This window comes from Camellia sinensis, chromosome 14 (genome assembly GCF_055761805.1).
Source record: "Camellia sinensis isolate YWXY chromosome 14, ASM5576180v1, whole genome shotgun sequence".
Classification (NCBI taxonomy): domain Eukaryota; kingdom Viridiplantae; phylum Streptophyta; class Magnoliopsida; order Ericales; family Theaceae; genus Camellia; species Camellia sinensis.
This window is the reverse complement of record NC_138974.1, coordinates 66,858,051-67,002,229: the sequence shown is the minus strand read 5'-3', so window position 1 is coordinate 67,002,229 and position 144,179 is coordinate 66,858,051. Positions and strand designations below refer to the sequence as shown.

The 144,179-nt window shown below is 34.7% G+C and overlaps 7 protein-coding genes across 9 annotated transcripts; 3 read left to right on the top strand and 4 right to left on the bottom strand.

Moving 5' to 3' along the window:
* Window positions 1–10,135: 10,135 nt before the first annotated feature.
* LOC114292335 (scarecrow-like protein 33) lies at window positions 10,136–12,832 on the top strand. The gene has a single exon (XM_028236277.2). It carries the CDS (start codon window positions 10,537–10,539, stop codon window positions 12,631–12,633), a length of 2,097 nt encoding a protein of 698 aa, XP_028092078.2. The 5' UTR covers window positions 10,136–10,536; the 3' UTR covers window positions 12,634–12,832.
* An 18,875-nt stretch (window positions 12,833–31,707) lies between these two features.
* Window positions 31,708–34,795, top strand: LOC114292348 (scarecrow-like protein 14). Its single transcript, XM_028236290.2, has one exon. It carries the CDS (start codon window positions 32,290–32,292, stop codon window positions 34,396–34,398), a length of 2,109 nt encoding a protein of 702 aa, XP_028092091.2. The 5' UTR covers window positions 31,708–32,289; the 3' UTR covers window positions 34,399–34,795.
* Window positions 34,796–56,236: 21,441 nt separating this feature from the next.
* LOC114292341 (uncharacterized) lies at window positions 56,237–62,127 on the bottom strand. Its single transcript, XM_028236284.2, has 5 exons — window positions 61,835–62,127; window positions 61,515–61,612; window positions 57,552–57,633; window positions 57,379–57,464; window positions 56,237–56,809 (listed from the first exon to the last, which is right to left on the bottom strand). The coding sequence occupies exons 1-5, from the start codon at window positions 61,874–61,876 to the stop codon at window positions 56,554–56,556; spliced, it is 564 nt and encodes a 187-aa protein (XP_028092085.2). The 5' UTR covers window positions 61,877–62,127; the 3' UTR covers window positions 56,237–56,553.
* Window positions 62,128–82,152: 20,025 nt separating this feature from the next.
* LOC114292336 (ubiquitin fusion degradation protein 1 C) lies at window positions 82,153–85,577 on the top strand. 2 transcript variants are annotated; one of them, XM_028236278.2, is made up of 10 exons: window positions 82,153–82,481; window positions 82,771–82,823; window positions 83,329–83,406; window positions 83,666–83,690; window positions 83,811–83,843; window positions 83,978–84,099; window positions 84,214–84,344; window positions 84,421–84,644; window positions 84,747–84,991; window positions 85,134–85,577. In XM_028236278.2, the coding sequence occupies exons 2-10, from the start codon at window positions 82,821–82,823 to the stop codon at window positions 85,227–85,229; spliced, it is 957 nt and encodes a 318-aa protein (XP_028092079.2). In that variant the 5' UTR covers window positions 82,153–82,481; window positions 82,771–82,820; the 3' UTR covers window positions 85,230–85,577. The 2 variants fall into 2 exon arrangements, with proteins under 2 accessions (XP_028092079.2, XP_082763149.1); XM_082907023.1 differs by having other exon boundaries at window positions 82,278–82,481; window positions 83,978–84,344.
* A 1,610-nt stretch (window positions 85,578–87,187) lies between these two features.
* Window positions 87,188–93,715, bottom strand: LOC114292355 (ATP-dependent zinc metalloprotease FTSH 10, mitochondrial). The gene is made up of 8 exons (XM_028236297.2): window positions 93,292–93,715; window positions 92,978–93,221; window positions 92,813–92,884; window positions 90,558–90,691; window positions 89,849–90,328; window positions 88,934–89,701; window positions 88,167–88,394; window positions 87,188–87,990 (listed from the first exon to the last, which is right to left on the bottom strand). Exons 1-8 carry the CDS (start codon window positions 93,340–93,342, stop codon window positions 87,511–87,513), a joined length of 2,457 nt encoding a protein of 818 aa, XP_028092098.2. The 5' UTR covers window positions 93,343–93,715; the 3' UTR covers window positions 87,188–87,510.
* Window positions 93,716–109,267: 15,552 nt separating this feature from the next.
* On the bottom strand, window positions 109,268–119,032 carry CYP707A2 (cytochrome P450, family 707, subfamily A, polypeptide 2). The gene is made up of 8 exons (XM_028236279.2): window positions 118,732–119,032; window positions 118,318–118,639; window positions 118,063–118,212; window positions 117,062–117,316; window positions 115,461–115,550; window positions 114,423–114,608; window positions 113,207–113,325; window positions 109,268–109,659 (listed from the first exon to the last, which is right to left on the bottom strand). The coding sequence occupies exons 1-8, from the start codon at window positions 118,944–118,946 to the stop codon at window positions 109,560–109,562; spliced, it is 1,437 nt and encodes a 478-aa protein (XP_028092080.2). The 5' UTR covers window positions 118,947–119,032; the 3' UTR covers window positions 109,268–109,559.
* A 3,332-nt stretch (window positions 119,033–122,364) lies between these two features.
* On the bottom strand, window positions 122,365–127,594 carry LOC114263756 (protein TOPLESS-RELATED PROTEIN 2). 2 transcript variants are annotated; one of them, XM_082907021.1, is made up of 8 exons: window positions 126,161–127,574; window positions 125,979–126,060; window positions 125,046–125,332; window positions 124,232–124,359; window positions 123,915–124,149; window positions 123,620–123,770; window positions 122,778–123,041; window positions 122,365–122,578 (listed from the first exon to the last, which is right to left on the bottom strand). In XM_082907021.1, the coding sequence occupies exons 3-6, from the start codon at window positions 125,085–125,087 to the stop codon at window positions 123,756–123,758; spliced, it is 420 nt and encodes a 139-aa protein (XP_082763147.1). In that variant the 5' UTR covers window positions 125,088–125,332; window positions 125,979–126,060; window positions 126,161–127,574; the 3' UTR covers window positions 122,365–122,578; window positions 122,778–123,041; window positions 123,620–123,755. The 2 variants fall into 2 exon arrangements, with proteins under 2 accessions (XP_082763147.1, XP_082763148.1); XM_082907022.1 differs by having other exon boundaries at window positions 122,371–122,578; window positions 123,620–123,795; window positions 126,161–127,594.
* Between the last annotated feature and the right edge of the window lie 16,585 nt (window positions 127,595–144,179).

The following is a 144,179-nucleotide window of genomic DNA, read 5'->3' as shown; positions in this document are numbered from 1 at the left end:
ATGATCAAATTCAAATGTAATAATTATGAAATGGGAGTTGGATAGAATATAAACAAAAATGTACAAATAAAAACCAATCTCAATGAAAAAGCAGGAGTTTGTGGTGCTTCAGAATCACATCTCTTTATTTATTTTTTTAATTAAGCATATTTAAGAAATCAAATTAATGTTGGAATTGCTTGTTTTTTATTTTTCAAAAATACTTTTCAGAAAATTTTATTTTCCTATTTTTTGTGCTTTTTTTGTTTTTACTGAATTTTTAAATATTTTAAGCAATTTTTTTTTAATTTTTAGACACACCTAACATAAATACACATAAAATTATAATTTTTGTAAAAAAAATATTTAAAAAATTCACTAAATACAAAAAAATACGAGAATTTAGTATATTTTTCTTGTTTTTATGTATTTATTAATTTTTTAAAATATTTTTTCATAATTTTTTTATTTTTTAGATACATCTAAGTAAGGTACATCTAAAAAAATATTTAAAAAATTCTTAAAATTTTAAAAATATTCACTAAAAATTAATAAAAAAATAAAAAACTCAATTTTCAAAAAACTTAATTTAAAAAACTCAAATCAAACACACATATTGATTTAATCAATTCAAGTCAATGCTATAAAAGGGTATTTATGCTTCAACAAAGAATAATACAATGTAGCTATAAAGTTCAATTCTATTTTTGCCCATATACTTGCTTTCTAATGGGAAATATGTTCAATATAAGTAAATATTATTTTTTAAGAGCATTTCTAACACTTGTTCAAAAAATTTATCAAATTTAAGTAAAAAATCAATAAAAAACTTGATCTGATATAATGCACTCCAATGGTGAGCGAACTTTTCATCAAATCCGGCCAGTCATCCGGCCTAGAGTAAAACTTCGATTGACGAGCAGGTTGCTAGGCCAAAATCTGATCGTCCACCAACAGTCACTTGCGAAATTTACTGAAAGGATAAAAGTTTCATTGATTTAATGAAAAATATACCCCTACATTCATTTGATATGAGTTTGATAGAACAATTGGAATGGAAAAAGTTGACGTTTTTCATCAAATTTAAATTTGATGTAACATCTAAGTAAGCGTTGGAGATAGTCTACGTTAACTGGCATTTGGTAAGCTCCTCAATTCGTATAAGATAACAAGGTCTTAGGTAGCCCATTTGAGAATAAGTTATTTTAGTTGATTTTTTGACTTTTTAGCTATTTTAACGTGATTAAAAAGTTGTGTTTGAGATAATAGTTGAGTTTTTTTTGGTAGTTGATTTGATAGTTGTGACAAAAAAAGTAAAATTGTTATGATTTAGATATGACATTTTGTTTTATTCGTTAGTTTAGCATATTTTGTTTTTATTGACTATTTTAGTCTAAACCCAACTTCCCAAATTGAGCGGAAAAAATTTAAAAATAAGATTAACTTAAATTTGAGTCACCTTAACGGTAGGGATGTAAATCTGACCCAGCCTGGTCCACTTGGGCTCGGACTCCCGCCAAAATTCGAGCCGGCCCACAGACCAAAAAATTAGGCCTAGTCCCAAGGGTATTTTAGCCAGTGGGCCAGACCTCGAGCTTGGCCGGTGGGCCTGGGCTTGGCATCTGGCTTGGGCGAGCATGACTATTTTTTTTTATTTCTTTTTTATTTTTTTATCAAAATTTTATTATTTTTCACTAAAAAAGACACTAGGCCTTGGGCAGGCAAAGCCATGGGTCGGGCCTTGGTGGGCCTTTAAGCGGGCCGATGGGCTAGGCTACAGGCCAGGTCGGGCTTCAAAAATGATGGCCCGGGCTTGGGCCTAGGGACTTGAGCTGGGCTCGGGCCTGGATCCAAATGGACCTAAACAAGCCAGGCCTACCACGGGCCGTGGGTCATTTTTACACTCCTACTTAACAGGCCACTGGAAGTTTGTCTCATCATTAATTTCAAGATCACATGATTAGTTGAGGTATATACAAACTGATTCGAACACTAAAAATAAATAAATAAATAAACACCTAATTTACTTTCCCTTGAGGAGGCAGGGGAGGATGGACTAATAGATTAATCTTCAACTACTATGTTTAAATAATTTTAAATAGCAGTCCATTTTAGAACCAAAAAAAAAATTTATTTTATTTTTAAATTCTCATATCACTTTCAAGAATTGTATATTGTGTCCCCAATAGCAAGAATTAACCTTCACATTTTGAAAATAATTTTAAAAAAGAGTAAGAATCATCATAGTCATGCACTTGCTCTCTTTGAAAAGCAAAATCATGAATAAACAACAATATAAATTGCACTCTTCATAAGATTAGGATGTATTAAGGATAAAGTATTCACTGATCTCTTAGATACACTGAACTTTGAATACATCATTGGGCCGAAGAACATTTGATATCTACCCTGTTGATGGATAAGTTTAACATTACGAATAAATTTTATATATGTTTAATTCAAATTAATTTTTACATGTAATCAATTACAAATTAACAATAATGACAGAGACTTCTTTTTTTTTGGATACTCCCACAACTTCCTAAAATGATTCATACTACTTATGATGTGGTTTCTACACATACATGAGTGGTCCTCACACATACATGAGTGGTGTGGATCACTTTGAAAGTTATGGGGTCCCCAAAAAAGGGGTCTCACTCATTTTCCATAAATTAAACATAAAAGTTAATTATCTATTAGTACATCCCATCTATATCTATCTATACTATATATTAAGCAAAATGGAGTTTTTAACCCCAAGCCTTGTAGGAGCTCCAATCTTCCAATCTAAATTTCTTAATTTTTTGATTTAAAAAAAAAAAAACTTAGCATTTATTAACTTCTCACAACCCTCAAGTCTTACCCTCATAATAATATTTTAATGCATTAAGAACAAGGTTAAAAAAAAAAATTAAAATCTAACACATATGAATTCTTTAAAAAGTCTCAACACATATGATTATTATCCCTCATAATAACACTTTAATGCATTAAGAACAAGCATAAAAAAAATTCTTGAAAAGTCCAGCACATATGATTATTATCAAAATATTAAACTTTAATATAATATAATAAAAAAAAGACATTTAATTCTTTGAAAAGTCTAACACATATGATTATTATCAAAATATTAAACTTTAATATAATATAAAAAAGGCAAAAAAGAAGGCATTTAAAAAAAAATTTAAAAATTAAAATTCACATATATAGATAATTGTAAATACAATCCGTGCATAGCACGGATGATATGCTAGTAAAAATTAAACATAAAACCTGTTAAAATTACAATATGGAACTTTCAAATTCTATCCATTGAACTTATCACTGCCATCGTTTGGAAAATTTGAAATTTAGTTGACTTTTTAATTATTTGACTATTTTAACTTGACTAAAAAAATTATATTTAAGAAGTTGACTAACTTTTTTTTTTATATAATTAATTTGATAGTTGTAAGAGAAAAAAATAAAATAATTATATCTTGAATGTGACATTTTATTTTATTTATAGCATATTTTGTCTTTATTAATTATTTTAACCCAAATAGTCCCTCTCAAACCAGGCCAATGATTACACAATCACTAATACTATAATAATTAAATTTTATTGCACTTAAAAAATTAATATTACATGACCTCGTTTGGGAACATATTATTTTAGTAATTTTTTGACTTTTTACGAAAAAATATGCATAAAAGTAGAGAGAGTGATGTATCAATTTATAGTGACTTTTTGACTAAAATATATAGTTGACAAATGTGACCTAAATATATATTTTTTCAACTTTTATATAATTTAGTTTACTATGGGGTATTTGGAACGAAAATTAGGTTAAAATAACTCATTAAAAGACAAAATAAATAAAATAACTAATAAAATAAAATGTCATATCCGACTCATAATCATTTTTTTTTTTCCTCTCACAACTATCAAATCAGTTTTAAAAAAATGCCAACAAACTTCCCAAACAAGACCATATTGATTTAATAAATTTCATCATTAATATAATGATACAATTAGAATGATAAATTATAAATAAATAAAAAATTATTATATAAATTAATTAAAATCTTACAAACTTTTCTTGTTATTTTAGTGTCGTGTAATAAAGAAATTCTAAAATCTAAAACAAGGGAGATATTACAATGTGCATTTTAAAAAGATGAATGATAGGCACATCATAACTTTTTCATAAAATTATACAAATTTTTTCAACATAAATTATAAAATATCAGAACAAAAATTATAAAATGTTATAATTATATCATTAGTAACTTTATAGTGCATATCATAAATTTATTATTTATAATTTTACCATAAAATATCATATGTGGATTCCCTCTGGGAGCATTTCTATGGTGGGGCATTACGGGTTTCTTTTTGATATTTTGAATCGTTAATTTTGTCGAGCATTTTGCATATATAATTCACAAAAAAAATTAAATCACTTCGATAATTGTTATTTACCACATTTGTCCAAAAAAAATGAATAATTTATTTTTTAAAACAAAATTATCATCTATTTTTAAAATAAAACCACTCTAATAGTATATTAAAAAAAAAGGGAGAAATAGTAAATCAGTGACAATTATAAAAATAAATATCAAATTAATGAAAAAATTTATGAGTTTGACTTTTAATGTAATAAAGTTTTCATTAATTTGTATATATTTATCTTAAATTTTATTAAAATGATATTTTCCTTAATAATAATAATAATAATAATCATATACCATTATTATATTTTGAAAAATAAATTAAAAATTAATTTTTTATTTTTTATAACTTTGTTAAAAAATATATATAAAAAAATAAAGAAATAATATAATTAAAAACTAAAAAATAACTTTTTAGTCAAATTGCCAACATCTATAAGACCAATCAAGAGAAGCATAAAATTCCAAGCTAGAAAAAAAGTGAAAAGCATAAAGTCGGCCCCACGGATAGGCCGGTCAAGCAGATAAGGTTTTTATTTATTTTTTATTTTTAACTTGGGCGTTACGCTTAGTTTAATGTAGTATTTAATTTATATATTGGACAGAAATTTTTAAAAAATAATAATTATGAATTATAATCCTGGCTTATTTTAGTAATATGTTTAAAAGTCAATTTTTTGATTTTTTTAAATTATATTATCTCTTTATTTTTTTTTATTTTTTTTAAAAAAATAAAAAAAATTAATTTTTAACTTATTTTTCAAAATAAGCCTATATTTAATTCAAATTTTACTTATATTTAATCTTGTTATAAAAAAAATTTGCTCATATTTTTTTTCTTTTTAAATTACTACTCAGATTCATAAACTAAGCCGGCCTTATTTAGGAATAGACTATTTTAGTATTTCTTAACTTTTTATGAAAAAATATACAAAGAAAATAGAATGAATGATTTGATAACTTATAATGACTTTTTGACTAAAATATTTAGAAAATATTTGAACTGATCTAAATAAATATATTTTTTTAGTTTTTATAAAAAGATATAAAAAAATAAAAAATAATATAACTTAAATAAATACATTTATATAAATTATGTCAAACACTCCCATAATCCCCATACAAGGCTTAAGTTTGTTTTGAAGGATTAGGGGGTGGGATTGGACTATTAATCCCACCGGATGAATAGTCCATTGTTTGTTTCATTTTTTTTGCTCCGGACTAATAGTCCCCCCGGATTATTAGTCCCACAAACATGGGACTATCCTATCCCATGGGGGAGGGTGGGATAGAAACCATAGGATTGGTATCCCATGGGATTATTTTGTGAAATGTCTATTTTACCCTCCATGTTATTACTTAGCAAACAATTAGAAAAGGATAAACTATTCTTTTGAACATTTATAAATTATTTTTTTAGTGTTGTTAATTTAAAACTATATATTAAATAAAAAATTTTAATTATAAATTATAAATTATAAATTTCATTTAATTAAAAATAATAAATTATAAATTATGGCCTTATAAATTAAATTTTTTTTAGTGTTGTTAAAAAATTAAATTTACATATTAAATTAAATTATTTTTTTAGTGTTGTTAATTTAAAATTATATATTAAATAAAAAATATAAATTATAAATTAAATTTATTTAAAAATAATAAATTATAAATAATGGCCTTATAAATTAAACTTTTTTAGTGTTGTTGAAAATTTAATTTATATATTAAATAAAATTATTTTTTATTGTCGTTAATTTAAAATTATATATTAAATAAAAAATATAAATTATAAATTATAAATTTAATTTAATTGAAAATAATAAATTAAAATATTAAAATATTGTGCAAAAAATAAAATAAAACAAATTTTTATTTAATTTAGTTAAAAATAATTAAAATATTAAAGCTATGTTTAATATTGTTATTACTTAGTACATAATTGAAAAGGATAAAATAGTCATTTGAGCATTTATCCTACTCCATAATATCTCAAACAAACATTGGATAACTAAAAATAGTCCAATCTAGACATCTAATCCCATGACTAAACAAACATAGGATACAAATTTAATCCAACCCAATAGTTCCGGGACAATGTATTTCAGGACTAATAGTCCGATGGATTACAATCCCCCCTTATCCAGTTCGTCTAAACAAACGCACCCTTAAGAGATTTCGGTAGTGATACATACATCAATTAATGTATATATTAGTGTATTAATTAGTATTATAATATTATTATTGACCATATTTATTTTACAAATTACAAATATTTAAAATTATACAAATAATACATCATCAATTAATATATTAATATGTATATTAATTAATACATATAACATCATTCAAGAGATTTTTGTGTTTCAACTCGACCGGCGGCTTCCGGTTAAACCGCCCCCACAGTCAAACACAGAACCCCACCCACGGCATCACACACGAGTGGTCTACGTCCGTTGCGGACATCATCGTTTTCTCGTGAGTCGGTCAGACTGTCTGTTTAATGCCACGTACAGCTACAATTGACGACTCACACAACCTTGACCCACGTGCTCCGTTATGTTCACAAGGAAGATTATTCGGCGTTTCAAAATAACAATCAAAATGTTGTTTCCTGTTTTTTGATTAGAAAATTTCTTGTTTTTTGTATTTTTATTAATTTTTTTAATATTTTAAGTTATTTTTTAATTTTTAAATACACCTAATATAAATATACTTAAAAAATATAATTTTTTGTAAATAAAATCTTTAAAAATTTCATTAAATATCAAAAATATAATATATATATATATATGAAAATTTGGTATATTTTTCATATTTTTATGTATTTATTAATTTTTTAAAATATTTTTTCACAAATATTTTATATTTTGGATACATTAATGTGCATTTAAAAAAATAAAAAAAAATATTTAAAATTTTAAAAATATTCATTAAAAATTAAAAAAATATATGAAAATAAAAAACTTAAATTTTAAAAAATTAAATTCAAAAAGTTGAAACTAAAATTTTGTTTTTATTTATTGATTTGACATTTTAGAGAGCAATAGTGGCCCATGGATGGCGAAGAAGCCAATCGTCTCTTGTGTCACCAAAAGTTTTTCAAACGATTTGAATAAAAAAAAACCTAGTCCAACTAAGTGCATTCACAACAAATTCTTCAAATTTTTAGTTAAATTAAAATTATTTTATCATTTTATTTCGTCACTTTTTAACACCTATTGCATCAAACTCTTTATTTATTCTTATTAAATATTATTTTCTTATTGTATTTATTAGTTTTTCTTTTTTTATTAAAATGATAAGTTACCAGTTAAACAATTTTTAACAAAAAATAAAAATAAAAAAATTGCCGTTGACCGGTTGATCGGTCGGATGTCCGGCCGAATTTTTGGATGGACATTCGGTAACACACAAGTAGCGATGAACAGTGTATCGCTTGTTGTAACGAGTTATTGTAGCCATCGTAAATTTTGACGAGCTGCAAGAGAGTTTGATGGAGTTGATTTTTTGAAATTTTTAGCTAAAAAATAATTTTGAAGAGCTTGATGAGAATGCCCTAAAAGTTTACAGATTCATACCAAAATATCTAATTTTAAATTTTATTTTATTTTTTATTAATAAGTCCAAAAATAAAATTTTAAAAGTTATTTGAAATAATTTAACTAAATATATTTCTTAACTTTTTATAAAAAAAAAATATACAGAAAATTAAACAAGTGATGTCACCTAAAAGATAAAAACATAAATAAGTACACTTTTTTAATACATCCCAAACAACCTCTTAATCCAACGAATTTAAGTTTACAATCCAAACTAAAGTTTCTTACAAATTATATGTAATCTTTAATTTTATACTTTAAAATGTCATAAAGGTAATATCTATTTTGTCTGATGTTTTTTTTTTTTAATGAGTGATTTTTTTTATTATTGTAAATTGAATTTTATTAAATTATAAAAACAACATGACTATATTTTTATCTTTTCGAAGTAATAATTTTTGTTCATGTCTTAATTTGTATAAATAAAATTTATTAATTATATATACAAACATACTTTGTGCAGGCATTAGTAAGAAAACTTACATAAGTAAACACATTTTTTATTTTTATTTTTGTATACAATAATATTACATACAAAAAAAAATTTACTTAAAAATATCATATCAACTTTGAACTATTTTATGCAACTTCTTTTCAAAATAATTTTTTTTTGCATAGATATGTTTTTATTTTATTTTATTTTATATATTCATACTATTATATAAAGTAAAAACTTGAATATTTTATATATTCAAGTTTTTTTTTTTTTTTCCATGTCAAGAATACCCTTTATTATTTTTTAAAAAAATTTCGCCCCATAACGATTTATAAATAATTCATAAAATAATAAAATTTTATTTTATTATGAAAATAAAATTCTATTTTGTTCGTTTATATAACCCATGCAAATTTGGAATTGAGTGGCTGCTGTGCGGGGTGCACAGTAGTCAGTGCTGTGCAGCCAATTGAGCCCTTTTCAGGGTCTATTTTGATAATCCAAACCGTTCATATTTTAGAATACATCAAGTAGAACGTACTTGTAAAAAATCAAGTTAATCGGATAGCGTTTACCCATTCATCCACTCACATTTGTATTCAGTTTAATACTTTAAATTACAATTGTTATTTATTTTTGTAGATACAAATGTGTGTGGATGAATGGGTAAACGATATCCGATTAAATTAATTTTTTACATGTATGTTCTACTTGATGTATTCTAAAATGTGTACGGTTTGGATTATCAAAATAGATCCCGAAAAGGGCCCAATTAGCTGCACAGCAGTGGCTGCTGTGTGGAGCAGCCACCCCAAAAATTTACCCACCCATTTGCCTTGATAGAAAACTCTAATGTACTATAGAGTATCCTACTTCAAAGATTTGTTAACAAATCTTGGAGAATTCAAAACCAGCCCTGACATTTTATATGTTATTTCTTAAAATTTTGATACAAAAATGATGTGTTTTATAATTTTAATCAATAATTATTAATTTAGAATAACATTCAGATTTGTTATAAGAATCTTGAATAAAACGAGTATGTGCACACTTAATTGCCGAGAAATTATTTAGAGTATTTTCAACACTTACACTAATTTTTCATAAAATTTGAATAAAATTTTGATAAAAAACGTCATCTGATATCATGTGTTTCAACGCAAACTTTTTAAGTTTCATTAAACAACCAGTTGATCGGGAGAATAACCGGCAATGGACAACTTTACAAGCAACAATGAACAACTTTGAAAGTAATTGCGGACAACTGACCGATCATTCAGTGTACGTAAAGCTTCAACTGTTATCTGCAAAAATTTGATAAACACTGAAACCTCTTTCAATTTGGCAAAAGTTTTGAGAACCTCAATTGATATGGGTTTGATGTCAAATTTAAAACAGAAAAAGTAAACATTTTTTTATTAAATTTAAATTCAATAAACAATCTGAGCAAAGATTAGAGACGCTCTTAATAGTTTATAAGTAATACTCCACATCATTTATCACTCGGCCAATCATCTCTAAAAAAAAAACTAACAAAAAATATTATATCTCAATTTTGACAAATAAATGTCAAATTAGCCCAACGCCACACATGGCTGAAACTGACCGGTCACGGCCGTAGCCGGTGAACTCCAACAACGAAAATGATAAACAATTCCTCTCAATGTGGTAGCTTCCAGGAAGGACTCCCATACCTCATTAATAGAAAATAAATGTAAAAATAAAAAAGTCCTGTTCACAACTTATAAAACGAAGACTTGGTCACTGCTCTGCTCTGTCCATTCTCAGTCAGACCTACTCTTCACTCTCTCTTTTTCTTCTTATTCTCATTCTTTAATTTCATTGCTACCCAGTTCGTTTAAATCTTGCATCTGTTAATTTTCACTTCCTATTAAGCTTATTCTTCATATTTCACTAGTACCCAGTTTGTATAAATTCTGTATCCTCTCTCAATTTTCAGTTCTAATCATTTCATTTGTTCATATGTAAGTAAATGGTTTCTTGGATTTGAAACTTATGTTGTTTATTCATTAAATTCTCAAACCTTGTTGTTTTCTTGGAAGAAATTCATTAATTGTAGAGTTTATGGAAACCTTAATCCGAGGATACAAACATTCAGGTTCAATGAACGGTTTCAAATTCAACCACAATACAATCTCATCATTTTCACAAAGAAATTTTGTGAATCATGAGTTTGGTATCATTCCAAATGTTCCAAATCCTAGCAATATAGCTCAATCCTCCGATCCGGATTCTCCGGAAGATGAAAATACAATTCTCAAGTACATAAGCCAGATGCTTATGGAAGAGGAGGATTTGGAGCACAAGCCTTGCATGTTTCAAGACTGTATGGCTCTCCAAGCTGCTGAGAAATCTTTCTATGATGTTCTCGGAGAGAAATACCCTCCTTCTTCGATCGAAAATCAACACCCTTTGTCTCTCCTTAATCAAAATCCAGATAGCCCAATTGATAATTTCACTGGAAATTGCAGTAGTCAGAGCTGTAACAGCTCTGTTACTGTTGACAACTTCATCGAGTCTGCCTGGTTTCGCGATCGCGACAAATTTGAACGCTCTTTTACGCAGTCTTCTCATGGTGATTACAACTTTGATTCAGTTTTGCAGTCATTTGACTCATCAAACAGCTTCTTTAACCAGTTTTTCCAATACAAAGATCATGGAAACAACGATGAAAGTTCAAGGGTAGTGGTGGATACTGAGAAGAATGGAAGAGGCAATTCGCCGAATGGGTCGAGGGGAAAGAAAAATCACGATAGAGAGGAGAGTGATTGTGTGGAAAGTGGGCGGAGTAACAAGCAGTTGGCTGCAAGTTCTATGGATGAGTCTGATGAGGAACCGGAGATGTACGATAAGGTGTTGCTTTGTCCAGGTTTGAATCCTCATTTGCACGAGGACTCCGCGTCGTGTGTTGATGATAATTATGTTGATCATAATGTTGTTGCCAGAGGGAAGCTACCTAGAGGATCAAATGGAGGAGGAAGGCCGCGTGGTAAGAAACAAGGCGGTAACAAGAAAGAAGTTGTGGATTTGATGAGTCTGTTAACTCAATGCGCGCAAGCTATCGCGAGCAGCGACAGCAGAACCGCAAATGAACTTCTGAATCGGATTAGGCAGTATGCTTCTGCTTACGGTGATGGTACTGAGAGGTTGGCTTATTACTTTGCTAAAGCGCTGGAGGCGCGCTTGGCTGGTGCTGGAACAATGTTGTACACAGCTTTTGTTTCAACCGGGATATCAGCTGCCGATATCTTGAAAGGTTACCAAGTTTATATCAAAGCATGCCCTTTCAAGAAATTGTCCAACTTCTATGCAAACCGATCAATTATGAAACTATCAAAGAAAGCAACGAGGCTTCACATAATCGATTTTGGTATTTTGTATGGGTTCCAATGGCCCAGCCTGATCCAACGCCTCTCCATGAGGGAAGGTGGGCCTCCTAAACTTCACATCACAGGAATCGAGCTTCCCCAACCTGGTTTCCGGCCAGCAGAAAGGGTTGAGGAGACGGGGCGTCGGCTAGCAAAGGATTGCAAGCGATTTAATGTCCCGTTTGAGTTCAATGCCATAGCAAAGAAATGGGATACCATTCAACTTGAGGATATCAAGATTGAAGCGGATGAGGTACTTGTTGTGAATTGCTTGTACCGGCTAAAAAACGTTCCTGATGACACGGTAGCAGTGAGTAGTCCACGAGACATGGTTCTAAACTTAATCAAGAGGATTAATCCAGATTTGTTTGTCCATGGAGTTCTCAACGGGATGTTTAACGCGCCCTTTTTTGCCACTCGGTTCAGGGAAGCGCTCTTCCACTTCTCGGCGCTGTTTGATATGTATGACGCTAATGTACCGCGTGAAGATCATTATAGGATGTTGTTTGAGAAAGAGACCTATGGAAGGGATGTAATGAATGTGATAGCGTGTGAGGGTACTGAAAGAGTTGAGAGACCAGAAACATACAAGCAATGGCAAGTTAGGAATATGAGGGCTGGGTTCAGGCAGCTACCGCTTGACAAGGAGATCGTGGGGGAGGTGAGGAGGAAGGTGAGGCAGGGTTACAACAAGGATTTCGTGGTGGACGAGGACAGTAACTGGATGCTGCAGGGTTGGAAGGGGCGAATCATCTACGCCATCTCGTGTTGGAAGCCTGTGAAAGAGTACTAAAAATTGATTTTGTTGATGAATGGAGGCAATATGTATGTACCTTCCAAGGTGTTTTTGGTTGATTTTCAATGTAGCAGTTTTACTTTTGATGACAGGAAGGTTTCTTTTGCAACCACTTCATGTGGTTTTGATGTACTGTTGTAAAATTCTTTAGTTCATTTTGAGTTTTTTAATATGAATAATTCAGTGGTTTACAATCTTTGATATTCATTGGAAAGATGTTTGCATAAACTTCTGGAAAGAGTAAGATAACTCAACCTTATATAACCTATTAAATAATCAAATAAAAATGTAGATAGATCCTCTAAAAATGATAACTCAACCTTATAGAACCAAGGTGCTTTATGAAAGTTAAAAAATTTATAAAAAAAACAAAAAAACACTTCCCATGTTGTCTTAGATTTCCTGCTAACATGCTTTTTTGGTTTATTTTTTTATTTTTTAAAATTTGGATGGAGGGAGGGTTATTTTTATCGGTGCTGCTTGAGGGCCCGTAATTTCGGGGCTCGAATGCCCCGAAATTCCATTTTAGATAAAAAAAAAAGGAAAAAAGAAAGAAAAAAAGAAAACAGTTTCCAAAATTGGAAATTAGGGATATTAGGGACAACTTTTTTAGGGCCACCAATCATTTTCCTATTTTTATTTTTGCATTTTGAACCAACATTTCTAAACCAAGCATAGATTTTATTAATTTAGAGAAAAAAAAACATAAGATATAACGAAGTTAAAAAAAACTCATAACTAAAACAAAGAATGCTCTTAAAGGAGACATGTTCTAAAGATAAGTTGACTAATTTACATCAAAATAAAACTCTCACAACCCATGAGACTACAGAAACTAAACCATCCTCTTACCCCAAGAGGCTAAGAAAAAACAAGTATAACAAATGAAATACAATAATATTGAGGAGCAAATATATTAGGTTCCCTCACTACCCGAGCGAATAGGTGCATCCATCTTTCACATAGGCATTGGACGGTACCGTTCTTATTTGTGGATAGAAATTTTAAAAGCATTTGCTTGAAAGTGCTAGAAGAACCCATCTTTACACTCAAATCCTTCATTTGTTGCTGACTTTTCTTTTAAGCCTTTTCCTATTTTCCTCCATTGAAGAACTCGAAGTGTGAGGAGAGTACTCCTTGGTTGACCTCTGTTTGATCCTTCACTTCTTCCTCTCTTCCTCCTCACTTGTCCCACATCAATTATAAATTTCAAAATTAGTTTTTCCTTTGGCTTTGTCTTTCCTTTTCCAAACATGATCGATTGGGGAGCACAACTGAAATATTTTTGCATTTGTTGCAAAATGGGGGCTTCCATGAAGCACCACTTTGATTTCATGTATGATATCGTCCCTATGTTAATCTTATAAAAGAGACTTGTGCTGGGTAAGTCATTGGTTGTCTCAATCTCAATACACACCCCTGAACAATTAAAAAATCTTTTCCTAATTGAAGTGGAATTATCAAAGGGTAGCTGTGCCCAATATACTTCCCAAGTGCCTTAGCCCATTATCATGCCATACTTGCATGGAAAATTGAAGTATTCACACAAAATTGGCACCTCTAGTCAATTCAATTTTGGTGTGCCCTCTTCAATGAGGAATTTTTCAATATTCTCATATTATCAATCTTATACATGAATGTAATATTGGGATGAGTATAATCGACCTTACTCACTTTGATCAATTGAGTAAGAGACAAGGCCAGTCTCGTCTATCTTTTTTTGTTCGGCTAGATTATTCAAGTGTACTATGTATACTACAGTAATATTTCGAGAGTATTGAATAATTTTTTCTCATGATTAATAAGGGTATCATAGTTATAATATTCACTTAAATGTTCATATATATATATATATAGGAAATATAATGCAGATTAATTACTTGCATGAAGTTGTGCAATATATGTCTCTTCTGCTTTTGCTTAGTGGACAAGTTGTTACTAAAGGGGATGTCTTAAAAAGTGATTTGTTTGTGCAGTGCTGTCTTCTTTTCTATTGACCCACTGTCTGAAAATGAGATGAAATGTTCATTACCAATTCCAAATGGGTGATGAGGGTCCCTTCCCATTTATTGAAATTCCAGGAAGTCTCTAGAAATTAGTTGGATTCATGGAGTATTTGAATATAAATAAATAAATAAGGATTTTTTAATGGGTAAAGATATACATACTTAATGTCCCAAGAAACATGCCCAAGTCCTAGTCGCCCGCTAAATCTTAAAACCAAACTAATTTTGGAGCAATTTTATGATAATGAAACCAACTAGCAAAATGCATAATGACCAATGCACAAATTGCAATACAATAGTTGAAATTCACAACTTATTCCAAATGCTTGCCAAATATACATAATTTCATGCTTATATGCATGAATAAAGTCATATAATTACAATTATCATAATAATCGTATTTTTTAATAAAAGACTTATAAATTAAACAAATCAAATTATCAAATTAAAACCCTTAATTAGTCCATGGACTTGAATTGCAACTGCATGCATCCATCCATCTAAATCGAAGTTCACTTCTATATAAATCACTCCACTTATTATATATATATATATATATACACACATATATATGAGCAAATTATATTAATTTCTTTCAAACTATCGACTATTTATATAATCCTATTTGCTCAAATTCAAATTTGCTCATAAATAAATTACCCTATCTTATCTTTTATAAAAATTTAATATAATTATCATGTGTACAGTACTTGTTAATTTTTCATTCAAATGTCTAATAGATAACTAACAGAAGAACTTAATGTTTAGATTCATATAATTTAAAAAAATAATTATTGAATTTAAAATATTATAAAAATAAAATATAAATAATCAATAATTTAAAGAGGTTTAATATAATTTATCCCTTATTTATTTATTTGTGGACATCACGCCACTTATAAGTGGGGGGAAAGTGGAGTGCAGGGAAATCATTTTTTTGTTTTTGTTTTTGTTTTGGTTTGGTTTTTGTTTGGGTGGAGCCAGTGATAGCCTCTAGTAGAAAGTAGAAATATAGAGAGAGGGGTCTCGATCGATGTTTTAAGGGGGAGGAACCTGGTCCATATGACTTCGGATAATTTGTCCGAACCTTTTTGGCCGAGGGCTATATTGCGAATACCCATCTTAGGTTGAGCAGGATCCCCTCCTTGTATTATTTCTTATTTGCAAGGTTATTAGGTTTACTTTTAGATCTAATTTTGATAATCCGAACCGTTCATGTTTTAAGATTTGTTCAGTATATTAAACCTGTAAAAAATCAAGTTGATCGGATATCAGAAAGCATGTGTTCAGAAAAATTGAGCTAAAATTATTTTTTTTTAAAATTTAATAAACAGTTTTCCGAACACATGCTTTCTGATATCCGATCAACTTGATTTTTTACAGGTATGATATACTGAACAAATCTTAAAATATAAACGGTTCGAATTATCAAAATTAGATCTAAAAATAGACCCAATAACTTTACAAATAGAAAATACAAAAAAGAAGTGTAAGGAGGGAATCTTAACTCTCTTAGGTCGGCGTCAACCACATAATTATTGCTAACTTTTTCCTTTTTCACTTCATAATAACTGTACTCTTATGCTATGCTACAATAATACAAAAACAAGTGGTATATGCTATTGAATATTTTTAGCTTTATGATTGATTCGATGTTTCCAAAACAAAATTATATATAAAAAAACAAAACTCATATCCTATTATTTATGTAATTAAATAAATTGTAATGAATTCAGTAATACATATTGCAATTAACAAAAAATTATACAATAATTTCAAAATATTACATAGTCATATTTTTTTACTGATCATCATTTATTATATCTTTTATGTTCTTCAATCACTCAACACAAATAAATAATACTTTATTTTTTTATTAATCATACCATCATAAAATACTACATGACTGTACTGTTAAAGTATAAAATAATCACCCGCAATTTATATAACGACAATGCTAGGTAACTCAAATTTTTGTGGCTCAAATGGCTCAAATTTGTCAAAATGACGTCGTTTTGACATATTTTAAGTGTAAAACGACGTCGTTTTAACAGATTTGAGCCATTTGAGCCACAAAAATTTGAGGTACCAAACATTTTCCTTTATATAATTGCTCCAATTGGGCCCAAGACATTAGTGCTTGGGGTTTACTATCATTCATCATTAAGACTATATTGGGATCTTATATTTCAGAAGATATTTGTGAAGAGAAAGAAAAGAAGATAATTTAAACCTCTTTTATTCTTCTTTGCAAATCCTTGGCAAATTTAAAATTCAAATCCAAACATAACCAAAAGATATTGATGACTTGAGTCTTTTTTCTTTTCTTTTTTTTCCAAAGCCAACTCAAAACTGAATGTTTGATTATGGTCAAACATATTTCTCCGTAAGTTGTAAATTATCACATTTTTATACTACATTATATATGATATTACGTTAATAGACTTAAGTTGTGAAACCAATACACCAATGCTTTATTAACAAATGAAATGATTGGCAGAACACGGTAAGTCTAACACTATTATTAAATTAATGATAATACTTAGAACTAACAAAATTATCTTTGAGTTTATTCGAAGAACTTGAGACATTTTTTTAATAATAAAACAAATTCCATAACTCGTAATTAAGGTATTCTGGTCAGAGATCAATTTTTAAAAATTTTGAACTAATAGGTCAAGCTCTATTCTTTTGGTGTCAAAAATACATTTATAATTTAAAAGACCATTTTACTTCTACTTACTTGTCTATATATTTAGGAGTTGTTTGGGGTGTCATAAATAAGTGCATTTTTTTATTTTTTTAGATTAAAAAGTAAAATACGGATGTTTGAATTAACTTTTTTACTTTTTATGAAAAAATATTTATTAAAAAATTGTATAAATAAATGTGTAGGAGAAGTTAGTGAAGTAGCTGTACAGGTTGGGCAATGCAGTCGGCTGGTTAGGAGATGGAAAAAGATTGCCTCCTTTTCGAGTTTTAATTGGACGGTATTGTTCAGCCCGTAGGGGTCCACCATGGGTCCTTTTTTTCTAATCAGAACCGTACAATGTGTAGAACTCATCAAGTATTATATGCTTGTAAAAAATCACGTTGATTGGGTATCGATAGCTATCTGATCGTGTTTTTTTTTTTTTTGTCAACTATTAACTATAACACCATCTATTTTTTTATACAAAACTGATTTAATCATGTAGTTAGTGATATTCGATAGAAGTGATTTTTTACAGGCATATAGTAGGAGACGAGTTCTACATATACATGTAAATTTTTTTTTCCTTTCACTGCCTTTGTTTTCATGTCAGTACCTAGGGTGGCATGAAATTGATTTGTATTTTAATATTATGTATATTAATTTTTTTATATTTTTTTTTTTTGATAAATAGTGATAACTTTTTAACTTTTTTAGTAATTTTTTGACTTTTTAAATATTTTTAAAGTTCCCAAACCAGGCCTTGCTATCTACCTATCTCTAGACGTTATATATTTGGCCACTTGTCATCTATTTATTCACATGTTATCCCACTATTTATCTACGTGCCACATATTTATCTATTTTGTTGGTGAAAATACTAGAAAAATTATATTTTTATTAATAAATAATGCAAAGAAAATAAGATATAACTAGATTAGGCTGAGGCATGGATATTTTGTTTTCTTTAAGGAGATCAAGCCTACTGCGGTAGGAAAAACTCAAATACCAATGCAACAGTCACAAAATGATGGCTTGTCCTCTCTAGAATACAACATCCCGACCACTTGTCGTACAGTTCTGGCCAACTCTGCACAAAATAATGAATCCAAAGCTCCACCAAGAAAAAAACACTCTTCTTTAACTAGTAATTTCTCAAGTATAAAAATAGTTGTAGAAAAGAGTAGATAAGACGAACAATTTACAGGCCACTAAGACCTTACAATTTGCACCAAAAAATAATAATGACCATTAAACTAGAGAAAATGGAGAGTCTCCAACTATTAACTCACTACCAAGTCCATGAACTTCCAATTATCTCTATTCATGAACAAGACAAAAGGTCACCAAAAAACAATGAATCTTCATTCACCAAACAAAATGAGATTCATGAACAAGACAAAATAAGATTCATAAATAAGACCAAACAAGTCACAAAAAATAAATAAATAAAAGATATTAAAATTGTCCAACAATCCCCTACTCATTTTAATATCAACAAGGAATTAGAGATTACCAACCAAAGATAGACAGTATACATCATGAAGGTATGTTCTGCATTGAACCTTCATTAGTGAAACAACAACCTCTACTCCAGAGTCAATAGTGGTCTCAGACTTGAACTATGACTACTTAGGGGAAATAAAGTATTACTATTCACACATAATAATGCAGATGTTGACATGAGTTTTTAATAGCCAGTACATTACGGCCTTGTGTCTATCCCAGTTTTCATGAACATATTTAAAAATAAGCCTTATTCTCATAGAAAGCAGCCCCACTTTCATGCTCACATAGGTGAAATCTGTCAAGTATGTTCCTGTAATTTACACACCCCACTCAACAAGAGCTACAAAATTTCATGAAGAGTATAAAAACTCAACCCTTCAACATTACAGGACAAATGCACTTACATCATAGGGATGAATAACAAAATATTAAGGAGTGCATTTTTTTACAACCACCATATGATTCCTTCTCCCCACTGAACCTAGTTACAGGATCTCTGGCCTCCAAGTTGGGTATCCTCATACATGGTTTATGATTTTATAGGCTTCAAACTCATCCCCCTCGAGGTATTACAGACCCTATCTCTCGCCAATGCCTTGGTTAACGGATCCGCAAGATTATCACAAGATTTTACATAATTCACAATTATGATGCCATTACTCAAATAGGATATCACATTATTGTGTTTCCTTCAAATAGGTCTGGATTTACCATTATAAAAATAGTTGTTCACTCTACCAATAGCAGCAATGCTATCATAATGAATTAACACATAAGGAATTGATTTTTTCTAAAAAGGGATTTCATGTAACAAATCTCTCAACTAATTCGCTTTCTCACATGCTGAAGCTAACGCTATAAGCTCAACTTCCATTGTAGAATTAACAATTATAGTTTGTTTTTTAGACTTCCAACATATAGCACCACCACCCAACGTAAAAATAAAACCCGATGTAAGGAGAGAATCACCTGACAAAGTGTTCTAATCGGCATCACTATATCCCTCAAGTACCACAGGATATTTGTTATAAAACAAACTATAATTTTTGGTACCAGATAAATATCTCATAATTCTTCTCATGGCTAGCCAATGATCTCGACTTGGCATGCTAGTAAACCTGCTAAGTACTCTAACAGCATATGCAATGTGAAGTCTAGTACAGTCAGTAACATATCTTAAGCTACCAATCATGCTAGCATATTCTTTTTAATTAATCACTTTTTTTTTTTTCATTTGTTAAAACAAATAAATGTATGCTTGCATCAAAAGAAGTAACAACATGTTTACAGTCTAGAAAGTTATATTTCTTTAAAATTTTCTCAAGATAATGCTACTGATCAAGAAAAATGTCATACTTAGTCTTGGTAATTTCAATTCTCAAAATAAAATTAGCTTCACCAAGATCTTTCATATTCAAGTGGCTATTAAGCATATTTTTAGTCTCATTTATAATATGCAAATTAGAGCCAAAGATAAGTAGATCATCCACATATAGGCTAATAATCACATATGCATTCTCACAAATTTTATAATTTGTACACTTATCACATTCATTAGTCTTATAGCCATTCTCAAGCATGTAGGAATCAGATTTCTCATGCCACTGTTTAGGAGCTTGTTTTAAACCATAAAGGGATTTAGCTAGCTTACACACTTTGCTTTCTTGCCCAGGCTCCACAAAGCCCTCAATTTGGTCCATATAAATCTCTTCATCTAGATTTTCATTTAAAAATGTTGTTTTTACATCCATTTGATGGATTTTTAAATCATGAATTGCAGTCCCTGCTATCAACAGACTAATCGATGTAACTCTAGTAACTAGAAAAAAAGTATCAAAGAAATCAAGATCAACATATTGCTTAAAACTTTTAGCGAGAAGTCTCGCTTTATATTTATCTATAGTTCCATCCGGTTTAAGTTTTTTTACGAATGACCCATTTACACCCAATAGTTTAACAACTTGGAGGTAAATCCATTAGCTTCCATATTTTATTTGAAAGTAGTGAATCCATCACATCATTTATAGCCTCTCTCTAGAAAATAACATTAGGTGATAATAAAGCCTCTTGCACCGTAAGAGGATTTCTTCCACATTGTAAAGATAATAGTCAAGGCCAAAATCTTTTTCAGCTCTAGCTCGTTTACTCCTTCTTGGTTGGATTTGAGAATTTTCTTGTTCTTGAAAAACTTGAGATGGAGTAGAAGAGCTAGGCACGGATAAAATATTTTTAGAAATTATTTAACCCCTAATATTTCTAGATTTGAAAGGAAATTTATTTTCATGAAAAACAGCATCACCTGATTCAAAAATAATATTATTTTTCATATCAAAAAATCTATAAGCTGTACTATGCAACGCATACCCAAGAAAAGCATAAGTGGTAGCTTGTTCACCCAATTTAGGTCGTTTAGGATCTACAAGCCTCACAAAAGCTAAACAACCCCAAACCCTTAAATAACCTAGATTTGGTTTATGCTCCCGCCACAACTCGTAAGGTGTAATTTTAGTCTTTTTGTATGGAACTCTATTTATCACATGGCAAGATGTCAAAATAGTCTCGTCCCAAAGATTTGAGGGAGCACCTGAATCAATAAGTATAGCATTCGTCAAGTCAATTAATGTTCTATGTTTTTTTTTCAGCTACACCATTAGATAAAGGTGAATATTATGGAGTAGTCTTATGAATAATTCCCAAAGACTGAACAAAATAATTGAATCTAAGAGATTCATACTCCTAGCCTCTATCACTTCTAATTCTCTGAATCTTTTTACCGAAATGATTTTCCACTTCAAGAAGAAATTCTTTAAATTTTTCAAAAGTATCACTTTTATTTTTTAATAAATATACATTTGTGTATTTTGAAAAATCATTAATAAAAGTGATAAAATATCAGATACCATCTCGAGTTAAAATTCTTTCGAACTTACACAAATCAGTATGAAAGAATTCTAACAATTCGGTATTTTTCTCAACACTTTTATGAGGTCTCTTGGTAATTTTTGCTTTACTGCAAACTTCACATTTATCAATTTTTTTTGTCATTTTAGGAATTAATCCTAAACTACTCATTATTCCCACATATTTACTGTTAATATGACACAAGCGAGCATGCCAAAAATTAATAGAAGATAAAATGTAAATGATGTCATAGTAATCATAAAATTAATCAGCAAGGCAGTTTAAGAGATAAAAAATGACATTTATACTCATCTGTATTGTATGAAGCCACTTTTGCTTCATGTGCCTTGTAGTCTTCATCATTCATCTCCTCGATTGGGATTTTGTTTGGGTTCTTCTCAGTAAGAACATACGTAACTTTCAAAAGGCTGAGGTAAAAAATAAATTTTCCTTTCCACCTCTTAAAATGAACGCCCTTAAACTTGAAAGGCTTGTTGAGATCTCTAATTCCATCATTGATTTTTTCTAGTACTTGTTCCATGGTTGATCTCCTTAAAATTGTTGGTGAAAATACTAGAAAAATTATATTTTATTGATAACTAATACAAAGAAAATGAGATACAACTAGATCAGGCTGAGACATGGATATCTCGTTTTCTTTAAGGAGATTAAGCCCACTGCGGTAGAAAGAACCCAAATACCGATGCAGCAGTCACAAAACTATGACTCGTCTCCTCCAAGATACAACAGTCTGACCACTTGTCGTATAGTTCAGGCCAACTCTGCACAAGATGGTGAACCCAAAGCTCCACCATGAAAAAACACCCTTCTTTGGCTAGTAATCTCTCAAGTATAAAAAATAGTTTGTGTAGAAAAGAGTAGATAAGAGGAACAATTTATAGGCCACTAAGGCCTTACAATTTACACCAAAAAATAATAATGACCATTAAACTAGAGAAAAAGGAAGAGTCTCTAAATATTAACCTACCACCAAGTCCATAAACTTCCAATTAATCTCCATTCATGAACAAGATAAAAGGTCACCAAAAAACAATGAATCTCTATTCACCAAATAAAATGAGATTCAAGAACAAGACAAAATAAGATTCATGAACAAGACCAAAAAAGTCTCAAAAAATAAATAAATAAATAAATAAAAGATATTAAAACGGTCCAATACATTTAATCACTATCACCACTATTGTTGCTAGCAAATTTTCTTGTAAACTTTCTAGTGTCGATGACTTTTTTTTATAATGGTCCGATAGTGGAGGTACAATTGGAAAAAATAAATAAATAAAATAATAATAATTTAAACTTATCACCAAACAATTTCATTAAACATGTCATTATTACTATAAAAAAAATACCAAAATTTTGACCAAAAAACATATGGCCCTATGAATGTGGACTATTTTGTTGCAATCACCGAAGCGCATAGCTATCTTCAGGAAAATCTTTGCATCACTGGGAATGGTGTGGATGCAATCTGAAGACCAATGGGTACAACTCAGAGTTGGTGTTCGCCAAGGAATCGGTGTCAATTTCGATGGTGGTCTGGGTTCATGGAAGGATGGTGGTGGACTTGGTGTGGTAATTCGCAACGAATTAGGCAAATTTGTAGCAGCATGGACGCTTCATGTCTGAGATGGAGGTTTACGTCGAGTAAATGGGCCGATCTAGTTTGGGCTTAGGCCATGTCATCGGGTTGTAGGATCGAGCTAGCATAACTGATAGCGGTTTGGACAGAGGTTTTAGATCACGCAGTTAAGCTAGTTCGAGATCCGGAAGTTAGACCGGGCTAGTTGTTAGGCTTGGTCATGAGCCAAGCTAGGCAAAGTGACGATGCTTTTGATTGGGCTAGATGCATCTGTTGTGCACCGAGGTCAGGCAAACTTTACCTTGACGAAGGGATAGAACTCAACAGAGCGAGTGTGGCGTGCCGAGTTGGTTAAGCATTTCGGACATAGACCGGCAAAAGTTAGCTCGGCCCTAAGGGTTAGGGCTGGAGAGCTAAGTAAGACCGGGCTGTATATAACTCGGCAGGAATAACCACATGGCCCAATCGAAATGTAATGAGAGGAATCCACTAAAGGTGCGCATCAATACCATTTGGCGGTTTGGCCAATATTGTTTGGCGATATTGAGACGTACACGTGTAAAGAACAGAGAGGGCAGTACAGTTGCTCGTCCAGAAGAGGACGACAGAAGTAGTGTGCGCACAACCTTGGGAGGCAGGGCAGCAGCCTAGATAAAGCACACGACCTTACACTCAGAAAGGCTAAGCGAATTCAATCAACTCTCTCTCTCTCTATATTTCTTTTCTCTCTAAAGTGTGCTCACTTGATCGTCGGAGAGGTTTTCCGGCTGCACACCCGCTAGGTAGCTCACCGTCGTTTTGTTCTCAGGTTGAACAACTCTATTCGGAGCTATATAGAGCTTGGATCTAAAGAGTACGAAAAGCAATGAATATTTCCTCCCCGTACAATTTGCGTCGTCTGTGGGAATCCGACAGACAAAACCTTATCCTCCAATCTTTTCTGTTCAACTTTAATGGTGAACAACGACGAGACCTTGCTGTCCGCCGTTAACGGCATCACTCCAAAGTCTGTTCGGCAGCGAGACGACCTACCCGCCGTTCCAACTATGATTGGCTTGGAGACCTCCCTTCGAGGACCCTCTAGAGACGCACGAGACAAACACGCAAGGAGTTCTAAGCGCTCTCTGAGCCCAGAAGGATGCTGCTAACAATGAGGGTCGCACACTCAGCACTTGGAGAGCAAGTTGAGAAACCAAGACGCCATGATCAGGAGAATGACGATAGAGATGGAGGCTATGAGGCGCCAGCTGAAAGGAAATGGTGTTGCTAGAGTGGAGAACCATAGTGAGCACACCTAGTCCTACCATTCAAGCAGTCGTAGCAGGTGGCTGACTCTTTCGCTTTCCATCACCAGAAGTTTCAGATCCAATGACTCTGTCGCATTGGCGGAGGTGTTTTGCACCCCAGATGGTAGCTACAAACCCTCGCGTTCGTCGGGGCCGTTGAAGTACTCTTACTCTAATCAATCGGGAGATTTGAAGGACATACTAGAGGAACGAGTGCACCTGCAGGAAGCGAGCGCGTTGGCAGAAAGCGCAGAGGGTGCCAGCGCTGCAACGATTGGCCCCTAAGGAGCGTATTAGTGAAGAGGTTGTAATGTCTCCATCACTAGATAGGGAATTGGCAAGGCCGTACCCCACCTTTTTTCCATAAAGATTGAGAACACACCGTTCCCCACCAATTTCCATCAGCCAAAGTTCACACTCTATGAAGGAAAAACTTATTCGTATATACACGTGAGCCATTTCCGACAAGTTATGACAGGGCTTCGGCGCAACGATGCATTGATATGCCTTATTTTCCCATTAAGTTTAGGTGAATTAGGCTTGAAATGGTTTGAGAGGCTGGCAAAGGAAAGTATCGAGAGGTTACAGCAGCTGGCGGAGACGTTTGTGACCCAATTCAAAACTAACACCAAAACCCCCAAGGAAGTCAATCACGTTCTGGAAATCAAGATGGAACTAAACGACTCACTGAAGGCGTACAATGCCAAGTATTAGGAGACATTCAATGAGATTCTTGATTGCCTGACGAACCTAGCAATCACCCAGTATTAACGCGGTCTCCCAGTCGGACATAGACTGAAAGACTCGTTTCGCTCACAATGAATCAACCATTGGCCATAGAACTACTCATGCAACACATTAATGATCACATTCGAGTCAAAGATGATGCATTCGCAGCTACCGTGAAGGCAAGTCCGGTAGTAGAGGACAAGAGAGCAACGGGAAAGATTCAAGCAGTCGGACAAGAGGATGGTCTTACAAATAACCATGGAAGAGATCTGGGGAGTTCAATTTTAGAAGACGTCGGTAAGAAGGCCGAGCAAAATGGGCATAAAACTCGCAAAATATAAATGGTCAATCTATTTCTAGAACGTCGAACTCTGCCAAACTAAAGTTTTGTTCTTAGTTCTATTCTTGCAACCCTTTTTGCTATTGATATAATGAAACAAGTAGACTATTTTCTTGAAAATTATTGTATTTTTGCCTCACCAAGCAGATTTAGCGCGTTTCAAGGGGCAACTAACAATCATTTTGACGGAAAGATCAGAATTCTTTGCCGGGTTGATTTTGCTCGACAAGATGAAAGTTGGTGTTTTGTTCAACTTTGGAACTCTTTGCCGAGCGAATTTTACTCGGTAAGAAGTTTGTTGATGGTTTTGATCAACTTTAGAATTCCTTGGCGAGCTAATTTTGCTTGCCAAGAAGTCTTGCCGAGTTGATTTTGCTCGCCAAAATGTAAATTGCCGAGTTGATTTTGCTCGCCAACTTTGACATTCCTTGCATGGTGGATTTTGCTCGACAAGAGATTTGTTAATGATTTTGATCAACTTTAGAATTCCTTACCAAGCTAATTTTGCTTGCCAAGAAGTCTTGCCAAGCTGATTTTGCTCGCCAACTTTGACATTCCTTGCCGGGCGGATTTTGCTCAGCAAGAGATTGTTGATGGTTTTGATCAACTTTAGAATTCCTTATCGAGCTGATTTTGCTCGCCAATAAGCAAGTTGTTGAGCTAATTTTGCTCGCCAACTTTGAAGTTCCTTGTTGAACTGATTTTGCTCGCCAAGAAGCAAGTTGCCTAGCTAACCTTGCTTGCCAACTTTAGAGTTCCTTGCCGAGCTGATTTTGCTCGCCAAGAAGCAAGTTGCCGAGTTAACTTTGCTGGCCAACTTTGAAATTCCTTGCCGAGCTGATTTTGCTTGCTAAGAAGCTAGTTACCGAGCTGACCTTGCTTGCTAACTTTGGAGTTCCTTGTTGAGCTAATTTTGCTCGCCAAGAAGTAAGTTGCCAAGCTGACTTTGCTCGCCAACATTGAAATTCCTTGCCGAGCTGACTTTACTTGCCAACTTTGGAGTTCCTTGTCGAGCTGATTTTGCTCACCAAGAAACAAGTTACCGAGCTGACCTTGCTCGCTAACTTTAGAGTTCCTTGCCAAGCTAATTTTACTCACCAAGAAGCAAGTTGTCGAGCTGACTTTGCTCGCCAATGTTGAAATTCATTACCGAGCTGATTTTGCTCGCCAAAAAGCAAGTTGTCGAGCTGACCTTGCTTGCTAACTTTGGAGTTCCTTGCAGAGCTGAGTTTGCTCGCCAAGAAGCAAGTTATCGAGCTGACGTTGCTTGCTAACTTTGGAGTTCTTTGCAGAGATGAGTTTGCTCGCCAAAAAGCAAGTTATCGAGCTGACGTTGCTTGCTAACTTTAGAGTTCTTTGCAGAGCTGAGTTTGCTCGCCAAGAAGTAAGTTACTGAGCTGACTTTGCTTGCCAACGTTAAAATTCCTTGACGAGCTGATTTTGCTCGCTAAGAAGCAAGTTGCCGAGCTGACATTGCTTGCCAACTTTGGAGTTTCTTACCGAGCTGAGTTTGCTCGCCAAGAAGCAAGTTGCCAAGTTGACCTTGCTGAAATTCCTTGCCGAGCTGATTTTGCTTGCGAAGATGTAAGTTGTCGAGCTAACTTTGCTCACCAACTTTGAAATCCCTTGCCAAGCTGATTTTGTTCATTAAGAAGCAAGTTGTCGAACTGAATTTGTTTGCCAACTTTGAAATTCCTTACCGAGCTGATTCTGCTCGCGAAGATGTCTTGCCTAGATGATTTTGCTCGCCGAGATGTAAGTTGCCGAGCTAACTTTGCTCGTCAAGAAGTTTTGCCGAGCTGAATTTGCTCGTCAAAAAACAAGTTGTCGAGCTGAATTTGCTCGCCAAGAAACAAGTTACCGAGTTGACTTTGCTCACCAATGTTGAAATTCCATGCCGAGCTAAGCTGATTTTGCTTGTCAAGAAGTTGCCAAGTCAATTTTGCTCGCCAACTTTTGGCGGAAAACTGATGATTTGTTCAGTCGAAGAGAATTCTAACCGAGTAATAGACATGGTCTAGGGGCAATCCATTTAGTCTGGGTCACTACTTTGCCTTTGTAAGTTTAAGGCAGGAGCCCAAACTAGAGAGGAAGTTGCAAGGTCGATCTCAATAACTTGATATTCCTCGCCAAAAAGGGTTTTGCTTGGCAAAAGGGTAGTTGATGGATTTTATCAACTTTGAAATTCTTGTCGAAGCGGATTTTGCTCGCCATAGAAGGGTGCCTTGCCGAGCAGATTTAGCTCGCCTAAAAGAAAGACTTCTTGTCGAGCGAATTTAGCTCGCCAAAGGAGGATGCCCTATCTAGCGGATTTAGCTCTCTAAGAAGAAAGGCACCTTATCGAGCAGATTTAGCTAGCCAAAAAGTAATGAATTAGTGAAAACTTGTTTTTACTAACGAAAAAGTAGCAACTGTTGCGTTCACAAAATTTGAATTTTTGGAGAGAGAAAGTGCAAAAACAACTACTCCAAACTCTAGCCCAAGGGGGCCACATGTTTGTTTGGTAGAAAATAGCACATGAAGAAGCTAGAACTGAGCTACTACACTGTGACAGACCGAGCTGTAATAGACTGATCAAAGAACCATGAAGGCAGTGTAAAAGAAGTTGATTGGCCGAACAAGGGTCTTGGTTGGGCCCTACCAAACAAGATGATCTTCGAGTACTAATGCGTCTTAAGTTTGATTCACCGACATACCGAGATTGGTTAAAAGAATGGAGGGCCAAGTTATATCGTATGTGAGTGCACTGCTCTGAAGACATGAAACGGCTAGGGATTTAGCTCAGTAAGATAATGCAATCCCAGTCACGCTGAAGCGAATGGGATTAAGGGGCAATTAAGAGGGAGGTTTACGTCGAGTAAATGGGCCGATCTAGTTTGGGCTTGGATCGTGTCATCAGGTTGCACGACCGAGTTGGCATAACTTAGGGCAGTTTGGACTGAGGTTTTGGATCACGCAGTTAAGCTAGTCCGAGATCTGGAAGTTAGACCGGGAAAGTTGTTAGGCTTGGATCATGAGCCAATCTAGGCGAAGTGACGATGCTTTCAACTGGGCTAGATGCACCTGTTGTGCACCGGGGTCAAGCAAAATTTGCCTTGACGAAGGAATAGAACTCAACAGAGCGAGTGTAGCGTACCGAGTTGGTTGAGCGTTACGGACATAGACCAACAAAAGTTAGCTCGGCCCTGAGAGTTAAAACTGGAGAGCTAAGTAAGACCGGACTGTATATAACTCGGCAAGAATAACCACGTGACCCAATCGGAATGTGATTAGAGGAATCCACTAAGGATGCGCATTAATACCGTTTGGCGGTTTGGCCAATGTTGTATAGCGGTATTAACGCATACACGTGTAAGGAATAAAGAGGGCAATACAACCGCTCATCTCGAAGAGGACGACAGAAGTAGTGTGCGCACAACCTTGGAAGGCAGGGCAGCAGCCTAGATAAGGCACACGACCTTACACTCAGAAAGGCTAAACGAATTCTATCAACTCTCTCTCTCTCTTTCTCTTTACATTCATTTTCTCTCTTAAGTGTGCTAACTTGATCGTCGAAGGAATTTTCTGGCCACGCACCAGCCAAGTAGCTCATCGTCGTTTTGTTCTTAGGTTGAACGACTCTGTTCGGAGCTATATAGAGCTTGGATCCAAGGAGTATGGAGAGCGACGAATATTTCCTCCCCATTCAATGTCCATGCTTCTTTTAACCCACTACTAATGGAAGCATATGCAGCTCAAGCGAGGCTTCTGTTTCCCGCAGAGTTGGGTCTACGTGAGGTGGTACTAGAAAGGAATGCACAACAATTGGTTCAACAGCTTTTGGAGCATGGCACACCGATTGAGTAGATCAGTAGCATTGTTTCTGACATTCTGTTCGTTCAAAATAATTTTAGTCAGTGTGTTTTCAGTTTTGTTCAGCATGGTGCGAATAGAGTGTGGCACATTGTCTTGATCGTCAAGCAGTGAGTGTCGAGGGCAACTCAACGTGAGAGTTTTATCTCCCCTTTTGGCTATCTTTTTCTTTGCAGTTTGATGTGAGTTTGTGTTGATTCTTACATCTACTGTTTGGTTTATCAATAAAATATTTCTACCATTTGAAGAAAAACAAAATGTGAACTATTCACTAATTATCCCTTAAATTAAGGCTGATAAATCCATCCAATACAAGGAGGAGAAATAAAAGCTGAAGTAAGCCCTAAAATAAAGAATCACCTTAACAACTAAGTAACACCTAAAAATAATAAATTACCTTTGAAAAAGGAAACAATTTCTCTTTGGTCTATAAGCAAACTAGACGGTATTGTTGGGTTACAGTGAACCCAATTCTAAATCCATCTTAATGATTCAAATTGTTTAACTATATATAATTCATTAAGTACATCATTCCTGTAAAAAAATTATGTGATCAGCATCGATAGTCACTTGATCAGATTGCATTTGTATCAACGATTTATTTTTAAAATCATAATTTTTGAAACAAATATAATTTAATCAAATGACTATCGATATTCAATTAACATAATTTTTTTTTATAAAAATAATATATTTAATAAGTTTTACCCATTAAACAATTAGAATAATCGAGATAAGCCAAAGTTCAGCCCACCATAATCCCGCAACAGCATCTAATCTAATTTTAAATTGGGGAGTAGCTGTTTCCTACTAGGGTTGACAATTTTTTGTACAAAATTTAATTAGCATATTGGTACTTGGTGCAATGTATTAAATGTGGTGTTCATTACATTTAATGAAGGAATCTGTTAAATTTATAAAAATAAAAATGCAAAAATTCCTATAAGTATGACTTCTTCGTTTACCATTTTAAGGTGATAATTAAAAGTTAATTTTTTTATTTTTTTGATTTTTTCTAAAAAGTATATAAAATTTATGAGAGATGATATGATCTAAAATAAATTAAAAATTAAAAAATTATTTTTAACCATCTTCTTAAAATAGGTCATGTTAAATGTTAATTTATATTTATAAATTAATTAACTAAGACTTAATCACCTGACACAACACTGGACGCATTTGTTTGAACTTTTTTAAGTCAATTTATAACTTCTAATTTTTGAAAAGTTATTTTAAATTGTTTGGTTAAACTTATTTCAAATAGTTTTTAATTCTAACAATTTATTTTAACTCAAAAAAATTGATTCTGAAAAGTTACTCACCCCTTGCTTCTGATTATCAATTTCTGTTATGGACATGTTAATTTACGGTTATACTCTTAAATTTTTTTTTTTTTTTAAAAAAAAAAGAAAAAGATTCAAATGGACTATAAATTATTATTTATTTTTCTATGAGAAATATAGACAAGTAGTGAATAACAAAAAATAAAAGTTAATTGAAAAAAACTACTTCACAGTTTATTTAACAAACACTAATCAGCAACTTAAATCTATAATCTAACAATTACACCAAACAGATTAACAGTTTCTAATTAAAGTCATAATTTATAATCTGTTAAATTATAATTTATAATCTGTTTTAACAGTTACACCAAGCGAGGTCACTGTCATTTCAAAACATTATTTTATATTATTTACTCATCTTTTGTTAAATAATTGAGGGAAATAATAATTTACTTGTAATTTTTTATTGGGTAAATTATAAACACACTCTTTGAGATGTACTTAAATTACAAAATACCTTATGTAGTTCTAGAAATTACATCATACCCTCTAATGTTTCTAATTTTATAATAAATATGTCCTTATGTTAATAAATCATCAAGTTAATTAATAATTTTTAATAATATTAAAATTTTATTTCCATTAATAATTTAGATAATTTTATTATTGTATAAATTTTACTTTTTAAATTAATTCTGTTAAATAAAAAATTTTAATGATGAAATATTTATAATTTTTTAAATTATAAAAAATAATTTATATTTTAAATAAATCTCAATAATTATATTTGTGATTTTTTTTTTTTATTTTCCAAAAAATAATAGTTATCTCATAATAGTACCTGCCTAGGAAGTAGATTTGCGGCATCAACGCAACAAAAAGTAATGCTTTGTTACTTCCCATATCTTGTTCTTGATTTTGTTCCAATCGATTAATCTAAACAAGACCTGGACATTGCCACGTAAGATCTTCCGTCAGACACCACAGAAACGCTTGTTTTAATAATATTCTTACAGATAAGATTTACAATTGCTCTCAAATGAGACTAAAGCATCTGGCCCCGACGTCACGACCGATCAGCGGCTCAAACAACTCCTCTTCCATTTTCTCTCCCTCCCACTTTGACCATCCATTTTCCGGGAAAGTTCGCTACTATTACTTAATCATCATATTAATCAACACACACTGTTTTCTATTTGGTATTTATAAAGAGGTAAAATCGACTGACCACTTGGTTCATACTCTTCTACTCTTCCGATTACTTTCTCTTCCTCTTTCTCTTTGTTTTCTTCTTCAGATCCATCGCCCAAATCACACAATCAGATCGGATCTATATATATATAAAAATTCTTGGTAAATCCATACCAAATTTTTGTCCTAATCGTGTCTTGTTTTGAGGTGTTCTGAACCCATAAATCAAAATTCGATCTTTTTTTCTTGAAATTCTCGGATAGGATGTCCATGGAAGCACTCATCCAAAGATTTACTGGTTCATTTCTGGACCGAAATCATCATACCTACCCGGATCTTCCTTTCAATTTGGTTGATGGGGACGCAATTCATGCGTCCCCTTCCCCGCCGACATCGGTTGTCAGCTCGGAAGGCGATGCAGGCGAGGAAGGCGATTTCTCGGATGCAACGCTTAAGCTGATCAGCCAGATGCTCATGGAAGATGGGTTGGAGAACAAACCTTGTATGTACCAAGACTGCTTGGCTCTCCAAGCTACCGAGAAATCGTTCTATGACGTTCTCGGCAAACAGTACCCGCCTCATCTGAGCTCAGATGATAATTCTCCGAGGACATGCTCTAGTGACAGTAGCAACAGCTCTGTTTCGGTCAACGATTTCATCGATCAGTCCAGTTGGATTCGGGAGAAATTCAAACCCTCTTATTATGATGAGTACACATTCGAGTCCATCATGCAGTCAATCAGTTCTCCAAATGGCTCGGGAGACGGGTCAGTTGACTCTCTTCCATTTCAGATTTCATCAGAAGCAAAATTTGGAGAGTTAGTCCCAACTACAGATTATGTGAACTATAGATCGGAAAGTACTTGGAAGGTTTTGGAGGGTGCAGAACAGAACCAGGGGGACCATCCGCCGCACGGGTCGAGGGAAAAGAAAACGCACAATCGAGAAGACGCCGATTACACAGACGGTGCTGGCCGGAGTAACAAGCAATTGGCTAGTTTTGCTGAAGAGGCCGATGATCAATTGTACGACAAGGTGTTACTCTGTCCTCGCTTGAATCCTCATTTGCATCAAGACGAGCCCTTGCACTTTCTATGCACCGAGCACGATGATGATGATGCCTCATCGATTGTGGCAGGCAGGAAATCACCGCAGAATGGGGTGGCAGCAAAAGGAGCGAACGGAGGAGGAAGGGGGCGAGGCAAAAAACAGGGCAACAAGAAGGAAGTGATCGATTTGCGGACTCTGCTGTCTCAGTGTGCACAAGCTGTTGCGAACGCAGACATCAGGAATGCTAATGAACTCCTGAATCGGATCAGGCAGCATGCTTCACCAACCGGCGATGGCACCGAAAGGTTGGCCTATTACTTCGCCAACGCGCTCGAGGCCCGCTTGGCTGGCACCGGGACATCATTGTATGCCGCTTTTAAGACCAAGAGGATATCAGTTGCTGATATCTTGAAAGGTTACCAAGTCTTTGTGAAGGCATGCCCTTTCAACAAGATGTCCAATATGTTTGCCAACAAATCAATTGGGGCACTGGTTCATGCAAAACAGACGCTTCACATAATTGATTTCGGTGTCCTTTATGGGTTCCAATGGCCCTGCCTCATCCAGCATTTCTCCGTTAGGGAAGGCGGGCCTCCGAAGAAGCTCCGATTTACTGGAATTGACTTTCCACAACCGGGTTTTCGGCCAAAAGAAAGGGTCGAGGAAACAGGACGTCGGCTAGCGATTTACTGCAAGAGATTTAATGTCCCATTTGAGTACACTGCAATAGCCAAGAAATGGAGCACTATCGAACTTGAGGAGCTCAACATCGATAGAGACGAAGTACTTGTTGTGAATTGTTTGTACCGGCTAAGAAACGTACCCGATGAGACGGTTGTCGAGAGCAGTCCGCGTGATGCTGTTCTCAACTTGGTGAAGAGGATCAATCCGGATATGTTCATCCATGGAGTTATCAACGGGACATACAACGCACCCTTTTTTGTAACCCGATTCAGGGAGGCACTTTTCCACTTCTCCGCAGGATTTGATGTATTTGAGACCACTTTACCACGCGAAGATCAGGGTAGGATGTTGTATGAGAAGGAGGTCCTTGGAAGGGATATTATGAACGTCATAGCGTGTGAAGGTACAGAGAGGGTTGAGAGGCCGGAGACATACAAGCAGTGGCAAGTTAGGAATACGCGAGCCGGGTTCAGGCAGCTACAGCTGAACAAGGAGCTCGTGACAGAGGTGAAGACTAAGGTGAAGTTGTATTACAACGATAATTTCGTGGTGGATGAGGACGGTAAGTGGCTGCTGCAAGGATGGAAGGGTCGAATCATGTTTGCTCTGTCTTGTTGGAAACCTGTCAAGGAGTGGTAAAAAAAAATAAATTTAAGTGCAATTCTGGTTAGTGTTTAGAGCCGTTGAATCATGGTGCTATGCTACTATCCACGAATTCAGTAATGTATAGCTCGTTGGTCTTGTAATGCCCTTGCACTTCCTGCTACCTGTTTCTTCTAGGAATGTACTCGATATCTAGTGTTTAATAGAGATTTGTTTAATGCCTTTTCTGTGCACCACCGCAGTCTCTGTTTTTTCGGTTTGTTTATGTTTATTTGTTTTAGTTTGTATTCAACAAGGAGGTTGGACCAAAACTCTTGAGTTGAGCGGAGTTGTATTCTTGAAGAGAGTTTGTTGGTAGGCCTTGCAACTGCTAGCTAGATTCTGTCTTGTAAGATTCTTTGAATAATTGGAGTTGATTCATAAGTTGTGTTGATATTGTAATGTAGATTGATAACCTCTTTCAATTTCAGTTAACTTGAACACTCGAGAGAATAATTATTGATTCTATCTACTTTGGCAATCCTTAGTGAGCCTTTGGTGGATCTTATATCCAAATCCATTGTGAGCATGAGCAGAGGGGACTGGAAGTGAAACCTAAGGTTGAGGAGGTAAAACACAGGCTCCCACTGGATCAGGAAGATTGTGGAAGGGAGGGAGAGTCGAGGGTAACTTTCGATTACCACAAAAGATTTTGTGGACCATGACAGCATCTAGACCCTGCTGGGATGGAAGGGGTGAATCATCAAGGTTTATATACATATATATCAAATTTACGCAATTTTAAAATTCTTCAAACTCAATTTAAGCCGTGCCCTTTTCATGATTTTATTTTGGGTAGCATCTGTCACTCCCATTTATGTGAATCAAATATAAAAAATTCAGCATAATACAGTTCAAACGTGTTCGCCGGATTATCATTTAATCCAAGCGAATGAGAAGGAATTAGCATAAGCAGGTAAGGTATAACTGATTCTGTAGCAGTTGCTTACACATGTTAAGGTTTAATTCAGTTGAGGTCATTTGTCCCCCCCCATAGCCAGCCTGTCCATTTTTGCTTCAAACAAGGTAATCCCAGGTTTATGGGTTGGGGTATAACTACTCTCACCTCCTCCATGGACTATATTCGTTCCTCCTCCAACGGTCAAATATTTTTTTTTCCCCCTTAATTCCACCCTAACCGAACATGGTACAACTAATCCTATGGTACATATAATTTAATCCATTATACCATGTTATTACTTATCACCTCTTATTTTATCGGAAAGGGGGCTGAAGAGAATTAAATGATCACAGGATGAAATTATCCCGCATTTGGCTCAAATATTGTGAACTGGATATTCTTATCCTGGGGCCTTTTAAATTGCATTTCGAAGGCAATTCATAAGATAAACTTTCAGCCTCTCAGTACAATCTGGTGATTTTACTTGATCAGATAGATAATCTAGTATTATACATAAACTAAACAGACGATAAATATTACCACTAACTGAAAACAAGGCTGCATAGATTGATTGTCACTTGCTGAATGAAAATAAAACACATCCCTTAAAAAATGTTCTCTATGTGGCCTGAAACAAACATTGTTCAATCCATGTAAACTACAAGAATGCAAGCCAACTCATACACAAGTGCAAATCCACCTATGTTTGACTTGGATTGATACTAATAAAAAATAGAAGTGGACAAGTAAATAAAACAAGAAGCTCATATATAAGTATATAACTTTTTACTGTATGGACCTACCCAAAATAAAGGGAACCAGTGGTGCTGCTGTGACTTAGTGATACTATACAAACTTTTCTTACTTTAGACGTGACACTTGACTTAAATCCCTAAAGTCATTAAATTTTCAATACTTTTTCTAGTTTTAAGAAACACTGGTAACTTATTCTGTGAATTACATTGTATAATTCATTGGTGCTAATCACCAAGAGGTAATAAAAAATAACACTGCAATTCTTCTACATTAATTATGAAACTCTGATTGTAATTTATCAACAAAAAAAAAATTATATCAAGTAACGTTAAGAATTATTCAAAACCTAGTATCAAACACCAACTGGAGGGATTACTACAAAGATGGTGGTCAAGCAAATGTACTGCAGTCTCTGTTTTTTTGTTTGTTCATGTCTAAATTCTTTAAAGTTTGTATATTCAACTAGAAGGTTGGGATTATTACTACTGAATTGAGTGGAGTACTCTTTGACGAGTTCTTTGCTTTCGAATTAATTGCAGTTAATGATTCATAAGTTGTGTTGATATTATAATGTACATTGATAACATATTTCGATTCCAAAAACTCAGCATAAGAATGAGAGCATAATCCACTTTCACTATTGTTGGCAAGATGAAAATGGAAATTATTTTCCCAGCTAAAAGTTGACAATTAACACTAAAATACTCTCATGGACACTCGAGAGAATGATTATTGATTCTTCTACTTTAGAGCTCTTTAGTGGATCTTATCTAAATCCATTGTGAGGCTGAGCAGAGAAGGCTGGAGGTGAAACCTAAGGTTGGGGAGGTGACAACCAAGCTCCCACTAGGAGATTGTGGAAGGAAGTGAGGGTTGAGATGAGAGGATTGCCACAAGGAATTTGTGGACCATGACACTGCATGGATGCTGCAAGGGTGTTCATGGACCAGATTGATTTGGTTATGAGGTAAATTGTCACGTCCCAAAATTTGAACAATTAAATATTTAATTGTTCAAATTTTGGGACGTGACAGTTTGGTATCACAGCTATAGGTTACCCTAGACTTATGAGAGTTTAGGTGATTCTTGGACTGTGGAAACATGGGTTAGCTGGTTTAGGCTGGTGATTGAATTTATTCTAAGTATTTATGAACGAATTTTTGTGTGTTTAACTTGAAAGTGATGGCTGGAAGGTATAATTTGAGAAGTGCTGAACCCAATGAAACAGAGGAAGAAACAACTGCTAATGCGACGGTGGCAGCGGCAACGACAACTGCTACCGGAGCAACCAATATGGTGCGGGTTAATGTGGGGGACATGATGGCTCAGTTATTTCAGGTTGTTCAAAACAATGGTCAAGGCCACCAGGGAGATCCCTTTGCGAAGAGAAACAAAGACTTTGGTTCTATGGGAGGTCAAGAATTCTCTAGAGATGGAGGACCCATTGCAGCTGACGCTTGGGTTCAGAAATGTGAGATGGTGTTTGGTCATATGCAGCTCACCGAGGTCTAAAAACAGGAGTTGGCGACACATCAGCTTGAGGGAGTAGCCCTATTTTGGTGGAACTCGTGCAAGGAGAGTCTAAATTTGACGACTTTGACTTGGGCAGATTTCAAGACCCGTTTTATCTCTTGGCAATTCGGTTGCGTTCTATTTGAGCGCAACCGAACTTCCTTTGCAGGATTAGTTAAGGGTACGGTGGTGATGTGGAATAACTATAGTTATTGGACATGTCGTTTAGACTTCTTTTGTTTTCTTGAGCTTAAGATTAAAATTAGTTTAGTTATTTATTTATTTATTTTTGACCTTAGTATTTTGACAATTTGGCATGGTTTGTAATTTTACATTATTTAAGTTATTTTGACTATTTATTGTTACTTTAATGTTGGAGGTATTAGTTAGTCATGAATCTATGATGGATAGTTTGATTGGCGTTTTGTTAGGTTTTTTTTTTTCCCCTTGTAATCTTTTGAGGATGAAAATTTACTTAAACCCTTTAGAGACGTGAACATTTAAATTTTGTTTCACCCCTACGATTTGGATGATGGAACATTGATTGGAATTTAGTCATAATTTAATATTTAATTGTTCAAATTTTGCAGCGTGTGAAACCCCGTATTTTATATAATAAAAATAATATATATTTTTAATTTTCTTAAATAGTTATTCACAATATTTTAAATTTAATAGTCTATATATTTTTATACTGAACATTTTTTTAAATAAAATAAAATAAAATATTTTTTACTTTATATTATTGCTCAGTATTAATTTTTGAAATTTATGATATTTTTATTATATTTTTCTCTATATTTTTGTAATCAAATTACACTGGAACCTAATATTTTCTGTACTAAAACCCAATCAAAAACCATGGGTTTGCTCCCCAAGTTTTCTCGCTTTCCACCTTCAACGTGTAATCATCTTATGTATGAAAGAAATAAATAAATAAATAAATTAAATTAAATTAAAAAAAAAAAAAACGTGGTGGACATGCTGAAGGCATACCACCAAGTATTCAACTTCATACCACCAAGTGTTCAACTTCTTTTTCTTTCCTTTAAAAAAAAAAAAAAAAAAAAAAGAAAATCTTTTCATTTTCTTTTATCTTCTTTTCCTCTTCCTCATTTTTTTTCCCATAAATTGAACCAAACTTTTCTTCACATTCCTTGATATTTTCCTTCACTTTCAGCTTCATCTTTCTCTCCCTCTCCGTCGGTTCTCCATCTCCCTCCACCTCTCATTCTCAAAACTCTCTTCCTCCTTCCTTATCTATGTTTTTCCTCCTCTCCCCGACCTCCATAGCCATGGCCTCAACCCATACTATCACCATCCGAACCACCAACCCGCGAACATCACCACCATTGGCGCACCGTCGGACCGCCACCACCACCACCATCACCTATTTCCATTATCATCTAGAACCACCATTCACAAAGTGTTGTAGGTGAAGAAAGAGAAGAAGAAGGAAGATGGAGGAGAAAGAAGCAAAGTTAGAGAAGTTTATTTTGAAGTTCAAAAGTTGGTTTTCGGCTTACTTTCGGCATGCCAAAACCATCGATTCCGAGAAGAAGTGAGACAAATAGGCCATGTAAGATGAAGTACGAAGTAAGTTGAAGAGATTGGCGAAAGAATGAAGTAAAACCGTTAAGAATTAAGAAAGTTATGGGGTCCGAAAGATGGTTCGAAGAAATGTCCGAGACGGTAGGAAAATAATCTTATTTTTTGTCAAATTTTGGAGATCCGACGGCATGCAAAAGAGACGGAACAAGGCGTGTGAGAAGTGAACCAAAAACTAGGCCGTGAGGTGAATCCAATGACAGAAAAATAAGATAAAACGGAGTTACGATGAAGAAGATACAAGCATGTGAACTGGTGACATTGAAACTAAAATTCTGGGTCTTCTGTTCATGCATGCTACGGCTGTTGGAGAAGATGAGCTTAAATTTTATCCAGTGTTTCTCGGCCCATGGTGCTACGGTGCACCCTAGTACCTTTAGGTTAATCGAGTGGTCCTATGACTTTGGGGATGACCACCCTTAGGTTTTTCGACGTGTAGAATCCATTTTTGGGGTTAGATCTTGCAAATTCTGAGTCTAAGATGATGATCAACAACTAAAAGTTCTAAGAGAATCCAATGGCAGATCAACGGTGAGATCGCGTCCGATTGATGTGAAATTTTAGCAAGACGATCATGGAGCCAGGACGATCATATCTTACGATCAGAATCATAAATCAAATTCGGACGATAAATCGTTAACAACATAACATAGTAAGAAAACTCTCATAACCGTCTCATTCTTTTTAATTGTTAAATTTTTAGATTTGTGTTCATATGTTAACATACCTAAAACTTTAGATAAAATTTTGTTTATAGTTGTATGTAAATTTGTGATTGGTATGTGTACGGGGAGGAAATAATTCTCCTCGTATAATCCTGTTGACCAAGTCCACGCTCCTCCGTACGACGTCGCTTCGTTACCTGAAAACACAAACGTGAGCTAGCCGGCGGGTGTGTGCCGGAAACCTCTCCGATGCCTAAGTCAGTAAGCTTGACAAATAGACAAAGCTCTAAGTTCTCAGAAAGATTGTGTTCAATTACCTCCTCCAAGGTGGTGCTTGTGGGCTTTTATAAGTTTCCCGTGGCACAATCCTAGTAGGACTTGTATTTCTCCATGCAGAGTCCTCCTAGGATTCATACTCCCAAGGATAATGCTTATCCTTTTACACCCTCCCCCACTGCTTAAACCAAGTGGGATGGTTTTCTCCATGGCCGAACTTCCATTTGACCGAAGTACCACTAGCTATGCTGAATCACAGAGAAGACCGAGCCATCCTTAGCTCGGTTCTCCCCCCAACTCATCTCGGCTTTCCCCCGTTCAACCATGATGTGTTTAGACCAAGCTTCTGAGTGGCAAGCTCTGGCCGATCTAACCACAATACACCGCGACCGGATTAACTCCGAGACCGGACTAACTCTAGTTAACTCCAGACCGAAGTAGCTTTGCACCTTCTCGAACCGGAGTAACCGCACCCCTCCTGGGCCGGAGTAACTTCACTTCTCCTGGGCCGGAGTAACCTTGCGGCCTTTTCTGGGCCGAAGTAACCTTTCGGACCAGGTCCTTGGCACTTTGGGCCACGAAGCTTATCACATAGCTCGGTCCAATTTTTACCAAGAATTACCCTCTCAATTGCCCCTTAATTCCATCTGCATAGCATGATTGGGATTACCAGTCCACCAGCCGAGCTGGCGTCGTTTTAAGCTTTTCCAGCCGAGCTAAAAAAAATACTTTAGCCTCTCCAGCCGAGCTAAAAACTCTCGAACTTTTAAGCCGAGCTAATTTTACTCCGGGCCCCGTTTTGTCCGATCAAAAACGTCTCTTCAATCATAGTGTCTGTAACGCTTCCCATTCTTATGACACGTGGCATGTTTTGGTTGGCTAAGGACGGCTGTCACGCCGTCTTCGTGCTTCGTGATTTTGAAACAGTTCCCGCTTTTTTCTTTCTTTTTCCCTCTCGTATTTCACAAAACACCCCTTCATTTCTGCATCATTCACCTGTATTCATATTCCCTACCTTCTCTCTCTGCCTTCATCTCTTTGCTTCCAAATCCGTGCTTTTCATCGCCGCTACTGCTCCATCTTCAGCTTCTTCTTCTCCAATCTGGTAAGTAAGCCTACCCTTCTTGCTCTTTTTTGTTTGTTTTTCCATCTGTTTTTGTCTTGTATGCTTTTTGCAAACATTTTTCTCCATTTGTTGCTTTTGCTTCCGTATTTTTATGAAAAAACCAGTAGAACTTCATGTGTGTATGAACTATTATGTAGAAAAACCAGCCTTAGATCCAAAATCACATAGCAACCGAACTAGGCTCCTGTTTGCCCCAAATAGGTAGATCTCTGTAGTCCATAACCGAACTAGAACTTGAAAGTTTCAAAGGGTTACCAGAGCCTAACTCACTTTAGCCGAAATAAGATCACCAAGTTTTGAATATAGCAAACTAGGAACCTCGGTTGTCAACCGAACTAAGCTTTAGGGGCCAAGCCGGCTTTCTTGGTTCCTAACCCGAACTCAGAAAGCCGCCCCTAGGGGCTTAACCGAAGTAACTCTATTCACACTGCAACCGATTTAGGCCTTGGGGCTAAACCAGCTTTCTTAGCTTTTTAGACCGAACTCAGAAAGCTGCCCCTAGACGTTAAACCGGTCTACCGAGCAAACTGCTCAAACCGAGCTATCAAACCTTTTGTTGAATCGAGATAGAACCAGTATTTTGAGGCCGAAGTAGGGCTTTTATACCTTGCTTTTAAATTGTAGCACGGTCCGTTGATCAGTGCTTTAACCCCCTCTGTTTTTTACTTTGCAGACTTAGGTTACCCAGGCACTCCTGCGTGCGCTCAACCGAGCTACTGGGCACGATTTTTGCACCGATATAAATTATAAGTAAATTATACATCAGATGGGTAAGTATAGGTATCTAGTTGAGACCCTTGGTGGCATGGCCGAATTTAGGAAAGACTACCAAATTCCTGATGACGTTCATCTGGTGTTAGCAAAAAAGAACATTACTCCATGGAACAATGAAGGTTTTGTCCCTTTCACCCTTCAATCCATAATAGAAACCGGACTACGGTTTCCTGTCCAACCATTAATCTGTGAATTTCTTAGGCAGACTAGATTATGCCCCACCCAACTGTCCACCAATACATACCGCATTATAATGGGGATAGCCGCACTAAACCATCAAACCGGACTAAACCTTGGTCTGGCCGAAATTTTCCACCAATACTCTATCGGCTCAAAAGATGCTGGGTAGGTCTATTACCTTAGGATTCGCCGCCGCCGAGAGAAGATAGTTAAGCACACACCGGACAAAGACCTTAACGATGATGATTTCTTCTGGGTCTCTGGGAACTTTGAGGACTTTCAAGCCCAAATTCCTGGCCGACCTATAAATTGGAAAAAGGGAGAGCCCGGTAATTTGACTTCGGTCTTCTTCCTTGTATTTTATTTCGGTTTTTTTTAGTCTATTGACCGAACTAACACTTCTCTTTCTTGCAGATTTCGCCCACCTCCGTTCCTTATATAGCTATCCCAACCTTGCGATTTTGCGAGCCGCACTACGGTGTCAAGAAAGGAGTTGGGCTAAGCTTCTAAACTTTGAGCCGACCTACCGGTATAGCGGTCGCCGAAAAGCAAGAGTAACCGATTTCCTTCTTGAGGAAGCACCAGAGCCGGACCCAGCCTTACCCGAAATACGCCTTGTCCCCTTAACTGCTGAAGAAGAGATGGCAAAGAAAAGCAGAGTTAGGGCCCTTCTGACCGCAACAACCAGAGCCGAAGTACCACCAACGATTGAGGAGCAGCCTGCCGTTGTGGCCCTTCCTTCTCAACGGCCTTCTTCATCTCGCCCTTCCAAACGCGCTCGATCTACATCGACCGAACAGCAACTTGTCGATGAGGTTGAATCCATCCCCCAGAGTCCTCAGCCTTCTCCCCAATCGGAGCAAACTATCCGAGCTGAATCTCCGAAGTGGGCTCCACCGCTGACCTTCAACGACCGAGACATCAAAGCTACTGACTCGGTCGTGGCTGACAAAGATCACCAATTGGCCTTTAACCTGGCCAAAAGTGTGTGCCTCCCTAAGGATATGGAGCACCACTTAAAGCAATTGAACACCGAAATGAAATCAATTCGGTCTGCTTCCAAGTCTATGATTCTGGTAAATAGTTCTGTCCATTTTTTCTTGTTTGAATTTTCCAACTATTACTTCGGCTTAAGAGAAGTCTCTGTTTTGTCAGGCCTTACAAAAGAACAACATCACATACAAGAAAGTCCAAGAGCTTAGAAAAACCACAAGGCAGGCCATGGCGGAAGCCGAAGCAAGGGCGGCCGAGCTAGAAGAAGCGGAAAAGAAAATGGCCGAGATGCAAGCTGAGAACGGCCGGCTTGCCGATCTGGTTAATTCGGCTGAAGCGGAGAAGCAGAAAGCCGCCATCGTTATGAAGGACAAGTATCTGCGGGAGTTGTTGAAGCTTGAGAAAAGAAAAGACACCGAAATAAGCGAACTAAAAAAGAACGTGGAGGCGGCCGAAAAGGAGGGGTACAAGCGAGGTTACAAGGAGGCAGAAGACGCCTATGTCAAACAATGCGATGCCGCCAAGGAGCTCTTCTTCAAGTGCGGCTGGAGGGCGGCTGCGGAGAAGCTCGGTCATGATCAACAGACCGAGGTCTTCGACCCTCCAGCTTACTTTATACCGAAGTCCCTTGCGGCGTATGCAGACGCCTTGCAACAAGAGTTTCTGGAGGACTCAGACACTGATAACTCCTCTGCTCCTGAAGACATTCCGGCTGTTGGTGCAGACCCATCACTTCGGTTGGAACCCATGGTAGAAGACCTTCCTATCGAACAGCCGAATGAAAACGTGGTTCCAACCGAAGGGATCCTGGCAGCCGAGAGTGAGCTTCCTCTTGAAACCGGTCTTCAAGTTGATGGTGATGCAGCTTTTGACGCCGAGATTGAAGATATTTTTTCTTGATTTTTTCCTCTTTTCATTGTTGCTCTTTGCTGTTGTAACCGAACTATGAACCTCTTTGTAATGACTTTTTAATGAATGAAAAATTTGCTTCAACTCTTATTCCGGTTGCAATATGTATGCCTGTACTTTGTAATGTCTTCTATTTACCTCAAGTGTTATTTCGGTTTTGGCTGGTTAAACTACGCTTACTAGCCAACCACTCCTTAGCCGATATAATTACTTCGGCTGAGGAGTACAAAGTGTTGGTTCATTCCAACCAACCACTCTTCAGCCTTGCACTTACTTCGGCTGAAGAGTAACAAGTGTTGGTTTTTTCCAGCCAACCACTCTTCAGCCTTACACTTACTTCGGCTGAAGAGTAACAAGTGTTGGTTTTTTCCATCCAACCACTCTTCAGCCTTGCACTTACTTCGGCTAAAGAGTAACAAGTGTTGGTTTATTCCAGCCAACCACTCTTCAGCCATGCACTTACTTCGGCTGAAGAGTAACAAGTGTTGGTTTATTCCAGCCAACCACTCTTCAGCCTTACACTTACTTCGGCTGAAGAGTAACAAGTGTTGATTTTTTCCATCCAACCACTCTTCAGCCTTGCACTTACTTCGGCTGAAGAGTAACAAGTGTTGGTTTATTCCAGCCAACCACTCTTCAGCCATGCACTTACTTCGGCTGAAGAGTAACAAGTGTTGGTTTATTCCAGCCAACCACTCCTCAGCCTTGCACTTACTTCGGCTGAAGAGTAACAAGTGTTGGTTTATTCCAGCCAACCACTCTTCAGCCATGCACTTACTTCGGCTGAAGAGTAACAAGTGTTGGTTTATTCCAGTCAACCACTCCTCAGCCTTGCACTTACTTCGGCTGAAGAGTAACAAGTGATGGTTTATTCCAGCCAACCATTGAAGTTAGTTTTTCCAGCTAACTTAGTATTTGGTTATTCCGACCAAATGTCCTGCAGCTTGGATCCTTATCCTGGGCTTAGGAAGGGTGTTGGTTTAATCCAGCCAACCTCTAAGTTAGTTTTTCCAGCTAACTTAGAATAGAATGCTTGCAATATACTTAATCTTTACTAAAGCTAACTTTTACAAAGAATAATTTGTACTAAAAAGAATTTCTCATTTTATTGAAGGAAAAAAGGAATTACATATGTTTGAAAAAGCTAAAAGTAAAATAACTTGAGATTGGCCGTGTTCCATGGCCTAGGGATTGCTTTGTCATCCTTGTCTTCTAGGTGGTATGCCCCTTTGCCTGCTAACCCAACCACCTTGTAAGGACCTTCCCAATTTGGGCCTAATTTGCCATCTCCTGGGATTAAGGTGTTTCCCATTACTTTGCGCAGCACCCAATCTCCAATCTTGAATTGTCTTGGATGCACCTTTTTGCTGTATTTTCTGATTAACTCTCGTTGGTATGAGGCGATGTGGACTAGTGCTCTTTCTCTTCTTTCTTCTGCAAGGTCGAGTTCTAAGGCTATGGCTTCTCCATTTAAGTCTGGATCAAAATTTTCGCTTCGAATTGTGGGGAGGCCGACTTCTAGTGGGATCACTGCTTCCATTCCATAGGCCAAGGAGAATGGTGTTTCTCCAGTTGATCGCCGAGGTGTGGTGCGGTAAGCCCATAAGACGTGAGGAAGTTCATCTGCCCACTTGCCTTTTGCTTTCTCTAGCCTTTTCTTTAGTCCATCCAAGACGACTTTATTTGATGCTTCAGCCTGCCCATTTGCTTGAGGATATGCTGGTGTGGAATTGTAGAACTCTATCTTGTACTCTTCACAAAAAGTTTCTAAAGATTCTGCCGTCGAACTGAGTTCCATTGTCTGAGATCAGTGCTTTTGGTATACCAAACCGAGTGATGATATTCTGCCAAACAAACTTCTTCACGTCTTTTTCTTTGATTGACGCCAATGCTTCTGCTTCCACCCACTTTGTGAAGTAGTCTGTTGCTGCGAGAAAGAATTTTCTGCCCCCGGGCGCTGTTGGAAGTGGTCCTACTATGTCCAAGCCCCACATTGCAAAAGGCCATGGGCTAGTTAATGGTAGGAGTTCTCTTGCTGGTTGATGTATTTGGTGTGCGAATTTTTGGCATTTCTCACACTTCTTCACATATTTTTCTGAATCTGCTTGCATATATGGCCACCAATATCCTTGCGAAATAGCCCTGTACGCGAGCGACCTTCCCCGTTGATGACTTCCACACACCCCTTCGTGTATTTCGAACAAGAATGCTTCTACTTTGCTGGGATGAACGCACTTGAGGTAAGGTCCAGAGAATGACTTCTTGTATAATGCTGAGGATGGAGATAGCCAAAATCGCTGCGACTTTGCCCTTATTTTGTTGGCTTCTTTTTTCTCTTCTGGTAGGATGCCGTCCTTCAGGAACAGGATGATGGGATCCATCCAAGAAGGGCCTAATTCCGTGCAACATACTTCTTCTGCTTCGGGGTCTTCTATGCTTGGTCTTGGTAGGAAGTCGATGAGTAATGGATGAAGGATTGATGTATCTGCCATTGAGGCCAGGCCTGCCAGTTCGTCCGCTCGGCAGTTTTCCTCCCTGCCAATTTGTTCTATCCTTACTACATCAAACTTCTTGATCTCTGTTCTGACTAACTCTTGGTACTTGGCCATTCTGTCGTCCTTTGCTTCGTATTCGCCAGAAATTTGGTTTACCACCAGCAGAGAGTCACTGTATACCATTAGTTCGGTTGCTTTCATGAAGTGTGCTGACTTGAGTCCTGCGAGAAGCGCCTCATACTCTGCTTCATTATTGGATGCTGGGAAGCCAAGGTTGATTGCTTGCTCTATAACCAGGCCGTTTGGAGAGATGAGGACTATGCCAAGCCCTGCACCATGTCCGTTGGATGCTCCATCCACAAAGAGCTTCCACATCTCTCCAACGAATAGTTTCCAGCAAGTGGAAGGATCAGATGATGTCGAGAGGTCAAGAATGGTGTTTTCTTCAAGGTCCATGTTAGCTGTCTGTCCTTCGTCCTCCGTTTGAACTGTTGGTGAGCCTTTGTTTGTCTCTTCCTTGTTGTCCTTAGTATGGTCTGCCTTGGTGCTTGATTGACTACCTTCTGCTAGGGGTTGCGCTATTCCGGCGTCAACTTCCGCCCCTAGTTCGGTTGTGTCAGTTAGGTCGACTGGGCAGATATGATGACTTCCAGGAGTAAACTCTGCGACGAAGTCTGCCAAAGATTGGGCTTTTATTGTGGTCTTGGGTTGGAACTTGATGTCGAATTGTCCCAACTCTACTGCCCACTTCAAAATTCGCCCACTAAAGTTCGCCCTTTCAAACAGAGCTTTTAGTGGAAAGGCTGTAAGGACGACTATGGTGTGGGCGTGGAAGTAGTGCGCCAATTTTCTGGATGCCATCATTAATGCTAATGCTAGTTTCTCCAAGGGCAAGTACCTCGTCTCGGCTCCCAACAATGTCTTGCTGACATAAAAGATGGGCAAGTGTTGTATTCCTTCTGCACAAACCAACACTGCGCTGACTGCGTGCTGAGAGACTGCCAGGTACAAAAAGAGTTCTTCACCAGGTACTGGAGTAACAAGTAGTGGTGGGGAAGACATGTACTCCTTCAAGTTTTCCAGAGCTCGGTCGCATTCTTCGTCCCACTCAAACTTGGCTTTTAAAGCTTGGAAGAATGGTCGTGGTCTGTCCGATGACCTGCTTATGAACCGGTTGAGTGCTGCGGCCATACCAGTGAGATGCTGCACTTCTTTGACTGAGTTTGGTCTCTCCAACTCCTGGATTGCTTTAATCTGAGATGGGTCTGCTTCTATACCTCGGTTGGTCACCAGGAAGCCCAAGAATTTGCCAGATCCAACTCCGAATGCGCATTTGGACGCATTGAGGCGCAGCTTGTGTTTCTTCAGGATCTGGAACATCTCGTCTAGATCTTTAAGATGGTCATTCTCATCCTTGCTTTTGACCACCATGTCGTCGATGTAAGCCACCATTGTTCTGCCTAACAATGGTTCAAACATCTTGGTGACCATCCTTTGAAATGTCGCCCCTGCGTTCTTTAGGCCAAAGGGCATGACCTTGTAGCAATATAACCCCCTTGGTGTTGTGAAGGATGTGACCTCTTGGTCTGGTTCATGCATGGCGATCTGGTGGTAGCCTCTGTATGCATCCAGAAAGCTAAGTCGGTTATGTCCTGCCGTTAGGTCCACCAGTTGATCTATCCTTGGTAGAGGAAAGCTATCTTTTGGGCACGCCTTGTTGACTGTTTTGTAGTCGACGCAGACACGCCATTTACCATTCTTTTTTGGCACTACGACTGTGTTGGAGATCCACCTTGGGTAGTGCACTTCTCTTATTGCTCCCGCCTCCAGTAGGTTGCCTACCTCTTCTGCCACTATTTCGGCATGGTGGAGTGCCGATCTGCGTGTGCGTTGAATGACTGGTCTGGCGGATGGGTGGACATTGAGTTGGTGACTGATGAAGTTTGGATCAATACCTGGCATATCGTAGGGCGTCCAGGCAAACACTTCGATATTAGAGGTCAAGAATTCCAAGACCTCTAATCTCTCAGTGCTGGACAACGATGAGCCAAGTAAGAAGAACTTATCCGGGTTCTTCTCATCTATTTTTACCTCCACCAAGTCCTCCACCGCTTTCTGATCAGCCTCTTTACCGACGTCCGCGAATAGTTCATTACTTTCTGGTTCTTCCACCGAATGAACATATCCTTTGGCAACGCGGCTGCCATTTACCATGGCGAAACATTGTTTTGACATGATCTGGTCCCCATAGACTTCTTCAATTATGCCGGTGTCATTGGGGAACCGCATTACCTGATGGTATGATGATGCTACCGAACGCATGGCATGCAGCCATGTTCTGCCTAGGATGATGTTGTATGTGGAGGGGACCTTCAATACCCAGAACTCCACTTGTTTTGTTACACTCCCTGCTCTGACTGGAAGGATTATTTTGCCGACAGGCCACTCTGGCATGGAGTTGAATCCAATCAGGGGAGAAACTGCAGGTGCCAAGTCTTTGTCTTGCAGCTTCAGTTGTTTGAATGTGTCGTAGTACATGATCTCACATGAACTACCCTGGTCAATCAGAATCCGCTTGACGTCAAAATCCTTGACTCGGAGAGTGACGACCAGCGCATCATTGTGAGGACAGTATATTCGATCCAAGTCCTTATCCGAAAAGGACATGACGTTTGTTGCCTCTGTCTTCCCCTTCTTGGTAGCTGGTTGGGTACTTAACACTTCCCTAAAGTGCTCAGCCTTTTTAATTGACCCTCTGAGCTCGCATACGCGCTCAGGTTCAAAAACTCCATGTATGACATTGATAATACCTTGAGGCGGTGCATCGATTGGCATTCTGTTGGGATGGTCATTATGATCTTGGGGGGCCGGTTGCGTCCCTCCTTCAATGTATTTGTCCAAGTGGCCTGCTGCCACTAATTCTTCCAAGTGCTGTCTTAGTGGTGTGCAATTCTCAGTTCGGTGCCCCTTTTCTTTGTGGAAGGTGCACCGTGATCTGTCGTCGTAATTCTTCTGAGCTTCCCCTAGCTTGGCTGGCCACTTGACAAAAGGCTCATCTTTTATTTCGCTCAGAATCCGATATATTGGTTTTTTGAACACCGTTGTTATAGCAATGCGGATTCTCAACCATCTTTTGTCTGGGTCTTCTCCGTTATCTCGTCTGCCACGCCCGTTTTTATTCTGCCGATCTACTGTATTGACCTTTGCTGAGGTCTTCTTTTCTGGTACTGTGGTTGCACTAGATTTTGCTTTTGCACGTGCGCCATCCTCTTCTACCCTGATGTGCTGATGCACTCTCTCCATCAGGGCTTCCATGGTAAGGGGTGGCGTCATGGTGATCGAGTCCCTCAGTCTGTTTCCGACTGGAAGGCCTCTTTTATATTGTGCAATGGCTAGATTGGTGGGGCAGTCTCCAATCTGGTTGAATGTCTCCCAGTAGCGACTGTTGTAAGATCTGAGGGTCTCTTTTTCACCCATGTCGATGGAGAGTAACTGGTCTATCTCCACCGGTGTTTTTGTGTTTGTTCGAAACCTTGTTACGAACGCTTCTGCCAATTGGGCCCAGGAGGCTATGCTGCCCTCTGGGAGTTTTTCGAACCAAGTCAAGCCTAGGTCGCCAAGGCTTGACGGGAAGAGTATACACATCAAGGCCTCGTTCCGCCTGTACACAGCCATGACTTGGCGAAAGTGGCTCAAGTGTGAGTACGGGTCCGTCTTCCCTTCATATGTAGTGAATTTCGGCTGAAGGAAGCCTGATGGTAGGGGCGCGTTTTCGATTGCTGGAACAAATGGCGAAGTCTGTAGTCTCGCCAATGCTTTGTCCGTTGGTTCGTAGGCCGGTCGCGGTATTGGCATTCCAACCTCGACGCTTCCATGCGTCCGAGGAGCCAACCGCTGTAAGGCTGAAACTCTATGTGGATCTTTTGCCCTGGCATCCTCCTTGCATCGTGCTTTTTCTTCGAGCACGGTTCGTAAGTCGGATGATCTGGGCAATTCTGTCTGTCTAGATCTGGTTTGGTGCGAGTGTGAGGGCCAATACGTGCTTCCTTCAGTGTATGATCTTTCGGATCTCGTCCTCTCAGACCTGGAGTGACGAGTTCTGGAAGATAAGGAATGAGTGTCGCCTGTCCTGAGGCTTCTGTTCTCTCCTTGGGAGGGTGTAGTATTCCTACTGCGATTCTCTGAGTGGCGAGGGGGCGTCTTGTGCTTGCGCCCCTCTCCTGTCGCCACATCTCTAGTCTTCATCTGGCGTTTCAAAGCCTCCATGTCCGCCGCCATCTTCCGAATTAGTTCATCTTGTTCCTTTACGCGATCTTCCAGGGCTTGAGGATCAATCCTCCTCCTTTGCCTGTCAGGACTTTGAGAGTGACGAGGGCTACTATTCCGCCTTCCCCTGCCACTCCTTCTGGAGTTATGTTGTTGGGGCTCCAGATCTGCCATAGGAGGGACAGAGGGTAATCCTTCTCGCCTTGCGCCCCCTTCTGGAGTTAGTCCGTCGACGGCGGACTGCGGCAAGTCTTCAATGTGTGCCATTGATTGAGAAAAAGAGAAGCTTAGTCAAGAGGTTTTTGTTCTTGTCTGTTCTTCCCACAGACGGCGCCAATTGTACAGGGAGGAAATAATTCTCCTCGTACAATCCTGTTGACCAAGTCCACGCTCCTCCGTACGACGTCGCTTCGTTACCTGAAAACACAAACGTGAGCTAGCCGGCGGGTGTGTGCCGGAAACCTCTCCGATGCCTAAGTCAGTAAGCTTGACAAATAGACAAAGCTCTAAGTTCTCAGAAAGATTGTGCTCAATTACCTCCTCCAAGGTGGTGCTTGTGGGCTTTTATAAGTTTCCCGTGGCACAATCCTAGTAGGACTTGTATTTCTCCATGCAGAGTCCTCCTAGGATTCATACTCCCAAGGATAATGCTTATCCTTTTACACCCTCCCCCACTGCTTAAACCAAGTGGGATGGTTTTCTCCATGGCCGAACTTCCATTTGACCGAAGTACCACTAGCTATGCTGAATCACAGAGAAGACCGAGCTATCCTTAGCTCGGTTCTCTCCCCAACTCATCTCGGCTTTCCCCCGTTCAACCATGATGTGTTTAGACCAAGCTTCTGAGTGGCAAGCTCTAGCCGATCTAACCACAATACACCACGACCGGATTAACTCCGAGACCGGACTAACTCTAGTTAACTCCAGACCGGAGTAGCTTTGCACCTTCTCGAACCGGAGTAACCGCACCCCTCCTGGGCCGGAGTAACTTCACTTCTCCTGGGCCGGAGTAACCTTGCGGCCTTTTCTGGGCCGAAGTAACCTTTCGGACCAGGTCCTTGGCACTTTGGGCCACGAAGCTTATCACATAGCTCGGTCCAATTTTTACCAAGAATTACCCTCTCAGTATGTTAAATATTTAAAGGTCATTTCTTTATTAGTAGCCTTAAAATCATGATATAATCTTGGATTTAGACTTGCATGTGTAGTTTGTGTCATTAAAGAGATGATTAAAGATTTTATTTGGTTTGATTATATAACTCTTCATTCTGCCAGAAACTTGTACGAATTTTTAGACAATTTTATGCTCAAAATTTTGAAATGATTTATTCTACAAAGTTGTTGAGAATGATGTCTAGTTCATCTAGGAATTTTCTTAACAATTATTGAGCTTGGTACGAATTCATACAAATTTATAATTAAATCTGCTACTATAAGACAGATTTTAGTATACGTTTAAAAGCTTATTAAAAATTCTATATTAAGTCAAATCTGGTAATTTCTAACTAAAATATGAAATTTGAGAAGTCTAATTTCATACTAAATTTTTAGATTGTGGATTTGATTTATAAATTTAAGTATGGAATTAATTTAAGAAAATGTGATAAATCTGTGTCATAAAATTTCTGGGAATTTTACAGAATTATTTATTCGGATAAAAATCAGTTATGGTGTTGGTCCAATTCATCAAATATAGTAAATTAGTAATCCATGTATGGGTGTATTGTGGTTTATTTAATATTGTGGTAGTCTAATCTTGTAAATTAAAGATCCATGCACGTGTGTGACTTTGGTTTATTTTCTCTGTATCTAAATTATTATTTCATACCATGGTTTAAATAAATTGTTTATTTAAATGCTGTACATTTATTTATTATTGTGTGACATGTGCAATATTTTATGTTGAGAATTTTAATGAGTTGATATAACATCAATTGTGATTAAAATTTGGAATTATTTGTGAGTAATATCAAAATTAACTGAAATGATTAACGGCATATACAAAGTTAACAATTGACGGTTAATACCAGTTGTTCAGAGTGAGTCTGGGTTTTAAAGAGTGTACGAAATTAAGAGTTGACGGTTAATACCGGTTGTTCAGGGTGAGTCCTGATTTTAAAGAGTGTATGAAATCAAGGGATTGACGGTTAATACCGGTTGTTCAGGGTGAGCCCTGGTTTTGAGAATTCTCACGTAAATTATGTTGCGAAACTCTAAGATGGCACGGGACTTATTTGAACCCTTTTCGGTATTTGGTTTTGGAATAAGGGTGGATGTGCTGGTGGCACACAGGGAGGTTACGTACCCCTGGCAGACCGTTTCCTTGGGGCAGACCACGGATGCCACTACTTGGGTATATAACTCCGGACGTGGGCATCCCTGGTAGTTACGGTTAGTAACACTTGAATATTTGACCAAGGGAGGGTTTCAAATTAACCGTTGCCATGCTTAGTGGTTGGTAAGTTAAATCTCTTTGGTGAGATTTCGAGTGTCACCTAATTTATTAAAATTATTTTAATGGTTGTAATTTATGCTTACAATTATATTGTTATCTCATGTTTATAATCTCATTATTTTTCTCTTAAAAAGAATGGTAGGTTGGTTATGTTTTCTTACTGTGTTGCAAAACTCATGGCATATATTTTTGTTGCCCTGGCGTTTTATGCCAGGTCTTGGCGAGAAAATAATTGAAGCTGAAATGGAGTCGACGTTAACGTAGAGCCTTGGCTAACCTGAAACCCCGAGTAGAGCCAAATAAATTATATTATTTTATATAATAGATATTAAGGACTTTGTAATTTCATTTGATGTTGTATTTGGATAATTTTAAGTTTTTATCTATTGTTATTTGGGCGTTTGGTTATGTACGAGAGTTGGATTACCCTATTAAGATGTCAACTTTTTAGTTTATTAAGTCATTTTGTTTATTTAATTTCCCTGGAAGTTCGAAAAATTTGGGGCGTCACACAGCGTGACATAAATCCAAAACCAAACTGATGGAAGTTGCAGGGTAAAGGTGTTCATGGACCTGTTTTGAGGTGAATCAAAAACCAAACCGATTCCTACAGTTCTAAAAAGTTGGGAACCAAACCAAACTCTGAAACGTTTGGAACCAAACCAAAATTCTAGTTCGGTTCCATTGTTTTAGGCTAGAAAATTCATCACCGTACATGTCAATAAATATTTATTCTACCTATTATAGAAGCATTTCAAAAGTTCTAAAACGGGTAAAGACAAAACATAAACATCATATTTTTATAAAAATTAATATAGAAATATATATTTTAATAATATAAGGAGTGTAAAAATCATATAAATAGTATAGAGAGAATATTTTCTAAATAGGATGAATAAACGTTGAAATGAGATAGAGGTTCTAGGAAGCCAATGAGAAGGAGAACAAATTTCTCACAAAATACCCTTATATTTATCAAAATTAATATAAAATATTACCAAAAAAATTAATATAAAATGGAGAATGATTCAGTTTGATTTAATTCGGTTCTTTTGGGTCTTAATCCGAGAACCAAACCGTCATCACCGATTCTTAACTTATTAGAGTATCCACATCAAGCTCATCAAGTTTTGAACCAAATTACAATTTGAAAATCACTTTTTTATTTTATATAGCTCTCTTTTTAAATACTCCATCCATTAGACTCTCTATTCTAACTTTATTTTATTAAAAGAATATTTTATTAGCCATTCTTTTAATGATCAATACTCAAGAAAGTCAAGATAGTGGAGTCAAATCTATCAAAAAATAATAAACTATTGAATAGCTAATGACTAGTACCTCAACAAATTTGCTAAGTTACTATAGCAAATACAAATAATAGCCAGTTATAGAATTATTTTGTTGAGACTTATGGAGCAATGCTTTCATAGTTTACTAGTTATATATAGCCAAAAAGTTAATTTGTTAAGGCTAATATGGATGCTCTTAGAATTGGAACCAAACCATCTCCTAAAATAAAGGACTTAACCATACGGTTTGAACTGATTCATATTGGTTTAGCAGTTTGACAATTTGTTCAGAACACCGATGGAAGGGGTGATTCATCAAGGCTTTTACCAAACTGATCTTATAGCAGCTGCTTCCACATGTTAAGGTCTAACATACCGTTCACCACATCTCTCCATATCCCCCTTGTCCATTGTTTGCTTCAAACAAGGTAATCTCGGGATTATATCCCTTGTATGAGCAATTGCTTGGGGGATAACTAATCCCACCTCCCCATGAGATTAGTTAATCCCCCCTCCCCCCTCCGAACTATACTCCCTCATCAATCATCTAACGATCGAAAATAATCTTCATCCCTTTATGCCACCCTAACTAAACTTAGTATAACACTAATCATATAGCACATACAATCTCATCCATTATCCAATAATATAACTTATCCCCTCTATCCCACCTCCCCATGAGATTAGTTAATCTCCCCCCACCCCCCCCCCCCCCCCCCCAAAATAAAAAATAAAAAATAAAAAAAAAATCAGCATTCTTTTGATTCATGGATAACGGCACTGGATAGGATTAAACAATTTCAGGATAAAATTCTCCTTTGGTTCAATTTTTATTTTTATTTTTTTTGGATAAATAACTCTGGTTCAAATTTTGTGAATTTGGATAAAAAAATCAAAAGGCCCTTTATGCTGCATTCAAAGGGAACTCATAACATAAACTTGTCTAGTGTTTTACATGATTAGATAGATAGTCTATGTCTAGTAGTTTTATAAAAGTTAAATAGTACCACTAACTGAAAAGCATGGCTGCATGGACTGATTGTGTCTTGCTCAATGAAAATAAAACACATCACTTAAAAAAATGTTATCCATGTGGCTTGAAACAAACCATGTTCAATCATTGTAAACTACAAAGCCAACCACACACAAGTGCAAAGCCACGTATGTCTGACATGGATTGATACTAATAGGAGGATACAGAATCAATGAACTATACGGAAGCTAACAAATAGAAGCGGAGGAGTAAATAAAACAAGAAGAAGACTTGTAAAAGTATTTACTATCTGAACGTACCCCAAAAAAGAGGTGTGGTGTTGTTCAGTGATGCTATACAAATTAACAAATCTTACAATTTTTTCTCTTTTGGAGGTCATAATTGAGTTATCCCTGTCATATTTCAAATACCAAAACGTTTGTGAGTAAGAAGAGTTTGTAAAGTATATTATCAATAGTTAAAGATGTGTATTTCAAGTTTTAAGAAACACTGGTAACTTATGCTGTGAGTTACATTGTATAATACTACCAATAATTAGCTTTCTAAATGCTTTTAGCATTCAAACCAAATAATTAATTTTTGTTGATCACCAAGTGGTAATAAAAAAAATTACCACGGCAATTCTTCCACTTCTTCCACGTCAATTATGAAACTTTCATTGTCAAATTATGTTAAAAATTATTGTAAATCTAGTATCAAACGCCAATCAGAGGGATTACAAAGATGGTACTCAAGCATCCACAGATTGGTAGGATAATGAATAACATAATGGAAGGAATTCAATTTAACTCTTCAAATAAACTAACAAAGATAGAAATTCTAATTGAGGAAAATTAATTGAATGCTAATGACACACTTACAAGAAGGTTACAAGTTACAACTATTCTTAGAACTTTAAAAGCCTATGGAAATCAATTTCACATGAGTCTGAAGTAATCACCAGATGGTACTCACTGCCTTTTCTTTTGGCCTTTCGAAGGTCTTAGAACGTTCCAGTCCAGCTTTTCATGCTTTGGTTGCCTCTGAGAACTGCTATTATTTGGTGATGATTCCTGATCGCCTTGAACATTTTTCTGTGATTTATTTGGATACTGCGTTTCTGAGACAACTTCATGCTGCTTCCTTTTAACTTCCCCACTGGCATCATCGTTATTGGAACTATTTAGTTTCAAGTTCTCCAATTCATATTGTGTGGACCCTTTTTCTCTGTAATATTGAAAAGAGAGAATACTACCATAAGTAGTTAAAAGTGGGAATGATTCAGAAAACTTAAAAGTGGGAATGATTCAGAAAACTTAGGTTCACATATGTGTTGAAATCACATATCTATCCACTATTTAGTGTGCAATGCATCATCCATAACACTACTCCAAATTGCTTCAAATAGGTGATTAAGTCATGTATTTTAGGGTCTGACACTTAAGAATCTCACTACATTTCCATAGTACCCCAAAATAAAAAAATTAAAAATTAAAAATTAAGAATCTCACACCTACTATGTGCCATTGTATCTTTTTTGTTCAGTAATGCCTGAGCACAAAAGATGGCTTATTCTTAAGTTTGGCCCAATAATTCCATATTGAGAGAAGGTTGCATCAATTTAGTTTGGAGCAGATACGTTATCACTTTTAGATTTTCTTTTCTTTACTGACAATAATGAATATAAAAATATGAAGAATGAAATGTTATAGAGCCAACAAGTAACTTTTCAACAATCGAGAAAAAATACCAGAACAGTAACATGTCGAGAGAATTTGAAAGGTCAAATCACCCACCTATCAGAATTTCTTCCATTTTGATCGCCAGAACATGTGGTAGAGGCTTCTGGTTGACAAGGGTTTGTTGCTGCTTCATTCAATTTCTACCAAGCAAAGTTTCAGAATGAGGAGAGCACAAAAAGTGAAATAATCTTTAAAAGACTTTCACACCACTCAAACCTTATACTCACATCAATAGAAGGATTAAATCTTCCAAACGACATCCGGCCTTTTATCGCCCCTGGATGGGGATCACCTTCTATAATAACAGTGCTGCATATAAAGATAGCATAGCAATTCAGTAAAATTTTGATCAGTGCAGAGGTAGTGGCTAGCAGCAGCTATTCAACTATGAACATAAACCCCAAATGGTTGGGACAAGGCATCACTGACAACATTAATAACTCTAATAACCATTATATATAATGATTTCAGTTGACAGAATGGATTTAGATACAGGACTCTATGAGAAGCAAAGGAGATAGAATTAAGATTGCCAAACGAAAACTAGCTGGTGTTCATGTGAATGAATTCGTGAAGAAGAACCAAGGTTCATGGTATTGGAAGTGGTCTCAAATCAGCTTAGAGTTAACTTAGTAGGACAAAATGCAGTAGTATACAATACAAGCAACACTCAGAAATCAATTATCCAAAAAAAAATCTTGAGAAGACCCAAAAAATATAGAAAGGATATATCGAAGTAGTGTATGTGATTCATGGTCCAAAAATCATTACAGACACTATCTAGTTGATTATAGAAAACAAAGGAGATGAGAACAAGAGGCAGCAGACTCCACTTATTATGTACAGGCATAGATAACAAGAGGTCACCTGTTCTAGGTGCTGCTCACCAGACACACAATGCTAAGAACCAATCCTTGAGGTTTAACTAAAACACACAAACAACCACAAATTCCCTAAGGCTCTGTTCGGTTTAAGGATTCGAGGCATGTGGATCTCTCAAATCAATATGGTTTGTTTGCAAAATGGGGCATGAAAGATTTGAAATCCTGACTAATCTGCTTGAGTATTTAAGTGCACATAACCTATGGATTTAGAATAACGCCCCGAGAAATACTCTTTGAAATCCACCAACTGTTGACTCTCCGTCCCCAATGCTCAAACCACAGACACAATAGTATGGCAAGCATTCCCGTCTCCATCTCACATTCGTCTCTCATATACAACTTTGTAACCACCAAACAAGGAAAAAGGAGGTGATTGACACTCCCTCCCCTGCCTGATTGCACATACAACACCACTTTAGCTTCACCTATATCTCTTTCTAAGATTGTCAATAGTCAAAATAGCCAACAAAGCAATTATCCAAGCAAAAAATACAACCATAAAAGGAGCTCTACTGCTCCAAATAACTTTTCAAGAGCAGAATGAACCGCTACCACCACTCAAAATCTGGTAGAAAGAACATATTGAAACACTCATTTCTTAGAGGCGCCCCAAATCATGACATCCTGACCTCCCTGGAGAATCTTTGCACCATGATAAAGCAAACCAAAAAAAAAACCTCCATGGACTGAACTTCCAAATTCACCTAATCCTCTGAAACTGAGAATTCCAAACTAATCTACTATCTTCAAGCAAGAGTACTCCTCAACAACCATATTAGGGTTGACAGCCAAACAAAGGAGATCTGAGAACAAATCCTTGAGAGGTCAATAGTCCACACTAAGAATCAAGCCAAAAACTCACCCTCCTCTCATCACTCACCATATCAAGTGCTCTCTTAAAAAAATCATCTTACATCCTTATAGCCTTTCCATAACCCCATTCCACAAAGCCCAACAAGTCTACTAGTGGACCAATTATCCCAATTTCTCCCATACTTCCCTTCCACCACCCTTCTCCATGATCAATCACTTTCTGAAACAAACATCCACAATCACTTTCCCAATAGAGCTTTATTAAACACCTCCAGCCTCTAAACCCCCAAGCATCCCCATGGATAGGATAAGTAGACAAACTTGTGGATAGAGTATACTTCAACTCCTCCCCTATAGCTCCCTAAAGAAAGTCCCTCTGCAATCTCTCTAATATATTTGTCACCAAGTATGCATACATAAAAATGATAAATCAATTCATAATTGTTAATTGATGTTTGATATCCAATCAATGAATTGCAAAATTAAAAAATTTCAATATGTAGATTGCAATTAGATTTGAAACCATAATCCAAATCCAAAAAAAAAAAAAAAAAAAAGTTTCCAAATGCAAACTAGATATAACAATGCAAATTGGAGGTCGAAAAATCCATGTGAACAAATATAAACTATAACAATGAAAGGCTTGTTGGGGCAGGTGTTGGTCACCTCCCCAACAAGTTAAATGAATAACTTTATATTTGTATCCACTGTACTCATTACTCAGACACTCAATAACTCAACCACAAGACCACAATTTAACCTGGAAATTGGGGAAACTGACCTCAGTAAAATGGGTTGGGAAGGCTGACAATAGATGTAAGTAGGGGTGTTCGTGGATCGGTTTTGTGCGGTTTGCGGTTCGGTTTTGACCCGCCCGCATCTATGCGGTTTGGGAAAAAGTCAACCCGTAACCGCCCGCAGTGCGGTTTGCGGTTTGTGCGGATAAGGTTTGCAAATGTGCGGGCGGTTGCGGGCGGTTTGCGGTTTACACTTTTTTCTTTAAAAATTAATTTTCGAGTTTTTTTTTTTTCCAGCGAATTTAGGCATCAGATTTATTTTATATATTTGTGATAACAATTTTTTGATGAGTTTACAAATAAAAATTGAATATCAATGCATTAAATGAAAGTACTCAAAACAAAGAAACCCTACACTAGCATTTTTGCCATGAAAAAAATGTATATCAATGCATTAAAGGTTGTACTCAATTAGAATTGTCAGTTCAGTAATCAATAATCAAACTATAAGTTCTATCGACCATTAGAAGGAAAATTTTATTAGGAAAAAGTAGATGAATAACCAATGAAAATCATATAAGAAACCAAGTTTAGGACTTGATAATTCTACGGCATTAAGAAAGTTGAGAAATACTTAAAAATAAGGATCCTAGTGTCATAGAGAATATAATGGTGCTCCTGTAAAAGTTACAAAGTTGGTATATAAAAAAAATAATAATAATAATAATTAAAGTGCGGGCGGTTTTTGCGGGTTGTGGGTTTAAACCGCGACCCGCCCGCAACCCGCAAATTTGTCATATTTCAAACCGCATCCGCCCGCATTACGTTTGCGAAACCGCCCATTTACATGCGGATTGGACGGTTTGAGCGGTTCGGATAAACCGTTGCCCACCCCTAGATGTAAGTAGCAAACAGGTTCAAAGAAGAAACTGAAATCCCAACGTCAGTTCAGGTATGGTACATTTTTCGATAATTTGCCCCAAACCTGCCACAATAAATTTCCATATATTTAGTGTCCTGCATTCCTCCTCTCTTGGTTCTTCCTAACATTTTAGAAGTCACCCCCATCTGCCATCAAAAGACCCTCCCTCCCTCTGTGTGCATGTGTATTTTGTGCCCAGAAAAAAAACACATACAATTTTGAACAAAGTGCTTATAAGCATTCAAAATCAAAATGTCTTGCAAAGTTTGAATTTCAATAGTTTTCTTAAAACTTGATTGTATAATACCTATCCATATATTTGTCACTTCATCTTGAAGAGTTACTGATTCAGTCTCATTTTATATGGAAACATCTTCATTGTCTGAATATGTACTTCTTGAATTTGGAGCAGTTTTATATCTTTCTGAGACATATGATTTACTTTGGATGACAATGGATGTGTTCCAAACCTGTCACAGGTTCAGGATGAGAATAAGATGGAGGTTGTTCCATTAGGCTGCAGTAGGGTTGTGGTTGCCAAGTGCACGGCCTGCCCTTTGTTATTCCCAAAGTCAAACAATGATTTAAACTCTCAGAATTTTTAAATTCACCAATGAAAAGAATTGTTTCTTTGAATTACTATAAGATTCCCAAGAATAATTTCAGTTTAAGGGGCCGATATTTAACTAAAAAATAAATAAATAAACTTATTCCACCCGCAAAGGTGCCTCTGCAAGAGGAATTGTACTGAATCTAAGAAAATAAATTAGACTTCAAGAATCAAAATATTCAAATTGCCACAAAAAACGGGGGAGGGGAAAAAAAAAGATTTACCATTTTTTTATGGTACCAGAGGATGGAAAGTTCCCATCAGGTATGACCTCTTCTTCCTTCTGACACTTCTCTTCTCTCTGAACAGCCCTTTGCATGAACTGCAACACAGAACAAGAAAATCCCACAATTGAGTTCAAGGGTTCACAAAGGCAGCATTATGAGCTTCAAAAGATTCAATGAATACAATAAGGAAAATTTCAAAAAATTAAACAATACCCAGAAAAAGTTAAGCAAAATCCAGTTCAAAAAATTGGCCATTACATCGAATTCGCGTGGCTATAAAAGGTGTTAACAGATGGGTTGTGCTCAATTTTTTTTACCTTCAAGTTCTTTAAAGTGCTGGAAAGCTCGCGCTTGGCCATTGTGTATTATACTGAGAACCACTTTCAAGTCCAGTAGAGAGCTCAAAACAATATTTTTGACCCCCCTCTCTCTATACAAGGGATTGAACCAGCAAGAGAGGAAGCTTTTACTGTGTTGTGCAGTTCTGCGAGAGCGAGACAACCAGAACGAGAGACAGAGACGCCAAGGGTTTTCGAGGATCGACGATCCGTTTCAACCTAAATGACTAATGTGCCCCTGAACAATACCCTAACCCTATGTTTGGAAATGTAGGAAAGAAAATAAAAGAACTGATTATTTAAATTATAAGAAAAAAGAAAAAAAAAATGATTGTTTTTTTTTTTATTTGGACAAGTAAGAAATAAAAAAAATATATGATTGTGATTTTTCTTCTTTTTGTTTGATTAAATTTCATAAGAGAAAAGAAAAAAAACGGTTTTATGTTATATTACTAAAATAATCTTTTTATATTTTGTCAATCATTTTATTTCTTTTATTTTTACAGGACAAAATTGGTATTATACAAATATAAGAATCTATTGATTTCTTTTCTCTCACAATCTCTCTACTTTTGAAAAAATTGAAAATGAAAGTTATAAGAAAAATGATTTCTCTCCATTTCTCTCTATTTCTCTTCACTTCAGTTATCCAAACAAATAAGAAAAATACATATCTCCCTATTTCTTTTCTTTTCTCTCCAAATCACTAAATCCAAACATAGTGTAAATCCTGTACTTTTGTTTTGAAGAGCTTGAGATTAATATTTAAATTAGGGTGCGGGTACTCTCCAGTTTACACAGTGAATTGGAGTATATTATTAGGTTTATTATGGGTCTCATTTCGATAATTTAAACTGTTAAATAGGTAGAGTTCGTCAACTATTTTATGTCTGCAAACAATCACATTGATCAGATATCGATAATCCCTTGACCAAAACACATTTTTTTCAATGATAAATATTATTTTAGAGATAAATGGTTAACAAAAATATATTTTAATCAATAAGCCAGCAATCCTAACTTTTCGTAAGTCATTATTTATTATTATTACTTTATTTTATTTTTGGTTTTATTAATTGTGTAGATATATGAGAATTTATTGTGATATATTGTAGCGACCATAATTTTTCGTAAGTCAATATTTATTATTATTACTTTATTTTATTTTTGACTTTATTAATTGTGTGGATACATGAAAATTTAATGAGGTATTTAATTAATTTAATGAAGTATTTAATTAATTTAATGTGATAATTAATTAAATATAATTAATTCCAATATTTATATATTTATATATTTTACATTAAAAAAAGTATTTTATATATTGATAAAATATATATCATATTTATGTATGTTATATTTATGTCGTATTATATATTTATATATTAGGTTATACTCATAGCATCTGCCTTTAGGAAAAGGAAAAAAAAGAAAAAAACAAAACAAAATAAAACAAAAACAGAGAGGCTTTGTGTACGGCCGCCGAGAGAGAGAGTAATCAAAGAACAAGAGCCGAAAAAGAGAGAAACAGTGGGAAAAAAAAAAGAGGTAGAAAGAAAAAGAAAGGATTAAGGTTTTGTTTTTGGAGTTTTATTAATTCTTCAAGTAATATTTTGATCTTCGAAAATAATTGTGAGTGCAAAACTCACTTCCCTTGATTTATGTTTAATTTGTTTTATTTATTTATTTATTTATATTTATTTGATGTTGGTTTGATTTTGTAATTATATGAAAAGGATTGATTGATTTCATTATTTGATTAGTTGTGTATGCTAGGTTTAGGGTTTTTATATGTGTGGGGATATAATTTTTTAATGACAACACGTATCGGAGGTGTCACGGAAGTGCCAGTCGAGGTGCCACGTGTCCTGGTCATGACACCGAGATCATCTCGGCTAGGCCGAGGTTATCTACGAAGATACCGGAATCCAGGATTTGCGGATAAGGGACAAGAGTCCTAGAATGAGAGAGGACTTCAGTTTGAGTAAAGATAAGACTCTTACAGAGTTTATCCCAATCCTACTTGGAGTCCAAGGTTAGCAGTAATCCTAAGTCCATTGAAGGTAGGCTTCTATTGGGACTAAGTTTGTGTTGGCTATAAAAGAGAGGCACTCTCATGGGTCTAAGGTATGCTTTTTTATGTTCTGAATAGTGAATTAAGCACTTTTGCTATCTTTGAGAGATAACTGACTTGATCGTCGGAGTGCCCCCGGGTGGACAAACTACTGTCGGAATCTCTTCTTTTTGTGACAGGTCGTTCGGGCTTAATCTATTCTGCCAGTGTTCTCCAGCTGAGTGCTTGATTGGCAGTGTAGTCAGAAATTGACACACACAATTTGGCGCCGTCTGTGGGAAAGAAAGGAGAATAGATAGCCAATGACGGACAGAAAGAGAAGGTTAGGGACGACACCCCTACTGGGAGCGAGAAACACATTGACCTTGACGTCGAAGAAGACAACTGCAACCAAAAGACTCGTGATAAGAATCACGGGGGAAAGGACATCGGCCAGGAGGGCGAAGTACCTAAGAAATTGGACCAGAGTGAGTATTATAACGAGGACGACCTCCAGGTATGGAAAAGATAGATGCTTGCGGAGGGACGACGACATGAAGGGAATGGCGGACAAATTGGCGAACCTGCAAATGGTCGTCAATTTCATGATGCAGAACAATGTCATACAGCCACCGTTCCCGCTATAAGATACACCGATTCCAGCGACCAAGAAAGGTGCCCAGAAAGGGAGGCAGAAAACGGTTCATGCAGTCCCTTAGCATGGAGGAACTCATGGCTAGAATTGAGAAGTATGCAAGGGCCAAGGAAGACACGCGGGGGTAGAGGGCTGGAGAATGATGCTTGGGAGTTGGAATTTACATGCTAAGGTTGGTTTAACACTTGTTGAATTTTATAAATTTACAAGTTGAAATTAAACCGAGGTTATATTTAACACTTGTTGAAACTTTAAGAAAAATTTACAAGTTGAAGTTAAACCGAGGTTATGTTTAACACTTGTTGAAATTTTAAAAATTTACAAGTTGAAGTTAAATCGAGGTCATGTTTAATACTTGTTGAAATTTTAAGAAAAATTTACAAGTTGAAGTTAAACCGAGGACATGTTTAACACTTATTGAAATTTTAAAAATTTACAAGTTGAAATTAAACTGAGATTATGTTTAACACTTGTTAAAATTTTAAGGAAAATTTACAAGTTGAAGTTAAACCGATGACATGTTTAACACTTGTTGAAATTTTAAAAATTTACAAGTTAAAATTAAACCGAGGTCATGTTTAACATTTGTTGAAATTTTAAGAAAAATTTACAAGTTGAAATTAAACTGAGGACATGTTTAACACTTGTTGAAATTTTAAAAATTTACAAGTTGAAGTTAAACCGAGGCCATGTTTAACACTTGTCGAAATTTTAAAAATTTACAAGTTGAAGTTAAACCGAGGTCATGTTTAACACTTATTGAAATTTTAAAAATTTACAAGCTGAAGTTAAACTGGGGTCACGATTAAAGGAATGAATGAAATAGGTTCCATCACCTCAGGATGCTGAGGTAATAGAACCTAGGGGCAGTTGTGGGGACATAATTTTTGAACGACAATATGTGGCCGAGGTGTCACCGAAGTGCCAGCCAAAGTACCACTTGTCCTAGTCATGACGCTGAGATCATCTCGACTAGGCTGAGGTTATCTGCGAAGATACTAGAATTCGGGATAAGCGAATAAGAGACAAGAGTCCTAGAATGAGAGAGGACTTCAGTTTGGGTAAAGATAAGACTCTTACAGAGTTTATCTTAATCATACTCGGAGTCCAAGGTTAGCAGTAATCCTAAGTCCATTGAAGTTAGGCTTCTATTGGGACTAGGTTTGTGCTGGCTATAAAAGAGAGGCATCCTCATGGGTCTAAGGTATGCTTTTTATGTTCTAAATAGTAAGTTAAGCACTTTTGTTATCTTTGAGAGATAACTGACTTGATTGTCGGAGTGTCCCGGGGTGGACGAACCACCGTCGGAATCTCTTCTTTTTGTGACAGGTCATTCGGTCTTAATCTATTCTGCTAGTGTTCTCCAGCTGAGTGCTTGATTGGCAGTGTGGTCGGAAATTGACACACACAATATGTACTTATTTTATGGTTGTAATCATACTCATAGATATATGAAATTAAAATAAATTTAGAACCCATAGATAAATTCCTTACACTACACTATGACTCTATGGATTGTTGTTTTATTTGAGTGTTGGTGAGAAAGAGTGTATAAAAAAAAAAGAAGTGAGGATTATGAGATTTATTTGAATGTCTTAGGCTTGGCATGGCTATATTTGCTCTTATGAGTAGATGAGAGATTGTGTATGTATATATTATTGCATTGTTCTCAAGAGTAGACGAGTGCTTTGATCTACACGCGTATGTATATGCTAACCATTTGGAGAGTGTAGGTCAACTCGGGACGATATCCTGTGCAAGTTTGGCTTCGGAGCGGTGTTAGGTATACAAGAGGCACATGGGATATATGTATAGAACAGAAGTGAAAGGCCGAAATGGTAGAATTAAGGTATAAATAATTAAATATGAATTTATTGGTATGGTGTGAATTTGTCACGACCCAAACCTGCCCCTATGGGTTTAGCACCGTAACTGGCTAGTAATCCGAGATTACCGAAGGCCTGCTTAAAAGTAGAACAGTAATACAGAGTACAGGGGCTGGCGGAAGCCAAAACAGTAATTAAAGTTGTCCAATGAGCTGTGACAGTCTGTATGCAAAAGACTTTTCATGTATGTATACAATCAGTACCAAACAGTATGCACAATATTTACAATCTTTCAGGACAGGGACTTAATCCCTATGTAAACAGTACAGTTCAAAAACATTCAATCTATACAGTATTACAGAATAGTGACAGTTGGGTAAAACTAAGACACCCCAAAAGCAGCCTAAGCTTAATCACACTTGGAACCTCGCAGTGAGGCACAATGGTTGGCTGACAAAACAAGAGCCTGCCTGACGCCCCTAGCAACGGTCCGGTGCCTGAACACCTACATATATGTATAAGCAGTGAGCTAAAGCCCAGTGAATAACATATGCGTACAGAGGTTAAGAATGAATGTCCTTTCAGTATTGAAAACAGTCAATTAAACAGTATATCAGTCATTTAGTTTATGGCTCATATTTCATGCCAACAGTCATTCAGAAACTATAATAGTCATATGTGGTACATCCAATAGCAAAACAGTACAATAGGTCTTATAGACCGAACAGTCAGTTGATGGCCATCGTATCAGTAAACAGTAGTGGTTCCAACATGGGAACCGACAGAGATCTCTGTGACAGTAACAATACAGTACAGTAACAGTAGGTTGCTATGGAGGCCACGAATACAGTTCACAAATAGGACATCATTCATTCAATAACAGTATCATTTTAGAAAACAGTACAGTTCAGTTGTTCAGAAGATAATCATTATTGAATATATCTTTACAACATTGTTACTCACAGAGTTCTGGGCTACAGATAAGCTAGAGCGTCTCCGGAATGCCAACCCTACACAATTACAGATTGAACACACACTAAGTTACACAGTTGGGAAAAATAATAACTTAATCCCTAATTTGCCTCGGTGTGGTTCTATATCAATATCCTCATTAAGATGCCTTAAACTAGGCCTAGGAATGCCTAGAATGAAATGAGGACGCAAAGATGCGCTTTAAAAACATTTTCAGAATTTTCAGGAAACAGAGGTCCCGTTCGAGCGTGACTATCTCCGCTCGAGCGAACATGCAACAAAAGGGTTCCGCGCGAGCGTATACTTCCCCGCTCGAGCGAACTGTAAAACAGTCAAAAGTGCTGGATGTGTGAAAATCATGCTCGATAGGTGCTCTACACCCGCTCAAGCGTGAGACACAAGATCCCGCTCGAGCAGACTGCAAACATAACTAAAGTGCTGGATGCACGAATTTCACGCTCGAGCGCCAGTCACCCTGCTCGAGCGTGAGTCTAAAATCTAGAATTCCCAGATTTGAACCTCAAGCTCAAAATCAACATCAAATGTATCAAATTCAATCCTTTTGGGCTAATTTTCTGGAAAACACTTCAAAACTCATAACATTACATGTTTCAAAGATCTATTTGAGAAATTGAAGCCTAAAGGTAGTTCAATTAAACCCAATTTCAAACCAAATTTCATGAACATGACCTCAATGCAACATGCATGAGTTAAATCAACTTTAAATCTTCAAATACATGCTCAAGTGAGTCAATTTCTTCAAAGACAAGATGAATTCATGGATTTTAACCCAAACATGAACATGCATGCAAGATTCCCATGAAATCCAACCTCCAAACTCAACAATGTAAACATGCATGCATGATTTGAGCTACAATACAACATACTAGAGCCAATTCTAGACTTAGCTCTCTAAACTACCATGATCCATGCTAGATACAACTTAGATACACAATTAAGAGAGTGATTTCTCTACCTTATGTCTTCATTTCAAGTGTAGAAGCACAAATATGCAAGAATCCCTTCAATTTCTCTCAATGTCCAAGCCAATTCTCAAGAACTCAAGATTTTCTCCTACCCTCTCTCTCTCTAGTCGGTTGTGACTCTCAAAATGGGCTGATGAAATGTTTAGTCAAGAGTGTATGAAATGGAGAAGAGTTGCCTAGATTAATCCACTAGGTGGCAAATTGGTAAAAAAGGCTAACTCTTGCAATCTAGCTTATTTTAATCTAATTTAATCATACCAAATCGCATTTTAAATAAATATACTATTAAATCACATAATTTCTAATGATCATAAAACATTAATCAATTTCTGATTCGGCCGCCGATAAGGCCTTCAATTCGTAGTTTAAACACAGAACATGAACAGATAATTCACCAGTCAAACAGAGAGAAATGCAATTAAACTCATATACTCAATCAATCAGTTCAAACTTTCAGTCAATCAGTCAATTAACATGCTTAGTCTCAGTTTAGCAGTAAACAGTGGTGAGGGTTGTCACAGAATTGTATTGATTTGTGCATCTTGAAAATAGTAAACGACCTTGATAAATTATGTAATTTGGGTAGAGGCATGTATACGTAATTCTAAACAACTTTTTACTAAAAAGATCGATTAGAACTTGTAATCAGATGATCTTAATTACAACAATTTTTGTTCATTTTAGCAATGCAGACTTTAGATACTGTTTTAACTCACAAAACGAACTCATTTTTATTGATTTCGCGTAAACTAAAGTGAAACATTATTCTAAATACTTTTCGTGTTTTTCTTTTCGTTTCAGTTTCAGATTTTTCAGTTGAATTTCGTTTAGGTTTTTCTATCAAGTTTTTCTCTCAACCTGTTCAGTTTCTATTAAATTTGTTCGCGTTGCCTTTTAGGAAATTTCATTCTATACAACTTTTGTTCTTTGAGTTTTGGTCAATTCAAATTATTTAAACGTGAAACAGTGCTTTTTTTTTTATACTTCTTCAGCAATTCATTTATGATTAAGTTATACTAATTTTTTTGCAGAATGGTGGTCTTACTAATTTTTTTATGCAGGGCTGACCCACCATATTTTTATGTTTATTTTGTTTATTTTATACTCAATTTATATTTAGCTGTGTATGGGCAAGAAACTAAATGCCACCATATCTCGGGAAACTACCCATTCGTCTCGATACAGATGAAACTACTTGTCTTATCTCGTAACAAGTATTAAATGTACTTTTGTTTGTGTTTGGTGGACACCTAGGTGTCAAATTTTGTACTCATACCAGTATACTTGTATACTGACCCATTTTGTCTCTTGGCATCTTGGGTGCGTTCTGTTTGAACGTAACCGAACTTCCTTTGCAGGATTAGTTGAGATTACAGTGGTGACGAGAAATAACTATAATTGTTGGACATGTCGTTTGAACTTCTTTTGTTTTTCTTGAGTTTAGGGTTGATATTAGTTTATGTATTTATTATTTTTTTTATGACCTTAGTATTTTGACAATTTGGCATTGTGAGTTATTTTTCAACTTTACATTATCTAAGTTGTTTTGACTAATTGTTATTGCTTTAATGTTGGAAGTATTGGATGGTTATGAATTATAGTGGATGGTTTGGTTGGCGTTTTGTTAGGTTTTTTTTAATCCCTTGTAATCTTTTGAACATTGAAATTTACTTAAACCTTATGGAGATAAGAACGTTTAGATTTTATTTCACCCCTAGGATTTGGATGATGGAATATTGGTTGGGATTTAGTCCTAATTTAATATTTAATTGCCCAAATTTTGGGGCGTGACATCCAATCAACGTGATCTTTTGCAGACATGAAGTACTCGACGATTTTTACACATTCAACAATTCAGATCATCAAAACGAGACCTGTGGTCGATCCCACGGGCTCAACAATATACTCCAATCTACTATGTAGATTGGACAGAAGTCTATCTCTTTAAATTAATATATTCCCTCCGTCCCAAAGTATTAGTCTGTTCTTCCATTTTTTATTGTCTCAAAATAATAGTCATTTTCAAAAATCAATGAATAAATTAATATAAATTTATTATTTTACTATTCTTTTAAATTCATTAGTAATACAAAAAGTACAATTATGACAATTGATATTTTTAAAAAATATACTATCAAAGAGTAATTTTGAAAATCTAATATTTTTAAAATATAATAATTGTACTATAAAAAAAATTAAATTTCTCAAAATGGACCATTATTTTGGAACGGAGAGAGTAGGAATAATTGAATTGGATTAATGCTTGTTTTGAGAAATAAGAACAAAAGTTAGTTTATTGATTTTTTTTTTTTTAAAAAACATGTACAAAAATAAAGAGATGATATGATTTTAATAGGATAATGCCAGAGATATCAAATTTTCTATCAAATAAATGATCAAATGTCTCACATGGGTGTGAGGTCTACAATTTTATGGACCTCACGCCCATGTGAGATATTTGGTCATTCATTTAATAAAAAATTTAGAGCCTATAACATTTTTTTTAAATAAATTAATAAATTAATAAGCTCACTTTATTCCTACTTTCCAAAATGACTACCTTTTTAAAAATATTTATAGTTAAAATAGGAGAATTCTATCTCAAAGATGCAAGTACAAGTTTTTAGAATTGGAAAAATTTGCACCATACAATAGTATGGTATGAATGATTTTTAAAATTTAAAGATGCAAGGGCAAGTTAAAATTGTACACTTATTTGCACCATACCAGATGGCAACGGGCCGGGTCAGGTCGAGCTAGGGATCACACTCCCTGTCTCCGATCTCCGATGGTAAAAATTCCTCCATCCTCTGTCCCGATTCTCGATGGGGAGCCTATCATCGTCCCCACCCTCGCCCCCTCATGGGGATTGGGTTTCCTCGATCCCCGAAAATTTCCCCGAAAAAAAAAAAAAAACAACAACAAAGGAATGTTCAGTGTAGAACAAAGATGAAGGCTTGGGGGAGAGAGAGAGAGGGACGAGATCAACATAGATCTATTCTTTTTTCCAGATCTGGGCTTAATTTCAACATATATACATATTAACACACACATATATATAAACACACACAAATACACAGATCAATCATCCCCTTTTTTTAACTTAATTTCAACATATATACATATACATTTATAGTTATCTATAAACACACACACACACACATATATATATCTACACAAATGTAGAGAGAGAGAGATGTCTTCCTTGGTATTGCGATGGTCGCGTGTTAGAGTAGCAGCTGACGGCCATGTGTGTGTGAGGCGATGGCCGTGTGTGTGTGAGGCGAGCGGAGCAGCAGCGACGGTTGTGTGTGAGCAAAGCAGAGAGAGGTGATGTGTTTGTGTGTGTGAGTGACCCAAACCCTAAAATGAGTCAACAAAATAGAGACACACACACACACACACACACACATATATATATATATATAGATAAGGGCATAACGGTAATTTTACTTCCGAGAAACGGGGCCGGGGTCGGGTCGGGGACGGGGCTGGGAAACATATCACCATCTCCGGCTCGGAAATCATCGGGAATTTATTTTTGAAAACCATCCTCAACCTATCGGGGATATTTTTCGGAAAAAAACCGCTCTAATCAGGGTCGGGAGAGCGAGTCCCTGTCGGGTCGGCTTCAAATTGCCATCCTTACATACCATAGCACAAATTTCATTTACAATTTCTTATTTTTTAGGATTTGTTTAGGATGTGGGTTGATTTTTTAGTTATTTTAGTTTGGAGTTAAAAAGTTTCATTTGGGATGAATTTTTAGCTTTTTAAATTTTTATCAGAGAAAAAAAAAATAATTATGATTTAAATGTAACATTTTATGTTTAATTTTTTAATATATATTTTTTATAGTAACTATTTTAACCCAAATGTGGTATGCCAAAGGAAACTTAATTATTTTCACTTCTTCTTACTTATATTTCATTTTGGCATATTTTAAATTTGACATATAAAAAAGGAGATATCATTTAATAGTGGGACTCACAATAATTATTTGAAAGTTTTCAATTCTTATATTTTTGAAACATTTGATAAAATAATAATATTGGAATAAAAGATATAATAAAAAAATGATTTTAACACATCAGGTGAAATACTTTAGAGCGGTAAAATTTAAAATTGTCAACTTATCACATTAACATCTCTCACTTTAAAGATTTTATCGAAGATACTCTTGAGGCAACTCCATCAAACTAACTACACAGTTCATTTTAATTCATTAATTTCATGCTAATTGTGTAATCAGCTAATATCAGGGTTAAATAAATACATGTCTTTAATTACAAGATGATGGTAGAAAATCACAATATATTATTGGTCGGACACATAAATACTTGATCTTTCTAAGTTACTAGATAATTTCATCTCTCTATTAGATTATCTAGACTTAAAAGACTATTTTTTTCTCTCTTCATTTTCAAATCTCTCTCTTCATCTTTTTCCTCTATTTTTAAAGTGCAAACTTAAAAGATATGTAATTATTGAGAGTGACTAACTAAAATAAGAAGCATTGTTGAATAACATAATACAAAAAGTAATTAGCTAAAGAGATAGATATTTTTTAATATACTTTAGAGGGTGTTTGAAATGATCTAAATAAATATATTTTTTAATTTTTTACAAAAAATATATATAAAAATGATGTAATCTTAAAAAAAAAAAAAAAAGGAAAGGAGAAGAGTAAGAAATACACTTTTATAAAAGATGCCAAATAGTATCTTTGGCTAGCTAAAATGGTTAGAGCATCAGTAATGGATTAACTAAATGTTGTGTTAGTGTCAGTTGCTAATTTTTGACTAGTTCAAAACATTATTTTGTGCTGCAATGAACTAGCTAAATGTTGTGTTAGTGTCTGTTGTTAGTATTGTGTGTTAACTGCGGCTAGCATTTTAGCTAGCGAGAGGGAAAGAAAAGGGGACGTGAGAAATGTCGTGGGGTCGTCTGGCCAAATGTTCGGCCGATCATCCCCTGAACGTCCGTACCCTTCAGGTAAAAAAAATAAATAAATAAAAATTTGCAGTGAAGAAGAGCTCTGAAATTTGCAGTGAAAAAAAAAGAACATTTGCTGTCTGCGTCGATTTGAGAGAGAGAGAGAGAGTGAGAGAGACGGAGCTCTAAAGAAGAGCTGTAGAAAAGCTTTGAAACTGTTGAAACATGGTCATCTATTCTATTATTAAAAGCCAACACCAATTTTGGTGTCATGAAGCCATTCTTAAAAACTTTTCGCATTTTTTCCTAAAATGACCTTAATTAGGGGTAAAATTATAAATTAAAACACCAATTCCACTTCCCACTTCCCATTCTCCACGTCTAGAGCAGTTACAAAAGTTCTGAAACTTCATTTTCATAAAAACTTTTCGCATTTTTTCCTAAAATGACCTTAATTAGGGGTAAAATTATAAATTAAAACACCAATTCCACTTCCCACTTCCCACTTCCCATTCTCCACGTCTAGAGCAGTTACAAAAGTTCTGAAACTTCATTGTACCTTCACTGTATTTTGCATGTTTTCTTAACTTTCGCAGGTATATTTCCTGGACGATGCTTTCCAGGTATATCTTCACTGCACTATTATTTGCCCTGTTTGTTTCTTTCTTTCTCTCTCTCTTTTTTTTTTTGGTTGCTATTCTGCTCTAGCATCAGTGGTTGCATGTTCATATCATTTTATGCATTCCACCCCAGTTAGGTTTATGGCCATTATCACTATTCCTTATTTACTTTTTTGTCATAACTCATATATATATGAGTTGTGATCTGCATCTGTTTAAAAATTCAAAGAATAAGAATTTTTTATTCTCATTTTCTACAATAGCACCGTAATTCAATCAAGGGTTTTATTTATGATGAGCATGTGACATCCTCATTGCTTGGTTTTATTTACTTTTTTTTGTCATCTATTCTATTATTAAAAGCCAACACCAATTTTGGTGTCAGGAAGTCCAACTTTTGTCTCCAAAGCTTTTGCCACCTGTAATTAAATAATAAAAATAAATAAATAAATAAATACATCCACATCCACCCCACCCCACCCCACCCCACCCCACCCCACCCACGTTCCCTCACATATCTCAACCAAACCAATTCTGAGCTTCCACAAACACCTTTTTTTTTGTTACACGATGCACAAGCACCTTTTCAAGTGCATATTCATCTCTAACATATTTAAGACTATTGTTTTTCACAAATAAAAAAAAAAAAAAAAGACAGGGCAAGACTATTGTTTATCTTTGATGGTAAGTAATTTAAGAATCATTAATTTTTATATTTTCATTGATTGAAATTTTTGTTTTTTCATTTTCCATATATGTTTTGTTTATATATTCTGTAAATTGTTTAAGAATTTTAAATTTTTTATTTTCCAAATCAAATCAAAATCAATTCGATAGTTCGAATGGTTTCTGTAAGTGTTTTAAGATCATTGGTGTCATTTGTTTGTTAAAAAAAATAAAAATTAAGCATTTTAAAATTTTCTAGATGTGTTTAAAAAATTTAGTGTTTTTCAGTGTTCTTAAATTCTACATAACTATAAGTCTTTTGAGAGTTTTCAATTTGTATTTTTGTATTTTTTTGTGTATTACTGTTAATTATACTTTTCATAGAAAATAAAAAAGATCCATTATGTTACCAGGTTTCTTTGGAGAAAAAAAACATATAGTACAAGTTTATATTCAAATTTTTTTATATATATAAAAAATTGCGAAGTATAAAATGTGTGCAATTATTTAGACGTAGATTACACTTAAAAAGTTTGGAGTTTTTTTTTTCACGGTTATCTTTTTAAAGCTTTTGTTTTTGTTTTTTTGTTTTGTTTTTTGGGTCTTTTTTTTTTGTGTGTATAAATTCAATTTTTAAAATTTGATTTGTTTGTTCACTTAATTCTGTGTGTATGTTATTTAAAATAAAATCCAGTGCTCTTAAAAAAAATCATATAAAATGAGTGTCTTTAGTTTTTTTTTTTTTTGTGTAATACTGTTAGTTATACTTTCTATAAAAAAAAAGTAACAAAATAAAATGTTTCATTGTGTTATTAGGTTAAAAAAAATCAATTTTTATTTTTCTTGGTTTACATCAACATTTGTGTTTGTGCGTTTATAATTTATGCTTTCAAAAAATTGGTTTGTTTATTTGTGTAATTTTGTGTGTGTTTTTTTAAAAACAATTCAATATTCATAAATTTTGTTATATTTAAAAAAGCAATAGTCTTAATTTTTTTTTTTTAAAGTTTTGGGGTTTTTTATTATTTATATTAATAGTTAATTATTTTTTTTGTATATATCAAATCTTTGTGAGTGTTCCAAGAGTATGGGTTTGTGTTTTGATATTTTGTGTGTACTGATTAATTACATTTTTTATTTTCTTCATTAAAAAGTAAAAGAAAAAAAACTATGTTATTAGATTTCTTGGAGAAAAAATTGACTTTCCTTCGTTTGTATTTTTTGCAGGTTACTTTTTGACTTCGTGTTGTTCAGAATAAACAATTTCTCGATTGATTTTCTATCGACACCTATTTACTTTGATTGTAAACATTCTATATGAGCGTTGGGTTTGTAATGCTTGAAACTTGAATAATTCAAATTAATTCTATTTGGGCTTAAACAAATGTGTAATTTCTTTTTCTAAGCTTAAAAAAATCAAATTTATAATTTCTTTTTTTTTTTTTTTTTATGTTTACTTAAAGAGTTTGTGATGGTCAGAACAAATAACTTCTATAGTTGTGTTTTAAATTTTGTGGGCGTGTTTAAAAAATTTAGTGTTCTTCAGTATTCTTAAATTTTACATTTGTAAGTGTTTTGAGAGTCTTGAATTTGTATTTTTGTATTTTTTGGTGTATTACTGTTAATTATACTTTTCATAGAAAATAAAAAGATTCATTATGTTATATCAAGTTCCTTTTGAAAAAAAAAAAAAAACACTTATATTGTAAGTTTATATTCATTTATATATATATATATATATATATTTAAAAAACTATGAAGCATAAAATGTGTGTAATTGTTTAGACTTAGACTTAAAAAGTTTTGGATTTCTTTTCCATTTGATTTGGACTATGTTAATCTATGTCAAAATGTAATTTTTAAATTTTTTAGTTTCATTTATAAAAAACTTTAATAATATTTACATTTTGTGCCTTTATATATAATAAGCCAATTAGAAAACCAAAATTATTATTGTACTTTATTAGTCAAAGTACGCATGTGTACTATTGTGGCTCATTTTAACAACGTAAAATTCTAATTTGATCAATGTACATTGTTTGTAAATTAATTTTTACATGTATCTTATTTATTTTTTGCAAGATTTGTAAGATCTTTAGTCTTATCTTACCAAATTGAGATTTTATATGAATTTTTGTTGTAAGGTTTTCTTTAGTTAAGATTAGTAAATATTATATATATTTTTTTAAATAAATCGAACAAATTTTAACATATATATTTTATTTATCAATATCTTAATATCAAATGTTACATTACACATAGTTATACATGTGATTTATATGTGCATTATTAGAAAATTTAATGTGAATTCACGTTATAATTCCAAACGAGTTTGCACACGCATCGCGCGTGTGCCCAACCGCTAGTATATATATAAATATATTCTCAACTGAAGAAGAAGAAAACCTGTAGGAAGCTATTTATTTATTTTATTTATTATTTATATATATATACACATTTAACACATATTTTATCATATTCATTGTACCATCACTTACTTTTTGAAATTAACAAACTTTTAACACATCTTAATACATATTTTTAAAACATATTTTTATTATTTTTTATCATATAATATATTTTAATAAATAATTTTAACTATCCCATTATAAATGCTTTTATCAATATTAAAGATACTCTAATGGACATGACCTTTTGATATGCTTTATTAGTTGCTATCAATTCAATTAGTAAAAAGTAGGGGTTTGGGGTGACAGTGCGCAATAACTACTATTATGTGTTTTTTTTTTTAATATATATTTTAAAATATATCAAGTAAATTATATTTATAAAAAAATTAAATTAATTGAATATTAATTTTTTTTTCATTAAATCACATTAATATTTAGTTTTATGTTTTAAATTACACTTACAATTCATTTTTTTTATATACAAATGTGATTTGATAAAAAAAAAACTATTAATATCCTATCAACTTTATTTTTAGAAAAATGTTGGGACTCCCTTTTTTTTTGTAGACCCCTACAACCTCCTTTAGATCTCAACCATTGATGTATATGTAGAATCTACTCATGTATGTATGGGGCCCACACCATCAATGGTTGAAATTACCGTTTGGGAAGTGGGTTGGCTTTTTGGCTTTTTGACTTTTTTGACTAAATGAGCCTGGACTCAAAAGCTTAGTTTGGGAAGGACTTTTGGCTTTTTGGCTTTTTTGATTTTTTTGTGAGAGAAGAGTGTAATGATTATGGGGTTGGATGGGATGTTTTGTCTGTTGTGGCTCATGAGCATATTCTGTCTTTTATGGCTCATTGAGCCAAAAAAATCCAATGAGCCATTGCCAAACCAACCCTAAATGAGATTGTGGAGGTCTCTAAAAAAAGGAAGTCTCAATCATTTTTGTTATTTATATAAGTATATTCTACTTGATACACTTTAAAATATAAACAGTTACAATATTATAATGGTCCTGGATGCACAATAGCCACCCAAAACCCGTAAGAAAGTTTGCAGTCAAAGTCATTTATATTGATATTGTTATAGATTAATTAAAAAGTCAAAAAAAATATAAATAAAACATTAAAGAGAGGAATTTGGTAATAGACCTCTCAGTATCTAATTTGTCTTTTAAAATGACAAGAATTGTATAGATTCTTTCAAAATTTCATAATATTTTGAAATTTGTTTCTTTTACTATAATACCCTAATATATATATATATATATATGTGTGTGTGTGTGTGTGTATCACATTACAATTACTCTTTCTCATCTCAATCTCTCTTTTCTTTATCTCGCTCTTATCACTGTTGCTTTTCATCGGCGCTATCACCGCTCTCCACCGGTGCTCACCGTGGAACTCTTTCTCTACCATCTTCATTGCTATCATTACTCGTCACGTCCATAATCTCAGATCTGAGATCATTCACAGTCGTCGTCGCCGAAAAATGACGATTCACGACGATTCGCAAACCTGAGATCTTTCTAATGGTTCATGCTCTCTCTATGTGTGTTTGTATCACTCATCATTTCTCTCTCTCTCTTTTTCTTCTTCTTCTTCATCCTCTCATGATCCTCTATTTTTGAACTATGTCTCCCTATTTCTCTTTCTTCTTCTCATGATGCTTTGTTCTTCGAACAATAAAATTTTACTCTGATTCATGATACAATACTCTCCTATAAAGCCATCATCACAGCTTGTTTCAGAGTAAAATTTTACTCTGAATTAATTTTACTTTGTAATAAAAAAAAAGAGTAAAATTTTACTCTGAATCAAAGTAAAATTTATTATGATTCAAAGTAAAATTTTACTGTTATTAAGCAAATCAACATATTAATTAGAATAAAAATTTACTATTACAAAAAATAGAGTATTAATAAATGAACCAGAGTCAAATTTTATTTTTAAATATATGAATAAACAAACAAAAAAACTCTTGATTTTTTATTGCAATATCTTGATTTCTTATTTTTCTATCAAATCTAAGGTTTTTTTTATTATTATTTAATCTCAAATCTAAAGTTATTGATCTTAAAAATGAGTTTGTAGGTATCAAATTTGAGACGGTGGTGGTTTGACGGTAAAAATGGTAATTGTTGGCCGACGGTGAAAATGAACAATGTTAGTAGACGATGAAGATGGCGGAGGTGACGAACAACCATCGAGTTGGTGAAGAGAGAGAGAGAGAGAGAGAGTGTTGTAAAAGAAAGAGAAAAAAGATAAGGTATAATGATTAAATAAAATATTCAAATAACAAATTTTATCCTTCATATAAGACTTTATAATTGTGAGGGAGTTTTGAAAGTACCAAATTTTTTTTGTCCTTTCAACAAGAAAATAAAGTTATGAGGGATTTATGGTCGAATTTCGCCATTAATGGTGTAAAAAATATTTATAATTTAGGGTGAAAAATATAAAATATTTATTTAAATTAATTTATAAAATGCATCAGTGATTACGTCTTAAGTATTTGAAGGGGTTAGCCACTCTTAATTTAAAGTAATATATTATTCTATTTTACGTAGATGGTGGTGAGTCTTACGTTCTATTATAAGATTTACTCCTATTTTTATATTAGAAGTATTGTCGCACAAGAAAGGTGCACATATAAGCTGCTATCTCTATTTTAGATAGAAAATATATTTTAAATTTCTCACCACACTTATATATATTTATATATATGTTTGTACCCCAAAAATAATATGCATAGCTAATGGGTGTGTTTTTAAAAATTCAGAAGTCATAAATTTTAAAATGATAATTATATAAAAATAATTTCAAAATAAAGAATTATAAGGTATATCAACTCTATACTTTATATAATAATATAAATATATATATATATATATATTTCTTACTTTACCTAACTATTTTGTCTTCCAGTATAAGATTTGTCTTGTGAGATCGCGTTTTATAACATTATAAAAGCATTAACTTCTATTAAAAATATTTAAAGGTTCACAAGTCGTTTATTATTACTTAAAAAAATTAAATGTCACTTTAAATTTTTTTCTTTCACAAAAGAGTAAATTTTAACAATTTTTCAAGTACATCAACTTTTTTAGCTTTCAAGTAAGTGTTTGGAGTAGGCCTGTAAAAGGATTGGATTCGGATTAGATCTGTCAAAATCCGAATCCGATCCGATTAAGTCAAATCCGGATTCGATCCGAATCCGTTTAGTCTATATCCGATTATAGATATCCGAATTCGAATCCGATGATTTCGGATATCCGATCCGATAATCCGATCCGATACATTTATTTATTTATTGAGCTACAATTTTATATAATTTGATTTTTTTTTTTTTTCATTTTATGTTTTTTTCATTCAAATTGAGAATAATCGGATCGGATTATCAGATTATCGGGTCGGGTCGGATTTTTGCAGATTCAATCCGTTTAATAAATGGATTAAACGGATTTAGATTATCGGATTTTTTGTAAACAGATTCGAATTATCGGATCGGATTCGGGTCAGATTCGGATTAAATCCGATTCATTAACAGCCCTAGTTTGGAGTTAGTTTTTTCTAAGTATAAATCAAAACACTTTGCACTTCCAATTCTACAAATAAAAAAACTTTGCACTTCAAATTCTACGCAATTTTTTTTTTTTTGATCAGCAAAGAAAAATTTCATTTAACAGCATGAAATTAAAAGTACAGGAAGATGAGACGCATCGAGAGAGATTCGGAAGTATAAAAATACCCCTACTACTGCTACTTGCATCCATACAACCAACCCCCAAGCCTCACAAATTTTTAAATAAAAATGTTAAGAAGAACTTAACTAGATAATTAAAATACATGAATCCCCACATAATAACCCACAAAGACACCCAAAACAAACTAAAAAACTAAACGAGACCCACGGCACTGCTGCAAAACAAACTAAAATACAAGAACTAAACTAAAGACACCCATGCAGCCCGAAAGCAACCACGCCTCTGCCAAGACCACGTCACTGCTGCTGCAAACTCCCCATGCCTCACGCCTGCACCTGGTTACAACCCCACAAGACCCACTCCTATGCTAACACCCTATGCACACGCCACCTCTGTTTTAGCCCCCACTACCTACGCCTCTGCAGTAGCCTACACCGCCTACGCCTCTGCTGCTGCAGCCTACACCACCTACACCTCTGCTGCCCACACCACTCCTCGCCGAGAAAAACTCTCCGGCCGAGTGAAACTCCAAGCCAACACCGGACAGCAGCACCAAGAATTTGACAATGCAGCACCAAGACCCAAGATCACACCCTCCACCTACGCCTCTTCTTCTTCTTTCACACCCCCAAGAACTTCTTCTTACTTACACCCACTGCAACTCCAAGACCCACCGCAAAACCAAGACCGAAGTTCTTCTTCTTTCTCACCAAGACCCAAGTTCACACCCTCCACCTACGCCTCTTCTTCTATCACACCCCCAAGTTCTTTATCTTTCTCACACCCGCTGCAACTCCAAGACCCACTGCAGAACCAAGATCGAAGTTCTTCTTTCTCACACCCACTGCCTCTCCCCTGCTGCAAAGATCTTCTTCTTTCGCACACCCAAGTTCTTCTACTTTCTGACACCCACTGCAGATCCAAAACCCGACCAAAACACCTACCAACCGCAGTGATATCACCATACATATGGAAGAAGTTCACCCCTCAAACTCTTACTCGGACGGAGCGCACGAATGAAAACCAGACAGATCTGGAAACGCCCAAACAGAGCACCGATACTACTCCAAAAATCTGAACCAGTGAACACCCCTCAAGCTCCAACTCGCACAAGAGCGCTCGAGTGAAGATCCTGGATGTCAAAACACACCTCCAGCTATTACAAAACACACCTAGGTGGGAAGATCATGGGGGAAACAAGTTTACTAAAGGAAAAACCTAACAAACAAACGATGGAAAAAGCTAAGGCCAGTCGACCGCCATGGTCAAATGCGGCGGCCGACCGGCCCAAAGGAGGCCTGGGGAGGAGGTTTTTAGAGAGAGAGAGAGAGGGGATTGAAATACTTTTAAGATTGGAATTCTACGCAATTAGATGGGCTGAAAAGGTTAAAAAAATCTTTAGTAACTTTCTAATTTTTTTTTTAACTTCTTAAATTAATGTTGTGAAAAGTAAAAAATTTGACAGGCATAATTTAAAAATAATAATAACTAAAAATTAAAAAATAAAATTCTAAAAACAAAATGTGACCCATTTATTTTATTTTTAAAGCTATATATACCAAAGCCAAAAAAGCCATTAAACAAACCTAACCCAAACGAACTGTGAAATGTCCAAAACCCCCCTCCCTATAAACACTTCTATATAAGATGATCAAGCACCGGGGTGTTTTACGTCTCGCAGGGTCTCGCACGCTGACAGAGAGAGAGAGAGAGGTTCCTTCACCGCCAACAATTTGTAGAGTGGTGACCCTTCTGTACTATCTTCCGATCCTCTCCATTCCGAATCCCCAAGGTTCAATTCCACTTTCTCGTCAGACCCTCAATTTTATTTTTCAACAGATATTATATGTGTGTGTGTGTGTGTGATGTATTGCCTTTCTGTGTCTGTTGTTTTTCTAGTCAGTTTTTGCTTTCTCTTCTTGTATGTATAAATTTTCATGGGTTGATGATAATAATGTTGTTTCTTTGATCTAAAATAAAAACTCAACCCTTTTGTTCTTTTTTGTGTTTTTGCTTTATCATTCTGTTATTTGGGTTTTGTGTTTTCAATTGACATGGGTTTTCTGTTGCTGTTGTCGCAGATTTTTTGTGATTTTTCTAGTGGGTTTGCTGTCTCTCATACTCTGCCATCATGGTATGTTTAGTGACCGATAATTTATTTTTATTTTATTTTTTATTTTTCGTTGATAGTTTTTTCTTTTCAAAACCGTGTTTGGATGGGCAATTTAATTTGGTTATGTTCACTTTAAAGTTTAAACTTGAGATATTTGACTGCTCAATTCCAATGTAAATTGAAATATGAAGTAGGGTTAATGTTGTTTGAGGTGGATGAGGATTTGAGATTTGAGCATAGAAGATTTTTGTTCAATTGCTTGTGACTTTCTCAACTCAACAAACCTCAATCACCCCACCCTTGGCTTTTTTTGGCTGGCCAAAGTGGATGGGAGGAGCTAGGGTTTAAAGGGGAAAACAATGCCCACTTTCAATAGAGTGGGTTGAGCTCAATCAATTAATATATGTTGTATGGGATCAATTTTAAGCCTTGGGTAGAGAGTGAACTTTTCAGGTGGTTAAGAGAAGGTCTAATGTTTATCGTGGAGTTAAATTGACTTGTTTTACTGTTATTTCAATGATTTCAGTATCAAGAAGGCTACAACATCCACGGTTCAACCTTTGAACAGAGTTACCGTTGTTATCCTGTCTCTTTTATTGAAAAGGTAAAGTAGTTTCCCTCAGCCTTTACCTGCCAAAGCAATTTGTTTGGAAGGAATACAAAAAAATTCTTCATCAATCCATACCATTTTTCATAATGACATTTTGAGTATGCATGATGGAGGAATATTACCTTTAGATTAAGTGCTATACTATTTTGTTGTGTTGTTTTGATTCTCTTGATTGCTATTTTTGGATTTTGTATTTCAGTTCTCTAATTTTTCTTTCTTTTTCGTTTGTTTTCTTTATTTTGAATCTTTGCAGTCACATCTGGAGAAGGGTGATAAAAGTATGTTTAACTGCTTAACTGATGTCTTCCATATTGGCTTTTATATTCTTTTCTTTTTTATTAGATATTAGAAATAAATTATGTATTCCATTCTCTAACGCAATTTGCTACTGCTTTCAGTCATAATGCCTCCCTCAGCTCTTGATCGTCTTGGTAAGTAGATATTTCTCTGCATAATTCCTTTCTTTGCAGTTTGTCCACATTCTAATGCATAATTTGAGTTTTTTATTAGGGTCTACTGTCTACACATCACTACTCTAATTGGGAGACATAATTTTTCTGTGCAGCTTATTTACAAATCGACTATCCAATGTTATTTGAACTCAATAACCCTTCTGCTGGAAGAGTTTCTCATTGTGGGGTGCTAGAATTCATTGCTGATGAGGGCCTCATATACTTACCATACTGGGTAGGCTTTTGTCTCATGAGTGTCAACATATTACTGCGTCATGCTGCTTATTCACTGCCTCTTTTTTCTTTCTTTTTTCAATTTCTATTTATTGTGCATGCTTTATGCTTTCAGATGATGGAAAACATGCTCTTACAAGAGGGAGACATTGTGCATGTCAAGAATGCCAGCTTGTCAAAGGGAACTTTCGTGAAGCTGCAACCCCACACCAAGGACTTCTTGGATTTATCCAACCCGAAAGCTATGTCAGTTTCTTTTTAGCAACAATCCGCTTGATTGTTTTCTTTATGGTTATTTTATTGATTTCTTTATGTTTTGCAGCCTTGAGACAACACTTAGGAACTATTCTTGTTTGACTGCTGGCGACACCATCATGGTTGCTTATAACAACAAGAGATACTACATTGATATAGTAGAGACAAAACCTTCCCCTGCAATAAGTATCATTGAAACAGACTGTGAGGTGGACTTTGCCCCTCCTCTTGATTATAAAGAACCTGAAAAACCTGCTCCTTCTACCCCGTCAAACAAGACACCACCAGAAGGTAATTTTTTTTTTTGATATCTGAACTTTGATCTTTACTATGTGTCATTGACGTGAAAATGATTCCTTCTAACAATTGAATGCAAATCTTCAATCTTTTCAGTTCAAGAAGAAGAGCCAGCCAAAAAGATACCCAAATTCAATGCATTCACTGGCTCGGCTAGACGATTGGATGGAAAACCTTCAGTGCAGTCGCATGCACCCGTTTCCTCTCCCATGCTCAAACAGCACCAATCAAAGGCTACCGATGGGACTAATGGCTCTGTGTCTACTAGCTCTTCCCGCCAGCATCGTGGGAAGCTTGTTTTTGGTTCGAATGTGGATCAAGCTCCAAATGCAACACCAAAAGTATGTCTTAGTTGGCCAGATGCCCCTATTTTCTTTTATAGCTATGTTGTGAATTCTAATTTGGACGGGTAAAGTTGTGATTAATGGTTAATTTAGCATTATGATTTGAATTTAACTGATTGCATTTTCTTTTAATTTTTAGGCTACTCCAAAAGAAAGCAGTCAAGAATTATCACAGCAGGCAGAAGAACCTAAGTTCCAGGCATTCACTGGCAAGAAGTATTCACTGAAACGCTGATGCCGATATATATATATATATATTAATTTTAGATCTCACATTCCTTTTTGAAATATGTGACGGACAAGAATCAATGCAGTGATGGAAGGCTGAGCCTAATCCTCCAGACTCCTAGCTACCGTTTTCAAGCTTTTGCAGCTAGGATGTATTTATCAAAATTCAAAATATTATGATGCACATTAACAATTATAAAGTATAGGTCCTTTTGGTATTTAATCATTTGCATTGAATTAATAAATGTCTTTTGACAGATTTGGCTCTTCCATATCTGTGTGGGATTGTTCTCCATTCTTCTCTATATGGACAAATGTTAGCTTTTTGAGTGGATTTGTCTTTTTCTTTGTTTGACATGAATTTGTTGTTGAAGCCATTTTTGTGAATGCAATCGATCAATTCTAAGAGCAATTAGATGCATCAATCATTATGGCAACCAATGCTAATGTAACATGCATATATATGTAATAAAAGCCACTAAATTTTACTGCAACTCTTTGATTTCCAGTTTGATGATATACCACAGGTGAAGAACTGAATATGGAGCAATTTGCGAACTTAAAAAGTCACTACAAAAGTCAAAAAGTCAACTTTTTACTAATTTTTTAGATCACCCCTATGTAATCCATTGCCAGAGAGAAATCTCTTAATAGAACAATCACATCTCTTTATGGTAGTGTCCATGGACCTAATATTATTTTGGGAAGTAGATAAAAATCAGTTTTTTGATTTTTTATATTTTTTTAGGATTTTTTTTTTTTTATTTTAAAATGTATAAAAAAAAGTAAAGAGATAATATGATTTTAAAAAGTTAAAAAGTTACTTTTAACCCAATTACCAAAATAGGCCAAATGCTATTGATATCATTGTTAATGCTTGTTTCAAATGTTCGGGGTGATGATGCCAAAACTATCCACTCTCTCCAATAACTTTCCATCATCACCCTTTGTTTTTCGTATGAGTAGAAAATAAACCACTTTCCCCATCTTTATCATCCAGCCTTTTCATTCCATGACCAACGAGAGATTATCAAACTTCACCGCTAAAGTGAGAATCCAAATTTGTTGAGATTTTTCTGACTTCACAGCTGAAGTTTGAATCCCAAATTCAGGAATTCATATTAGCAGATTGAAGTGTGGTTACAGAACCAATTTTTGTGAGTACTAAAAATTTTGTATTTATCATTAAAATAAATTTTGAATTAGTTTCTTTCTTCTTCTTCTTTGTTTTTTATTTATTTATTTTTCAATGACAGGAAGAAAATAAATAAATAAATAAATCATACACCCCCTTAAATCTCACTCAATTACAAAAGTTACATCTGCGTGTCACTAAATTTGCTCACAATTCACAAAAGGGTTATCATTATATGACATTAAGATTAAGAAGCCAAAGTTGTTTAATTAGTTTTATCACCTTGCTTGGTTTTTAATTTTCCAAAACATTTTTCAGAAAATTTTACTTTCTTATTTTTCGTATTTTTTTTATTTTTACTAAATTTTTTTAATATTTTAAACAATTTTTTTACTTTTTAGACACACCTAACATAAATATACCTAAAAAGTAAAAAAATTATAAAAAAAAATCTTTTAAAAATTCACTAAATATCAAAAATACAAAAAAAATACAAAAATTCAATACATTTTTTGTATTTTTATGTATTTATTAATTTTTTAAAATATTTTTTCACAAATTTTTTGCTTTTTAGATACATCTAAGTAAGGTGCATCTAAAAAAATAAAAAAAATGTTTAAAATTTAAAAAATATTCACTAAAAACACAAAAACCAAAAAAATTAATTTTCAAAAAACTTAATTCAGAAAACTCAAACCGAAGACCGTGATTGGTATTCTCACTTATGTCTCAAACCCTTTGTTAAAAGCTTTAACAACATTGTAAAGCAAACATTTCAAACTTGAGGTAAACTACATAAAGCAAGTTTATGTTAACAAATAAATCAAAAATGCTTTTAAAATTTGGAGTCACAATCTTGTATATCAGAATCAGATCACCACCTTTAAAATTAAGGTCACAATCAATTTACATCACCTCCTTTTCTTTCCTTTTTAACTTATTCTATCTCACCCCGATGTGTTTACTCCAACAACTGCACCATAAGATGCCCTGTCTAAGTTCTTTGCTACATTACAATGTTGTCAGATGTCAGTGGGATTATTAATCACGGGATAATAAACTACGATACGCATCAACTTCAAAAAATCTAATGACAAAATGGTAAGAAAGGGAATTCATTTAATTTCATATACAACCTCTGGATCCCCAAAAGTTATGTTGGGACAACCTCTGGCTCGAGGGGTGATGACTCATCATTTTCAGTGCTCTCACCCTCCACGGTCTGTCCTCCCTTTTCACCTTCCTCTTGAAACCCTAGCTTAAATCTCTCATAATTTGTCATCTCACTTGATTTGAATGGCCTTTCACCCAGAACTTGGAGCAAATCATCTTGGTGAAGGACTTCTTTTTCCAGCAACAGCTCAGCAATCTGAGCAACTTGCTCTTTGTGTTTCTCTATCAATTGCATCGTGGATTCATATGCCTTGGCCACCCACTCTCGCACTTCACCGTCAATAATTGCCCCCATCTTGCTGCTGTAAGGCTTGCTCATCTCAAATCCATCATCCCTTTGGGGGAAGGAGAGGAGACCCACCTTTTCACTGAAGCCATAAACTGCTACTTGGGCATATGTCATTTTTGTCACTTTCTCCAAGTCGTTTTGGGCTCCAGTCGAAATTTTCCCCAACAAAACCTACATCCAAAGAAAATCCCAGAACACCATGAGATAGTTGACAAAACAAGTAGTAAACTTCGAGCACTTCACAATGCTAAAAGAAAGTAGAAACTGGCTTGTAGTTTTTATTTATTATTTTTTTTCTTCATATTACGGATAAAGAAATGAAACAAGTGGGCAAATATTATAGCTACCTGTTCAGCTGCCCGACCACCAAGTGTCATACAAGTCATGTCAAAAAGCTGCTCCTTTGTCATGAGAAGATTTTCATTCGGAACATATTGGGCAAACCCAAGTGCTGCAGTACCACGAGGAACTATGGTCACCTTCAACAAGGGTTCTGTATGCTCCAAAAACCAGCCAGCAATAGCATGACCTGCTTCATGGTAAGCTACAGTTCTGCGTTCAAGCTTGCTTATCACCTGTTTAACACAAGTATTAACAGGTTTTATGACTAACTTGAAAAAGGGAAGAGAGTGAAAAAAAAGCAAGGAAGAAAGAACAAAGACCCATGCAAAATGACATTGCCGTTCGGTAGTTAATAGTTTTGTTTTATTTGATATATACAAGTATGATGTATTTTATCCATAAATATTTCTTATGGCCAAAGTTCAGGGACGAGTAGTGTGAGATGAAGTCTCAAAAAATAAATAACCAAAAAATAAAGAAAAAATGAAATATGTATTATAATTATGTTAACAAATATATACATATGTTTACAAATACTTTCAGCATGGTTCCTTCTTAAAATGCCCAAACTACCTCAAATTTTTTTATTAAGAGCTAAACAAAACAGAAAGCTTTACATAGTCTTTCAAAAAAAAAAAAAAGAGAGAGAGAGTGGAAAACCAAAAAGTGTTATCTTGAAAGCACATTGATTTTTACCTTTCTAGGAAAACTAGTCACACTATGTAAAGCAAATTAGATTGAAAATATAATGCATGTCATACAGGAATGTTACCTTGTTCTTCTTCTCCAGACCGCCAATGATCCTATCTATAGCTGCCTCAAAGTGTTCCATTGTGACCTGTGTTCCCTCATTCCTTGCAGCAACTAATGCAGCCTCATTACAAACATTTGCAATATCTGCACCTGCAAATCCAGGAGTGAGGGCTGCAAGTCTCTGCGAGTAATATGACGGTTCATTATCAAGTTTGAGCTTCTTCAAATAAATCTGAAAAATCTGTTCACGGCCTTTGATATCAGGTTTATCAATGGTAATTTGTCGATCAAATCGACCAGGCCTCAACAGAGCTTTATCTAAAATATCAGGCCTATTTGTGCCAGCAAGCACAACAACTCCAGCAGTGGTTCCGAATCCATCCATTTCTACAAGCAACTGGTTTAGAGTACTTTCACGCTCATCATTGGCACCTGAGAGGCCCCCGCGTCCCCTTGCTCGACCAATAGCATCTATCTCATCAATGAATATTATACTAGGTGCACACTGCCTCGCTTCTTGAAACAAGTTTCTGACCCTAGATGATCCAACACCAACAAACATCTCCATGAAATCTGATCCCGAAATGGAAAGGAAAGGCACACCAGATTCCCCAGCAGTTGCTTTTGCCAAAAGAGTTTTACCGGTGCCTGGAGGACCTACTAAAAGAGCACCTTTTGGAATTTTTGCCCCCAGTTCCTCATATTTTTTAGGGTTCTTGAGGAAGTGAACAAACTCCATGATTTCCTGCTTAGCTTCGTCACAGCCAGCAACATCTTTGAAATAGACCTAGATGAACAGAAAATGAAGGAAAACTTTTTTTGAGTAATCTTTTTGTTTGTAGAGTGACAAAGAAAGTGCTGCAAAAATATTTTTGACATAATAAACAAGAATAACTGAGGACCACCATTCTTGATAATAAAAAGGGTATCTAACCTTGTTTTTTGCATTCTTATCCACTTTTGTAACGTGGGCTTTTCCTATATTGAATATTCCACGGGCACCCTTTCCACCACTACCTCCAACGCCTATTCCGCCTTGCATTCTCCGCCCCATGAACCAAAGGCTTCCTAGAAGCAAGAGTGTCGGTGCAAACCTCATCAACTCTTGGTACCAAACCATTTCAGAAGTATATGTAACAGGAACATAAACATGAGGATCTATCCCCAAAGCTTCCTGGGCTTCCTCCAACTTCTCCTCAAAAGATTCAACACTTCCAATATTGAAATAATATTTATATTGGCTCTTGCTTGGATCAGCAGGTCCTTGGACAACTGGTCCCTCTACGACATCATTGCTTGTTTGATTGCGTGGTGAGCTCCTTACATACACTTTCGCAACTGATTTATTCGAAACAACTACATGGTCTACTAAACCTGGTTCCAGGAGCTTGTTTTTGAACTCTTGGAAACTAATCTGCAAAGAATCATTTTCCAAAGTTTTCAGGCCCAAAAAGATAAAACAAAAATCTTAATTACATTCAAATTGCACATAAGGCAAACCAACCACAATATATATATATATGTAAATCATTAACGAAAAACTTGAATATGCAACTCAACTATATATCCTACTAACTATGAGTCTATGATTATAAAAGCCCCATACAACCAAGTCCTGAAATATATTCAAGCATATAACTTACCTGTTGTTGCTCACGAGGACCAAATGAAAATGATGAAAGAAACAGCCCAATCACTAATATAGGGGTGATAAGATTTTGAAATTGCTTCAAGAAAGCTTCCTGAAAACTGCCATGATCACCTGTGTTTGCATCCTCTGAAAATAAAGAAATTAAAATATGCAAAAAGCTGTGAGATATTATGTATTATAATCAGTGTGGTGAACCATTTTTTAAACAAACATCAGCATGAAGTTTTACTTAATAAATATAGTTTTTGAAATATACACATGAAAATAATAACTTCTTCGTTTTTACTTTACAGATTCATTTATACATATATCTTTAGAAAACAAATAGTAAGAAATCTTTTTCACATTCCATATATTAGAAAAAGAAGGGTGGACCAAAAAAGAAACTAATATCAATATTAGAAGGCTCTATTCACAAACAAATTGGAAGTATATATAAGGGGTGGTTTGAGATGATCTAAATAAATGTACTTTTTGACTTTTTATGAAATATGGGTTGAGTATGGGTTGGGTTTGAAGTGGTGTGGTAGAGAAGTGATGTAACTTAAATAAAATGATGTGACTTAAATAAGATAGTGACTTTTTGACTTTTTAGATTATGACAAACAGGGCCTAAATTTAAAAACCTAAAGAGAAGAGATTAACATGTATAAATTCAAATCATTTAGATTTAATTATTGACTACCAAATCATTTTCTTCTGACTTGTGATGTATTTTATGTGTGTGTAAGTGCCAAACAGATGTCTTTTGAGTGTCTAAAGCGTGTTTGGTTATAAAAGTATTAAAACATTTTGACGCGCGTCCAACATGTGTCGAGTTGTGTCCAACACATATCTGGAATTGACACTAAAACAACACCTTCTTAAGAGTGTTCATGATTCTAAGGCAACAAGCAAGGTTCAAAGGGTAAATAATATGATTACAACTCTATGGATAGTTCATAATTATTCAACACTATTGGTAATGTGAATACAAAGTTCATGGTGCAGATTTTTCTATAGACTGAGGAAGGTAATACTCATTAGTCATTATTCAAACATTAAACAATTGGGTACATTGGAGATATGATTAAGGACTCTAGGAGACGAGATACAAATTCCCCGAGTGTCAATGCCCTACAGCCATTTTATATGAATGGTTGTCATCTCCCTAGTGCAAATCACTCCATTATTCTAGCTAGCGACATATAATGGCTGCCTAGTAGGTTCCTTCCATCATTAACAGCTGTGTTCACAAACCCACATGATGAGTATACTTGAGGATAGCGTAGGTACATGGATCCAGCCCCGCCATATCACCCCTTAGATGGCTTCTCTTGCAAGATTCATGCACCAAGTGTTAGCCTTGTGAGGTAACACATGGGCCAATCGTGCATCTACACCAGGACATCTAAAAGACTCTGCCCCGTGCACCCTTGCCAGCTTCCTCACTTGCTTAGTTTGTTAAGCTTGCCAGTAGTCCATCGAGTGGTGCCTTGGCCTCTAAAACTCACGCACATCGCTTGTGCTATCTAGGTTGGAAGCAAGGCCTAGGAAACTCACTTGGGACCACCAGAGGACTTGTGAATTGGAGGGATCTTGACCAAGACATGTGATACCACGAGCATTGGATCATACCTAACTCTAAGCTACACTAATACACCCCAAAAGGGAGCTTCCATTCATGCAATAATCTATCCATAATCCTTCTCCTTTGGCATATACAGAGCTCTCCACCAACACCCTCTCTCTCTCTCTCTTTCCCTCCCCCCTAAGGAATCCTTGGCTCTCTCTCCACCCCCTGTGGTCTCCAACTACCTCAATGGCCAATGCCTATAATTGTGCCAGAGGGCATTAACAGATAACTAAAAAAAATTATTACAAAGTCCCGAAGCCTTTGTAGACAAACTTTAAAAATACAACCCATTAGTCTGGAAGAGAATTGAAGCCCCTCCACCATTTAAAACAAAAGGGAAACCAAGGAACAAAGACTCACCACCCACAAGCTCCTAAGTAAAACAAAATAAAACCAACCGACAACATAATTAAAAATCCAACCCATTGCTTCAAAGATTTAAATATCCTGAAAACCAATAAATGTTCTAAATATATATATATATATATATCATGTTTCTCTCCCATCTTTTCTAGACAGACATATGGGGGATTTGACATTACCAATTTAGCAACAATAACAAGAATGTAACATTCAATCCACAATTTGCAAAGACAAAAAAATTAAAATGAGAAAGTGACTAACATACATACCTTTGGATTCGGATTTTTGTTCCTTTCCCTTTGGAATTTCCTTTTTATCCTTGGGATAGAAATTCTCATAGTCTGCCAAAAAAATAAATAAAAAGGGGTCGTTTTTCTATTAAACCCAACAAGGCAAACAGATAATAATAAAATAAATTCAGTTGAAATGCTTACTCTTCTTTTTGGGAGCTTCACTTGAGAAAAATCTACGAAGTCTAGAGTTCGCAAGGAGGTAATTCAAATCAGATAAATACGGCTTCGACAAAGTGCCCTTGTTAGCACCTATTGAAGTTAAATAGCCCCTTAAAAACCCTAGTTTATCATCAAATCGACTAATATCCCTATCCACATACGGAGCTCGAATGAAAGCTCCGTTGGTAAGAGCCGATCTCGCACCATTACCTCCACTTATCACATTCTGCCACAAACAAAACAATGATCAATATAAAAACGAATCGAAATAGATGAGAGAGAGAGAGAGAGCTGACTCTTGCGCGAGATGATTGAGACAAAGAACGGCCAATCCTGGAAAAGATCATGATGCTTCGATTGAGAATGAAGAGAAAGGCTTAATCTTGAGCTTCTTGTTGTTGGATTAATAATAGGGAAAATGAAGAACAATGTAGGTAGGGTTCGATTGAAGAAGATATGGAATGTGAAGTATTGTGGAGATTTGGGTTTTGACGAAGTTGGATTGAAGAAGCTGTAAGATAATGATGATGATGATTTGGTTCTGGGGAGATGGCGGAGTCGACGAATGCAAAAAGAGGGGAAAGGGACTGTTTGGGAAGAGGATTAAGATATTTGTGGTTTTGTGGATGGGGGTCAAGAAATAAGGGATAGGTTGGGTCTGATCTGATTAATAGAGTCAAGTGTATGTTAATTGTGATTAAAACTTGGGAAACAAGACATGGTTTCATGGCCCTGATGTCATGCGTTAGCACATAGAATCTGGTACACCAAAACCGGGTTCGGATTGGTCAGAAGAAACAAATAAACCTTATTTATTTTTTAATTTCTTTTATTTTTAAAATGTCAAAAATATTTTTTATTTTAATGTTGAGATATTTAGTTTAATATTTCTCTCCAACTTTTAATAATGGAAGATGTCGCAAATTTTTTTTTTTTTTTAGGGTAACCAAAGGTCCCTCATCCATACTCATATATCACACCTACGATCTCATTCTTTCTCCTCTCTCATGGATATTAGATCGATTCTGGTGTTGAGAAATGGAATCTAGGAAAGAACACAAAGAGATTTCGAGTTCTTCCTCCTGTGTGAGAGACTCAAATGGAAAACACTCTTTAATTAGTTGACCTTGCTTGAGATCGAACTTGATTACACAAAATGTAACGACCTATCAATTCAACGACTTTGGATTGATCTTCGAACTGAGTAGCTCGGGCTTCACAGAGAATGGTGGTAACCTTCTCATGTCAAAGCAAACCCAAACCTAAAACTGGTTTTCATTAAATGAGTGAACCCATTTGAAATAGTTTGTGCTTCCAATTACAAAGGAAATCGAGAAATCAAGAGAAATACAATGGGTTTCGAGATGATTGTAGACTGGATTGAATATGGGTTTTGTGCTCGATTACCTCCTCTTCTACTCTTGGTGGTTTATATCTATATATCTGTACGGACATTTAAAAATAAAAAATCGTATTTAATGATAAAGAAATTTAACGAAGAAGATGATCAATGCCACCACGCGATCGACATCTGTAAGACAAAATACCCCATCTGTAGCCGGGGGCCCTCTGATACCCAAGTCAGTCCTCCAATATAAAGACAAATTGTTTACTTCAACCCATGAGGGTGTTGCCTATTTATAATATCTATTGACTTACTTAGCAAATAGTTTGAATGTTCCAGAAGTCCTATCTAAAACAATCTCCGGTTGTTTAGGACTTCAATATCGATAAGATTTCATATCCTGATGAATTTTGCATAACATAAAATACTAATACAATATTTGATAAGAATTTAACAGCTGTCATACATGTGATAATCCATAACCATGCCCCGTGACAATGCCTAGACCCATATAATTATTGTGGTTATTTTTATTTCTTCTCAATTGCCCTTAAGCTTTCATTTTCTTTGAACCTAGTGAAAGCTTTCTATTTTTCTGATAAAAATAGTTGTATAATATTAACTAACTAGAAGCATACATGGGTGCTAGGATTTATTCCAAAATGCCTAACTTTGTTAGGACTTATTCCGAAAATGCCTAACCTTACTGAAACTTGTTCCAAGAATGCCTAACCTTGTTAGGACTAATTCTGAAAATGCCTAGCATTGCTAGGACTTATTCCAAGAATGCCTAACCTTATTAGGACTTATTCCGAAAATGCCTTACTAGGACTTATTCTAAGAATATCTAATCTCGTTAGAACTTATTTTGAAAATGCTCAACCTTGGTAGGGCTTATTCCAAGAATGCCTAATCTCATTAGGAACTACCAAAACACCAACTTGCTTATTGGCAAACAAAATTCATTCGGCAAGGAATCCCATTGTTGGACAAACCACTAACCTACTTTGTAAAGATTTTGAAAGTTGGTCAAACTTGCCAACCCACTTTGTCAAGCAAAACCAGCTTGACAAAGATTTTCCAAGTTGGTCAAACCCGCCAACCTCCTTCGCTGAGCAAAACCCGTTCGACAAAGATTTTCAAAGTTAGTCAAACCTGCCAACTTACTTCGCCAAGCAAAACCCGCTCAACCAACATTTTCTAAGTTGGTCAAACTTGCCAACCCACTTTGCCAAGCAAAACTCATTCGACAAATATTTTCTAAGTTGGTCAAACATGCCAACCTACTTTGCTGAGCAAAACCTGCTCGACAAAGATTTTTCAAGTTGGTCAAACCTGCCAATTTATATTTTGCCCAAATCAATGTGGCAAGGAGATAAAATTTTTAATCAAGAGGTAGCATAATTCATTTTGTCCACGTGATCTATAAAGCGCGGACTCCATCTTAGCATAGTTGACCAAATAACGATCTCCTTCCACTGCAGAATAATAATAAATAAAGTTGATGCTCCACATATAACAAAAATCCGACAAAATGTATAAAATCTATGCTCTGCAGCATAATAACTGATAATATTACCTCCATGTCCAGAATGATAATGTATAAAATCCATATGCCGCAGATAATTAAAATCCGATATAATTGATCTTCCACATCTCCGTGATCAGAATAATAGTGCACAAATTCTGTGCTCCGCAAATAATAATAATCCGACACAATAACTCAATCATGAAACTACTGCTTTTTGTTGGAACTTATGAATCATATTTCCATATATTCAGTCATATTACTAACACTCCTCTTGATTGGGTTACCATGCCGAGCATGTTACTACCTCCTATAAGGAATGAATTTATTTATTCTCTTTGAGTAATCTGGTGCTAGGTTAGTTCATTACATATATGTTGCATAATTTAACTTGGACGCTAACTTTATTGAGCTTATTTATGTGATGTGTTACTTCTGTTAGCACTGCTATCGTTTGGGATGGTGAACCTATGAAGGAGTTCAAATCTCTAAGGCCCTGTTTGTTTTCAGATGTAAAATGAAGGAGATTGATAGTGAGGGGATTGTTAGTGAGGGGATTGATAGTGAGGGGATTAAGTAAAATTGTGTTTGTTGTGATGATGGTTGTTAGTGTAGGGATTGTTAAATTATTTTTATATAAAATAAATATAAAATAATAAAATAAATAAATAAAATACAAAAACATTAAACATTAATTTTTTTAAAAAATACCCAACATGTAAAAAAATTTAAAAAAATAAAAATAAAATAAAAAATTTCCTGAAAAAAATAAAACAAATAAAATAATGATTTTTACTTAATAAAAAATATAAAAAATTAAACATTAATATTAAAAAAAAATGCCCAACATGTAAAAAATAAAATAAAAAATATAAATTTATAGTCTGCCGGACTATTTTTCTAATATCAAGTCCTGGAGGCCCATTCGAATCCCTTTAGGGAGGCCCATCCTAATCCGGAGCTTACTATTAATCCCCTTCCCATCTCTCAAAACAAACACAATATTAGTGGGTCTCATCTCACTACCAATCCCAATCCCCCCCTCTAACTCTCCAAACAAATAGGGCCTAAGAGGTTTGAGGCAAGGAGACCCTCTCTTTCCCTATCTGTTTATTCGTTGTCTTGAAAGATTGTCTAATATGATCAGTTTCAAAGCTGAGGAAAAAAGCTAGGAAGGTGTGGAAGTTTCTAGAGGTGGGCCAATCCTAACTCATCTCCCCTTTGCTGATGATCTTATGCTATTTGGGTAGGCTAATTTAGCCACCTGTGAGACTATTAGAGAGGTTATGGATAAATTCTGTAGTATTTCTAGGCTAAGATTTGACTCACATAAGTCTAAGCTCTTTATCTCTCCCAATGTTGATGGAAGGAGAGCTAGAGAACTAAGTACTATATGTGGGATCCCTTTTTCTACAAATTTAGGAAAGTATTTGGGTGTGCCCCTGTTACATGGTAGAATGTATAGAGGGTTGTTCAATGATATTTTGAGTAAAATGCAAAAAAGATTGTCTGGGTGGAAAACTAATACCTTATCCATGGCTGGTAGAGCTACACTTGTAAAATCTGTGACTGCTGTTATTCTTAGTTACACTATACAAACCATGCTCTTACCTAAATCTGTTTTCAATGATATTGATAGACTTAACAGGAACTTTCTCTGGGGTGATACCATGGGGAAAAACAAAATCCATCTTCTTAAATAGGATGTGGTGTGCAATATGAAAAAGAAAAGGGGTTTAGGGATCAAGAAAGCTAGGGATTAGAACCTAGCTTTGATCTCTAAACTGTGATGGAATCTCATCAACAATAAGGGTGGATTATGGTGTGAATTTCTTCATAAGAAATACTTACATAACACTTCATTTCATAACTAGAAAAGAGAGAGAAATGCATTTAATGTTTGGAGAGGCATTTTGAACACCAGGAATCTTTTGAGGAAAGCTGTGAAGTGGGAAGTAGGTGATGAGACCACTGTCAATGTTTGGAAGGATTGGTGGTATGAAGATAGGTCCTTTGAGGGATACTGTCTCACGTGCTAATCCTACCTACCAAAGCAATTCTACAGACTGTGATAATGTGAGAGAATTCCCGGGAGAGGATGGTAATTAGGATGAGGCTACTGTGAATAACAATTTCCCACCCCAACTGACTAGTACAATCTTGGCATCTGCTCCTCCAAAAAACCTAAACAGGGATATCCCTTTGTGGAAGGGGACCCCTGATGGGACTTTTACTGTATCTTCTGCCTATGAGTGTATTTTGGAAAGTAATGATAAGGAAGATGACTGGAACTGGTTGTGGAAACTTAGATTATCATAGAAACTTAAAGGTTTCTTGTAGACTGTGTTACATGGCAAATTGCTTACTAACCAAATGCAACTGAAAAGAAGTTTAACTCAGGATGCTCAATGCCCCAGTTGCAATATGACTGAGGACATTCAGTATTTGTTTAAAGACTGTTATAAGGCCAAAGCAGTTTGGCTTGCTATTTTTACCCGACTTTGGTATCTTGATATGAGAAGGAAAAGTTGGATGGAATGGCTCATGAGTAATGTTAAAAATAAAACTCATTTTAATGCTGACCTCTCTTTGTCTCTAGTATCTGGTGTAGCTCTGTGAAAATTTTGGAAAAACAGGAATCTATTTGTGTTTGAAGAAAAAACCACTGGTTACCAAAAGAGTGTTAATTACATTTTAGATTACTCAAGAGAGATCCATCTAGCCTTCCTCAATGTTGTACCAGTTTCTAGACTAGTTTACCAATTTATATCTTGGAATTTACCACTTGTAGGGAAACTAAAGCTCAACACAAATGGAAGTAGGAAAACAGGAGGTGATAGAGGATTGGAGATCTGATCAGGGATGAACGAGAAGCATGGGTATGTGGATACTATGGCAGACTTCAACCAGGAACCAATCTATAAGCAGAGCTATGGGCAGTATATAAAGGACTGACAGTAATCCTGCAACAAGGATTAAATGATGTGATCATAGAGACGGATGCAATCCAAGTTGTGCAACTGATGGAGGAAGAACTAGGAAATAAATGCCCTTTCAAGCATCTAGTGGATGATGTAAAAATTTTGCTTAGAGGTTGCAACTGTACTGTCTAACATGTTTGGAAAGAAGGTAACTTGTGTACTAATGCTCTTGCGAAACTTGGAACAGCTCAACCGGAGGATATGCAGGTGGTGAAAGATTCCCTAGCCGAAATCACAAGTTTACTTGTTGATGATATGTTAGGTCATTCTAAAGAAAGGGCTTAGCTCCCTATTTTATTTCCTCGGTAACCAAAACAAAATAAATATATGTTGCATAGTTATGACTTAACAGTCAAACCCTCTTCTCTTTATACATATTGCAATCAATCAATTTGGAAGCTATAACAGAGCCTTAATACTAAGATAATAATAACACAAAAAAATTTGACCCCAACATCCATCGTATATTTGATCGACATAATATATGGTAAGATATGTTAAGCATGTCATTGCGTAATTATTATGTTGATCAACATAATCAATGATCAACATAATATTGGAGAATGCAACCGCATAATCTTCTTCATTGAATTCTGTCGGTTCCCATAAACGACATCAATTGTACGAACATAAAAAAAAATTTAAAATACTATATTTGATGATGAAAGAATTTGACGAAGAAGATGATCAGTGCCACCACGTGATCGCCATCTGCAAGACAAAATACCCCCAGTCGTAGCCGGGGGGCCTCCGACGTCCAAGTCAGTCCTCCAATATTATCAACATAGTTAATGGATTAATTCATAGAGAGAAATTGCGTACCTCAACTTATGAGAGGTTACCTATTTATAATATCTAGTGACTTAGCAAGTAGTTTGAATGTTCCATAAGTCCTATCCCAAACAATCTGGTTGTTTAAGACTTTTATATCGATAATATTTTATATACTGATGAGTTTTGCATAACATAAAACACTAATGCAATGTTTGGTTATTATATGACTTACTTATCCCCAAAAAAAAAAATTTATAACCATGTCACGTGACAATAGCTAGACGAAAAATGATGCAGACCACTAATTAGTGGTTGCACTAGGGATGTGACAGTGGGTCCCACCCACTGCCACATGTATTTTGTGTCTTAGTTTTTGTTTTTGCTTTTTGTTTTTTTATTTGTCATATTATTAGTGGTAGTGTTAACGGTATAAATTTAGTGACCTGTAGTATTGTTGATTGAGGTGACAAATTATGAGTTTTCCGTAGAATTGCTTGTATGCATACATGTAAATGTCTCTGCATACGTGTGCGTGAAATGGGTGAATTGGTTTCCTACAAATTTCTGTGGGTTTTTACTGTATGCTTGGTGGCAAGACTTTGAAAATCAAAGCTGCGCCAATTTATCTATGTTTAATTTTCTTTGATTTAGTTAAAAAACAGCGAAAATTATGAGTAAATCAGAGAAAATTAATCAAAACACAGAGAAATTTGTAAGCAAATTAGATAAATTTTTACTTAAAAAAATTTCATAATACTGAGAAAATCAGAGAAATTGAACAAATTAAAGAAATTTTAAACAAGAAAAATTTCAAAACATGGAAAAATTTATTCTCTGAAAAAATGTTGAAGGATCTCAATTATTATGAAAATATTGCATGTCTTTTATCCTATAAAATCTTAATACCAGAGATCTTATAAAAAATTATCCTTTAATATTTTATCAATACCTTTATGATTCACCATCTTCATCACTATCATACTAACACCACCATTATATTTAAATAAAAAAAGCATATTTTAAATCAAAAAATTGAATTTCATATAATTTAAACTTATTTATGAAATTCAAATTATTTTGTAAGTCCTTGTTTGGTAAACATTTTGGGACTAAAAAAGTATAAAAAAACAAAATAGATTATATAAGCTAATAAGATAAAATGTCACATTCAAACCATAATCTTTATATTTTTTCTCTTACAAAAGTTAAAAAAATCTAAAAACAAAAACCAAATGAGACTAAAAAAGTTAGATTAAAAAAGTTTTAATACAAAAAAATTGACTACCATAGCCAATGCCGAATGAAGCTTGACTTCGTGTTTTGAAACATGATTTTGGAATAGAAGTTGTGTTTTGGTAATGACTTCGATCAATTTGTTGTAAAATTTAAAATGTGAATAATAACACAATTTTTGTTGACTTGCTTTAAAAAATCTTAAGCATTGTTTGCATGTTAACTTTTTGGTTAAAATAATTAAAAAGTTCAAAATATCCAATCCCATCATCTTTTTTATTTTCTACAATTTTTTTTTTCATAAAAAAAAAAAAAAAAAATTAAAACGTTCCAAACACTCTATAAAGTTGTGTTTTAAAAATATACCTTATAAATTGAATTTAAAAAACAAGTTTAACCTGAGTTTGAGACTTCTGTTTCAACAATAATATGCATTTAATTTGAAAAATAAAAAAAATTCCACCACGATCACTAATATTAACATTCCTTTTAAATTAAATGGTGTAGTAAAAAATAATAAGAAATTTCTTATATTTGAATTATAAATATGTGAAATTATGAAATTTAAGAATTATTATTATTATTTTTTTAAACTTGTTTTATATCTCACCAAAAGTGGTGAAATAGTAAGAAAAAAAAAGCTGATTGATTATAATTTTTTTATAACTTCAAAATTGTACATTAGAATATAAAAGAAAAAATATGAAATTTCATTCAGATTATTTTATTTATTTATTTGGTAGGTAAGTCATAAGTTTTCTTTGGTAGGTAAGTCATTGAGATTATCTTATCAAATTTTTTCTTTTCTTTTTCATCCCGATATATAATAAAAAAAACATTTTTAGTTTTTAAATGAGGAATCTCAATTATTATTTGGATCCAAACAAAGTGTAAATTTTAAGTTGTTAATATTTATTATTAACATAAACATAAAAGTAAAAAAAGGGTAAATTACATTGACACCCCCTGAGGTTTATATTTATTACAGTTTCCCTGCTCACCTTTTGAAAATTACATTCCACTCCCTGAGGTTTAAAATTTCATTACAGATTGCTCCCTCCAGCAATTTAATTTTTTTAAATACCAATTTTGCCTTCATTAGGTAAATTACATTGACACCTCTTACATTTTAGAAATTACAATCCTCTTCCCAAGGTTGAAAGTAGCATTACTAATTGCCCCTTCTGTTAGTATTAGTTGAAAAAAAAATTAATTGGGAAAAAAAATATTTGAAAAAAAAATTAATTGAAATTTTTTTTTGTTAGTCAAATTTTTAAATTTCTGTTTAAAAAGCAACGTTAGATAAAAATTACATTGACACCCTTGAAGTTTATGTTTATTACACTCGGAAGATAAAAATTATATAAAAATGATAATTATTTTTTATTTCTTAATCAAATTAATTTTTAATTTTTTTTTTCTAAAAATCAAATTACACATAGCCTAATAATCTTTTGATAAGTCATTTCTTACGTTGGTAACTTATTTAATTATTTGTTAATTTTACGACATTTTTACCATTTGAGGCCTGTTTAGTAATTATTTCGTTTTCATTTTTCAATTTATATTTACAAAAATCTAAAAAACTGTCATAAAAACTTAAATCAAAAGATTTAAGTTTTAAATTTTAATTTTACGACATTTTTAAATTTTAAATTTTTTTTTCTAAAAATCAAATCATACATAGCCTAATAATCTTTTGATAAGTAATTTCTTACGTTGGTAACTTATTTAATTATTTGTTAATTTTATGACATTTTTACCATTTGAGGCCTGTTTAGTAATTATTTCGTTTTCATTTTTCAATTTATATTTACAAAAATCTAAAAAACTGTCATAAAAACTTATTTGATAATTTTTTTGGTTTATAAATGGTTATCTCAGTTTGTAAATTTGAGGAAAAACGTAAATTCAAAAAATGAGTTTAGGTTGGATTTAAACAGAAATTTAAAAATTTGACTAACAAATTTTTTTTTTCAATTAATTTTTTTTTTCAATGAATTTTTTTTTTTCAACTAATACTAACCGAGGGGGAAATTGGTAATGCTACTTTAAACCTTGAGAAGGGGATTGTAATTTCTAAAATGTGAGGGGTGTCAATATAATTTACCCAGTGAGGGCAAAATTGGTATTTAAAAAATTAAATTGCTGTAAGGAGCAATCTGTAATGAAGCTTTAAACTTCAAGGAGGGAGATGTAATTTTCAAAAGGTGAGGGGAAAAACTGTAATAAATATAAAGCTCAGGGGGTGTCAATGTAATTTATCCTAAAAAAAATTGTAAACATAAACATATGAAATCAGTGATTCAGCCTTCATTTGGCAATGACTTTTTTAGTTGACTTTTTGACTTTTTTAGCCTGAGACTTTTTTATTCGTTTGGTATTCTTGATTGGTTTTTTTGACTTTTTAGCTTTGGAATGGTGTATTTTTTTTTTTTTTTTTATCCTTTAGTGATTTTTGACTTTTTGTGATTTTTTAACTTTTTTTTATTTTATCCTTGTGATTATTTAGCCCAACTCAAAAGCCAAACAACTCCTCAGTTGTGACATCGGCCCTGTTTAGTACAGCTTAATTTCAGCTTTCAGCTTAATTTAATCTATTTTGATGTGTTTGGTTTAGCTTAACAATACAGCTTATAACTTTTTGTAAGTTAGAAATCAGCTTATTCTTTGAGTGGGGCAGGAGAAACTTAATTTATAAGTCAGAAATCAGCTTATGTTCATAGTTATAAGCTATAAGTTGTTAAGATATAAGCTATAAACACTTTCTCACAGCTCTACCAAACAGGGCTATCATGTACTAACCTCACTGCTCTCACAGCGTAACAACAATAGAAACATCAGTGTGTTGTGTTTGGTTTGATTTTGAAATATAAATTTTCAAAAAAGATTTTAGAGAGAGAGAGTTTAGAAATTTTTTTGATTTGTTTAATTGTATATTTTGAAAATAGTTTTGAAATTTGGGATGATTTGATGTTTTATTGTAATTGGGTAGATGTGCGTGAGAGAAAAAATGATTGAGAATGAGAGAGGAGAGAGAAAAAGTAATTGATTGATGTGTAGGATTTCCAAAATCACTAAACTAAACAAAATTTCTAAACCAAACAAAATTTTAAAAAATTTTTTCTAAAATTTTTTTCTCAAAAACAAACCAAACAAGGCCATCGTCCCTGTTCTACTTCTCACAAGTAATTCCTCTAGGTTGCTTTCTACCGAATAACAACAATTTTTTATCTCAGACATTTTTCTTTTGTTTCATTTATGATGAGTGTTCGGACTAATTTATGCATACCTTAACCAATCTCAACACTGATACAAAGTGTTCCACGTGAATTAGACAAATCTCGAATATAACATGCAAACATGACTTCAAAGAACCGATTTATCTTAATAAGAATTGAACCTGCCACGCAAGAGCACACTTGGCCCAAGTTACACCACTAGGTCAGCCCTTGGGCTTTCTCTCAGACATTTTAACAAACCTTTAGAAGCAGATTATCAATTAACAACTTTCAAAGCCCTAGCTACAATCAATACGCAAAACCCATTTCAGTGACATCCATTGTCATCACAAATGACATCAAGGAAAACCCATTCTCACCAATTGTTCATATATTCAAATGTTGAAAAATCTTGAAAACATCTCACTTGATTCATTGAAAAAGCTACCTCCTTTTCCATTAACCCCTGTTGACATCAGTGAATTAAGTGTTCAAACCTCTCTTCGGAATGTATTTGACCTGGACTAGCTCGTTCTGGCCATGGTTTGTGGCTCTGGGTCTTGCAAATTTAATGCCTTTATTTGTTGCCTCCGCAAGCATTTGCGAGGCGAAGCTAATGTATTCGATCAACTTGCAATTGTTACTGCAGCGTTTTCTTGGCTAACTCTTGTTCCACTTGCCCATTTCAATGGCTACCATCGCCTTTTGTGTTCGTTTTAGCGTACCATTATTTCTTCTTCTTCAATGTGAGTGTCCAAAAGTGATTTATATGGCCATTGTATAGTTTGTTATGTTAATAGTTTTTTTTTTTTTTTTTTGTCTTCTAATATGTTTTGTGAGACAAAATGGTGTTTTAAAGTGCCAAAAAGGATCCTTTACGCATTTTATAACAATTATGCAATAAAAATTACATATGTTGATAGTGTTAAATACAAATATATAATAGATTTGAATTGCTTTATATGTTTGCTAAGTGCATATATGATAAATCTGAACTGAGCACGTATCTTTTACCATTATCCATATGTCAAGTGTTAGACATTATTACTTTAGAATGGACATTCTGTGTTTAAAAAAATAAAAAATAAAAAATAAAAAATAAAAAATAAAAATTTTAATTACAAACATGAATGACAAAAAATGGCTGCAAATATGTTGTTGTTTTTAAGGGTCAACTGCTGTACGCTATATCACAAACAAGATTTGAGATTGCATTGCATAACATGAGTACCATTATCTCATATTGGGTCATATTTTGCATTGGCCATACAGTCTGAACTTTAAAATGATAGAAAAGAAGAGTTGTGTTTGCTCATTCTAGTTGATACTTTGAAATGTTGTCCTTATAACCCTAAGATATCTTACCTCTGATTTGTCTCACTTGTTAACTTTTCTCCCTCATGTAGAGGTGTGAGACTCAAGTGGTAACATTCATGAAGAAGAAAAACTGAAGATTGTGATTTCATAGAGACTACACTAATACTATTCCTGCGGTGTTGGCTGTGCATACTATGCTTACACCATATCGGGCTGTGTGCTGGAAAAGCCTACACGACTGGGGTTGTTTTGTGTGCACTCTGTTTGAATTAACATTTCATAAGCTCTTAGGACCGGCTTTTAGCTTTTTATGGACATTTTTTCAATTAATATTCAATTTCTTTTTTATAGGCTTTGGGTGTGTGGGTTTTGGATTATTTATACCTAAAGTCAGAACAAACTTAGTAGAAAAGTCAAAATCCAAATAAAAAAGCTAATAAAAAGCTGATTCAAATAGGAATGGGTCCTTACGTTGCTTCATGTAGTGAGTTTTTAGTGTTATAACCTTGAATTCATTGTAAAGCCAAATTTTAGAATTTCGCTACAAAACAGAAGGTTTGACCTGATGCTTTTGTGAGCTTGATATTGATATCTTAGCTAGTATCTTGAAGTTGTGAAGTGCTTTTGGTTGGGGCTTATTTAGAGTGGTGATTAGGTTGCAAATCATGATTTTGTAATTTTTTTTCCTTTTTTTTTTCTTTTCTTTTCGCTCATCTCTTTTTAAATTTGATCAATGACTGCGAATTGAAAGGTAATTCACTGCATGTGTGTATCTTTGTTACGTTGTCTACTCATACTGGAATAAAAATTTATGTTTACACATATTTGTCCTCGACGACTCCATATCGTTGAAAACATTGCAAGTAGAATCATAGCATTGAAATCTATGATATATTACATCTTTTAAATGGATGCCATGGCCTCAATTCCTACCAAATAGGACTTGTCCACCTTAGAGAATTCACATTTCTTCACATAACAGGCACACACATGCAACTATTTGAATTGAGGCCACATATTTGTATAGGCTCATTGTATTGTGGATCAAAAGAAGTGAAATCTACAATGGAAGACTATATAACAGGCCGGGATTATTGGAAGGCCCAAAAAGGCCCCATGGTGCCTGCTGGTGACCACTTTAAGAGTTCAAGGTTAGAAAATTGTTCAAGACCCTTATATTTATGAAATCAATGGCCATGCCACGACCTGATCATTTTTAGGCCCAAAAAACATCGTTCTGGACACTTGTTTTTAGGCACTTTCTACCCTTTCAGTGTCATTTCTTATGTTGTTTAATTTCACTTTCATTCAAGGCTATTGTCAAGTTTGATGTTTTTCCAATTTAGTGTAGTTTTCAATTTCCTAATACTTCTCTTCTTTTGTCAATAGTAGGTTTTGAGGGATTTCCTATAGAATCATGGATTGTAATGGTTGGAGACTGTTTGTGATTGTGTTCTTGGTGTCCTTTGTGTGAGAATCAACAGGAACCAAAGAAAGCTATTCCTGGTCCACATGTCGTTCTCTTCTTTCTACTTTCCCCTCTGCTTCTTCTCTCCTGTCAGTCACACATTTTATACTTCTTTTCTATAATTTTTACATGAGAAAGTCGTAAATCTTATGATACCAACAATCATGAGCCTGGCTTGTTTATTATGTGCTCAAGACGGGACTTCAAGACTATTGGGACAGGCTGAATATCTTCTATAAGAAATCAGAGGAAGACACGATGAATTTTTTTACTCCATGAAATCTCAAACAAAAAATACGCTCTATTCCTTGTTTTTAATCGACTGATCACAACTACTGCCTACATTCCACAAAATTGTGGACCAACAAGAGACATGCGATCCCATAGAAAGACATTACAAGCCTTTGTGGCAAAATTATTTTTTGAATTTTATTGTGCATAATCATAATTCTCTGTGCATGTATTGGCTCTACCTGGACAGAAATATCAGGTTTGGTATAGTTTTTTGTGTGTTCTTTTATTTAATTTTAATTCCAGTTGAATGGACTACTAGATTATGTGATTTTGACAGGCATCGTTTGTTCTTTACTTTTCAAAAGAATTTCATTCGTTTGGATGGAATGGAAAAGAAATACAATACAATGAAATTGATCTTATCCTTTGTCGAGCAATTTGGATTAAGATGTTGTTGAGTATAATTGAAGAAGTTTGATCTTTTTTAATATGGATTGTCACTCACAATTTTCGTTTTGTTTTGTTTTATTTTATCTTTTTTCTTCTCTTGTCTTTTCCAGTTCAATTCATGGCTCAAGAATGATAGGTACTTCACTACATGCATGTATCTTCAATGGCTTCATTTTACATATTGGAGCAATTTATGATTTTTTTGTGTGTACGTGCATGATATGCCCTCCACATCATTGAAAGCGTTGCAAGTAGATGTCACAACGTCAATATCTGCCAAATTGTGCATCAGTACGTGAATGTGATGGCCTCTGTGTCTACTAGTATGGATTTCTCTTCATCTAAGGATATGCTTCTTTTAATTTTGTTATGGATGAAGGAATTGAAATTGTCTTGCTTTAATAGGAACACGTACGCAAATATTTCAGTGGAGGACAAATATCTGTGTAGACCTGTTAGACTAGTGCCCCTCATCTTCAAAGTGAGTTTGCTTCATTCATAAGGTCAGTAATTGTAATATAGATTATGGATTGTTTGAATTTAGAATGAGGTGAACCGTTAAATAAACTTCTCAAATGCTTTGCATAAAAATGATCAAAATTCTTCAGAATCAGTGATGTTCAGGTAGTGTTTGGACCTTGAATTTGTATTCACACACAGCATCAAGGTTTTCTTCCTTTGTGAGAAGGGCACGTGACGTGCAAAAGTGACCATTTGAAACATCTTTTGATAGTGGCTTGTGTTGCTTAGAAAACTTCTCTATCTCTTTCCATGCAGTCACACATTTCATATTTTATTTCTCCAATTACTGTGTTCAGAAATGCTCCTCATTTCTGCTTCATTACTTTTGCTTTCAAACTAATCCCCAAGTTGACAATTGATTCCAAAATTTCCAACTTATCATTGGATGCATATATTTTGTGGACAAGCTCAGGACCCAACAACCAGTCCTGATTGGTTTTGAAATTTATTGAGAGTGGCAAATGATTGGTGAATTTGATCCCCTTCTCTCTGAGGACATAGACGCATTCTTGAATCTCGTATATCTTGTGTTCTGTGTGCTTGATTGTTTTTCTTTACTATTTTTTGTGATTGGAATCAGTCAATTATGCACTACAGTATTTTCATTCGTTTAATCAGGGAATCTTTTTGAATTTGAATTTGTGAATCTATTGTGTCTTATGCAAAGCGTTATCCTATGTCCATAACCACTTGGTTCTGACCCTACTAAATTGTGCAGCGACATTAACTAACGTGGCATTCTAGTGTGCACCACCCAATCGTGCCACGTGTAGACACTATCCAAATTTCTTCGAACGTTAACAGTACCTGGCCTCAATAGGTTAGCTTTCACTAACGAACCATTTAAGTAGATTTCATCCACATATCAAACCACACATATTTGATCCTCAAAAACATTGAACTTGGTTGTGTTTTCATTTTTTACTTTCTGTTTTTAAAAAAACACAGAAAACATGTTTGTTGTATTTATTTTTATAAACAAATCACTTTTTAGGAAATATCAAATAGTTATTTTCGAATTTTAGAGAACTGCTTTTGCACAAAAATGAAAACGACAACACAATAAAAAATGGCCATTAAAATCATTGGCTATGAGTCTGATTCATTTCATGATAAAAAGTTGTTGGCTTTTTTGTTATCTTTCCTAATCCGCGCAAAACACTAAAACATTTACATGCCATCACCTAAACATAAACACATTAATAACAAAGCGTGATTAATAAAACAAAGTTGCTTTACATGTGCATAGTATAAGCACAGACAGATCACAGGGACACACCCTCCATACCTTAAAAACAAACTATAAAAGCTTGCACTGCGTACATAAGGCAGGGGGCATTCTGTTCAATAAATTTGACAAATCAAAAATGAAAAAAACATTGATCTCAAATTGGGTGCATGCTTTTGCACTTCCCCTCTTCCCCCCCAAAAACCAAACGTTTCGATTGGTTTTGATGGATGTTTAGATCATGAACTTGGTAGGATGGATGATCACCTCTTGACCCTTTGATATACCCTTACGGGCAAGCCTCCTTTAGGTACAGGGAAAGGGCCGTACTGTACGCCATCTTCGTCTCCGATGACTTCCCATCTGTGAAGCCAACACACCAGAATGTTGAAATCAAGTTTCAGTAACATTTTACATGGAGCATTCATACATTAGTCAAAACACACATTTTTACACTTTACACATTAGCATGACTCATGCATGAATCTTACAATTTAAGCCAATAATTGTCAATTTAGAGTACCTGAACGTCCTCTCTAGTTATTGGTATAGTGGGCCTCATTTGGTAACAGTTTCGTCTCTTGTTTTCTGTTTTCATTTTCATTTTGGAAATTGAAAACAAAAACTTGTTTCGTATGTTATTTTTGTTTTTTAGAAAGTAAAATTGATTCCAAAATTTTCTAGAATTTTGAAAATAAAAAAAGTGATTTTCAGTTGTTTTCAAACAAATTTTCATTCTCTCCTCCCTCTCCCATCACTTTTGGCCATTGCCCACCACCAATCTCCAACTGACTAGCCGCCAGCTCTAGCCGAGCAGCCGCCTCCGGCGACCTCCAGCCACTTTACAACAAACGGTTTGCAAGATCCAATGAGCTCTGATCACCTTTTGGTGACTAGCCCTTCACTACCTGTGACCTCTAGCCACCTTCCGGTGGCACTTAGGCTGCCTTGGGACACTCGGACCACCAACTCGATAGCAACTCACTAAACATGTTTCTTTATTTTTGTTGTCATTTGTTTACAAAATATTTTTATACACCAAATAAGTTGACAGCTGAAATGTACGTATGTATGAAATCGACCCCAAGTCAGCTCTCTCTCTCTCTCTCTCTCTCTCTCTCTCTCTCTCTTGTTTCTTGTCCATTTCGATATGTCCTTTTATGTTTTACTTAAATAATAGGAAAATGATATAACGTCTGCATTCATCATAGATTTCTTCAAAAGAAAAACATTTTGTGTAGCTAAAGAAAAGATGAAACAAGTGGTGAATATTTTTAGCAGAGCATTGCTATGTGGTACTACTTGTGTTGTTGTGGCCTAAAATGTGCAGAACAAAGTTGTGGTGTTTAACATAGCCTGTTTTCTTTTGTTCCAGCCCTCTTCACTAATCTTATAATTCTTGTTTCTGTTTTTTGACAGCAGGCAATCTGACCGTCTGATGCCCCGTGATCAAGAGAATACTGCATGGTTGGCAAAATGTGTCGCGACATCGGATGGTTAGTGTTAGAAGACAGTATCCCTTGGGGGGAGGGGGGGACCTTGTGATAGATATTGAAGCTGAGGAGGTTAGACTCTTAGTGTGAAGCGTGATATTTTTTGAAGCCCAGTAGTTATTGATCAAGTACTTACTATCTACCTTACAAGTTGTGTACCCTACCGCTCACCTTGTCCGTTTGTCACATGAATTTATGGGGCTATATAGGTTGGTTCTTTAAGTAATTTTTTGTTTTGTTTTTTTTTTAGTGCCTTTCTAATGTGATTGAAAAATTATAAATAAATAAATAAAAAAGCTGCTTTTTGTGAGTGAAAGATTTGATATAACATTTAACTTTTTAAACTATTGATAAATGACTAGTCCGCAAGTTGAAATAAGATTTTTTTTGATTAAAATAGTCACAAAAAGATAAAATAATTTTTTATTTTAATAAGACAAAATGTCATATCGCAATTATAATCATTTTATTTTTTTTCTCACAAAAGTTAAAAAAGCTAAAAAACCTATCTTAAACGACACTTTTTAGTTCTAAGTTAAAATAATTAAAAAAATTAAAAAGTCAAAAAGTCAACACACATCTCAAACGAAGTGACACACATCTCAAACGTAGTGAATTGATTAACAGAAGTTGACTTCTTTTTGTATATTGACTAAAACATGAAATTTTTGGTTTGTTGTAATATTTGTTCGTTTCATGTTTGAATTTCTCGGTGTAAATGTTGGAATATGATTCAAAGAACTCATTCTGATTTTCATGTAGAATTTAGCTGATGTGATATTTGATCATTGGTGGATTATAAACAAGGAATTTATTGATAAACTTGATTGAATTTAATATTTTCTTTACTTTTAGATATTAGAAAGAAAACAGAGTGTTGGTTTTTGAAATATAAATCAAAATGTATACATAAATATATGTATTGGTTTTTGAAATATAAATCAAAATGTATACATAAATATATGTAGTAATATTATACCAAAATAATTTTCATATACAACATAATGTGACAAATTAAATGGTATTCAAAATTTAGTACATAAATTTAATCATTATAGTATTATTAATTTAAAATTTCACTGTTTTAGCATTCTAGATGGTTCTTCATATATGTATATATATATATAAAAGGGTAAATTATAAATACATTCCCTGAGGTTTGCTTAAAATATAGATGGCTCTCTGTGGTTTGAAAAATTACAAATATCCTCTTATTAGAATTTTTTATTTAACAGAATTAATTAAAAAAATAAAATTCATAATTGCTCTCCTATGTAATAATAAAATTATCTAAATTATTAATTGAAACATATTTTAATATCATTAAAAACTGTTAATTGACTTGATGATTTATTAATAAAAGGAGCGATTTGTTATGAAATTAGAAATCTCAAAGGGTGGAATGTAATATTCAAAACTACGAGAGATGATTCATATTTTTATCAAACCTTTAAGGGTATATTTGTAATTTATCCTATATAAAATAAATAAATCAGTTTTTGGATCATTATAAATATGTGATGCATATCGGAAATTATAGCTATTTTTAGATAGTCAAGACAAGCACGAAAGGAAACTCTTTCAAAAGAGTAAAGAAAAAATAGTGTTTTCTATGCATGAAATGGTGCACGCATGCCACGTGTGTGAAGATGTGGGGAGTTTTGTTTTGTTGACTATTATGAACTATTTTTGGTGTTTCGCATTTTCCTCCTCTCTTCTTCTCTATGGAGAAAAAAAGGGATAAATCTGATCGAGTCATTCTCTTTGTTCATTGTGGACCCCTATGGACCACTTCCAATGCCTGCGGAACACAGGATCTTTCCTAGAATACAAAAATAAAACCTCATATATATATACATATTTTACAATATAATAGGAAAGAAATAAAAAAAAAATTAACAATACATTGTACCAAATAAGACTCAAAATGAATACAAATGTGGGTTGATGAAAGGGTTAACAATATTCAATTAACTTAATTTTTTATAGACATGTTTTACTTAATGTATTATAAAATATGAACAGTTCAATTTATCAAAATAAGCTCTAAAATGAGTTTATTTCACTATATAATAGAGACTATTGTGACCTCTATATAATAGTCACCCGACACCCTTCTTAATGATATATCATGAACTTTTCAAAAATTATATATTGAAAAACAAAACAACACTCATGGGTAAAATTTTAAAATCACTAGTGGTGAAAAAGAAATAGATGTCAAATCAATTGTATCAGTTATGAACCAATTGTATTGACTATGAAGCAATAAACACCAATTTTTATTCTCACTATATAAGGATCTATGATTGTCAATATTTGAAAAACCAGCATATAAATATAATAACACAATATATATATATATATATAGAGAGAGAGAGAGAGAGAGAGAGAGAGCGAGAGGGGGAGGAGGGGACCTGTAAGAAGTGGTGAGGTGGTGGAGGAGGAGGAGCATTTCAAGCTTAGCCAGCTCACTGCCTGGACAAGAGTGCACCCCATTCCCAAATGGCATGTACGTGTTTGGTCTCGGTGGCACCTGCACCATCACACACAACAAACATACAATCTCATCTCATCACATCATCTCTCTCTTTCAATCTCATCCAATCCACCTTCAAATAAAAAAAAAAACAATACTTGTATTGACACTCTCTCCCTCTTTCTCTTTCTCTCTGTTACTACCCTACAAAAACCAGCTCACGAGATCTGAAACTCCAAAGATTTCATATGATCTCAACGTCTAAAATACACAAGATACATTCATAATACAAATTTGAAAAGGACTGTACCAAACATATAATATAAATCTACAACCCATTCATGATATAAACCTTACATTTATGCCAAAACAAGATAGAATAAACACACTAGTACTAGTACAAAGACCCACTTCATAAATCGTGGTCTCAGTGTCTGTGTCACAGAACTTGGAAAAATACACGTGTTTCATTTTAATTTTTGGATTTAATTTTTTAAAAATTTAGTTTTTTATTTTTAGTGAATATTTTTAAAATTTTAAATAATTTTTTTACTTATATCTTAAAAGTAAAATATTTGTAAAAAAATATTTTAAAAAATTAATAAATATACAATAATACAAAAAATATATTCAATTCTCGCAATTTTTTTTATGGGCAAATTACATATACCTCTCTCGAGGTTTAGTTAAATTACAGATACCCCTGAGGTTTTAGAAATTATAAATACTCCTTTGAGGTTTATATTTTCATAACAAATTGTCCTATGAGGTTTATATTTTCATAACAATTTGCCCCCTAATTTTTTATGCAAATAGTACCTTCAGGGGTATCTGTAATTTCTCAAACCTCAGGGGGGTATCTGTAATTTTGCTAAACCTCAAGGGGTATATGTAATTTACCCTTTTTTTATTATATATTTTTGGTATTTAGGGAATTTTCTAAAGATTTTTTTCACAAATATTATACTTTTTAAGCGTATTTATGTTAAGTGTATTTAAAAATTAAAAAAATTACTTTGAATATTAAAAAAAAATTAGTAAAAAAAAAATATCAAAATATTTCAATTTTTTGAAAAGTGAATCCTAAACATCCAATCCAAACCAAACAAGCTGATTTTTTTTTTTAATTTGGTGGAGATGGAGGAGTTAATTACCTCAAATCTTGAAGGGTCGAATCTTTGGGGATGAGGAAAGAAATCTTCAGAATGATGAATGGTTCTGAAGAGAGGAAGAACCTTCCAACCTCTTGGGATTAAATAGCCTTCAAATTCTATGTCCTCAACTGCTTCCCTGAATGTGAATGATAATATACTTGCTGTTCTTAGAGTCTCTTGTATCACCTGTCATCAGATCAGATCCATACACACTTTCATTTCAAATTATGGGGGAAAAAATCTATGTATATTCACGTAATAATTAATAAAAATGTTGGGTTAACACCACACCTAGTAGGAGTTTGGCAATTACATTTTTAGTTATTTTTGGTTGACATGTGAATTTTTATTAAAAAATTTAAAAATTTCACTTTTAGATACTTAGATAAGAGGATCTTAAAAATTAAAGAAGATGTGACCAATTTTATTATTATTATTATTATTGTTATTATTATTATTTTAAGTTGATTCTTTTGTTTTTATCTTTAGTTGAATTTTAATTATTTTTTAGATCCTTTTAAATTAGAAGTACTCGAAAACTAAAATGTTGTGACACAAATTTTTTAAAAATATTTCACTAAAATCCAAGTTTTTTTTTTTATAAAAAAAATAACATTTTTAACTGTTGCCAAATAAATAGAATTAGTTTCAACTACACAGTGTACTTTTTTTAATCTTGTGTTTGATTTCTACACCAACAACATTTTTACAGAATTAAACCAAAAATAAAATAAAATATGAGCACAACAATATTCACCTACAATAAAAATAATGAGACCGGCCAATGAGGATATCCATGATGATTTCCTCTTTAAATAGTCATTGTATCAAAGAAATACATGTAAATATTTTGAAGGGTAAAATTATATAAATTAAATTTTTATAAATATATATATACATATATGTAAGGTTACTGTTTTTCATTTGAAGTAAAAAAGGTACTTATTATTGTAGTTTAAAATTATAAAAATGTCACGTTATTAAATATCAATTTTATGCATAAAAATCTTAAATTATTTAATTTTGAAGGATGATTACCCGGGTAGTCAAAGGCATGCTACGAGTATCATCCCACGTAAGTCCACGGTCGGCTTCGATTATTCTGCGTCGAATTTCGTCTTGTTCCTTCTGCAACAATTTATGGCTAACACTTTTACGCAAACTAAAAAATAAATAAAAATTCCATATTTACTCTAGGGAATATAATAAATAGCATCAATTTCACACATTTTAGAATTAGAATGAAACAAATGGGGATTAGTATGAAAGAGACTTTAAGGCCAAGTTTGGCAACTTGCAAAAAAGTTAAAAAATTATTACTATTCATCAAAAGTAAAAAATTACGGCTGCACAATTCCCAATTCTAATTTTTCCTTACACACTAATTTATTTAATTTTTTAATACACATTTTTCTATAAAAAGTTAAAAAGTTAACCCAAACATCTATATTTTTTTCCTCAATTTTTTAGTCCAAAAAGACAAAAAGTACACTTATTTAGGACACCCCAAACAACCCCTAAATTAGTTAAAAAGTCAAAAAAATCATTATGTATTCATTTAGAAAGTGACCTTTTAGTGATTTTTTTGACTTTTTCATTAAAATATAAAGTAAAAAAATAAATAAAAATGAAGTATTTTTTTTTAAAAAATAGAGAGACTGAAAAGAATTTTTGATTTTTTTAAATCGTATTTTGACTTTTTTAATGATTTTTTAATTTTTTAATTAAAATTTTTTCTTCCCAAATGCAAACCTAGAAAAGCTAAAAGGCCAAAAAATCATACCAAAAAAATTCAAAAGTCAATTCCCATTCTTCAATTTTTTTACACTTTTTTTTTTATATATTTTTTTAGTAAAAAGTTAATTTTTTTTTTTTTCCAAATACTTAATTTTTTTATCTCAAATTTCAACTACAAACCACTAAAGCTCTACATTTATTCTAGAGAAGTACCAATAGTGCTGTCAATACCGTATTATGTGTCCTGTGTCATGTGTTCTTTAAAAAAATTTCGCACTTTTATACTTACAATGTTAAAAAAGGAATAATCTTTAGTCTAGAAGCACCAATACAATGCTAACAATACCGTATTATGTGTGATTTAAAAAAATTTGTATTTTTATACTTACTAAAATATTAAAAAAGGAATAATCTCAGCCAAGAAAATAAATAAATATCACAGTAAATACATGTGATAGAATAAAGTTCTAGAAACAACAGACAATTAATTCTTTGAAACATCATAACAAATTCATCATTAAGGCCTCCTTTGGACAACATGTTTTAGTCAAAAAAAAAAAAATAATAATAATAAAATAAAAAATTATTATAAATTATCACATCATTCTCTTTATTTTTCTAAATATCTTTTGGTAAAAAGTTAAAAAATTACTAAAATAATCCATACCAAACGATGCCTAAGGCCTCGTTTGGAAATTTGTCTTTTTAGCCTAAAAGTCAAAAAATTACTAAAAAAATCAAAAAATCAATAACTTATATAAAAAAGTCAAAGATTTCATTTTTTCTTTACTTTTTACACATCTTTTCGTAAAAAAATTAAAAAGTTATCCCAAATACTAAATGAGGCCTAAATATATATATAATAAATTAACATAACAAAAATGAAGGATTAAAGTGATTACTGCAACAGAATCCAAGAGGTCCCTATTGTCATGCAAGTACTTGAGAACCCATGTTAGAACACTAGCAGTGGTATCATGAGCAGCAAATATAACTCCAATAATATTATCAGCAATTTGAGCGTCAGTTAGATGATTAAGCTTCTTCCGGTCTTCTTCTGATCCCAGTAATATCCCCAACAGTCCTCCAGTTTCTCTCCCACTTTCTCTTTTCTTTTGTATCAATTTTCTCAGATTCTCATTCAGAAGCTTCCTTGCCTGTGAAAATCAAAATCAAAGAAAAAAAAAACCCATTTAGAAAATATTTCAATAAACCGACATATACTATGTTGTATTCTACTTATACGTATATCACCTTATTATCGTGCTATGTAAGTATTTGAAGACAAAAGATTACTGATATTTGTTCAAAGCAATGTGGGGCTTAAAGTACCTAGCTGAATGAACACAAAACAAATTATGATGAGGTTGTGATATTTCCTGAAATACAGACTCCTCCTAATCCTTATAGTTGAAAAAAAAGGGGTGTTTTTTTCACTACTGTGGTTGTGTAAATCAGTAATAGAATTGTGTGAAACTGAAAAATTGAAACTGTTTTGTAAGTTGTACTCATGTGATTGAAAAGGATTGTACTAAAGCCATTAGTGTGCAGAATGAACACTGGTGTGATCTGCCTTAGAAGATGTGTGGATCCACTTTAATTTCTACTCCGCCCGTTTGAAACAGATTATTTTAGTAATTTTTTGAATTTTTAATTAAAATATAAGATAAAAAAAATTAGTATATTACGATGAGTTTTTAATTTTTTACGAAAATATGTCCAGAAAAGTAGTGAAAAAAAGAATCTATGACTTTTTAGTATAAATTGTTAACTTTTCAATTTTTTTTTAGTGAGTTTTTAACTTTTAACCTAAAAAGTAATGTTATTAAACGAGACCTAATCACTAAAAGCATGTTAAATCTTTTTTTTTTATTTTAAATTTAAAATTTTAACACGTATACACCTTCATTGCTTTGTGAAAGGGAGTTCCCGGGAGATTTAAAGGCATGGAATTGTATCCCTTCTCCAAGGCATGATACAAGTTTTTGATTCCTTCCATCTCCAAGTCTCGGCTGTTGCCGAAGGCTGAAATCATTGCCACATCAAAAGCATACTATAACACACCCAAAAAAACAAAAAACAAAAACAACCCTTATTAGTATTCTTGATTTTGAATCCAATTCAATTCAAGTTTATGAAACAAATAGCTTTTACCTACCCTCTTCATCTCCTGTAAAGTGTTGACAGTTGTTTTATGTTCCCAAGTTGGAAGAAAATCAAGAACAATTTTCTCAATCACCGAGACCGATCCTTTGATTGCAGAGGGAAGAAAAGCGGCCTGAACCAACTTCTTGAGCCTTGAATGGTAAGCCCCTTGATGAAAAAACAGAGCCTCTGGTCCTATCATTTTCTCTTTACTTGGTGGATATGTTGGTTTAAACAAATGAGCTTGGCTCACTAGAACAAGCTTGGCAGCTTCAGGGCTTGAAATCATCACACAAGGACATCCCAATATGTGGGTCTTGAATATATCTCCATATCTACAGCACATAACCATAATTCAAAAACTGAAAAAAAAAAAAGAAAAAAAAAAAAGAGAGGTATATTCGGGTCTTGAGATATAATTGTTTACCTTTTTTGTCTGTTGGAAAAGAAGGAATTTGGGTTTTCAGTGTAGAGCTTGAGGGTCTCTCCTATGTAAGGCCAACCCATTGAGCCTGGTGGCAAACGCTTGTCTTTGGGGTGGCGCCACCGGAGGAAGAAGAAGAAGAGGAACAAGAAACAGAATATAGAAACAAAAAGAAGAGAAGATGAGGGGGCATAGGATGGTGTGAAGAGAGACTGCATGGTGATGGTGGTGGTAGAGACTTGGCTAGAAAGAGGTGGTAATAGAGAGTTTGATAAAGTTGGAGTTTTAATGGGAATGAACGTTAATGGTGAGTCATTGGGGGCATTTATATAGGGGAGATGGGTTGGTGCACCGGTGGAGTTTTTTTTTTTTTTTTTTTTAAGTAATGGTAGGAATATTAAATTTTTTATTAGGTCTTGTTTAGAAATATGTTATTTTAATAATTTTTTAATTTTTTTTTGTTAAAATATAAGGGAAAAAAATTAGTATATTTGGAATAATTTTTTAGTTTTTTACGAAAAGACATGTAAAAAATAGAAAAAAAAGAAAATATTTGACTTTTTAATATAGATTATAGATTTTTTTAATGTTTTTGACTTTTAGGCTAAAACAGACAATTCTCAAACGAGACCTAAATAATCAAACATCCATATGAGATATTTAATCATTTATTTAATAGAAAATTTGAGATCTATAACAAATTTTTTTTTTTTTTTTTTTTTTAATATATTTTTTTAACCAGACCAGTGGAGGTTGGGGGCATCATTTCGTAGCACCTCACAAAAATATCGTAAATAAATAAATAAAATTGAAAGATAGGATGGTCCTTTTGTTGGCCAACCCCCCATCAGAAAATCTCCACGTGTTCAGAAATTTACCACAAATAAACATGTAAAGTTGAGATTTAGATCCTTGTTTGCGAAATGTTGGTTTTAATAAAAAAAAATTAAAATTATTTAAAAAGTCAAAAAGTAAAGAAAAAAAATTCAATTTATATAAATTTTTTTAAAAAATATTCCTTATTCTACTTTTTATAAGTTTTTTTTCTATAAAAAGTTAAAAAATTATATTTTCAAATATATATATTTTTCTTTTCACATTTTAACTGAAAAATCATTAAAAAGACACTTTCCAAATGGGCTCTTAGCTAGTGTATATTGTGGATCTATAGTTAGAGGATTCCCATCGGTTTAAATTTTGAATTGAAGAGCGCTCTTTGGCCCTGCTTTGTGGGAGGCTCACCACAAATATTATTTTGATGATTCGAACTGTACATTTTGTTAGAAATTTCATATATTTGATTTTGTTGAATCATCAAAACTGAACAAGTGGTAAACCCCAATGGCCCAAACAACGCTTTCCAATCTAAATTTTGAATTGAAAAGAATCGATCTCCTTAAAATAAATCTAAATAACATGCTAATTTTTCTCAATAATTTTTTTTTAAGCATGTAGTATTACTTTTTAACAATACCCTACGTACACATTCATTGTTCACGGAATAATAGACTCTCTCTGGAAAGTAATCCAACGGTGGTGAAATGATAATCATTTTAACCATCACTAATTTGTTTCACTTCATGGAGTTATAATTTAGGAGGTGGATCCTTTCAGTCATTATTTTAGATTGGATGGGTTTGTTTTGGGACGTGGAGTTTATTATGAGTTCCGTTTTAATAATTTAAACAGTTTATTTTGTCAAATTTTTTGTGTATTTAATTTATAAAAAAAATTAAATCGATCATATAACTGTAACTAATTTAATTTATCTCATTTTTCCAAAAAAAAAAAAGATGAGAAAAATAAATTGTACATTTTTTTTTTTGTAAAAAATGTGATAAATTGAACTAGTTACAGTTATTGAATCGATCTAATTTTTTGTATGGATAAAATATACGAAAAACTCAATAAAATAAACAGTTTGAATTATCAAAACGAGACTAGCAGTGGACTCTACAGGCAAAAAATTTCCATCTAGTTCAAAACAGTGATCGAAAAGGATCCTCCTCCTATAATCTATCATTAAAATTTGACATTAACTGTTTGTAGCTATCAAATAAGGAAAATGAGTGAGAGCACTAATTAGTGCTATCACTAATGATGTGGCAGTGGGTCTCACCAGGAATGATTTGATGTTTTGGCCTTGGTGTTATATTTTTTTTCTTTTTTTATTGAGTGCCATATCATTAGTGGTCTTTTTAGAGCTCCAAAATTAGTGGTTTCTATCATTGTTGATCAAATAATATATGTCTACATATGCATGGAATCTGCTATTCTTCACAAATGACAGCTGCTGAAATCTTCTACCATATTAAAAATTAACAAATTTATATTGCATTATCTCTATTATGGTACCCCAAAAATGATCCCGACAATGTATAAACAAACACTTCCCTTTACGTATTAATTTGCCTGGCACGATTAGAGACAAACAAATTTAGAAAATAAAATTGATGAAGATAGAAAAAAATGAAATGGGTAATGATAAAAATGACAAAGCTTGTCTCAGAATTTTCTGAAAGGTTACTCTAATACGATGTTAAATCATTATTAGTCCAAAAATTTAACTTTTAAATAAAGGAGGATTATATGTAGGTGACAATTGAGAAAAAAAATTACCGATACATGAAGAGGTGCAGCCTTTTATTTGCACCCCACTACAGACACACTTATACTCCTGTGTTTGTAATTTTTTTTTCCTTAACTCCTACCTATATGTAATTCTTCCTTAAATAAATTGATACTCAATACTTTATCTGAAGAGTATCATAGCTTTGTTCCAGAATTAAATATATATATATATATATTATTATTATTTTTTTAATTTTTTAAATTCAAAGTATTGAATGCCTACGCATGTGAGCCGGAGACAATTCATCACCAAAACAAATATCTCCCACAAAGTTACTTAATCAGGACAAACTTGATTTCAATTTAGTGTACTATTTGGTACACATATACCATACCGTAAGGGTGACAAGATACATCCAGTCAACTACAAAACATATATAGATTCAATATATATCCTAAGGTGCGTTTGCTTGACTGAACTAATGTAAGAAGTTTTTTTAATTTTTATTTTCATTTTTTATGGAGTTCACACTATATAAGATTAAAGTTTTAGAAATCAAAATTTAGAAATAAAATAATTCACTACAACATATAAGACTTTTGGCGACCAATTATTTTGGTCCCTAAAACTATTATTTTGGTCTCCAAATAGTTTTTGTGACAAAATTAATTCCGTCACTAAAACAGTCACTAAAAATGCGTCTAGGAAAGTCTTTAGTGACAAATTTTTGAAAATGTCACTAAAAATGACAATTAGCGACCAATTTTATATTGTCACAAAATGTTTAATTTTACAAGACTAAACATTTGGTCGCTAATACTTCGTCCTAAAATGTCCCAATTTGGTCGCAAAAAACAAAATAATGACATTTTTAACGACAATGATATTTGGTCGCTAAAAGACATAACTTTCTCTACAACATATTTTCGTCGCTAAAAATCAAAATTAAAATTTTGTAATCATTTAATCTCATAGCTTAAAATGCACAAAATTAAATGTCATCAAATCATATTAAAAAAAATTGACATTCACATATCAAACGCACTCTATTCCCAAACCATAATGAGTATATAGAAAGTAAAATTTTACAAAAATTAAAACTGAAAGTTTCCAAATTCAAATCAAAGTAGTAACAGTTTAAGTGAAGAATAGCAATAGTTTCTTCAAAGAGAATCTCTAAAAAAACATTTTCTCAACATCAATATCAGGCTTTATATCAGACAGCCTTGGCACAAGAGGCTTCAAGCTGTACTTAGGTGTGACACCCTTTGGACATCCCTGCAATCCAAAATTCAAAAACAAAAATCAAATAATAAGAATCAACACAACATAACCTCATTAAATAATCAATAGTCATTCATAATCAAATAAGTTACAAATAATGAAAAAACACGTTATCTTAGTGTACTTGGAGTAGTAGTGAGCTATAATAAGAATCAACTATAATAAGAATCAACAAAACAAGAAAGTGTGTCACCTAGAATCAACACAATAAGGTTATCATAATCTAAGCATTTATAGAGCGGCCAGCCTTTGCTGGTGGCATTGGGCCACCACTGTTCACTCGTGTTCTTTTGTTGGCAGGGACAGCAGCTGGCTTTTTCTTCTCAGTCTTGGATTTCTCTAATTGGTCAAGGCGCTTCCTGAATTTTTTTGAAGGGAATTCGGCCTCAAGTTTGTACTCTTCAACGCACTTGATGACAGCCCGGAGTGCAGACTGCTCCTTGCGTGCAGCAAGATGCTGCGAAATAAAAAGAATTACCAGCGTTTTAGAGCATGTAACCCCTTTAATAAAAGAGAACAAGATTAGGACCCTTTGGTGAGGAACAAGATCGAGCACCGTAAGGACATTTAATGCAAATAGGGAGATATAATCCATCTATTGTGAGGAATCCAAGAATCATAAATGCAAGTTCTCTCTCAACAGAGAAACTTTGTGCAGTGGAAAATATTTCTCCTCCCTTTGCATGAACAACATATTATTAAATCATATTTTGAAATTTTTCAGGTAGTGGTGGATCAAGACTTGGTGCCAGTCAACAGGACATAGAAATTGCACACAGATTGAAAAAGATATGCTACTCAAAAAAATTAAACTAAATGTCCATGCACCACTAGTACAGAAACATAGCAAATGCGTGTGTGTGTGTGTGTGTGTGTGTGTGTGTTGGGGGTTGAAGGCAGAGGCATATCACATGCAACACAAAGAAGAAAAAACTGGAAATGATATACGGAATTTGCTTTTGTAACATACAGTTATAGGCATATAAACCAATACAACAAAAAAAAAAAGTCATGAAGAACAAAATAAATAAACACCGCAGCTCGATCAGAATTGTTAGGATCCTCCAAAATGGAATCTGCAGCCTTTTTGGCATCATTTAGGAAAGCCTTCAGCAGTGGAACAGGGGGGAACTTGCCCTCAAGACCAACTTCGAAAGTAAAGTGGACCGCATCAACCTGCTGTCCCCTGTTGATTAACTCTTCAATCATATCTATACATAAGCATTCCAATTCAATCATAAATCCTCCAGTATTAACCTCTAGTTTTATCATTACCGGTAATCTAGAAAGATGGGAAACAAATCTAAAAGAGATGCAATTTGATTATTACCGGTAATCCACCCTCTGCATCAGTAGTTGTCAAGAGGTTAACATTATCCATGTCCCAAAATTTGATTACAAACTCGTCACCAGCAGCCAGAAATCTGTTTTTTGTTGTATCAAATTGCACAACCCCAACAGACTGCTTCCCAAGACCATGATATGTCCGCTTGACAGCTCCTTCACTTTCATTCCATTCTACAATGTATGATTCTCCTTCCTTGCTAGTCCCACATGAGAACAACCTACAGAGTTTTCAACATGATCAGAAAAGATGCAAATGAAGCACAGATCCTCTTGTGAATTAACAGCCTATCCTATATATACCTTGTCCCATCAGCACTGTAAGCCATTGTTGTGCAAGAATGTCCTGGGGCATCATAATCAACTCTTGAACCCAAATTATTATACAACCATGCCTTAATCTTCCCATCAATACCCGTCGAAAAGATGAACTGATAGAGAAAAAGAAAGATCCTTAATTATAAGAAACAGATTGGAAAAGTCTAACGACCGCGTAGAACACCACTCATAAAGTGAGGATTTGAGTGTGACATTCCTCATATTTTCAGATAGATAACAGATGTTACAGAACAAATTGGAATAGCATTGTAAAATAGTTCAAACATGCAAGAAAGTTTCTAATTCCAAAACATTTGAAACGAAGTAATAATTCATTAATATAAAAGATGAATAAGGGTTATTCTGAATTAGAAAAAGAAAAAAGAACTAAGGAGTTCTAACATTACCAGTATGAGCATCAATCTGTCAAAACCATGAAGGCAACCAAGTCGTCATTCTTCCTTTATTGACAGAAAAAGACACGGAATATACACAGGGCATACAAGGTCCGCCAATCACATGATTAGCCAAGTTTTGGACTCCTTTAGAATTCATTAAAGTTGACAGAAAGGAATTATATACACAAGGCATATAAGAATTATATACACCAAGGCATATAAGAATTCTTATACACAAGGCATATAAGAATTCATTAAAGTTGACAGAAAAGAATTATATACACAAAGCAGAACAAGTTCTACAATTATCACCAACTTTAATGAATTCTAAAGGAGTCCAGAAGTTTAAATATTATAATACAATGATCATTTCTATTTCATTCAAGTAAATCAAACACTACCTTAACTTCAACTGGATTCTCAGTACAATGGACATCCCTCATTGTCTCTCTCCCTCTCTCTCATTTTATACAAGTTCCAAATTGGTTGTGGTTGGACAAGTGATTCCATGTATGAATCAAGGGCCTTTGATCATGAACTTCATTGATGACATTGAAGTCTTGGATATCCAATATCTCTACTCTGCGGTTAGTCTTCTTCCTTATCTTGATTGCCACATCTTGTGGGATGAACTTTCCACACACACTTACCATGCACTGCTTCTCATCTATCAAATGTGTTTTCAACTCTCCAACCACGCAAAAACAAAAAAAAATTATAAATATAAAAAAATATAAAAAAAGTGTAAAATATTGTAAATATGTAAACATAGATAAGAATTCATGTAGGGTTAAACTACGCCTTTGGTGTCTGTTTGGGATACTTCTATTTGCACATCACACTTTGTCTCAACTCACACAAATTTTCATGGTGTGTGAATAATAGAAAGCTCGTCTCTTTGATCATTTAAATTTTAAATCTTATCAATTTTGTCTTTGAATTTTTTTAATTTGAGTCAACTGCTCTAATTTCAAATAGTGATCTATATCAGTAATGGAAAAATAATAAAAATTCACCTATGATTCCCAAGTTATGTGTTTCCTGCCACTTTGATTTTAATTATGTCAATTTTAATCTTATACATTGTAAGGCTATGTTTTGTCTGTTTATTGACTAAATTAACAAAATTAAAAATATTAGAGTTCAAAATAACACACAATGCATATTTTAGAGACTATAATTGTATTATATTATCATTTTGTTAGTTATTTAGACAATATGTTTGAAATTAGATTAATCAAACTAAAATTAAAAAAGAGACAAAATTGACAAAATTAAAACTCATGATCAAAGCATTAAAGGTGTATTTTATCTTATATAATATATAGCCTTACCTTGCATACTAAGCAGGGCTCTCCTTACTTTCTTGCAACAACCATTGCAATCCATATTGATTCTCATCACCATGCAACACAACTGTCATATTTATGGAGAAATGAGACATGAAACAAGGACTCTTTTTTCCTAGAGATTAAGATAGAGAAAATTCACAGTGTTTGGTTCAAGAGAAAATTACCTTCTCTGTCATCAAGGTGGTGAGAGGCAATGTTTGAGAATAAAATGATCAAGCTCGAGTAGACTATGGAAAAACCCATATATATATATATATATAAATGAAGGTAATTAATGAAATGATGGGATTTTGAGAATATGGGAAGGATCGCAAGCTGGCTCATGATTAAAGTAGATGTGTTTGGTTATATGGAATCTGATTCTGTGTAGAGACAAAAGAGAGAGGGGAGCAATGTAGATTTCTTGACTTCTTTACATTGTTTTTGAATAGATTTCATGTGCACTTCAGGAAAAGCATCCCTTTCTTGTTTGTAAAAGGTCTTTTCTTGCAAATTGGAAGGCAAGCCTTGGTGTATATGCACCAAAATTTAAAGGAAAATGTTTATTTTTCCATAATTTAGTTAAGCAGTGTTCAAGTCATTGATTTAGATAGAAATTTAGAGAGGGACAAAAAAAAAAGGCAAGGGAAATTGAGAAAAAAATTTAACTTAAATTTTATTCACAGAGACGGAGAGCGTATAATCCCTTCTTTGCTCCTTTCCTTAGCATTTCACACTAAGCTCTTCGATCTTGTCTTGCTTTCTCCCTAGGCTTTCCTATTGCTCATGACTGGTATATGAATCTCTGTATGCAGTGGTCGGCCTTCTAGAAGATTTGCCAGAAGTGACTAGTTGCTTCACAAACATTCTTCCACACTTTCAATTGAAAGGTCATAAAAAAATAAAGAGATAAATAAATCATGCTCCTACCCTTCTGGACCATGTTCGGAAATATGAAATTCTAATACATGCAATTGAGCTTACAAAACCATGCCCAACCAAACATGATCAGGAGTTGCCTAGATATTTTCTAAATTTATTCGTTTTAGACACAATCTATAAGGCTATTATATTACCAATTAAGTTCTCATACAATACACAACAAAACTTCAACTAGCACAAATTATATCCACACTAGTAGGAGTAAAGGCAACCTATCAAGCATGGAACATGTAAAACTCACATACTCATTAGCAACCTATAACACATGATTATCATAAAATATGGCATGTGGTGGCTAATTAACGTTTCGGATTATTACACCCGTTCTCTCTCATTCTTTTCTTTTCAACAACCATCTCTTCGCGGTTGCAATTGGAACTTGTATGCCTTGTGTATATAATTAACCTATCAACCATCTCTCATTCTCATTCTTCCTTTATTGACAGAAAAAAACTTCTGGACTCCTTTAGAATTCATTAAAGTTGGTGATAATTGTAGAACTTGTTCTGCTTTGTTTATTTTTTGCCATTGTTTTCATTATTCAGCTTTTGTATGTAACATCATAGCATCTTTCTCCACAGTTCATTAACAGTCACATATTATAGCAAGAATCTTCACCACCAAAATCAAAAGCACAAAATCTAGTATACATATGCATGTACAACAATATATATATATATATATATGAAATCAAGTACCTATATAGCTCTGAATGAATACAGAATTTCAAATTCAAGCAATTTGAATGAATACAAAGGAGTATATATATAGATATGTACATGTATATATGATGTGTCTGTGCAGAGAGAAAGAGATTGAAAACATACCAAATCGCTATTTACCTTCGGATTGAAGCCAAAGAACTTAGATCGATTCAGAAATGAGGTGAAGATCGATTCTGATACGAGGCGGCACAAAGATCGATTCGGATTGAAGCTGAAGATCGATTGAGTCCTAGCTGAGATCGATCGAAGCTGAAGATCAATTGATTGAGTCCTAACTGTTTTGAGCACAAAGATCGATTGATCGATCGAAGCTGAAGATCGATTGATTGAGTCCTAGACAGAGGAAATAACTGAGATTGATTGAGCCCTAACTGAGACCGATTGTAGTGAAGGAAGGAATCCAACTTAAGAATGCACGTATTTGACAACTGAAGGAGGGATCAATCGAGTGAAGCGCGTATTTGACGACCTTTAGCAACCAAATTAATTCGTCTCTAGCTTTTTGCCTACCTCACATACGGGGTCAAGTGATCAAATCAACATAAACTTTAACTTTTTTGGTCCCTAAAAGTCTTCAAATAATTTTTTTTGGGCTATCATAAAAGAATATACGGTGTTTGTGTAATTTTTTCTTCAAATTTATTTTGGTCTCTAAATGATGGTTTTTAGAGACTAAATTTAGTTGGTCTCTAAATATTAGTCCCTAAATCACTATTTTCTTGTAGTGATTTTTTAGGGACCAAATAATTTTGTTATGAAAAGTGTCGTCATTATATTTTTAGCAACAAAAATTAGACATTAATAATGAATTATTATTCTTTTGGGACCAATTTTTTTGTCTAAAAAAATAAATCATTTTTAGACCAAATTATTTTGTCTTTAAAAGTTTATTTATTAGTGACATTTTCAGAATTTTGTTGCTAAACGTCTTGTTTTTGATTTTTTAGGATGATCTTTTAGCGACTATTCTCATGACGATTGAAATTGGTCCCTAAATGTCTTTCACAACAAAATTTTTACTTTTAGAGAACAAAACATTTAATTTCTAAACTCTTATATATTGTAGTGTCATATTGTCAATTTTTTAAGGCGCTCATATTGTCAATTTTGGTCCCTTAAAATAGTATGAACATATGTTTTGTTGCAAAAAATTGTAGCAGTAAGTTACACTCTTTTTTTTCCTTCATTTTTTTTAGTATTGTGTAAAATTACCACATCATCTCTATCCCCACCTCCACCACAACACCACCTCCACTTCATCTCGTTGTGACAACCACTACAATTACATTATTTTTAAAGAAATTCGAGACTTAAGGTAAGAAATTCATTCTTTTAATTGTGGATTTAAGTTGTTCATGCATGAATTCAAGTAAATTGAGCTATAAGATGTGAGAATCAAGCTTAAGGAGTAGAGAAGTAGATCAATCCATGAATGCATGTATGCATGTTTCATAGCATTTTGAAGATTGATTTTCAACAATTCCTTCATGCATGTGTTGAGTTCACTCTAATTTTGGAAACACAATGAGTTTCATGTTATTTAGTAGCATTTGATCATGTTTTGGAGAGCCTTAGCTCAAAAATGTACATTCATGTTATGTTCATGAATTAATTTCAAGTTTCAAGTTGAATGTTGCTCAATTGGCATACTTCTGGGCTTTGATTTTGTAAAATGATCTTCAAAACATGTTGTTTTATTAGTTTTCATGTATTTCCTCAAGTTTTGGGCCCAGAAAATTGAGTTTGTTGCATTTGGGGTTGAATTTGAGCTTGGTGATCAAATCTGGATATTCTAAAAATTTGATCCACGCTCGAGCGTGGAACTTTACACTCGAGCATGCACTCTGAGTACATGCACTCCGCTCGAGCGTTGAGATTTACGCTCAAGTGTGAAATGCATATACCCAGAAGTTTGTGTGTTTTACAGTTCGCTCGAGCGAAGAAATTCACGCTCTAGCGAGGTTCTGAGTCTCATGCTCGAGCGTAGGTCGAGCGCCCGTGGAGCGTGAAAATCATGCATCCAGTACTTTTTCAAAGAGTTTACAGTCCGCTCGAGCGGGGAAAGTCACGCTCGAGCGGAGCTTCATTGTCTGCATGTCCGCTCGAGCGGGGAAATCCACGCTCGAGCGTGGACCTTATTTTCGGCAAGTTTGAAGAAATGTTTCCAATGCATTCTTGCATCCTCATTCCATCCTAGACATTCCTAGGCCATGTTTAAGGCTTCATAATGAGGATTAAAGGGTAGAAACACACTAAGAGCCAACGAAGTAAGTTATGTACAATTAGAACGTGTGTTTCAAGTGTGTGTCTGTCATGTGTTATGTAGGTCACGTGTCGCGTACCGTTTGACCAATTTGCTCCGTCTATCTGTCTCAAGGCCAACTGTGCGTAATAACATAGTAAAGCTATGTTCAACCTTATTTATTTTCTGTATGATGAAATAAGAACTGTTTTCTAAATGCTATGTTCTGTATAATGAATGATTGTCCAATTTCTGATATGTATTCGTGACATCCTTAGCATCATGTGATATCTGTTGGCTGTTACCCGGTATCGGAGGTTCCATCATGGAACTTAATTTGTCTGCACTCTGTTACTCGTACCGGAGGCCCCATCATGGGGCTCAGCGTGTTTATTCTCTGTTACCCGGATCCGGAGGTTCCTTTATGGAACTGGTTATTCGTAACCATCACGTGTCTGCATCTGTTCTGTATCTGCTCTGTTAATGCTAATGGATGTATTACATAAACTTAAGCATACCTCTTGATTTCTGTATACGATCTGGACAAATTATGAATTTGATACGAAACTGAATTATGATTTCTAAATCTGTACGGACTCATTCATTGAAACCCCTTTACTCTGTTATTGTTCATTGAGCTTTCGCTCACAGTTTATATTATATATATAGGTGAGCCGGCGCGTGACCAGGGCCAGAGTTGACGGCCTTCATTTCTGTTTTTGTCAGCCAACCGTTGTGCCTCCCAAGGAGGTTCCGATCGAAGTCTAGTTACATGGCTGTTTTTGTACTTATGCTAGTCTTTGTCTGTTTTGCAAAGTCGGGTCCTGGGAATTACACTTTTGTAAATGTTTTGTAAATATTGGTGTCCTCCGACCGAGACGCTTATGTATATCCAAGTTTTGAAATCTTCTGTTCCATGTATGTTATCACAGCTCATTGGACCTTATTTATTTTGTATAATTGCTTCCGCAGCCCCTTATCATGTGCTTATCTGTTAAGAGGCCTTTAGTAATCCACGGATTACTAGCCGATTACGATACTAAATCTACAGGGGCGGGTTTGGGTCGTGACATTAATGCTCTCAATCTTTATTTATTTATTTATTTTTCATGTGATTAGAATTCATTAGAATTCCTTCTTTTAAGGAATGTATCATTGTTACTCCTTGCTAATTATAATCTTTGCTATTTTTGGCATATACCCCTTCATCCATGCCCACTTTTCTCTCTCTCTCTCTCTCTCTCTCTCTCTCTCTCTCTCTCTCTCTCAAACAGGATGTAAACTACTATATGTAACGAAGTAACGCAATTTTTTTAAAAAAAATAAAATTTTAACTTGTTAAATTTATTTTGAGTTCATTAATCGATAACTATTTAGAGCATTCCCACCAATGTTAATTAAAAGATCTGTATTTCAAAGCTGTTAGGGTGTTTTAGTTCAATTTATTTGGTTTTCAACTTTTTTTATTAAAAAAAAAATGAAAATCATCTTGTGTTTTTTTGCTCCATTTATTTGGCAAAAAATATACTCTATGAAAAACAAAATTTAAATGTTAAAAAAAATTGAGTTTTTCATTTATAAATGTTAAAAAAAATTCAAACTACAGTATTGCTAATGTCACCATAATAATCAGTATGTTTGGTTTCAATTTTTTAGATTTAATTTTTTAGAAATTTTTTTTAAAATTTTTTTTAATTTTCGTGCTTTTTTTAGTGAATATTTTAAAATTTTAAGTAACTTTTTTACTTTTTTATATGTATCTTACTTAGATGTATCTAAATAGTAGCGGTAGTGGGGCTGCAGTGGTGGTGGTAGTGACGGCGATAGTGCTGTGGTGGTGTAGTAATGAGGTAGAGATAGTAGTGGCGGTGGTTGTGGGGCGACGATTGTGTGGCGGTGGAGGTGGTGAAGGTGATGGTAGTGGTGGTAATCTCACGACACTAATAAAATTTTAATTTGAAAAATATTTTTCAATTTTTAAAAGTTAAAAACATTTTTTTATGTAAATACATTTATTTTTCAGTAATCATTGAAAATATTTTTCATTATACCAAACTATAAAAAAATAAAAAAATAAAAATATTTTTGAAAAAATATTTTTCATCTAAGTAAATGGAATTTTAGGACTCCTTTAGAAATAAATTATTTTAATAACTTTTTAATTTTTCATGAGAAGAGACGTAGAAAAAAAAAAAAAAAAGAGTGATGTAATATATTATAATCACTTTTTGACTAAATATGTAATTGTCAAATGAGATTTCACTGTCAGCATTAGCATGTAAGCATTGGAATATTAGTGGTGAGTTATTAGAATTAACGGTGCTCCTTGCACCATCTGATCTAGGCTTCACCTCCTCCTACTTTTAGCGTCGTGCATGACGAAAATAAGGGTGTGAGCAACTCTTAATATCTGACACGTGTAGCCACCACTCGTCAAAAGATCTCCTCTGCGACCAACCAACCGCCTTTGCTACACACAGTACCGTCCTTCACACCACCACCACAGGTGGTTGCGCCACCTCTCTCCACCACCGCCACGACCGTCCGCACGTGTTGTCTGTCCCTCCCGCCAAACCCGCACCACCACACACCTGTGTCTTGCATGTCCGTACCATTGTAAAAGTCGTCATTGTTGGTACGCCGAATTTTAAAATGTCGCAAGAAAGAAAATCTGCAAGATGGACCTTCCAAATTCCTTTACAGGACACGAGGACGTCTCTGATTGACCCACGTAAACACCCCGTTCTCGGGATCACCGCACGTTTTGTAGATAGTATCTGCCGACGTGGACCAATCCTTTACGAGGAAATAAAATTGCGTTGATTATGTGGCTTAGTTGTCAACGACACGTGGCAGGAGTTGAGTGCGACAGTGAGGAAGTGGGACCCAGATGTGAATGCAGGAAATGATACGGGAGATCAGATCAGCATTGGGATGGGATCGTGAAGTCAATCCCCATGCGATGGAAGGACTTTTTGCGCAAAAAGAAATTGAATTGTAATAATTCAATAGAAATATTAAAATGTGACGTGCTGCAGCTGATCACCAAAAATATCTGCAGTGATAAAATAAATGAAAATTTTAATTCAACTTCGATAGAAACATGTTATTACGTTAGCTTTTTGAAATTAAAAAAAAGAAAGAAAAATCATGATAAAAGGAATGAAAATATAGAAATAGAGTTTTAAGGCAATTTTAACCCATTGCAAAGCACTTTCACGTATTTTTTAATAATACTTTTATGCATTTTATAATATTTAGTTTTCACATTTACCAAGTCAAATGATAATCATTTGGGCAATTATAAGTATTTTTATTTTAGTTTATTTTTTTTACAAAGAATTAACCTTCAATGGCCTGCTAGGTTCGTCAATAGAACATGAAATTATAATTTAGATTTGTATAGCCAAGTTGAACAACTTTTTTAGATAGGCCTCATTTGAAAATTTTATTATTTTGATTAATTTTTTAGGAGTTATTTAGGATGAACTATATAAGTGTACTTTTAAATTTTTTTTTTTTTAAAAGTAGAAGAAAAAAAATATGCATGTTTGGAATAATTTTTTTGACTTTTTATAAAAAAATGTATATTAAAATATTAACAAATAGCAAAATTACATTTCTACCCTTGAGTGGACCTTCGACAAAGCTGCAGCGCCTGGCAGCTTTTGCATTTCAATTTTTTTTTTTACATACTGCTGCAAATTTTGCGTGGCCCAACATATGCCACGCGTGTATAGATAAGGTGATGGGATGCCACAGCTGGAAGGGGGAAAATTGTCTTTTTGCCGTCTGAATTTTCAGACATACATTCCTGTCCAAACAAGGTAAAAAGATGAATTTTTTGACTTTTTTAATAACTTTTTGACTTTTTATCTTTTTTAAAGTATGCCAAACATGCACTTAATTTTTTTTAACTATTTTAGTTTGGCTAAAAATATTATATTTGGAATGATAATTGATTTTATTATTATTATATATAATTGATTTGATAATTGTGTGAGGATTGTGAGGCTTACGAGATGGTCTCAAACTCTGCCTCGACAATGGATTCACCAATGTTATTGTTGAGACTAATGCTCTTCTTGCTATCCAACTCATCTATGGTGTCTCTAAGCACAATTATCTACTTAGGAACCTTATATATGATTGCAGGTATCTATTGGATTAACTAGGAGTGCACTCAATTAACCATATATTTCGAGAAGCTAGCTAATGGATGCGCTGAGTCTCTTGCAGATTTTGGACTACAATCATCGAATGGATTGCACATTTTACACCAATCTCCTCATTGTACTGCAACCCAACTATATGATGATGCTAGAGGGATAACTATCCCAGAACTATGTATACTATTATTTAAGTTTTAATTTAAATTCATTTTTTACCAAAAAAAACACTACAACAAGTTGGGTACGAAATTTTTTTTGTCTCTAAAGAGCTAATTTCGTCACTATAGATATTTGTGAGGAAATATTTTCATCACCGGTTTCGTCATTGAATGTTTGTCACTAAAAACTGTTGGAAATGGTTTGGAAAATCTGGGTAAAAAACATATTTTTTCCTAACTTTGGTCTAATATTTAGGTGGGACTCGAGCGTCGTTTTTCGCAGGTCTAAGTGGTAACGTGTTCTATACCGCGTTGTGATTCGCGTGGTATATTTGGTTGCTCAAAACCATTATCGAGTGAATGAGAAATTGAAGCCAAAGTGTGCTCCATGGAAATGGAGTTTTGATGGAAATTCTTTAAGGTTTGAATAAGGCTTGTTCCACATTGATTTGGTGAGAAGTTTTGAATGGGTTTATAAGGCATGGGATTGGAACTTGAGGTGTGCCCCAAGGGATACCCAAGTGTTTTAGAGAGGGAGGTTATGGGTAAAATGGGCTAGACCCATTGGACCCAAAAATCACCACATACGCGCGCGCGGCCGTCGGTCGAGCGGGCTGGGCTTGGGCATGGATGCGTGGTGTGAGCTTGGGTTGGGCTTGTCCGGCTTAATACCTATCTTTTTAGGCAAAAAATATTTGAATTTAATTTTATTTTTGGTAAAATGAAATCTAGAATTCAAATTTAATTCCGGAAATAAACTGGTCCGATTTTTTTCTGTACACCCAAACAGGTCCCTTCCCATTTTTATCTGTTTGAATTTTTGAACCCAACAGATTCAAATCTATTTAAATTCAAAACCAAATAGGTTTCATACCTGTTCAAATAGGTTGCACCTGTTTAATTCAAAATCTACAGCCACCAATGCATCTATAAATAGACTAGCCTCTCATTTGGATTCATACACTTATGTTCGTCCTTAAAATTCTGCACTCATACTCTTCATTTTGCTGCATTATTTTCTTGTGAGAGAGAGTATAAAACACTTAGTGTGTTCGTTGTACAAATATATTGTAGTGCTGCATATATTTGTTGTTGATCATTTCATCTTGGGAGATAGACTTCCATATTCTGAAAGCACCGTGGAGAGGACAAATCTGTCTTAAGGACACAGTGTCAAACACTGGACTTGATCAGAATAATATTCAAGATATTAATTAAGTAAGTTATTTATTTATTTTCTGATTTTATTATTATTTATTTAAATCAGATTTTAATTTTGTTTTGGTAACAAAAGAAAATCTATTTTTATTTATTTAATTCTATTGTTAGTTTGATTTTTGTAATCAAACATTTTTCTCTACTTTCCTTTATTTCTTTATATTCTAGTTGTTGTTTAGTACACAACAGAATTTAATTTATTTAAATACAGTGAAGATTGTCCAACAATCTTAAGACATTATAATTTTTGGTATCTTCATTGTATTTAATTTTCTGTGATTTCATAAAGACATATTCTGGTTGAAAAAACGAATAGTGGTTTATGCTATTTGACAGATAGTAATAATATACTGTCTCTTTTCTTTGACAACTAGTAGTCATATACTGGTGTCATTAACAATTGCAGAATATTAATTTGTGTTACAGAAAATTATTGTGGTATTTTATTTTTCTAGTTTTAGTAACAAGGAAATAAAATTATTTTGTGTTATAATTTATTTTCTGGTTTTAGTAATTAGAAAATCAATATGTGTTTTAATTTTTTCTGATTTTTGTAATAAGAAATTATGGCTACTGCAACTAGTAGTGGTACTCATATTGTTACACCAACACCGGTCCCTATCCAGAACCATGTTCAAGTACCAATGAATTATGGAGAAAAATCAGAAAAGTTTAACGGTACTGACTTTAAGAGATGGCAGCAGAAGATGCTGTTCTATCTTACAACTCTTAATTTGGCCCGGTTTCTCCATGAAGAGGCTCCAGCACTTAAAGAGGGTGAAAGTGATCGGCAAGTTGTTGCCGCTGTAGATGCTTGGAAACATTCAGATTTTCTGTGTAGAAATTACATCATCAATGGCTTTGACAACATGCTGTATAATGTTTACAGTCCTTTGAAGTCAGCAAAAGAATTATGGGATTCTTTGGAGAAGAAGTACAAGACAGAGGATGCCGGCACGAAGAAATTTGTTGTCGGTAAGTTTCTGGATTTCGTTATGGTAGATTCTCAAACGGTAATTTCTCAAGTTCAAAGTTTTTAATTGATTTTACATGATATTCATTTTGAGGGTATGTCTCTAAGCGAGTCTTTCCAAGTCGCTGCTTTAGTGAAAAAGTTACCACCGGCTTGGAAAGAATTCAAAAATTATTTAAAACATAAACGCAAAGAGATGAGTATGGATGAACTTATTGTAAGACTAAGAATTGAGGAAGATAACCGTAAGGTTGAAAAAAGGAATGTGAAAAATCCCATTGAGTCCAAGGCTAATGTGGTTGAACAAGTTCATAAACCACATAACAAAAAGAGGAAGTTTACTGGAGATGGTCCTAAACAAGACGATAGCAACAAGAAGTTTAAAGGAAAATGCTATAACTGTGGCAAGACTGGACATCGAGTTTCTGACTGCCGCCGCCCTAAGAAGGATCATGGAAGTACAAGCAAGAAGACTACCAATCAAGCCAATGTAACTGAACTAGATTACATCTTTGACGGGGTGAATGACATCAACCTCTCTGCTGTGGTGTCTGAGGCTAATTTGGTTGGAAATCTCAAGGAGTGGTGGGTTGACATTGGAGTAACTCGTCACATTTGTGCGGACAAGAAGATGTTCACTACCTATAAAGAGGCTGCAAATGGGGAACAACTTTTCATGGGAAATTTTTCTACTTCTACTGTGGCTGGACAAGAGAGAGTGATCTTGAAGATGACATCAGGGAAAGAACTGACCCTCAACAACGTACTGCATGTACCTGACATCCGAAAGAATTTAGTTTCTGGTTCTTTGTTAAGTAAAAATGGTTTTAGGCTTGTTTTTAAGTCTGATAAATTTGTATTAACAAAGAGTGGTATGTATGTTGGTAAGAGATACATGAGTGATGGTCTCTTTAAGTTGAATGTAATGACAGTTGTACCGAAAGTTGCTATGAATAAGAATAACACATCTTTTGCTTATATTCTTGAGTCGAATTTATGGCATGGTAGATTAAGACATGTGAATTTTGATGCTTTGCGTAGATTAATTGATTTAGATTATATACCAAAGTTTGAAATTAATCCTAATCATAAATGCGAAATTTGTATAGAAGCGAAACTAACTAAGGCTCCATTTAAATCGGTTGAAAGGAAAATCGAACCTCTAGAATTAATTCATACAGATGTATGTGATCGTAAATTTATTCAAACTAGAGGAGGCAAAAAGTATTTTATAACATTTATCGATGATTGGACAAGATATTGTTATGTTTATTTACTTAGAAGTAAAGATGAAGCCTTAGAAATGTTTAAACTCTACAAACCAGAAGTTGAAAATCAACTCGGTAAAACCATTAAAATGGTTAGAAGTGATAGGGGTGGTGAATATGATGCATCATTAAATGAATTTTGTGCACAACATGGCATTATTCACCAAACTACAGCACCTTATTCTCCACAGCAAAATGGAATTACTGAAAGGAAGAATAAAACCCTAAAAGAAATGATGAATGTCATGTTACTAAGTTCAGGCTTATCACAGAACTTGTAGGGGGAATCAATATTGTCTGTTAATTCTATTCTTAACAGAATACCCCACAAGAAAACCAACAACACTCCTTATGAATTGTGGAAAGGTCGACTGCTTTCCTACAAATGCTTAAAAGTGTGGGGATGTTTGGCAAAAGTTGAAGTTCCTATTCTTAAAAAGACTAAGATTGGACCAAAAATAGTAGATTGTGTGTTTACTGGTTATGCTCAGAATAGTAGTGCATATCGGTTTTTGACTTATAAATCATAGATAACCTGATATAAATGTGAACACTATAATAGAGTCAAGGAATGCTGTGTTTTTCGAACATGTCTTTCCTTACAAGAAAGGATAGGAATTAAGTTCACAGAAGAGAACTTATGATTGTACACAAAGTTAAGAGACTAATGAAAATCAAACACAATTGGTTTATACAAAGCAGGAGAAGAAGCAGAATAGCTTCGTCACTTCTTAGAAGACATTTCAATGTGGCCAAAACCTATGCCAGCTATTTGCATTCATTGTGATAGTCAATCTGCAATAAGCAGGGCACAAAATCATATGTATAATGGTAAGTCACGACATATTCGTCGTCGACATAATACCGTAAGGCAATTGTTGTCAAATGGAATAATATCAACAGATTATATAAAATCTAAAGAGAATATTGCGGATCCGTTAACAAAAAGTTTGACAAAAGAGCTAGTGTATAGTTCATCGAAGGGGATGGGATTAAAGCCTATTACATAAGCGTCATCATAATGGTAACCCTACTTATATGACTGGAGATCCCAAGAACTAAGTTCAAAGGGACAACTAAGTTCAAAGAGACAACTAAGTTATGTGTGGCTCGCCAGAAATCACCAAGGGATTACAATTCCCTACCCATTCCTATGGTGAGAGTGATATCTACAACATATGTTGTATGCAGGGGTATAAAGATAAGCTTTGCTTTTAATGATTACTTATATCTTGATTGCGACATAAAATCAAGACGAATATAAGGAGATACTCACAATAAGAATCATCTATATGAGTGTCGAACTGGGGCCGGTTCTATGAGAATGAAAAAAGCTAAATTCTCTAGAAACACTCATGAAAACCAGGAGCATTCAAGGCCAAAATAAACACCACAGTGAGAACCACGATGTGTTAGAAGATATTTTGTGTGAAATCTATTGTCTTGGTTTACACAAACGGCTGGCATCGAGTCCATTGGTTAGCTAGTAAGTCCGATAGGTTATCATTAGGGAAGGTTCAAGGCCGAAAGCTACCTATTCTGATGCAAGATATTTTCGACTTATACTCTTTTGATAAAGTCTACATATTGTTGCATTTTCGTTGTCATCAAATTCCATTCATGTGGGGGATTGTTGGAAATGGTTTGGAAAATCTGGGTAAAAAACAGATTTTTTCCTAACTTTGGTCTAATATTTAGGTGGGGCCCAAGCGTCGTTTTTCGCGGGTCTAAGTGGTAACGCGTTCTATGTCGCATTGTGATTCACGTGGTATATTTGGTTGCTCAAAACCATTATCGAGTGAATGGGAAATTGAAGCCAAAGTGTGCTCCATGGAAATGAAGTTTTGGTGAAAATTCCTTAAGGTTTGAATAAGGCTTGTCCCACATTGATTTGGTGGGAAGTTTTGAATGGGTTTATAAGGCATGGGATTGGAACTTGGGGTGTGCCCCAAGTGTTTTAGAGAGGAAGGTTATGGGAAAAATGGGCTAGACCCATTGGACCCAAAAATCACCACACGCGCCGCCACCGTTGTCTGTCCGGTCGGTCAAGCGGGCTGGGCTAGGCCTGGGCTTGGGTACGGGTGCGTGGTGTGAGGTTAGGTTGGGCTTGTCCGGCCCAATACCTATCTTTTTGGGCCAAAAACATTTGAATTTAATTCTGAAAATAAACTGGTCTGGTTTTTTTTCTGTACACCCAAACAGGTCCCTTCCCGTTTTTATCTGTTTGAATTTTTGAACCCAACAAATTCAAATCTGTTTAAATTCAAAATCAAACAGGTTTCATACCTGTTCAAACAGGTTGCACCTGTTTAATTCAAAATCTGCAGCCACCAATACATATATAAATAGACTAGCCCCTCATTTGGATTCATACACTTATTTTCGTCCTTAAAATTCTGCACTCATACTCTTTATTTTGCTGCATTATTTTCTTGTGAGAGAGATTATAAAACACTTAGTGTGTTCATTGTACAAATATATTGTAGTGCTGCATATATTTGTTGTTGATCATTTCATCTTGGGAGATAGACGTCTATATTCTGAAAGCACCGTGGAGAGGACAAATCTGTCTTAAGGACACAGTGTCAAACACTAGACTTGATCAGAATAATATTCAAGATATTAATCAAGTAAGTTATTTATTTATTTTCTGATTTTATTATTATTTATTTAAATCATATTTTAATTTTGTTTTGGTAACAAAATAAAATCTGTTTTTATTTATTTAATTCTAGTGTTAGTTTGATTTTTGTAATCAAACATTTTTCTCTCATTTCCTTTATTTCTTTGTATTCTAGTTGTTATTTAGTATAAAACTGAATTTAATTTATTTAAATACAGTGAAGATTGTCCAACAAAAACCACCGTGACGAAAAATAATTTCGTCACCAATCAAATTACTTTAGTGACGAAATTTTTTGTCACCAATAAAACAACATTTTGTTGCAAAAAATTCTCATTTTCGTCACCAAATAATTATTCAGTACCATATTTATAACTTTAGTTGATGAATAAATTTGTCACACATGTTGTTCATTGATGAGGAAATAATTTCATCACAGTAAGATGTAAAGGTGACGAAATTTTTCGTCTCCAAAAGTCATACATGGGTGACGAAATATATTTCGTCGCAAATATATATACACGTGACATAATTTTTAGTCACCAAATAATAAAATCAATGAAAACTTTCATATATAAGCTGTAATAAATTTTATCACAAAAAATATTTATTAGCAACGAATAATCACTTTGTCATAATAACAAGTACAAATGACGAAACAAATTCGTCACTAAACTTGTTCTAAATTTTATATTTCAATTTAAATTATTATTTCACAAATATCCCTGCTCATATCTCAATTGCCTTTTAATTCTACTAAGAAATCCACTAGCTAGTATACACCACTCCACAAAAAAAATTCACTAAACAATATATATTATAAATCAAAATATATCCATTAAACAAATTTAATAATAATCCATAAAGTATAACAAAAAAAACATCATAGCAAATCTCAAAATGAACTAACGTAGAGTCCACAAAAAAAATTAACACGATCTTGATTTGCAACTAGAACTAAGTATCAATTCAGATAAAAATAAATGAATTCAACACTTGATTTTTGTACAGGGAGCAAATATTCAGGCAAACCCGTACTCCCTTCTTCCAAGCTCCGCTTCTATCCGATCACCTGCGTACACAAAGGCGGTGAGCTACCCGGCGGTGTGTGGCCGGAAAACCCCTCCGACGGTCAAGTTAGAACACACACCAGGGGATAGATAGAGAGAAGGGAGAGAATTGTGTTTAGTGTTTATCTCACAAAAAATGTCCTCCGTCAAGCATGGGGCCGCAGACTTGCTTATATACCTTCTGCGCCCCAAATCTACTCCCAGTGATCTCTCGACACGTGGTTTTGCTATCCCACCTGTCAGCACAAATCTTGCTGAGCATCACCTAACCCAATTGCCAGCCCACTCTACTGGGAGCTCGGCAGCCGGGCAACATTATCTTGGCTATCAATGGCCATACTCCACTTCAAGCCCAAGCAGACTTGACGGCGTAATGCTCCCCCAACCGGGCTCATTTCTAGCCGTGCTCGACTGCATTCCAACGAAGCCGAGATGGAGGTTGATCAACTTGGTCGTGCCGGGTTGAGGGCGCGTATATTACAACCGAGCAACGCGCGAGCTGTGGAACCCTTACCTGACTGAACCTTAACCTGCCCGGTCTCCGTGCCAACGAAATCAGGTAGCTCGGTTCCACAAGGCCTTTGCCATTATCGAGCAAGATCACGGCCCAATCTCGGAGCCAAATACCTCGGCCCAACCTCGTTCGGCCCAATCTGTCTGGCTAATTCCACCTTCCCAAATTCAGATCATTAATCTCCCTCTCAATTGCCCCTTAATTCCGTCCGCTGAAGCGTGACTGGGATTACCTATTCCGACCGGGGTATCACCTCCTCGGTCCTCAATTTACTAATCGGCAACCAGGCTAGTCGACATGCATGAATTGAAACTTGCCCGGTCTGACCTTCTTGACTCTTCGGCTTGCTCGGTCGACGCCTCACCTGACCTTCCTGTCTCTTTGGCTTGCTCGGTTGACGCCTCACCTGACCTTTCTATCTCTTCAATTCTGACGCTGCCATCAATGGGACACGTGGCGTTCTCCCGTTGGTCCTCGAGTAGCCAACCAGCCGTCGCATGAAATTCGAATTTGGGCGGCAATTGGGGTTATATACGTGCCCCGTCTCTCACTGTTTCATTCTCACTGACCATCTTCCGTCTCAAGCGTCCCAGAGCTACTGCCCTTCTTCTCTCGCCATTCTTGAGCTCGTGCTCGAAGGAAAAGTCATTGCCCTTCACTGGTAAGTCCTTCAACTCCTCTTTTGTTGCTATTTTCTTTAATATTTCACACATTAGGGCACTAAAACATAGTTTCTAGGGCATTAGTCTTAAGAACCATCCCAAACCTCCCACTGTGAATGGTGTTCTTCATTTTTCCTGAAGAACACTGAAAATCTGGGGCGGACCAGGCTTCAGGTCTCCATTTGATCCAAAAGGCCAATCTGACCGAGCAAATAACCTGTTTGTCCCAACCTTAGTGGAAACCGGGGTAGGTAAAGGGTTTGGTCGATCGACCGGGCTAATATCTGGTCCGCTTGAACGACCGGGCTCCTTGGCTAACCTTCACAACCGAGGTGGTTTGGCACAATCAATGACCGAGCTAAAGTCAAGCTCGTTTCGCGAGACCGCGCTTCCTCTTACACTTGACAACCTTTTCCTGCAGAGTCCAAGGGGACCCCTGACCATTTCTGAGGCTCTCAAAGACCGAGCAGCCAACAATCACCAGTCAGTGCCGAACCTCCTCAGCCGAGCTACTTTAGCCGGTCGTTCATGGGGAAATTTCGATTTCTCGTAGATACTCCGACTGCCCTAGCTGCGTTCAGGGAGGAGTACGGCATCCCAGCCGATGTCTACCTTGAGCTTGCAGAAATTGAGACAACGCTTTGGGGCAGAGAGGAATGCCCCTTCACCGTGCTATCAATTGTCGAAGGAGGCCTTCGTTTCCCACTCAACCCATTGATCACCGAGTTCCTGCGCCGCACCGGGCTTGCACCCACTCAAGTGTCCACCAACACCTACCGAATAATAAACGGTGTGCACGAACTTAACAACCGGCTAGGCACAAACTTAGACTTAGCCGAGATATTGTGGCAGTACACTCTTGGACACACCGGCGATGGTCTCGTCTATTACCTTAAGATTAGGCCGGGCAAAGAAAAAATAGTGACCGGTACACCGGACAAGGACCTGGACGATGACAATTTCTTCTGGGTGACTGGTAATTATGAAACAGCCGAGGTACCGGGCTGGTTCATAAGCAAGAACTTCGGTTCCACATGTAAGCCGGTCTGCTTCTGCTCGGTCAATTGTTCCTGTACATTATTCTGTACTTAACCATTTTTCTTGTTTCTCCTGCAGCTATTCAAGCCTTGCAAGCCAACTACCAATACCCCAACGTTGAAGCCATTTGCACCGTGCTCCGTTACAACCACCGGGATTGCAACGCGTTGCTCGGCTACACGCCAACCTACAGATACTCGGCACCACGCCGGAGTAAAGTAATAGACTTTCTCCGCGCTCCATCACCTCTTCCAGACCCAACTTTGCCTGACGTCCCACTAATTCGGTTGACAGAAGCCGAGGAGATGGCAAAAAGAAGCCGCATCAAAAATTTGCTCACAGCCACCTCAGCCGAGATACTGAGCATCGCCACACGTTCCCCAGCTACCGGCCAATCAAGCGGCCCCGTGGTCGCCCTGGCATCTCCAGCCGCCAGTCAAACCAGACAGGAAACCTGCCGGGTTGGCAAAAGGCCTCGCGCAGACCTATCTGCCGAGCTAGTTGCCGAGCTGACAACCGAGCAACCTGCCGACACGGTCGACCCCGTTCTAGTGTGGCGGCCGCAACTGAAACACCGAGGCAAAGAGATCCCGACAAAT

Coding starts and splice junctions, on each gene's coding strand:
- LOC114292335 (XM_028236277.2), top strand. CDS start 10,537: ATGGAAACCTTAATCCGAGGATACAAACATTCAGGTTCAATGAACGGT.
- LOC114263756 (XM_082907021.1), bottom strand. CDS start 125,087: ATGAGGGATGTCCATTGTACTGAGAATCCAGTTGAAGTTAAG. Junction 124,360..125,045: donor AGAATCCAGTTGAAGTTAAG/GTAGTGTTTGAT, acceptor TTTCTCTATCAG/TTCATCTTTTCGACGGGTAT. Junction 124,150..124,231: donor TACAGTGCTGATGGGACAAG/GTATATATAGGA, acceptor AAAACTCTGTAG/GTTGTTCTCATGTGGGACTA.
- LOC114292348 (XM_028236290.2), top strand. CDS start 32,290: ATGTCCATGGAAGCACTCATCCAAAGATTTACTGGTTCATTTCTGGAC.
- CYP707A2 (XM_028236279.2), bottom strand. CDS start 118,946: ATGCAGTCTCTCTTCACACCATCCTATGCCCCCTCATCTTCTCTTCTT. Junction 118,640..118,731: donor TTTTCCAACAGACAAAAAAG/GTAAACAATTAT, acceptor TATGTGCTGTAG/ATATGGAGATATATTCAAGA. Junction 115,551..117,061: donor ACCTCTTGGATTCTGTTGCA/GTAATCACTTTA, acceptor AAATTGTTGCAG/AAGGAACAAGACGAAATTCG.
- LOC114292355 (XM_028236297.2), bottom strand. CDS start 93,342: ATGATCTTTTCCAGGATTGGCCGTTCTTTGTCTCAATCATCTCGCGCA. Junction 93,222..93,291: donor CTCAATCATCTCGCGCAAGA/GTCAGCTCTCTC, acceptor TGTTTGTGGCAG/AATGTGATAAGTGGAGGTAA. Junction 89,702..89,848: donor ATAAGAATGCAAAAAACAAG/GTTAGATACCCT, acceptor CTGTTCATCTAG/GTCTATTTCAAAGATGTTGC.
- LOC114292336 (XM_082907023.1), top strand. Junction 84,645..84,746: donor AAACAAGACACCACCAGAAG/GTAATTTTTTTT, acceptor CAATCTTTTCAG/TTCAAGAAGAAGAGCCAGCC. Junction 84,992..85,133: donor CTCCAAATGCAACACCAAAA/GTATGTCTTAGT, acceptor TTTAATTTTTAG/GCTACTCCAAAAGAAAGCAG.
- LOC114292341 (XM_028236284.2), bottom strand. CDS start 61,876: ATGGCCAAGCGCGAGCTTTCCAGCACTTTAAAGAACTTGAAG. Junction 57,465..57,551: donor GATTTAATCCTTCTATTGAT/GTGAGTATAAGG, acceptor TTTGCTTGGTAG/AAATTGAATGAAGCAGCAAC. Junction 56,810..57,378: donor AATGGAAGAAATTCTGATAG/GTGGGTGATTTG, acceptor TCAATATTACAG/AGAAAAAGGGTCCACACAAT.